The sequence below is a fragment of the Pseudoliparis swirei genome, chromosome 13, assembly GCF_029220125.1.
Source record: "Pseudoliparis swirei isolate HS2019 ecotype Mariana Trench chromosome 13, NWPU_hadal_v1, whole genome shotgun sequence".
Classification (NCBI taxonomy): Eukaryota; Metazoa; Chordata; class Actinopteri; order Perciformes; family Liparidae; genus Pseudoliparis; species Pseudoliparis swirei.
Window position 1 is genome coordinate 1798774 of NC_079400.1, and position 109105 is coordinate 1907878.

At 43.6% G+C, this 109105-nt stretch overlaps 6 protein-coding genes and 1 long non-coding RNA gene across 11 annotated transcripts; 3 read left to right on the forward strand and 4 right to left on the reverse strand.

The window, feature by feature from the left end:
- Positions 1–3941: 3941 nt before the first annotated feature.
- On the reverse strand, positions 3942–23230 carry LOC130203254 (carnitine O-palmitoyltransferase 1, liver isoform-like). Of its 2 annotated transcripts, none has more exons than XM_056429237.1 (19): positions 23115–23230; positions 18060–18205; positions 16831–16970; positions 15477–15648; positions 14440–14541; positions 13465–13602; positions 13203–13280; positions 12586–12693; positions 11407–11491; positions 10232–10427; positions 9963–10148; positions 9765–9870; positions 9563–9679; positions 8484–8648; positions 8228–8356; positions 7173–7328; positions 6956–7066; positions 6138–6230; positions 3942–5093 (listed from the first exon to the last, which is right to left on the reverse strand). In XM_056429237.1, exons 2-19 carry the CDS (start codon positions 18198–18200, stop codon positions 4968–4970), a joined length of 2349 nt encoding a protein of 782 aa, XP_056285212.1. In that variant the 5' UTR covers positions 18201–18205; positions 23115–23230; the 3' UTR covers positions 3942–4967. The 2 variants fall into 2 exon arrangements, with proteins under 2 accessions (XP_056285212.1, XP_056285211.1); XM_056429236.1 differs by lacking the exon at positions 11407–11491 and adding an exon at positions 12001–12088.
- Positions 23231–23853: 623 nt separating this feature from the next.
- On the reverse strand, positions 23854–38003 carry LOC130203879 (serine/threonine-protein kinase BRSK1-like). Of its 3 annotated transcripts, none has more exons than XM_056430324.1 (19): positions 36993–38003; positions 36807–36901; positions 36498–36583; positions 35901–36041; positions 35459–35575; positions 35208–35241; positions 34793–34861; positions 34490–34636; positions 33958–33989; positions 33667–33831; positions 32837–32934; positions 31892–32042; positions 31710–31770; positions 30104–30728; positions 29825–29873; positions 29334–29457; positions 28797–29007; positions 27961–28050; positions 23854–26468 (listed from the first exon to the last, which is right to left on the reverse strand). In XM_056430324.1, exons 1-19 carry the CDS (start codon positions 37075–37077, stop codon positions 26269–26271), a joined length of 2580 nt encoding a protein of 859 aa, XP_056286299.1. In that variant the 5' UTR covers positions 37078–38003; the 3' UTR covers positions 23854–26268. The 3 variants fall into 3 exon arrangements, with proteins under 3 accessions (XP_056286299.1, XP_056286297.1, XP_056286298.1); XM_056430322.1 differs by having other exon boundaries at positions 31892–32045; XM_056430323.1 differs by having other exon boundaries at positions 26382–26468; positions 28797–29050; positions 31892–32045.
- A 2382-nt stretch (positions 38004–40385) lies between these two features.
- Positions 40386–42259, reverse strand: LOC130203902 (uncharacterized). Its single transcript, XR_008833547.1, has 3 exons — positions 42151–42259; positions 41228–41340; positions 40386–40646 (listed from the first exon to the last, which is right to left on the reverse strand). It is a non-coding gene; the product is annotated as an uncharacterized LOC130203902 (long non-coding RNA).
- Positions 42260–44368: 2109 nt separating this feature from the next.
- Positions 44369–61038, forward strand: prr12a (proline rich 12a). The gene is made up of 15 exons (XM_056429493.1): positions 44369–45325; positions 47183–47340; positions 47870–48031; positions 48305–52875; positions 53543–53767; positions 53917–54595; positions 54740–55224; positions 55751–55867; positions 56034–56167; positions 56395–56942; positions 57070–57189; positions 57971–58068; positions 58353–58484; positions 59409–59504; positions 59678–61038. Exons 1-15 carry the CDS (start codon positions 45243–45245, stop codon positions 59810–59812), a joined length of 7743 nt encoding a protein of 2580 aa, XP_056285468.1. The 5' UTR covers positions 44369–45242; the 3' UTR covers positions 59813–61038.
- A 446-nt stretch (positions 61039–61484) lies between these two features.
- On the forward strand, positions 61485–73293 carry irf3 (interferon regulatory factor 3). Of its 2 annotated transcripts, XM_056429691.1 has the most exons (11): positions 61485–61598; positions 65988–66152; positions 67042–67210; positions 67564–67640; positions 67745–67793; positions 67921–67989; positions 68119–68325; positions 68447–68537; positions 69897–70192; positions 71039–71157; positions 72082–73293. In XM_056429691.1, exons 2-11 carry the CDS (start codon positions 65988–65990, stop codon positions 72193–72195), a joined length of 1356 nt encoding a protein of 451 aa, XP_056285666.1. In that variant the 5' UTR covers positions 61485–61598; the 3' UTR covers positions 72196–73293. The 2 variants fall into 2 exon arrangements, with proteins under 2 accessions (XP_056285666.1, XP_056285667.1); XM_056429692.1 differs by lacking the exon at positions 61485–61598 and having other exon boundaries at positions 64480–66152.
- Positions 73294–73424: 131 nt separating this feature from the next.
- si:dkey-94f20.4 (synembryn-A) lies at positions 73425–82692 on the reverse strand. The gene is made up of 14 exons (XM_056429690.1): positions 82436–82692; positions 81935–82029; positions 81757–81804; positions 80533–80550; positions 80346–80435; positions 79685–80259; positions 77544–77679; positions 76706–76894; positions 76497–76591; positions 75601–75751; positions 74992–75087; positions 74707–74851; positions 74016–74292; positions 73425–73841 (listed from the first exon to the last, which is right to left on the reverse strand). The coding sequence occupies exons 2-14, from the start codon at positions 82022–82024 to the stop codon at positions 73703–73705; spliced, it is 2049 nt and encodes a 682-aa protein (XP_056285665.1). The 5' UTR covers positions 82025–82029; positions 82436–82692; the 3' UTR covers positions 73425–73702.
- Positions 82693–87709: 5017 nt separating this feature from the next.
- On the forward strand, positions 87710–105374 carry LOC130203840 (transient receptor potential cation channel subfamily M member 4-like). Its single transcript, XM_056430272.1, has 28 exons — positions 87710–87945; positions 89418–89479; positions 89591–89768; positions 90518–90698; positions 92427–92596; positions 92745–92919; positions 93419–93483; positions 93583–93816; positions 94655–94757; positions 94833–94954; positions 95548–95832; positions 96356–96457; positions 96732–96860; positions 97036–97165; positions 97423–97568; positions 98847–98959; positions 99050–99166; positions 99272–99321; positions 99729–99961; positions 100125–100240; positions 101042–101174; positions 101253–101427; positions 101650–101815; positions 102286–102467; positions 103485–103617; positions 103706–103778; positions 104393–104486; positions 104618–105374. Exons 1-28 carry the CDS (start codon positions 87886–87888, stop codon positions 104647–104649), a joined length of 3759 nt encoding a protein of 1252 aa, XP_056286247.1. The 5' UTR covers positions 87710–87885; the 3' UTR covers positions 104650–105374.
- Positions 105375–109105: the final 3731 nt, after the last annotated feature.

Here is a 109105-nt window from a genome sequence, read left to right on the forward strand (position 1 = left end):
TGTTCCTGTTCCTGTTCCTGGTCTTGGTCCTGATCCTGATCCTGTTCCTGATCCTGATCCTGGTCCTGGTCCTGATCCTGTTCCTGATCCTGGTCCTGATCCTGATCCTGTTCCTGGTCCTGATCCTGTTCCTGATCCTGTTCCTGATCCTGATCCTGGTCCTGGTCCTGATCCTGTTCCTGGTCCTGATCCTGGTCCTGATCCTGTTCCTGATCCTGATCCTGGTCCTGATCCTGGTCCTGATCCTGATCCTGATCCTGTTCCTGGTCCTGTTCCTGGTCCTGTTCCTGGTCCTGATCCTGTTCCTGGTCCTGTTCCTGGTCTTGGTCCTGATCCTGGTCCTGATCCTGGTCCTGGTCCTGTTCCTGGTCTTGGTCCTGTTCCTGGTCCTGATCCTGCTCCTGGTCCTGCTCCTGTTCCTGTTCCTGGTCTTGGTCCTGTTCCTGGTCCTGATCCTGGTCCTGATCCTGATCCTGGTCCTGCTCCTGTTCCTGGTCCTGGTCCTGTTCCTGGTCCTGGTCCTGATCCTGATCCTGGTCCTGCTCCTGTTCCTGGTCCTGATCCTGATCCTGATCCTGGTCCTGTTCCTGGTCCTGTTCTTGATTCTAATCCTGTTGAGTCCAACTTGTTCGAGGCGGATCAGCAGAAATGTGACCAATCAGAAACCAGCGCAATGCATTCTGGGTAAACCTGTGGGACGGAGGACTTTAGAGTCTTTAGAAACTTTAGAGTCTTTAGACTTCTTACTGGCAGAATTTTAGAGTGAAGTATTTCACTTTGGATTGTTTTAGATTTTACCGATTTAGATTTTTCATACAAAAAAAAGATAATTTTAGAAAATGTTTGTAGAAGAATCTACCGAACAGTGTGGAGTGTTTATGACTAATAACAATATCAGAATCAGAATCAGAATCAGAAACAGTTTTATTGCCAGGAATGTTTACACAAACGAGGAATTTTTTTTGGTGGAAGGTGCAACATTTGGACATGACAAACAAACAACAATCAACACGACAGAAAGACAACAAATAATGTGAAAGTGTTTGGGTGTGTGCTTCAAGTGGTGTGTTTTAGTTAAAAGTGTATGTTACGCGTGGCGTGTGATTAAGTTAAAGTGCATGCAAGTAAAGTGGCATGTGTGGAGGAGGCCTCAAGTTAAAGTGCATGTTAAAGTGACGTGTGTGGAGGAGGGAAGAAGAAGGAGGAGGGAGGAGGAGTGGGAGGAAGAGGGAGGAGGAGGAAGAGGAAGGAGCGGGAAGAAGGAGGAGAGAGGAAGGTGGAAGAAGAGGTGGTAGTCCTGGGGGTGACAGTCAGTCAGTCCGGGTTCCATTGATGAGCCCGACTGCCGACGGGAAAAAACTTTTGGTGTGGCGGGTTATTCATTTTGATAAATTAAGTACTAAGAGTACTTCATTCAGGTGGTATTGCAGTATTTGTACATCGTTGTATTACATATAATTATATGTATAAATACATGAATAAAACCAATGTGAGCTTTTTCTCAACATCAATGGTCACAACATGAGAGCTTTACAATCTGGACAGACATCCCTGACCTTTGACCTCACGTCAGGAACAACTCCAGAGACTGGCTGCCGGGGCAAGGACCCAGGACCAGCTTCAGACAGCCGAGAGGAGAGGAGCTCAGTGTCTCCTAGAGGAGCTCAGTGTCTCCTAGAGCAGGGGTCCCCAACCCCCGGGCCGCGGCTTCTTTTTTTTTAATCAGTCGGAAAAATATCTTATTTTGAAAAAGGACCGGATCCACCCGTGTGTCGGTCTGAGCCGCGTTCAGGAGTCTTAAAGTTCGGGTTTATCGCTGCAGGCGAGTCTCACGCGCCGAACCCTCTGCTGGCGGCACAGTGACAAAGAATCTTAAAACATATTCAACCTGCTCAATGAATCCTGTCACTTCAGGGAAATGACAACTGTTTTCAAGTTGGCCGATGAAGTCGCTGCTGTGTGGGCGAGTGAACAGCGGAATATTCTACATGTTTCATACGTTGACCGGGTGGAAGAGGCTTTTCAAAGAGTTTGAGCGGTACTCCAACCACAAAAGACCCGACTGCAAAAGAATAGACCTGCAACCCATTTGTAAACAAACCCACCCGGTGAATCGAGCCCGTCCGAGCTAGAAGAACATGTGTTGGAGATGCAAAGGACGGTGGCCTTAAGGGACATTTCACACAACAACTCTGCCGGTGTTCTAATGACAGCGACCAGAACTCGGTGAGGAGCAGCGGACCAAACACACGTCTGTGTCGCCGTCTCCATGAGCGGCTCGTTGCAGGTCAACGAGCACGGCTCACACTCGGCGTCATGATGAGTTGTAGTTTTGGCACTTTATGCCCTTCGTATAATTGTATGACGTCATATTTATTACGTCATTTATATTGCCGGTCCGTGAAAATAATTTCTGACACGGAACCGGTCCGTGGCTCAAAAAAGGTTGGGGACCGCTGGTCTAGGAGACACTGAGCTCCTCTCTAGGATACACTGAGCTCCTCTAGGACAGAGGTCCCCAACCTTTTTTGAGCCACGGACCAAGGCTATCACTCCATTTGGCAACGCCATGCCATACCCTGTGGGCAGCGCTTGATTGGAGCCAATGTCCTCCTCCAACAGGACAATGACCCAAAGCACACCTCCACATTGTGAAGAACTCTTGAGGGAAGAAGCAGGCAGCTTGCTGTCTGTAATGGAGTGGCCAGTCACCAGATCTCAACCATTGAGCTGTTGTGGGAGCAGCTTGACCGTATGGTCCTCAAGAAGTGCCCATCAAGCCAATCCAACTGGTGGAGGTGCTTCAGGAAGCGTGGGGTGACATTTCAACAGATTACCTCAACAAATTAACAGCTAGAATGCCAAAGGTCTGCAATGCTGTCATTGCTGCAAAAGGAGCATTCTTTGACGAAAGCAAAGTTTGAAGAAAAAAATTAATACTTCAAATACAAATCATTATTTCTAACCTTGTCAATGTCTTGACTATATTTTCTATACATTTTGCAACTCATTTGATAAATAAAAGTGTGAGTTTTCATGGAAAACACGAAATTGTCTGGGTGATCCCAAACTTATGAACGGTAGTGTATATTAACCTTTTATTTAGAATTTGCTGTATATGTTTACTTTACATTATATTGGTTATTTTTGTTTTCTTTTTCTTATCATTTGTTACATATTCAGCTTATCAAATGTATTGAAGAGGCTATTTTTTACTTTTTTCCTGCTGTCTTCAAAGTCCACTCTTCTTTCTCATCATTCAGTCGGTGCGCTGTGTGCTTCTGCAGGAAATAAATACAAATAGGCTGCAAGGAGTCAACGGACCCTCCCGGATCCTCCCGAAGGCGAAGCAGGTGGTGTTTGGCGCCATCTAGCGGTTGCAGATTGCAAATAAGTGAAACTACGGTGGCCCACGAGCAAATCCAAATGGAGCGTTTGGTTTGTCCGTCCTAGGCTACCGTAGAAGCATGGCTTCGCGTGAAGAGGACCGTATATGTGTGTTGATATAAATAATGATTATAAGGGAACAACAACACAATGATTCTTCTTTTCAGGTTATTATACACTAAAATAAATGTACTTTTTAATAATATATTCCATTTCTGACAGTAAATCCTCCCTGGTAACTGGGGGAGGGGGTCCAGTAAGGGGAGTTATCACATGTGACTCTAAATATCTTGTGTACCTGTCGAAATATCCTTGTGTTCAAAAAGATTTTGCAAAGTTTATTAACCAGATATAAAATAGATACCTTCCATGAATGTCGACGCCTTTTCGTGGCTCTAGAGGGGTGTCCACTGTGTCGTTGCATTTTGAGTGACGTCGGCACCAGGTTAGAGTAGAATAAAAATAGATGTGGCTGCTAATGCTGCATCAATTCAATCTTTTTTCATAAGTCTAACCATCATATGGGAGTACTCTTCTTCACAGAAAGACACACGTTGATCTTCATTCATTAAGAATCCCTTTATGTTCTGCAGTCATCTTGCATTACAAAAGGCCGACCATCGTCATCCTGAGAAACGAGCTCAACGGGAAACAAGAGGCAAAAACGGATGAAGAGTAACTGAGGAATCTGTGTCACTGGAACACAACTGTCTTTGACTCGGAAAGCTTCCCTCCACATGTGACATCTGACCTGCAGCTCATGACGAAACACACACCTGCATATGGTGTTCATAAATATAGCGTTCAGGTGCTTGTTTAGATTCATAGATGGCAGTGACATATCTGGAGATCATTACAGGATTGTTCATAACTTAATACGTTGGAAATGCCTCCTGACTACTGTAAGTACAATTGACCCACATTATTTGCATCTAGATTTTTAGATGTTTGACAACCTAAAGTTTTTTCCTGGGTGAGCTGGCACTGAATATAATACGAGTCTAACACTGTAATGCCAACCTATGAGTTTAAAGAGTCACCACATGTATAAACAGCCTGGCGCTCTCAGCTCAGGATTACAATCATGTGGTTTTTGTAGGGTTAGGGGCACACTTACAAATAAACTCTCCAACAGAAAACCAGCGTGGCACATTTAATGTCGTCAAAACGTACCGCACTTGAATTTATATCAAATAATCCCTGTCATAAGGTGACATATGAGGGAATGTATCTCCTAATAAGTGGTGAGATACGTACTGGCCTTGTAATAATAATCTATAATGTTTCATGATAATTTTAATGTTTCCATATGTGTGTCTTTTAAAACTCAACTAATAAATCCTACTGTACTTGAATCCCACTTGACCTTTTTCCTTCTCACACACCTATTGTACACACACACACACACACACACACACAGTAAAAACATCAGCTCCATTTCATTGTTTTTCCGATGGAGCTGTTCCTTGAATATTATCTGTCTGGCTAAAAAAATCTCCCAATGCATGAAAAAAACAGTCTTTCCTCAGTTCCTAGTGTAACATCTCATTATTTCAGCATCCTTTACCCCGAGTCACCGCCTACAGGTCCTTCTTGGACTCCGGCCGCTTCCCCTCCCTCTTCGTGAGCTCGGTCTGGTTGGGGCACAGCAGCTGCAGCAGGTCACGCAGAGCCTTTCTAATCTGAACGCCAAATGTATGGGCACCCTGGAGGGACACATGGAATACAGAATAAGGAGATTAATGTGTCTAGGAGGGGAAAAAAAGTATTGTCTTTTTACATAAATTCATCCCAAAAAGTGTTAAGTCATTTGCTGTTATCAATACGCATCATGAATAATGTCGGCTGCTATGAGCACACGCACCCTTTGTTTTACAGATCACATGTTATGACATTTAATTGGTTTATTATAAAATAATGCAGACAATGTACAGAGCTAAATAAAGTCACTGCCAGTCTGTGTACAAAGTCTGTTTTCAATACATGAGTGTGAATATGATTTGAGATGTTTGTAAGTTTACGGTAAAGGGATTAAAAGAAGATGTATTTCTGTTGTAAGAGTCCAATTATGGAATAATGTTGAAATGGATGTAAGAATGGTGAACTCCTTTTTAGTTTTCAAGGGAATTATTTATAAAATTCTTGAGTTATAAACGTGATTGAAATGTATTTATATGGAAGATGTATGTGGAAGTAAGTATGTATGTATGTGTGTATATATGTATGCATATATATATATATACACATATATGTATATATATATATATGTGTGTATGTTTGTATGTATATATATATATATATCAGAAAATTAATATCAAATAAAATAAAGAAATAAAGAAAAAATATTAATTAAAAAAACAAAACAATATATATATATTTTTTATTTAATTTTCTTTGTTATTTTTTCTTTATTTTATATTAATTTTCTGATTTATTTTATATTAATTTAGGATAGGAATATATAAGCATGTTTTGCTTCTACCTATACCTTTTCAGTCTTTCTGTTTTGTATATTATATAGAATAATACTGTATTGTATTTGATTTGATTGACTGAATAAAATACACAACAACAACAATAGATGCGACGGATCAACTTTAAGTCTAAATAATTTCACAATTTACGGGTGGATAAAAAGCTGTGCTGCTCAAAACATAGATGTGTTGTTATTGTTGGTAATATTTTTAAATCTCAAGTCTTAATATCTGGTTCTGCCTCAACAATCTGTGTAGTACTTTGATTGAACTCACAGTGTCTGGACATGAGTGCTTGCATGTGACGTGGAAGTTGAACAAGCGTTCTCCCATGGCGCAGTAGGACACCCCATAGCCGTCATCCGCCACCTGGAAGAAACAGACAATATTTAAACTCATTGCTGCTTGATAAATATTACAACCCTGAGACACTTTAAAAAATCTAGTTTGTATGTGAAAGAAATAGTAAAACAAAAATATGTGCTTGTATAATTGTACAGTGTCAATACTGAAGAAAAAAAACATGGCATGGTGCAGTTATTTCTCAAAATTGTGTGTGTATTTTTTTGTGTGTATTTTTTATTCAGTCAATCAAATAGAATACACTATTATTATATATAATATACAAAACAGAAAGACTGAAAAGGTATAAGCAAAAATGTGCTTATATATTCCTATCCTAAATTATTAACAAACAAATCAGAAAATTAATATAAAATAAAGGAAAATAACAAAGAAAATTAAAAAATAATATATATTAATATATATATATATATATATATATATATACACAGATATACATCCGCATACATCTACCATATAAATACATTTCAATCACACTTATAACTCTCAAGAATTGTTTTATAAATAATTCCCTTCAATTCAAGCAGTGGAGCCTGAGCCATTAGCAGGAGTTATTCCCAAAGAGAAGAAAGACGTAAAAAGTGTCTCCTAATGTAAAAGCTACTGTATGAAAATGCGATTACATAGACAACAATATTAAAATGACTGCTGCTAAAGAATGCTCCGATGGCAAAAGGTCAGTTTAACCCAAAGCGTAAACAGTGAAATGACTTTGTGAGTGAAGCACTGACCGGTCCAAAGCCCCCTCCACAGGAGACGTACTCTGGGTAGTTGACGATGTCAAAGAACTCCGCTTGCACCGGAGTCTGACTAGTGGACAGCCGCCAGGGCTCAGACAGCACCTGAAACACCCACAAGAAGCTAATCTGTTTCGACTCGATAGATAAATAATCGAACCGGACTGGACTGTCTGATATAATATAAAAATGAAAAAGAAATAAATCGAACCTGTTTCAAGAACGGCGACTCCACCCTGAGGTATTTAGAGACCACGTAGAGACAGAAGAGGTGCCTGTCGATGCCGGCCCCGGTCATCGCCATGTGGTTTAGATGCTGGTGCTTTTCCGACGCTTCCTGGAACAAACGCCTGCACACGTCTGCTGCCTGGTGGAGAGGCATGAGTGGCGTGACTGCTTTGCGTCGCGCGTATCAAAGAATAGACACGGTGTGATTTATGAGATGCAAATCAGACGAACATTAATTCGATGCAGATTCAGTTTCAACAGAGAACTTTTAACCCTTGTGTTGCCTTCGGGTCAATTTGACCCGATTCAATGTTTCACCCTCCTGTCGCCTTCGGGTCAATATGACCCGATTAAATGTTTAACCCTCCTGTTACCTTTATATTTACTAACATATTTTACCCTTGAGGTCAATATGACCCCAGCTATTAAAATCTCCAGAAAATTATTAGAATTAATATTGTTTTCCAAGTTTAAGTGTGAGGTACTTTATGTTTGTTTGTTGACTCCCGAAAGAACACCGACATTAAACATTGAATCGGGTCAAATTGACCCGAAGGCGACAGGAGGGTTAAACATTGAATCGGGTCAAAATGACCCGAAGGCAACACAAGGGTTAATCCTCCACTTTTGAGCTACTCCAACAAATTTCTCAAAATTCACAAAAAACAACGGAAACTAGAACGGGCACTCGGTTGAGCGCATACCTTCGCATATCACAAGATTGGGCATTGAATTTTAAACATTTTGGCATTAGTTGCATGCCAATTGGATAAAAATTGACCGTGCTATGGTAAAAAGAAGATGTTGACCTTTTCATGACCTTGACCTTTGACCCGATTGATCCCAAAATCTAATCAAATGGTCCCCGGATAATAACCACTCATCCCACCAAATTTCATGCGATTCGGTTTAAAACTTTTTTTGTTATGCGAGGAACACGCATACAAATAAATAAATAAATAAATACACGGCGATCAAAACATTACCTTCCGCATTATCAATGCGAAGGTAATCAAGAGACGTGTTCCGTGGCCTCACCTCGCCAGCTTCCAGCGCTCGGACGAAGGCGCTGCTCTCATTGGTGCAGGAGCGGACGGTCTCGGTCCGGCCCTCCTTGAACAGGCGGGTCATGGAGGCTTCGTACGTCAAACAGAATCTCCCCTGGTCCTGGAATGCAAACGCAAAACTCACATGCAACAGATAATATTGACACCAAACTCGATGTTCAAATGTAATGGAGTGTCCGACACACACACACAAACACACACACACACACACACACGCAGAGGCTTACCCTGTAGTATGCCAACTGAAGGGCCAACTGAATGAAGGCATCTGGACTGACTCGACACCTTTTGATCTTTCCTTTGCCAAATTCTTCAAAGGCGAAGACGTGGATATCCAGATCGTCAGCCAGAGCCTGAGCCGCTGCCAGAGAGCCGGAGATCTGCTCCTCACACTGAGACACACACACACACACACACACACACGCACACACACACGCAGCGAGAATCAGCAGGACTGAGGCGCCTGGCGCCGCTGGACTGTGGTTTTCAAAGAACGAGCAACGCTCCCGTATCGTAAAATAATAATGAGTCGGCTTTTACCACCCATTTTTTACATTACTATTTACATTAAATATTATAATAATAATAACTTTATTTATATAGCACCTTTAAAAACAATGTTTACAAAGTGCTCCACAGAGAGTCAAAGCAAAAGAAATGGGATCGCAAGAAACCAATATTACATTTAAAAGTATATATTAAAATGAAAAATAAAATGAAAAATAAAAATATTAATTAAAAACCTAATAAATTACAAATACATTAAAAACAGACAAACTAAACGAAACTAAATATAGGTGTCAATTTGCCAGGCTCTGGTCTTTTCAATCCAAGTGATCATTTCCTAGATCAACACCCTGTGGTTAAAAGAACCCAAGAACCAATGCTTGACAGTGTGTAGAGAACTGAAGCCTGAAACAAGTTGTTTGACAGTTTTGAAACATGTTAATTTGCTTTTTACATTACATTACATGTCATTTAGCAGACGCTTTTATCCAAAGCTTTCTTGTCGAGTTTAGTGATCGATACCGCTCTCTTGTTTCTCCCGACAAGGCAACGTTCGGGAAGTTACTGCATCACTTCAAAACTACTTTTTGATGCCTCTGACTAAAAAAGGAAGTCTCCGTATGTCTGCCCTTCGACGTGCGAGTGATAAAACGAAACGTATGGTCGCATTCATTCAAACGGACATCACAGAGGTGGGCGAGGCAGAGTTCTGCACTCTCGCTAGTCGTGCATTATGTAAACGCTGTGTTTTGATAAGGGACCCAAGGAATTCCGGGCAATGTGTGAATGGATGACAAACCTCTGGAGGGATTTCCCAGTTCAGCTTCTGTGGTCGTGGTAGTGACGAATCCACTTCTCCTTTGCAGTGACCCTCTGCATTGTAACCGAGCTGGAAACAGTCAGTGGACAAGACGTACTGCAAACACACACAAGTATAAGTGTTTGCCTCTTAGACCCAAGTGACAACAATGTGGAAGAGGCTTTTCTCCCGTGCTCCTTACCTGCCACGCGTGTGATAACACGGGTGCGTCAGCCCACGAGTGCTCTCCATTTAAGCCCATTTTTCCATTCTTGAAGTAAACGACTGTGAAGGACTTGTCAAACCACCTGCATGACAACCGAGATGAGGATTGAAAAACACAACAATAAAAACAAGTTGATTTTCTCAAAAAGCAGGGATCCGATCAGTGAGAAATTACCTGTCGAAACATTTCCCGTGCAACAAGGACTTGGCGTATGAATCTAATCTCGTCGGGTCGTCCGCCACGCCGCCCTGCTCGTCATCGTCCAGGCACACGAAGAAGGCCGCTTTCTCAATGTAGTCCAGAGACTGCTTATTGACCCCGCTGCTGAAGTACTTCGTCCTGGCTTTCGCCCACGGAACCCTGGGAAACGTTTCAGAGGACAAGTAAGACATCCCGTCGAGGATGCAGTGCGCTGCCTTGAACTGGGAGCTTGTCAAACTGACCTGTCTCCAGCGGTCAGGGCCCCCAGTTTGGCCTCTCCTTTGGAAGGAGGTGACGGGTCATCGAGGATCTTCTGAATCTGGAATTCAATCTCCTTGGGTGACAGGAGTCTGCCTGCATGGTACATCCGGAGGCGGAAGTATCGGCCGCTGTGGTACACCGCGATGTAGTCACTGTCCTGCCAATGCTGCACGGTGTCTTCGCACGTTAAAACAAAAACATACCGTGTGTTAATGGAGTCAAAGGGATGTCATCGAAACACAAATACATCAGAGACGATGCACCTCATTTGTGTGTGCCATGCGCTTATGGATATTCACAACTGTTTTCCCCACTGGCATGGGTCCCTGTCATGTTCTTGATTCATCCTTTTTTTTTCAGGCAGATGAATATTCTGTGGAGGATGTGGCGAGGTCTGCCTTCACTCTGCCATCTTGAAAAGACCTGAGTGATTATTACGGTCTGGTCCACATGCAAACGCCCACACTGGCTCATATCTGACCCGACTGAATTCAGAGGAGTGAAACTTCTTCCACCTCTCAATGCGACTCCAAAGGACAGCAGTAGGTTGACTTGCCTTGCTTGTGCAAACAGGATGGCTCTAAATAGATAACTTACGGGATACTTAACACAACCACATTGACAGCCCCCCCCCCCCCCCCCTCCCTTCCATCATCGCCAACCTCTCTCCACACCCTCCCCCCAATCACACGGCACCTTAAATGTCTAAATATAGTCACTTGCACCTTTGGCTTTTGGTTTGCTGTTTGTTTGTTTTGCTGTTTGCACATGCTGTTTATATATATTTGTACATTTCCACTGTTGACCATATCTGCACAGCATTTTTAGATTTTTTATTTATGATATCCTGCTTCTTTGCACTCTCTGGTCAGATGTAAAACCACATGTCGTTTGCCTCAGTGCCTTTAGAAGACATACTAGGAGGCATGCTTGAGTGACGCTCAGTGCTACAACACCAAAGACAAGGATGTTTGTGTTTCTTTAACTCATTAACATAATTGACAGGGAATATTTACTATATATGAGACGCGGATGTATCGTCATTTTACATTATTAATTATACACAGTAGAAAAATGTCATGCACATGTATCTGATCATATTGTTTTGACATTTAGAGATCTAAAAGGGCCAGTTGTGTACAAATATAAACGCTACCTGTTAGTGTTCCAGGGATTCGACAAGTGTCAAACATCCGCTTAAACTGATAGGAGCAGCAGGGAACTGCAGACCTCAACATCCACTGAGCTCGATAAAGAAGGATGGGCCAGTGGAAAAATAAAGGGAGAGAAAGAAATGAAAAGGATAGTAGAAAAACACACATGTGAGTGTTTGGAAGAAGTAGAAAGAAACCCAGGGAAGAGAGGGAGGAAAAAAGATGAGAAAACAAAATGTGTGGACAGAAGAAAATAGACATTAGTTAGAGAAAGAACATTTCCAGAAACCCAGACAGACCTGCGATGAGACCAGAAGGCAACAGGGAGACAGGTGAGAGATGAGAGGAACTGTACAGCAGACACACAATGACCTTGCTTCTTCTTTAGACTGCACAAAGTCACACATTGAACACACACTGTCCTTCACACAAAGACAATCGTCTCTCCCACGCTTCAACTCCAGAGGCCTCAGACACCTTCCGTCTCTGAAGCAGCGGTTTATTAACGCTGAAGCTACCTGCTCCTGTTCAGACAATATTGTGATTCATACGTCAGCGCGGCGTGTCTATGTGCGTGTGCATGTCCGTCTCTTTACCGGTCTCCTCTCCAGGAATGCGTGTGGTGTTGAATATCCTCTCACACTGAGCTGAACACAGAGGAATGAGAGTGCCGGGTATACGGGTCTGGGAAACGGAGAGGAGAGGACGAAGGCAAGAACAGAGGAGAGCAGCGGAGGGAACGTAGAATCAATCAAAAAGAGGGAGAGGAGTGAGAGGACGCGAGGGAAATGAATGAAGAGGAATCAAGCGAGCGAAAGACAGGTTGAAAAGAGTAGAGGGGGAGGGGGGTGAGAGATGAGCATGGTGTGAGAATATGAGGGATTTGTCGACACAAATTGTTAAAACCGTGAATAAATAAACGGAAATGCACACATTATCTACCAGAAACTTGCAAGACACACAAATGGCAATGAATGGATGTCACTCAGTCAAGAATCAATCAATCAATTCATCGAAACAAGTGCAGCTGGTATCATATGTTTCAAAATAAAAAATGTTCTGGTTCCACAAAATAAATATCCAAACGCTTTAAAAAGTGTCTTCAAGCATCTTGTTGCCATGGCAAAGAGACATGAATTATGAACACCTCTGTGTATCTGGGGCAGCTGGAGTTGACTCACAGGTTTGAGCTCTTCTTTGTTGAGTTTGCGGCGGTAGAGGAAGTACGCGTGGAGGCTGTTGCCCGCCCTGGCCGCCTGGATGGGTGTGGGCGTCACGTACATGAAGTCCTGGAGAGAGAACGCAGACAGGAAGCGAGGCGCAGGATAAACACGGGTCATCGAAACCCAACGACCCGAAAGAACGCCAGGGATCGCAGAATCAAAATTCAAGTCCCGCTTTGAGGGTTTGCATGAGTAACAATCTTCTTAATTAATTTTAAAAAAACAAAGGACTGTTTATTGAACATGCTTTAAGAGTTTTTAGAAAGAGAAAAAAGAATCACATTTGTGTAAAGTGGTATTCAAATTAACGAGCCAATGAACCGAAACTGAAGGTTAACTTTTCCAGGTTTAATATAAAATAAAAACAAGAGTACCTGTCTTAGTCTAAAAAGCAATAACACACGATTATGTATCTAGTATTTTTCTCTCACCCACAAATGAATCACAGAAGGAATCCTTACATTTCTCAAAGGCCATAAAATAGAAAATAAAAGTCAACATCCAACAGAAAGAATCCTAACGGCGACGGCATCAGGTTGAACTGGGAATATACTAGACCATAAATATGTCCATACCATGCCATAATAGTTACTGTTGACCATTATTGGGCCCCGTCCACGTAGATAGACATATTCCTCCCACCAGTCACTGACCTTAAGAATTAAAACACACAATTATTTGTTAAGTTCATTTTGCGGCCGACTGGAAGTCACTTACGTCCCGCACATATTCAGCCAGGATAAATAATTGAAATCACAAAGACATACATGTTTCATGGAATATAAAATGTCATCTGGCCTGCTTTGCTTTGGACATTTAAGTGATGTCAACACTTACGTAGTTGGTGGCCCAGAGAGCTTTGAGTTTGAGGTACCAGTGCAGGCGTTTACCGAGGCCGCCCTCAAACTCCAACGACAGCTGGGTCATGCGTTCGTACTCCGTATCGTTCATGAGCGGACGCACCGATTCCAAGTGCTAAACACAAGAGATGTGCGAAGAGGAAGAGGAAGTACAATAAGGAGGAAGAGGGGGAGAAGAAGTAGAAGATTATGAAGAAGAAAAAGAAAAAGAAGGAGAAGAGGAAGAAGAAGAGGAAGAAGAAGTACAATAAGGAGGAAGAGGGGGAGAAGAAGTAGAAGATTATGAAGAAGAAAAAGAAAAAGAAGAAGGAGGAGAAGAAGAAGAGGAAGAAGTACAATAAGGAGGAAGAGGGGGAGAAGAAGTAGAAGATTATGAAGAAGAAAAATAAGAAGAAGGAGGAGAAGAAGAGGAAGAAGAAGAGGAAGGGGAAGAAGAAGAAGAAGAGGAAGAAGAAGAATAAATAGAAGAAGAGGAAAAAGAAGAGGAAGAAGAAATAGAAGAAGAAGAAGAAGAAGAGGAAGAAGAGGAAGGAGAAGAAGAGGAAGAAGAGGATGAAGAGGAAGAGGAAGAAGAAGAAGAATAAAAAGAAGAGGAAGAAGAAGATATAAAAAGACCAACATGATTACATAGTCAAGTAAATGCAGAAACACGAAACATCTACGTAATTCAACAAATAAATCAGTTAAAGGCCCCGATGGTGACGTGGAATCCTTCTACCATGACAACCACGTCTAATTATACTGACATCTCTCTCCTCTCATCTGTCAAATATATAAATATCCATTTAGAAGGGAAGATGGCATGCATTTTCTATATTTGTAAACGAGCTTGCGTCAAAGTAAAACAAAAGGAATGTGTTTCAGCGGAGGCAGAGCGCGGCGGCCGAGCGCTCCGTCTGCTGCAGCCGGCCGTCAGCGTGTCGCCGCCTCCTCGCCTCGCGGGGCGTCTCACCCTCTGGACCGTGTCCGTGATGGCGGGCACCGGCAGGTTGGGCAGCGAGCCCTGGTAGCTGTAGAGCAGCGGCTTTCTGCCAGAGAAGATCCGCACCAGCGCCTGGCGGAGAAACACAGGCGCTCAAACACAAACACGAGAAATACGGAAGTGAGGAAATTATCTTTTTTCGTCAAGTAGTTCTGGAGAATATACTAAATCATAAGAATCAGATATACAATTATATTATTAAATATATTATTAAATGAAGTTTATTTGATGATTATTTCATTGTTGTAGTTCAACTTAGATTGAATCATTTTCATTTCCCTCTTATGTCTCTTTTAACTTTATATTTCTGGAGAATATACTAAATCATAAGAATCAGATATACAATGATATTATTAAATGAAATTTATTTGATGATTATTTCATAGTTGTAGTTCAACTTAGATTGACTCATTTTCATTTCCCTCTTATTTCTCTCTTCACTGAATATTTCTGGAGAATATACTAAATCATAAGAATCAGATATACAATTATATTCTTAAATATATTTTTAAATGAAGTTTATTTGATGATTATTTCATTGTTGTAGTTCAACTTAAATTGACTCATTTTCATTTCCCTCTTATGTCTCTTTTAACTTTATATTTCTGGAGAATATACTAAATCATAAGATCCAGATATACAAATATATTATTAAATGAAGTTTATTTGATGATTATTTGATTGTTGTAGTTCAACTTAGATTTCTCTTTTCACTTTATATTACTGGAAAAAAAATTCTAAATAATTGACCTTGTTCCCTGGACGATAAACTTTGTTTTTCTTTCTTGCAGCATACAACTACACAACATGTTGTCGTGCGAGAGGACATTAAAAACTGAAGAAATAAACGCAATGAAACATTACACTGCACTAAATGTATTTGCTATGATAAACGCCCTTCGGTGACACCTCAGGCTGCGTCGTAACGATCCCAGAGCGTGAGGCCGGTGAAGGGTGGAGTCACTTCACAGTAACGAGGAGGAAAAGGAGTGCGAGGCGACACTGACCACCCAGACTTTGGTGGTGTTGGACATCTTGCCGTGCTTCTCGAACATCCAGCGGTGGTAGGAGAGAAGCTGCTTGAGGCACATGCGCATGGTGAAGATGAGCAAGAGCCACAGCATGGTGCTGAAGAGCACTGCTGACACCAACGTCTGGCACTGGTTACTCATCGACTGGCTGGAGACGGTGGGAGGTGATGGACAGATGGACAGAGAAAAAGAAACAGAATAAACAAACAACTCCTCTCTCATTTCTCCAGATTGTATCGTATTATACATCAAGGTTCTCACACATGTTGACCGATGGATTTCCAGGACTTTTCCAGGACTTTAAACCAAATGTCCATGACCAAACTGAAATCTGGGTTTAAACATGAACAATTTAGAATATTTTGGGTATTGAGAGCGTACGCCGGCTTATATGTTGAAAGTCTTTCTTTAAAAAACATATTAATGATAGTAAACTCGGCGTAAATGAACATGTGATTATAACACATTTCCATGACTTCTCCAAAACTTTTATGATTTACGTTTTTTCCATGACTTTTCCAGGCCTGGAAATAACCATTTTAAAATTCCATGACTTTTCCAGGTTTTCCATGACCGTACAAACCCTTGTATACAACTGTGTGTCATAATTAGTATATTAATAATTGAGTTATGGCCAAACAGAAGTTTGGTGAAGTCACAGTGAACCTTTGACCACCAGATTAAGTGTGTGTTAATCTGAGGATATTTTCTCCAGGTTTCCTGTGATTCACAAAATTGACAGGATGGATAAAAAAAAACATCATTTGTTGGCGCGGAGACATAAAAATAAGACGAGAAGAAAGATGAATGAAGGGAAATGACGAATGAAAAGAAAAACAATTGCAATTTTGTTGTTCAAATTATGTCACAACATTAAAAAATAAAAAGATATTATAAGAATAGGAAGGAGTGTGCCCAATTAAACCGCAGTATACACAGAGTTCTTACACATGTTGACCAATGGATTTCCAGGACTTTTCCAGGACTTTAAACCAAATGTCCATGACCAAACTGAAATCTACATGAACAATGTAGAACATGTTGCGTATTGAGAGCGTACGCCGGCTTATATTTTGTGCGTCTTTCTTTAAAAAACATATTAATTATTGTAAACTCGGCGTAAATGAACATGTGATTATAACACATTTCCATGACTTTTCCAAAACTTTTATGATTTACGTTTTTTCCATGACTTGTGGCCATTTAAACCGCAGTGTACATCTTTACAAACTGCTCGCTATAACACAATGTACAGTCAGGAAAAGGGACAATTTCGAGTCGGCAAAAGTGATGATTAACGATACCATGGAGTCCCGACTAGATGTGTTACCTGACCGGCAGGTGCTCCTGTATCTTGGCGATGAGTCCCATGGAGGGGTCGGAGCGGGTGTACATCGTGGCCAGGATTGCTGTGACCACAAAAAGCCAGGAGGAAGGACTGACAGGATACACCCCGGTTATCACGCTGTTCTGTTCACGAGAGAGAAGAGGAGTCCATGTTTACGATCAGTGCATCGAGCAGCACACAGATTATTATGACCACATTACAGTAAGACACGTGAATGATCTATTCTTTAATGCACTAACTCGGTAAACAGATTCATATAACAACACTATGAATCTCTCTGTTAATTTAAGGCTGTTGTGTGACGGTTAATGTCGTCCCCACCTAAGATGGAGTCTTTTTAAACTGAAATGACGAATATGGAAGAAGCAGAACTCGTCTATGAAATCATTTATTCTTGCGAGAAGAGTCCCCGTGACACGGAGTCCCTCAGGAGTCTGTGAGGGTGAACTGAAGAGTCAATGACATCATGTATTTAAGGAAACAGGAAGAAGGAGGAGCCAGAAGGAGACTTCTGTCTTCAGGTCATTTGACGAGTAACTAAATGATCCGATCGCCCGGTGATCAATCAAGTGATCGGGTCCCTTTTATGAGGATACTCAAAGGAAAGATCCTGTGAATTATAACTCCTCTCAATCAGGCTTCATCCTGTCCTCTGGCAGAATCTGTCTCCACAAGTGATTCTTTCACATCGTGTCAAAGAGAACGAAGAATTTATAACATTCCCATTAGTTGCAGCAGGTGTGTGTCCGACTTGGTATGAAAAGCTCACACATTAAACACAACTTCAATTCTTACCCGCATTGCTTGTTAAAATCAATAATTGATTTAAGATCAATCAAAAACACTGGTATAGCCAAATGTAAAGTGTGTTATTATGTATTCCATCAATTATTGATTGATGATGAATTTTTACAACAGCAAAAGAAACTCACTGGGAGCTCGTTGTTTTTCAGGGGCGCCCTATAAACTAGGTCACACAATGAAAACTAAAAATACATTTTGAATTAAGAATTATTTGCAATTAAAAGACGATATTTAAAAGCCTGCGTTAAAAGAAATAAAGACAACGCAGTTGCATGTCAATATTTGAAAAAATAAGTTGAAAATACAAATAACTTGTAAATCTGCCAAGTTAAAGTTTGTAGTCTTTATTCTTAAAAGACACTTTATAAGATTCCTCAACGTTTAGCGCTGACACAGAAGCAGGGTACCTTGAGTCCGATGATACGCTTCTTCCAGGAGCGCACGCCAGAGAGGTAGATCTCCGCGAGGGCCTGGTGCGACATGTGAAGATCAATTCCATCTGGGGTGACCGTGAACTGGAAGGCCACCGCCTGGTGGGCCTCCGCCATGATGACTGCAGGACGAGAGGGAAAGACGTGTTTTATTCAACTGTGAACGGGAAGCAACCTAAAGGCAGAAAAGGAAGGAATATGCGTAATAAACACAGATTATCAAAATGATGAAAGCGTAAACAGAAACGCTAGAAAATGAACTTGGTGGAATTACTCGTCTTGTGAAAACCACGTGACGTTATTTGTATTAAGTGACATTTGAGAGCAGCTCCTTCAGGATGTGTTTAAACTTGTTTAAATGCCTGCAATACAAACAAATGGCCCAAGTTTGCTGTAAGTTTTCCTTCAGTTCAGAAGTTCCCTTCTTTTAAATAATCTAATAAAAAGTTGACCGCTCAATTAAAGGAGTTATTTTGACACTCGCGTCGCATTACGGACAATTTGGAACAACAAAATATACGACCTCCCGCTCGAAAAATACAATGAACGTCACAAAGTTCCACCTGGTGAATTAGAGGCATAACGTTATTAGATAATGATAAATACACTCTTAAAGAAAAAAACCCTAAATGTGTCACTGTCAGACATGTTTTTACCTTCGCATTTAAAATGCGGAAGGTTATGTTTTGATCGCCGTGTATTTATATATTTATTTTTTATTTATTTGTATGTGTGTTATTCGCATAACAAAAAAAGTTTTAAACCGAATCGCATGAAATTTGGTGGGATGATTGGTTATTATCCGGGGACCATTTGATTAGATTTTGGGATCAATCGGGTCAAAGGTCAAGGTCAGGGTCATGAAAAGGTCAAAATCTTCTTTTTACCATAGCACGGTCAATTTTTATCCAATTGGCATGCAACTAATGCCAAAATGTTCATAATTCAATGCCCAATCTTGTGATATGCGAAGGTATCCGCTCTACCGAGTGCCCATTCTAGTTTGTTTATGTCTTTGCTTGGAAGTTAGAGGTGGTGAATTCCAACTGCCTGCTCGTTTTTTCACAGCATGATTTCTTGCGATGTCACTCGATTAACTGTGATCACAATTCGAATGTGCGCCGCAGCAGCTGATGGGGAGCGGAGCCCTGGATGCGGGAGCAAGGGAAGGAATTCAAGAGGCGATTGAATTGCAAAATGTGCTAATTTATGCCCGCCAAATCACATCGATGTCACGCATGAGCTTTTAAGGAGGAGCTAAAAAAAAAAAACTATTCATCATGAGTCCTTTCAAATGGAAAAATCAGCTTGAAACAGATAAGAGTTGGATGGTAATGGAATGACAGGCGGCTGATTTGATCGGGTATATTTGTTTTTTTGCAAAAACTGCTTCTCTTCACAGAGAATTGATTTCCCTCCACAAATAGGCTATGGATAATGCCCCGAGGTTGAGTCACTCTGACACTGGACTCCAGTCCTGTGGAGGCCACGTCTACTCTGGTTGTTCCCTTTATGTCAGATCTGGCAGATACATTAAAACATTCACGGTGCAGTAATCCCAAGCATCCACTTTGATTCCCAATTTACTTGGAGCTCAGGTCTTCAAAGCTGGGTAATAAAAAAAGCCTGCCGGACAATGATACTGCTTAACATTTGTATGTTTGATGAAGCCACAGATATAGTATGATTTAATATAGTAATTCATAATGGGGGTGGGCTATAAATAGTAAAGTCTGTTGAAAGATATTCCAGTTTAAATAAAGGTTTTTAAAGGAGAACAATGTTTGACACAACAATGTACTTGTACAATGTACTTGTAATTCGAGATGAACAAAGAATTTAGATTTTTTGAAAAACTGCTAGATAGAAAGCAAAACATTGGGCAGTGTAGCCAGAGAAGGAAGATTAGATTAGATTAGATAGATTAGATATTCCTCTATCGTTACGTAATTTTACTATTAAAATTCCTCTATCTATTGTTTGACAGCAGCTTTAGTCTTGTCAAGGTGATACGCATGTTGGATATGCCTCCGTGGTAAATAACTGATTACATGATATCAATAACGGATAAGTTAAGTTAGGAGTGAAGAGTTACTGGAATGGCACACATGGGAACATATATGAATATATATATATATATTAGGGCTGTCAGCGTTAACGCGTTAATCTATGCGATTAATTTGGCCGCGTTAACGCACTAAAATATTTTAACGCAATTAACGCAGCAGTACGGTTTGACACTGTTTCCGTTTTTAAAACAATCATTTCTCCGCGAAAATAAGGAGCAGAAATCAGTTTAAACTCGTGGATGAATCAGTCGGGTTTCCTCCTGCTCCTCCTTCCTCCGTCTCCCCCTCTGATACACAGAGGAACGGAGGGCGACGTGTCGGGACACGCGGCGCGGAAAGAACTCGTCACACGAAACCTTCACCGTGATTGGTCAATCCGTTTGTCTGTCAACATTTCGGGGGGAAAAAAACCAATGAACACTCAGTAAATCACAAAGGACCTCCCACCTCACAGGTTAGGCTCATTTAGCAGCCTGTCAGTCAGAGAACCAGAGGACACGGCGCGAGGACAATGAGGCTCATTTCAGAGCTGAGATTGTTCTGGAATGTTTGATGTATAACACGTGGGGGTGTGTCACATGCAAAAAACTTTAAACGGTGAATTTAATTTATTTTGTCAAATGTATAAAATGCCCCCAGCCTCCAGAGGGTTAACGTGACATATGTGAATGTCAGTCAGTTACCAAGGCCACTGGTTCTGCTGTTCAGTGGTAAAGATGACAGGACCAATGGGGTCTCAATATACTTCTTTTTTTTAACTAATCTGATGTTTCACTGAAGAAACAATTTATCATGCACGATATTAAATACCTCGCTGGCACTGTATATGTAGGAGCCTCTTTGAAAACACAGCTCTGTGTGAAGTTTTGTCTTTAAAAAGAATGAACTTTTAACTTTTAACTTTTAATATTAATCGCGATTAATCGCGATTAATTAATCGCAATTTCAAACTGTGCGATTAATTAGTTAATTTTTTTTAATCGATTGACAGCCCTAATATATATATAAATATATATATATATGAATATATATATTCATATATATACATATATATGTATATGAATATATATATATATATATATATATATTTATATATGAATATACAGGACTGTCTCAGAAAATTAGAATATTGTGATGAAGTTCTTTATTTTCTGTAATGCAATTAAAAAAACAAAAATGTCATGCATTCTGGATTCATTACAAATCAACTGACAGCTTAAGAAAACTCTAAAATCCTATCTCAGAAAATTTTAATATTTCCTCAGACCAAGTTAAAAAAAAGATTTATAACAGCTGAGTATTTGTCAAGGCTCAGGAAACCCTTGCAGGTGTTTCGAGTTAATTAGACAATTCAAGTGATTTGTTTAATACCCTACTAGTATACTTTTTCATGATATTCTAATATTTAGAGATAGGATATTTGAGTTTTCTTAAGCTGTAAACCATAATCAGCAATATTAAAAGAATAAAAGGCTTGCAATATTTCAGTTGATTTGTAATGAATCCAGAATGCATGACATTTTTGTTTTTTTAATTGCATTGCAGAAAATAAAGAACTTCATCACAATATTCTAATTTTCTGAGACAGTCCTGTATATGAATGATATATGTATATATATTTATATATATATATATTAATATATGAATATATTTACAAATCAACTGAAATATTGCAAGCCTTTTATTCTTTTAATATTGCTGATTATGGCTTACAGCTTAAGAAAACTCTAAAATCCTATCTCATAAAATTTGTATATTTCCTCAGACCAAGTAAAAAAAAGATTTATAACAGCTGAGTGTTTGTCAAGGCTCAGGAAACCCTTGCAGGTGTTTCGAGTTAATTAGACAATTCAAGTGATTTGTTTAATACCCTACTAGTATACTTTTTCATGATATTCTAATATTTAGAGATAGGATATTTGAGTTTTCTTAAGCTGTAAGCCATAATCAGCAATATTAAAAGAATAAAAGGCTTGCAATATTTCAGTTGATTTGTAATGAATCCAGAATGCATGACATTTTTGTTTTTTTAATTGCATTACAGAAAATAAAGAACTTTATCACAATATTCTAATTTTCTGAGACAGTCCTGTATATGTATATATGAATATATATATATATATGAATATATATATATATTCATATACAGTATATATATTCATATATATTTATATGAATATATATATATATGAATATATATATATTTATTCAGTCTCCACTCTGCCTTATCATAACTTATCATGTCTAACCTCTGCTGCACATCTGCCCACAAAGTAATACTTAACATTTGTTAAATAGCTGCAATGACACTGCACCCAACTCTTATCTGTTATTAAACTGACAAGTGCAAGTTGTTTTATTATGGCAACAAGTGAACATGCAGTACCGTTCTATGTCTCTTATCATATACATCGTGGAAGTATTTACATATTCAACACACACAGATAGCAAAAACAACATTTACGTGTACCGCAAGCAGGTGCCCTGCACCGTCGACTGACGCGCAGGAGGTGCAAGGTGTCAACAAACAATAGAATTACAATAGAGTCACTCGAGACTCTTGTAGCAATCCACCTTAAAAAAAACTCCGTATAAAAGCGAGCTAACACTTCGCTAAAATGTGATGAATCAATAGTGGCAGTGTTATTACTATGTTTACCAACTGGCATTAAGCTCGTATTATTATTATGGCCGGAAGTGCCACACTAACGTCGCGACAAATATGGAAAACAAAAGGACAAAAGTGAACGCTAGTGAACGTTTTAACCGACGTTAACAGAGCTAATAACTCAGCAGGTAACTATGGGGATGATGCTAGGCAACGGCTAGCCGAGGGTCGCGAGCCTGATCCGACCGTTAGCTTTCTCCGGAGGGTGGGGGGGACTTCTTCACGGCCGTTGGACGACGTGTGTGCCTTCGTTGGAGCGCACGGCGTTATTTTTTTAAAATCCCGTTAGTTTACCTGTTGTTGTTGTTGTTGTTTACGAAATGTCGAGGGGTCCGAAGTAGAGCGAACAGGTAACTTCTCACGACGCCAGAGTGCTGTCGGCCCTGCGCAGCCGGACGACGGATGCTCTCCTCCAGGATGAAGCCGGTGATGCTGCCTTCACATGCTGTCGGAAATGTCGCACTCGCGCAGTGGTGTGACGCGCGAGCTGCTACGTTTAGGGCGGAGAGAAGCGCGCGTGTGCGTGTAGTGGGGTTCAAGGGTGTATTTGACTTTAAAGAAGATGAGTTACAGTGTTTTAACGCATGACTGTCGTATGTTTGGAACTAAATTAATATACAAATCATTTTCTAAATTCAATACTGAGATGGTTATTATCCGGTTGACACTATTAGATCAGATCACCCCGACACTGACGTCACACATTTCCTTTTTAAGGTGTTTTTTCTGTCTTCTTTCGACCTCTTCTAACAATCATATGCTAAAGTAAACCAATGACGTAACCCCACATGCTCGTTTTAAGACATATGCCATGGAAAACTATAAAATGTGACTGATAGCTCCAGAAGAATCTACGTCACTTTGTGTTTGAGAATATAATCTCATGTTGTGATTATTATAGTATTTGATATGATAACTAATACCAATGATTGCATTCGGATGGGGATCTTATCTTAACGTGCGTGTGTTAAGTGCAATACAAAAGAAACAGCCATGCCCAATGAACAGACACCATTTAAACCCAGAAACTAAATAGACACACATGAATTTAGGGTTTATTATTGTAACCATAACAATAAGGTGGATCTCTCTTTATTTTGACCATCAATTCAATCATCATTTTTTTAAATCACAGGCAAGTTATAATAGTGCACTTTTTATATTTAAATTATGATAGACATTTCGTTTTTAAACACCTTATTCTACTGACCCTTATGAATAGAGAATAGTTTACAATCTTAGCCAGAGTTGGGTCAATGAAAGTGGAGGTGATGCAGATGGAGATGGTGAGCAATCAAAGAGTTTATACGGACAGTGTGGCAAACAACTTTGTCCAGTTTCTTTTTGTGATGATGGCTACACCACAGGTCAAAGGGGTCAAGGTGTGAAACCAAGAGATGAAGCGATTTAGCAAGCATTTAATGTGTGTGAGAGAAATGATGTGCCGGTCAGGGTCTGGCTACATGTTAGTTGATGTTAAATTTCCCGGTGTCAGTCAAAATCTCTACACGCGATAAGCTCAAAATGCATCTGCTGCAAAGTTTTTAGCTCGCTCTCGCTCGGCCATCATCCACCCGTCTCACACGCGTTCCAGTTGTCAAGAGATAAGTGCGATAAAAGACACGTGAGATGCAAACAAAGGTCATCGGAGAAGTCCGATTAGAGCAACTTGTCAGTCCTGCCATCAACGTCCTTCTTCTTGGAAAAAAACACTCAAAAAAGAGTGAAAATGAGAAATTAAATATAACAGCTCTGGATATATTTTGTTTGTTTCTAGTTTGTAAATTAATGCACGGCACTAGCAAACTCATGAACAAATAAACACACATAAATAAATAAATACATTAAAATAAATAAACGGATAGGTAAGTGACAAATACAATAACAGAAATACAATTAAAATAAACATAACTGTAGCACTGTGTGTCTCTCTGGAAACATTCTGCACTTGTGTTGCATATTGTGCTGTATGGAAGGAAGACTGGTGAGAATCATGGACTAGTCTGACAGCGTGCTGGAGTAATACGTGACTGTCCGAGTTGCTACGGTGATGAGCGTGAGTGCGGTGATGGACTACTTGGCTCGTTGGTGAACACTGACGTTAGGAGCGTGGGGGTTCGATGACTCTTTGCTCGCTTCCCATTTTGAAGTCCTGTTCAACAAGGAGTTGACATCGCAAGCCTTTTTATAGTCTGGCATTTCGAGAGAGAAAAAACGTCCACTGATGAGTTTCCTTTGTTTTAGTTTTTTCCGTTGTCGTTTTATGAGTCGGTACATGAATACTATGGCAATAGGAGGCAAGCTCGACAAGAAAGGTGGCTTCTGTTTGATCCGCGGACCAGGAATGCTCTTCTCATTCAGTCTGGGCACAAACAGCTGGGATGAGGTTCATGGAACTATTCACACGTCGTGTTTTTTTCATATAATTATGTTTATATTTCTGTTGAAATCAAAAATACTTTCCTTCAGAGCAACAGGGGTCCAATGCAACAACAAAAAAACGTAGATGCATTGTTTAATATTGTCTCTGAGTAAAAAGAAAATACAAAAGAATAAAAACATTTAATTCGACACAGATGCTTTCTAAAAAAGCAACTGGTCATCTTTCCCTCTCCTGACACTGTCGAGTATTTGCAATTACTGTCTTTTCTGTTATCACTACGCTACTGACATCCTCCAAAGAAATATGTAAACAATAAATACAGACTAAATAAAAAAATACTTTTTTTTCCACATTCACTTCCTTAGCTTAGTTTGTTGGTTTTCTTTACCTCAGGAGAAGACACTGCTGGAATTCTAGGATGTAGTTTCTCCTGAGAAAATCAGGACCTCTTGTTCAGCTCACCACACTCACTGAAGTGGGAGCAGGTTTCTAACTCTTCGGGTTCATCTGCTGAGACACGTCTATATTTATTTCAGGATGAACTGGCATGTTGCTTGATAATAATGATATGAGTGCACTGGTTAATTTTAAGAGTAATCTCGAGAACCATTACAAGACCGTTCTTTTTGTTGTCAGATACTGTGTTACAATGACATGGTAGACGAGCCTATCTGATCATTTCAGCATCCTTTAGCAGGCTGATTTGCTAACTGGCATGCACATTAGCACTTCAACATCCCTAGTTTGATCTGTGAAGCTGTATGGAAGCAAACTGCTCATTCATATTATTATTTGTTCCCATTAAAGGGTGATTCCTTACCACTTTGTTCTCATTTAAGGGCAAGGAATCCTGGTGACCCAGAAGATCAAAAAGAATCTGGAGTTGGGGGGTAAATAAGCATTATGAGGGAAAAGGCTCAATCCTCGCTGGCCAAGCACCTGCAATAACTTAGTCAAGGGAGAAGAGGAGCGGCTCATGGCTCGCAGAGATACGTGGAGATGACGTCCCGCTGCCCTCTTCCCGCTGTGGTTCAGGCATCCTGCTGCGTGGCCTCGCCTCCTGTCCTAGGGTTGGGATTGGGTTCCGTTGGAGGACAGCAGTCGGGTCCTCTCCTTCGCCGAGCCTCTGCGCTGCAGAACTCCGCCGCTGCCGCCGATGCTCCCGCCGTCCGCTCGGTCGCCCCACTCGCACCTGTCGCCCCCACCCTCGGAACGCCTCGAGTTTTGGCGGGTGGGGGTCCCGTGGGGCCGGCCGTTCTTCTCATCTGGGAAGGGATCAGTTAGAGGAGGAGAGTAAAGCCACTCTCGACGTATACACGCCGCGGTGAATGAAACGAGATGCGGTCGCGATCACAGGAGTCGGGGGAGAGCCTCGAAGTTCGCTGTACGATTGACAAACAGTCGGAGGCGGGCACGACCGTTCTTCTTCTGCTTTGGCCACAGCAGGCGATGGAGGCCTCTGACCCCCAAGGGCCTTCTTAGCTAAATAAACAGAGTACTGTTTGAACCCAAAATGTTGAGACTCCGCCCACTCCTCCTCTACCTCCATCTGATGGATCGTGGAGGTCTGGATCGTGGAATATGCCGACTACCAACGATTAATACGCTCTCATATTGTATGTGTTTTAACTCTAAATCTGTCCTTCTGGTCACATGACATCTATGACACCTGTCCATCCTGGAGAGGGATCCTCCTCTGTTCTCTCCTCAAGGGTTCTGACCTTTTACCCTGAAGGGTTGTTTGGGAGTTGTTCCTGATCCCATGTGAGGTCAAAGGTCAAAGGTCAGGGATGTCTGTGTGTACAGATTGTAAAGCACTCTGAGGGGAATTTCTATTTGTGAAAATGGGCTCTACAAATAAACTGAATTGAATTGACAAAGTCCATTGTAACCCACTATTTGGTTCAGGCAGGAAAAACTTTTAATTGGCCAATCCAGGACCCAAGTCCTCATAAATATCCGGGTCAAGGGAGGTCACTTCCTGTTTCGATTGGGTGCAGACAGCGCTGAGTGCAGTGCAATGTGCTTAGTATATTTTGTGTAAATGTTAGACCCTCATTTTGTTATATTACATGGTTTTTCTTTTCCTTTGTATTTCCCTGACTATGTCAGGGCTTTTGGTTTCTGCTATTAAAATTTGTTTGTGTTTTAAATTCACTGTTTTTATGTGACCTTTCGTACAGGTCAGGTTTTTGAGCTGATATAAATGTGTATCAGATGAAGATGGCGAGCTGCCCACGAGTTGGATGAACATGATGACCTCCCACTAAGACAACGTTTCTTTTTCATTATAAATATGTGGACTTGATTTATGTTCTTTATGTTCAGTAAAAACCCTTAAAACTCAACGATTTGATTTTGTGTTTTTCCACACTAATTGAGCTCCGTAGCCGAACCTGGAGACAACATCAGAGACTTTGGAAAACAAATATTGAAATTGAGCCACAGGTTACAGCATAGTCTGCATTAAAGAACATTAAGCGGACAACAATGGGAGTAAATGATTATTCGACAAAAAACAATGCTTGAAATGCATTTAGTCAAACAGCTCATCGGAGACAGAAAACAGCACCGTCCTAATCTGGAAACACGTTAAGACAATTCCGACTATTTCAAAAGAAATATGCAAAACACACATCAAAGATAACTAAATATCCTTGAATAAGGCGACTCCTGTGTGCACCAGAAGACAAAGTCAAAGGTGGAGCATGTGGTTGTGTTACTCTGGCGGGAGCACAAGTGTGTAAACAGACTCACCAGTTAGGGCTTGCGCCATGGGTTGATCATGGGAGCTGAGCAGCTGGGCTTGGATTGTTTCCACCACTCGTCTGAACCGGCGACTCGGACCTGGAGAACGGCAACGTGATACTTGAGGTTCAGCACCACAACCAGAACTAAACCGCCTCACATCTTATCTCAGCACCAACTTCTCAGATGCATCGCTGTCCGCTGAGTACTGAGCCTCAAGATACAGCAAGAAAATCATGATTTCATTCAGGAAATGTCTGAATCAGAGAATGAGTAAACAAGAATAAGTACTAAGTAAACAAGACTAAGACTAAGTAAACAAGACTAAGGACTAAGTAAACAAGACTAAGGACTAAGTAAACAAGAGTAAGGACTAAGTAAACAAGACTAAGGATCCAACTGCAATATCCCCAAGATATGCAATATCCCCATATAACTCTCCCCTTTCCCCTGTTTTCTCTTCACAAGCTAAGAACAGGACTATCTGCCCTCTCCTTTTGATGTTGAGATTCTGTGTTTTTACCTCTGTTGGCTTGGAGAGCCCTGCACAATGTATCTGGACTGTTGGTCAAGGCACAAATGGCAAATAAAAAAACCTTGAACCTTGAACCTTGAACCTTGACTGAGCATTCGGAGCCAATTTCTTTATTTTAATTTAAATGAATAGTTTGACAATTTAGGAAATAATTGCTTTCTGGCAACGGTGGGTTAGATTACAACATTGTTACAACTCTCTATACTCTCATATATATGGCTAAAGCCAGCAGCCTGTTAGCTAAATTGGTATAAACAAAAACTACTTCCAAAAAGTAAAATAATGTAACAGAAATGTCATCCCCTCTTGCCTGAAATGAGGGTGAAGGTCACGCTGTAGATTCCCGTCTCCCTCCTGCCCTCTCTCTCGGTCCTCTCCCTGTCTCGCTCCCTCTCGCCTTCGGAGAAAGCGATGTCCACTTGGAACTTGACGGGCTTCTGGAAGACGGAAGGGCCGCCGGAAGACTTGTACTCGGCCCGAAAGCTGGTCTGAGAGAGAACGCTGTGACTGAGGGACGGGATCTGTTCGGTGGGGAGACAGAGAAGAAGCAGAGAGACCGACAGACTTACGAGGCGGGAGAGGTACAGGGGCCAAGGTGAGTATAGGGAGACAAAGGGTGAGGGTGAGGAGAAGAGAGAGAGAGAGTGAGCCACTGGAGAGAGCAAAGTGATCGGTCAACGTGCCACGAGTGAGCCAGATTGAAATAAAGAGAAAGCTGAAATAATGAAAGAAATGGCGCGTGTACAGGATGAGAGTGCATGTGACGTCCTTACAGTGAGAGCCATGCGTTCTACAAACAAGCTTCAATAGTGAGAGGCGTGGAAGACGGAGCGCATCAGATACTCACAGACAGGAAGGCGTGGACAATGTCGGCTTTGACAGAACTCAGAGGTTTGTCTCTGATCACCACGAAGATCTGTTCCTCTTTCTCCAGGCCGATGAAGTTCCCAAACCACGACTTCTTGGCCAGCCTGGTGGCCAGACAAGAATTAACTCTGTTATACCACGGCCTCTTAAATTTTAATTTGTTTGAACTTGTCTTGTTCTGTTTCTTAAACTATGTGTTTCATATGTTGCTGCCTGTCTTATCCAGGTCACCCTCGAAAAATAGATTTTTAATCTCAATGGGAATTACCTGCTTAAATAAAGATGTAATAATAAATAAATAAAATAAATGAAATTAATGGAATTAATAAAATAAATATAATAAAATAATATATATAAATTATGTACATATATATATATATACACAGTAAGAGCGAATATTGTCCATGGAGCCATTGAGAAGAAGAGCTTTATTGAGTGAAAAGAAGAGACTCCTCAAGGCGTGTGACTTACTCAGGGCTGGATTCTGGTGTGAGACTGGACATGTCTTCTGATGTAGGAACTGAAAGAGACAACTCATATTAAAATAAAAATGTGTGTACAATATTAGATATTTTGCTGTAATAATCCATTTCTAGAGGTCTGGATTACTGCGTGCTGAAACAGAAGAGTCGTGTTTTACAAGTGTTAAAGCTGAGGAGACCTTCTGAAGCGGATGAGCTGCTTTAGTGTGTTCCATACCTGTGCAGACACCGACGCCCACGAGGCATTGAGGCCAACTCTAAAACTCACCTTGCAGTTTACGGCGGTGGAAGCGGGGCGAGCCCAGCAGGTTGTTCTTGAAAGAATTGAGGCGAGTCCTCCAGTGGGCAGAGCTGCTGGCTGCCATGCCGCTTCCCCCTCCTGGGCTGGAGGGCGGGGTCAGGGACAGTGAGCCCACCCCTCCCCCTCCCTCCGCCCGCGAGGAGGACGAGGACGAGGAAGAGGAGGGCGGGGTGGAGGAGGGGTGGTGAGGGTGGTGGACAGGGGTGCCCAAGGGTGTGGGCAACGGAGAGCCCTGGGGAGTAACCTGCGGCACACAGTGGGCAGAGTTTGGATAGAAGCTCTTAGTCACTGACTTTAGGAGAGAGGACGAGGGGAAGAAGAAACGAGGGATGGGTGACGCGAGCGGAGAAGGGGAGGGCGAGCGGGAGGATGGGTGGTGCAGGGACTTGATGGGCTGCAGATGGGGCCGCTCTGCCGGTCCCTTGGTGGACAGGGTCTGGGTCTTTGGGTTGGGGGGAGCTTTGGGCTTGTCATGAGGCCGTGCTGAGCGAGGAGCGGTGGCATTTCCCTGTTTGGGCTCCTTTGTGAGGAGGGTAGCGGTGGCAGAGGTGACGTCTGATTGGCTGAAAGTGAAGACGGGGCTCTGATGGGACTGGGGAGTGGGGTTTGTGGGGTGGGAGGGATGGATAATAAGAAAGAGAGGGGATGGAACATGGAGAAAGGATGGAAATGAATACCATGCTTCATGACAAAAGAATGCATCTTGTGAGTCGTGAAAGTGTCAAACGCAAATCTATCTGTGCTGACCGTAAAAGCTTTCATTTCGGCCTCTTTAGAATTGTGTGACATCTGTATCTTATGTGAGTGAATGTTTCGTGGCAGTTGTGGTAATGACAGAGTAAAAATGCAGTGGAAAAGGACAGTGGCAGTGAAAGTGTATATTTAGTGTTTCGATGTAGTTTATAACATGAGCAAATCAGAAAATCAAATGATCACATCAACCAAAGTGTCTAAAAGTCTGATGTTACACTCTTAACAATTGTATTTGCGACTAGTTCATGCATGAGGAAGAGAAGTGACATGAAGACAGAAGAAAAATGCCACACAAATCTCCTGTTGTTGTGCTGGTGTTGTGATGATGTGTAAGAATGACTGAGGAGTTGATTACATTTTTTTTAAAGCAGCTTAAAGCCAGGGTGGGCGATGTACCAACATTCTGATTTGATAGTTTACAATGTAATTAGTAAAACAAGAAAAATGACAAGCAATCAGTGAAACACATGTAAATATGCTTCCTTGAGTTTCTCTTAAGCTAATATGCAGATTCCCTGCGATGCACGTGTCATTGCTGAGCTCCAGTAGTAGAGATAGTAACGCAGAGAGAACATCCTGTAATCCGAGTTCACACTACAAGACTTTCAAAGTCATCAGAAGCTTACATTTGGAATATTCTCTAGCCTATGATCCCGTGATTGTACATAGTGACAGGGGGAATAAAATAAGCAACTTAATGTTTTAAATTCAGGCTTTTACAATGCATGCTTGCAATGCCTCATGTTCAAAGTGCAGGTCATTAAAGCAGCAGCAACAGTTAGGTGCACAGTTGATTCAAAGTTGGCCAACAGGCCCTTACCCTGGGACTGCTGAGAGGGCTGGAGGAGAGGCCAGTTGACGCTCCACTGACGGAGCGAGACCTGGCGAAGAGACCAGAGGTCAAAAGATCCTCAACAGTAACAGAGTGACGCCACGAAGCCTTCTCGGTGTCCGACATTCAGAGTGCGCGGACTGTATATGTGTAAGTCTGACACGCTGTACCTCTGGCTGTGTGCAGCCGTGTCCAGGGCCCTGCGAGGCGGGGTAGGAGACCCCTGTTCAGTAACACTCAGCACCTCCAGGCTTTTCCTCTCGGGGCGACAGCGGCCGTGGCGAGTCAGCATCGGAGAGTCCACGCGCTTTCGAGGAGGGTCTGCTGTGGATCACCAACATAAGGTGATGACAGGATTAACCAACGTCAATTATCCGTTTAAAAAAAGTTTATGTTAACGCCACAAATACTTATAATTACGTTATATGTTGTGCAACTGCCATGATGAAATAAAACCACTCTCAAAAAGATGCTTTGTCCTTTTTGTCTGCGGAATAATCCGCTCCCTGAAGTCACTCTGTCACTCTGCGTTTATTTTCTCTGTTGCAGTACTAAAAAGTATAAATATGCTGAAAGTGTTTTTTCCACAGGCCTTTAGCTCACTGCACCATCAGTGACTGAGGTTAATGCAGCGTTATTTACACATACAGAATAGCGACCTTCTTCCAGTTTTGTCACAGAGAGAAATCTTGCAGATGTCCTGCAAAGTCCGGTCTGATCATCAAAACACAGTTATGACCGATTGTAAGTCAAATGTTACACATCGTTGCATAACATTCCATCATAAAATATTTTCAAAAACAAAACTAGACTGGCTGTTTGACTAATTAAAGTCAAGCCCAACGAGAGTGGATTTAGCCACAGATCTCAGTCTGTCTTTCATCCATATTGCTTCACGTCATATCGCTAACGATGAATGACCAATCAATGGCTGATGGCTATCACTGGTAAATGTTCCATACAATCTCAAATAATCCCAAATTCATTGGCGGAGGTAATGAGTACCTGTGTATGGCACCAGCCTCACAGACTGTAGAACAATTGCTTCACAGGAACTGTCTGAGAAAAGCAGCTCCCTCCCTTGAGAGGTTCCCTCCTGCCCCCTAGTGACTCACCTACGTCATTGCGCGGTGGCAAGTCCTCGTCCTCATAGCTGGGGTAGCGCTCTTTCCTGTCTAGCAGCAGGTAATAGATCATCTTCTCCTGGTTTTCTCTGAGAGAGAGAGAGAGAAAGAGATACTCATTGGATGTTGAGAAATAATAATGTTGAAAAGAAAGAATAGTGGAACATAGGAGGTGACCCTGCTATAAAGTCTGTGTAGAAAACATTAGAAGGCTGTAGCAGAGGCTGAGTTTTCCCAATTAATATGTTTTAATCGATGATGTGTTTATTCACGGCTCTCTCTCACTGAAACATATATTTACTGGAACAGACTGGAGAAAACTGTCCCTTGTACTCCACATGTGCTCTACCAATGACTCGACAGAATAAGTCATAACAACAAACCAACACATTGTTTGAAGGCCTCAATATCCCTTGAAGTCACCATGACTTTGATATTTGTGAGGCTATATCGCTCAGCTTCTAGTCTCGCTCCCATTTTGCATGCTTTAACCCTGTGGTGAGTGAGTCATCCTGACTCATAACGGGAGGTTCACATTGCATGATGGAGAGGAAACCATATTCCCTCTCCGCTTTCAGACCTCCAAATGTCTGACGACAATACACAGGGCTCAATAAAAAAAAAGCCTAAAAATACATGGCTGCATGACTAGAATAAAGTAACAATTAAGTTGGTGTCCAATGTACTGTATTGTGTATGCAAACATGTATTAATACCTTTTCAAGTAAGGCAGTAGTAGCTTTATTACATGGCATGACTACATCGCATTATGCAATTTCCCTGGAAGCATGAGACATGTCGAGAGTTAAGGAAATACTCACTCATCACATTGCAAATCACGTGTGAGTTTTCCTCGGTCTCTGAAACAACCCAGCGAGTGCATGCTGTCCAACACATCTGGGTCCAGCTCAGTCAGGGACAAGATCTGCTTCACACACACTCGCCTGGGAGGAGGCTGCTCTGGACACGGCTCATTGCGGCCACCCCTGGAAACCACACACACACACGCATATAACACACGTGAATGACACGGATATGATGAATATGATCAAATATGACACCACATCGCCTTAAATTAGTATTTCATTATGTACAAATGTCAATATACTCACAGATACCAGGAATGTTTCTGGATGGCCTCGAGCTGTAAAGGGTGACAGGGCAGTCTGTTAACAACCAGATGGCCACAGAGCGTCGCTGTGGAAACACCACACCAGATACTTTTCTTGCATGAACAAGACACCTCAACAGTTCTGATTATTGTCCATTAAAAATCACAATTTGCATGCATCCAGCTGATTGTGGATGCCTTTGTTTGATCCTGTGTCTAAAACAAACTGATGATGTAATCGCCCAGTGTAAGTAAGTGATAAACCAAATGCTAGAGTGTAGATCTAGCTGCAAAATGCTCAGGTAAATCTAAAAATGAATCAAAACCAACAAAAATGTCATATTAATGATGGAGGTCCAATTAAACTGCTTCTTTTTTTTTTATTCCCATGTATTGAATGAGAGGCAAACCCAAGTAAATGTGAACAATGGAACACAGGTGTACATCTGGCTGAATGGTCTCTGGATACAGTCTGCGTGTGAGACCTGTATCCCCTCCAGGTGTCTGAGCCTGGCGGGAGCGAGGTCTCGTACCGTGAGCCTCTTTTCAGGGTCGACCTCAATCATGCCCTTCAGCAGGGACTGGCAGTCGGGGGGGATGAAGTGGGGCATGTGGAACACCCCGCTCTTCACCTTCTCCAGGAGCTGGCGTAAATTGTCATGGTCAAAGGGCAGGGCACCCTATAGGAGAGGAAATGAGCGGTAAGGAGGAAAAACAGATGAGATCATATGAACTTGACTTGTAAAGGGGAAAGTAAGTTAAGACTGCGAACAAATAAAGGTTATTTCACAACAGGAGCAAACTGAACTGTGAAATTTTTTTTTTTAAAGACCTACCACCAATAGAGCAAAAAGGATGACCCCACAGCTCCACACATCTGCTCTCCGCCCATCATATTTCTCCCCCTGCCAAAGAATCAACATCAATTCCCCACTCTCTGATTACATTGAAGGCGTATTATCGATGACATCTCAGTAAATAGAAACACACAGTAATTCATTTTAATCCTGAACACAGTGACACCATCTTTTTATTGAAACAACTATATCATAGTTTGTATGCAAAGTGCCTTCAAGAATATTTCTGACCAGATAGATTAAGACTAGTTACATTATTTTTTTCTTTCATTGAAACTTTTATCAATGCCTTTGTTTTTAGCTCATGTAACATAGTATTTGCCACTAGATGGATCATTTAATAACATGATTTGCTCATTTATATTCCAGGTACCAACATTTGAGGAACACGTACCCGTATAACTTCAGGGCAAGCATAATGCGGGGATCTAAAATAAAAGAAATATGTTACAAGCAACATTTATATGCTTACAATGCTAGAATAATTTGCAGTAATATTAATAATAGTAGAACTAAAGTTATATAACGCCTTTAGTATCCTACTGTACAATTTATCACGACATTATGTAATATGCAGTTTATATTGATCCTGAAATACAAAATATATACCTTTTTTATAATGTGTGTAGACATTATTCTACTCACCCACAGCTGGTCTCCAACAAACTGTCTCCCACCTGGAGGGAGGCCATGCCAAAGTCAGCAATACGGATGTTGTTCATTTCATCCAGGAGCAAGTTCTCAGGCTTCAGGTCTCTGTGACTGCAGAAAGACAACAAATACTATAAGTATTCTGGTGCTGATTATGGCTTTTTATATTAAGTGTGACTACAAGGGTGTGATAAAGTGCCTTTAATCGTGGTTCATGCAACTCAATCACAAGTTTTTTCCTTCCACTTTACTACTTGATCCACTGAGACAAAAATTTATTCAATTCAGTATAAAAAAGAAGAATGTTTCATACTTTTCTGGTGATATTGGCTAAGGCAGCTTCTGAATTATTCTGCAATGACACATCGAATCGGCGTTGATTCGTCATGGTTTAAAGAGGTTACTTTAAGGACCACTGCGCTCTGCAAAAACCAACCAGATGGAATGACTGTGGCAGAAATCCAAAGCAGAGATGATCTGCCTGAAGAACTTTCTGGCTTCTTTCGGAGTCAGTCGGCCTTTCTTCACCAGGTAGTCAAACAACTCTCCTCCTGACACATGCTCCAGCACCAGGTACCTGCCAACATACAGCGACACCAGGGTGAACGTTCATCTCTATGAGACTTAAAAACAGAGAGAGAAAAATATATATATATAAACACAAACAGTATTAAACTGTAGGATACCATTAATGTGTGATGTTAGCTACTGGGACCACAATATTGAGATGAAATATTGCAATTCATTTATTTCAGCCAACCTGTCCATCTACAACAGTTGTTTAAGCATTTTGGCAATAATTCTTTTTCTAAAGATAGATTAAACGTTCTAGAATTGGATTAGATGAAGGACAAGTTAGAGTGATGAGAGCAGATTAATATAGTTGATATAGATTATAGATATATTTAATATAGATCTGAGTCATTTGTATACACTTCCTGCTGCAAAGTTCAGCATTCAACACAAAAGAAGAAGCATGCAGACTGCACCGAGGCCAGTTGTGAGGCTCTTTTGACTGCAGAAGGGAACTCACAGGTATTTGTTATTCTCGTAAACGTCATGCAGCTTCAACACATGCGGATGCTCAATCAGTTTCAGAATGGCAATCTCCCTCTCAACCTGGTTAGAGAAGAGACAGAAGTGAAGAAAAAGAGATGAAGATACGAAAGCAGAGGACTCCAGCCACGCGTGTCATTTTCGAAGCAACGGGACAGAGGTTGATATCAAAACAAATACAGAAGATAAATATAGATAATATGCATGTGTCTTGCATAAAACATCTCGTTATGAACAGAATTAGGATTAACGTCACCGTGACGACGTCAACGGCGTCACACCGTACCTTCATCAGCACCGACTCCGACAGCTTCTCTCTGTTGACTATTTTGATCGCTACCTTCTGACCCATAATGCAATGGATCCCCAGTTTGACCAGTCCTGAAACACACCATGAGAGAGATGTAGAGAGACACAGACACCAACACAGATTGGCATGAAATAGAAGTTTAAAATAGTTTGTTGTACTCACCTGTCTGTCCCTTCCCCAGAGTTTTCTCCAGTCGGTAGGGCCCAACATATTGAGCTGACTGATTTAGAGACAGTTCCTTACTCATACTGCTCTTTCTGCAGGCTAATACTACTAATACTACCTCTACTACTACTACTGCACAGTGGTTATTGCAATCACTGTGGTAGTATACAGTTATTGTTGGATACAAGGTGGTGCAGAAGGACAACCTGTTATGTCAGTGACAACAATGCAACCCTGAAGTTACAGAGTGAACACGTGAGGAACAACAAATGCACAAATCAAACTGCTGCTGATTTACCACATCTGGATGACAAATGAGCATCCTTCATCTAAACGTGGTTATCACACAGAGCTGAATACGTCTGCCTTTTTTTGTATATCAGAATCACGGTTTAACACGTATAACGTTAAATAATTAACAATATTATTTTTTTTAACAGCTTGCTCTTGGTCCACCAAAGCAGAGAAGCTGAGTTCCTCGACGTTGTTTTTTTGTACGCGTTAAATACCGACAGATAACCTGAAGAAACACATGACGCGGTAGAGCTCCCTCTCGCACACCAACGTCTGAGTATAATTCACATGTATGACGTCACTATATATGACGGCGAGTAAGATAAATCTATATGGCGTTATATTAGCCTGAAAAAAACACCAACGGGTTCACGTCTGACGCACAAGATGCGCGCGCGCGCGCGTGTGTGTTAGTGTGTGTGTCCCTGTCGAGGCCAACAAACACAGCCTCAAGTGGGTCGCTCGGTACCGACGTGAGGAGCCGGTCTTCCCTCCGCCGGGCCCGTTTCACAGGTGCGGTAACGCGCCGTCGGAGCCTCGCCGCCGCTTCTCCCCACAGCAGCGAGGCTAGCTTTAGCTTCGGCGGCGGGACCAACGGCCGGCTCGCGCTCGCGCCGCCTGTCAAAAAAACCGACACCTCCGGAAGTTTCCGGGCATCGCCGAACGGTGAGATGGATCGGACAGCCGCCGCATGCTCGCAATATCTCGAGGTGAAACGCGTATTCCCAGCAAAACAACCATCTTTTGGCGAAGTCCTCCCCCCTCCCTGTCTCTCCTCCACCACCCCCCGTCTCTCCCCCCCTCTCTCTACATCACTGCGAGTAGCGGATCACAGCATCTTCTCTCTCTCCTTTTGGCGTGTCCTCCTCCTCCTCCTCCTCCTAATCCTCCTCCTCCTCCTCCTCCCCGTACACAGGTACAACAACAACACGCGCAGATATCCGCAGATCAACCCGCTCGATTGTCGACGGCCGTGTTCCCCTCGTCCCTCCGGAGGGTAGTTCACGCAGGCCCCTGTGTTTTACTCCCTTCGGGGTTTTTTCTTGCCGTAAATCGATATGTTCTCTCTCTCCTCTTCCTTCCTCCCTTCGCCTCGCTCGCATCAGCATCCGGGTCCCTCTCCATCCACTCTCCTCTCGCCTCCTCCCGCCCCGCCCTCCCGCTGATCATCTTCCTCAAAATAGGCATATCTCTGCATCTCCTCGGCGCTGTGGCCCCTCTGAGGGCCCCACTGAGGGCCCCACTGAGGGCCCAGCGCCTCCCTCCATGTTTTTATGTCAGACAGTTTTAATCTGTCATTTTAGTTTGTCGTACATTTATATCTACCGGTTGTCTCAACTGTTTTTAATGTGTTGTACGGCGACCTTCAGCGCCTTGAAAGGCGCCTTATAAAATAAATGTAGACAGTATTGTTTTTGTTTCTTTATTTGTATATGTTTTTTTGTTTTGTTTTTTTACTTCTCTTTATACATAGAATCTGAAAAATTTAAATATGTGTATGATCCTGAACACTAATAAAATATAAATTAAAAAAATTAAAAAGAAGACCTTTGTAGACATCGCCAGAGGTGGCGGATGAGGGTTGCCGGGTAGCTTTGGCCCTGCTCTGTCAGAGTCCCCTGGGTCCCACAGGTGCAGTTTTTTAACTGAATATTTTTTTATTAAAGGTGTAACTGCACTACACCCTGCAGTAGATCACTGGAGATCCTGGCAAACTCGGCACTTTACTCAGAACTTTACTTTATTTTCCCCCTGTATATTTAGTATTTGGTATTACGTGTTTTTAATATTGTGTTTTGTGTTTTATATTTATTTTCATTGATGCTCTGATGTGCACCGCTGCTGTGATTTTTGAAATGTCCCCACTGTGGGACAAATAAAGGAATATTCAATTCAATTCAGTTTATTTGTATAGCCCAATTTCACAAATTACAAATTTGTCTCGGAGTGCTTTACAATCTCATATCATATCATATCATATCATTTATCATAACATAGAGGTGTTTTCCTGGGATAGTGTAATGACGTGCTGTTGTGGAAGTAGCAGTGGGATATTTTACTTAAACAATTGGAAAAATAATACTCCATTACCAGTTGCCAGTGGATGAAAGTATAATGTAGCCTATACTTAAATACGTTATTTCAGTACATGTTTTGGGGGGAAAATACACAACGTAATCAATTGATGTACTTTAATGCATCAGTCTCCCATGTACGTCATGTAATTCAAATGTGCTCCAACTTGAGCTGTGATGTTAAAACATTCATAAAACAATAATACAATTATGATGAATATAACACTGTGAAAAGCGTTGTGCCTAATGAGTAATTGTAAACATTTGAATCATAATTAAGGCATTGCTAACCTGTCCGTTACAAGTAAAATCCCTGCATTTGTATGCTACTGGAGTAAAGATGTAAAAACAGCTAAATGTACAAATGTAAAAATAAAAGTATATTGTTCAATGATCAATGTTGTGAGCATTTTTTTATATTTTTTGCAGTTTAATCTAAATATTTCATAAGATGACCATGTTCGAAATGAATGTGAAATCTTAATATTCAAAGTAAATTGTAATAGCTCCAAAATAATTGACTGGCGTGAAAATTTAATTATTTCCACATTAACCATTTTTTTTATGATGGTCTCTTCTCCCAAAGGTAACAGTTAAAGAAGCGCCATCGCCCCTCCTCATCTAGAAATAAAACTGAAAGTCAAGTGTTAGGTACTGTTTTAAATTAATCATGCAAGCATGACAGTTTTACAATTTAAAAAGAGGGTAAGTGGGACATTTGAATTTATAATGAATTATCTGTAAAGTGCCTTGAAAAATCTCTAAAATCTAAATTGTAGATGTTGTGTGGGCGGATAATTCAAGCCCCACACTCGTTGAAAGAGCTCCGACTGTGAAAAGTGACATCAGAATGCTCAGTGCAGCAACTAATGTGAGGATTAAGCAGAGATTAACCAACTGTTCTTCCATTGAGAGAAGTTATTCCACGTATACCACGTCAACAACAGTCCCAGAGTTTGGGAATGCAAAAGAAATGGCTGAAATAATATCTGTGATTCTCAAGAAAAGAAAATACACTGTGTGTCGTAAATGGATAATCTTTATATTTATTGTTGTATTTATTTGTGGTACTTTTTTTCAGTGTACAGGTAATAAGAGTTATAGTTCAGTCGATAATAGGGTTGTAACATTCTGGTTTCACATAGAAGTATGGAGCCTCAGATGCTCAGTGTCATCACACACCCCTCTTCAGATTTTCCGATGGTTCGGTCCAGTGCACTATGCAAGCAAAGGAATGCTGGGCGAGTGGAGAGGTTTGATCAAATGAAACTGAAAACTGAAACTGAAACAAAAAACATAAGATGGTAAATGTTATGAATTTGCAATAGCATAGGCAATATGTGACAAAAAAATCATTCGGTTACAACAGACAGTCTGTAGTTTCTTTACGAAATAAAACACGGGGAACAAATATCGAACAATCCTTCACAAAGTCAGTGACGTATATGTTATCAAAATAAATTACTTACTTACTTACTTACTGAGCAGCTTACGTTTCATTTTTAAATTCCCATTTCACAATATCCATTTGTCATTTCAACATCCAATTTTCGATTCCAGGGTCAGTTCTTGAGATATACAAAACTTGTTTTTAATTTCCCCTTCTATTTTCCTTTTTGAATTTAAGTCTATTTCTGGGTGAAATGCCCAACCTCCATCTCTTAATGAAGGATCCTTGGGTATCTGCTCGTGGAATTAGTAAAGATATGTAATAAAATTGCATGAAATACACATTTCACCAGTGACGCCTATAGCTTTAAAAGAGTTACAGTATTGTGGTTTACAACCAGAATAATGTTATGTTTTATGGCTCTTTATTCAGGAAAACCAAACAATATTTTGCAGTCATTCGTGTGAACTTACATTTTATTAAACTGGACTTCCTTATGTATCATGATCCCTCCGACAGGGTTTTTATACAGGCCTGGAGGGCATCCATCAGATCTTTACAGCTTTCCACTCCCTTCTCTCTGACACTGAAACAAAAAGCTGGATTTACAAAACACACTTACCACTCGATGCACGTGGAGCTGCGTTAACCTCTTTGGCATATTACACGGTTCCCATTACATTTGTAAAATGTGACGTGTGTAAAATAAATGAACACATAAGAGGTCAAATGACCGGAAGATATGAGTAATATCTCTACATTCAGACTACATATGCATCAAAAGGAATATAACAGTTTATCTAACTCAAACCCCCACCGCTGCTTTTATCTGCATTTCATGAAGCACGAGAAGACGATTGTGTAATCTGTGCAGCGGCTTCACGAACACGTGGACACGCACCAATGGTCGGCCGCTTCTTCATGTAACATGAACCAACAGCCTGGAATGTGCCGATGCTCTGCAAGAGGTCAATACTATTTTAAACCTCAGGTGTATTTGTGCTCCTCAAGACATGCACGTTACATGTAGAGCCCTCTGTAAATGTCATTATACTCTTAGTCCCGCATGTTGAGTGGATTCACTGAAAGTTGTTAACATGTATTGTACATTGATTACTATTAGGCTTGCAAGCCATACATGTTTGGGAATGCATTAGATGTCCCACACAGAGGTCAGTAATGATGCCTGAGAATGGACACCAAGTTGGAAAGGAATGTGAGTATTTAGTTGGATCCCAAACACAGTTAACACATCATCCTTGAGGGCGCAAAGTTACACAAAGTCACTCTGCACCGGCACTTACACTTATCAAAGAATGCCACACTGACTGGAGAAAAACATAATATATATGTTATTACAAAAAATAAATGATAGATCATTCCTGTCGTAACTCACCATTTGTTAACATCCTCTTTGATAACCTGGCATCCTGCTGGAATAGCTTCGTTAGAGTCTGGCATTTTGACAGAGAAGAGCTGGAGTTGCTGCGTTGCTGCAAGAGCTGCAGTCGAGTGTGGTTACAGATTAGTTACAGAGATGGAGGGAGGGAGGGAGAGAGAGAGGGAGGGAGGGGGATGGAGTAGGCACAATCGTGATTGTGTGTGATAAACTCAAAATAAATTAATCCTCCGCAAGAGATTATTCACTTTGATTTAAAATGATTGCTTTCATTTCTAGTCTTATTATTTATTTGATCTTTTTGAGCAAACATTTTAAAGGTGTTCTTTGTCTTTGCTTCCTTCTCTTGTCCCTGATATGCTTTCCCATATATTTACATCAACCAATATAATTTGGGTATTCCTGAATACTTTCATTCCTATCCTTTGTTTCACTGCCTTTATACTGAATATGCTGATAGCTGACCTTTTGAGTCAAAGCATTATGCATGACAAAGACCTCATAATGCATCTAAAATACTCAAAACAGGGAAGGGGCTTTTCCTGAAAGGAGATTGGAAAGCCTGACTTTGTATAACATTGCTTTGTTGGCTTAAGAGGCTGTCAGGTTAACGCATTTGTTCCACCTATAACATTTTGAATTAGCATTGAAAACACTGTTAAAAATGATGCAACTAGTAGTCTTGAAATAATCAAAAATGTAAAGGATTTTAATGATAAGGAATAAAAGCACAAGAGTAGCATTAATTCACATAGGAACATACATTTGTTTCTTGTATGTTGAACATTTAACTCATCAGTCAAAGGTTTTTCGCCAATGCATCTCAAACAATATTCTGAATTAATTTACATACATACCTTTTTACCGAAGACACAAAGGAATACATTTATCTATTGATTACAATAAAAATGTATAGTATTTTTAACATTTCCACTTATCATTTATTTTAAAGGCAATTTGGATGACAACGGGAATCACCTTTTTCTAATTCTGGATGTCTAGAAAGCAATTAGTTCCAAAATAAATATAACAATATAAATACAAATATTTCCTCCATCAGATTGAATACGATAGATGCGAATGCGAATATGAATCAATATATAAAAGGTAGGGCTTCTCAAACTAAATAATGTTAATTAAATGGAAGTGAAACATAAATATATTGTATTACAATGATTATTTAAGGAAGGAAATTACAGTAAATAAGAACAAGGACATCATGTAATTGATCCCACATTTTTTATAAAATAGACACTAGAGACACTTTATTTTCAATGATTTGCACGTATGAGACAGTAATGTCAACAAGTTGAAATGGATCAAATATTGTATCGTCACGAAGCATTTACTGTATTTTAGGGACATCACTTTACTTTACCACTAGGGGGCAACAAACACGATACATTTCTGGATAAATGGGCCTGTAAGCAAAAAATATCACATTACACTCCTCAATATTAACTAGTTTAAATGCCAGTGCGGGTATTTAATGCGAGTTTATTGGTTGATGTGTGCAATTGGATAGAGATAGAGATGCAGGTACAGGTGAATATGATGGAAAGGGCAATTACAGGGTTTACAAAAAAAATCCTGATCAAGAGAACTCTCTGTTCTCATCCTCCTCCTTTATAATTACCATGAAATCCAGTGTGCCATCTGCTGGCGTACACGTCAAATGCACACGAGGCAGTGCAGCTCTCGAAATTATAAGACGAGCACACACAAAAACAAAGGCTTAAAAAAGGTCTTGGTGTCTAAAGGAATGTTGGCATGCGTTTAGGGAAAATACCCCTCATTTGCATACCCCAGCTGATAGGCAAACTGTAGCCCAATTGAGCTTCAGACCGGAGGCAGGAAATGCAACCGTCCCTCAAACAGGCTGCACGATTCGGATGCGAATTTGCAAAAAGCGACTGCTTTGAAGGCCGAGCCGAGATAAATCTGGTTATCACTGGAAATATTTTTTGCACGCGAATGCGTCTCGACCAACCGCGGCGTCCGGCGGTTAAACAGCTGACTATCCGGGCTCCTGTAAAAAAAAAAATATTCGAAATTAATAATTAGCCTTTGAATAAGATGAAAATCTGGAATAACACGTAGACTGAGGGCCGGCGAATGGAGGTCACCGCAGACATCGAGTGAGTCTCCGCGTCGAGAGAGAGAGAGAGAGAGGGGGGGGGCGGGGGGGAGAGGGAGGACGGACAGCGGCCAGCCGCCTTCAAAAATGGCGTCTCCGGAGGAAAATTAGAAAAAGATATTAAAACGCGGCCTGTTTTCTTCACACTTTCTCGTTCGGTGTCGGTGTTTATTCGCACTCCCGCTCGCGGGCTTATTTTGTCGTCGTTTTTTTTTTATAGGTAGTACTTGAATGGCTAAAGAGCAGAAATCAGACGAGCGAGCATTTGGGGAAATAAAGGCAGCCCTGTTTTATTTTGATGCGTCGTTACTGACAGCTAGCATCCGCTGCTAGCCCCGCAGCTCCGCTCCGGAGGGGGGTGGGAACCGTTTACAGTCAAAGAAGAAGGGTAAAATAAAGGAAAGATACTTTGATATTGGGGTTTTCTTCGCTCGTCCGCGGGGAGAGATTCGCTTCTACCGACGCGGCCCCGTTGACTGCGATCTTTTTTCCGCTGCTAGCATCGTAGCAGAGGCTAGCCGAAAGAAAGGGGAGGAGAGACGGAGAAAAGGACGCATTCAAATCAAATGTTTATCAGCGATCCGTCCGCCAGCAGCCAGATCCAGCGGCTCCTTCATCATGACTGATTTTGGATTAAACCCGCATTCGAGGACATGATAAATGTGAAAAGTGTTGGAAACGTGAGAAAGACTGGCTCTTTTTTTTTTTTTTTTTTTTGCTGGTAGTTGGATTATAACCCCGTAGACCCCCCTCTTTTTTTTTCATCCAGTTTTCTCCTCCTCCCCTCCATTTCTCTTTCAATATGCTGTTTTCCACTCCTGAGGACTTGCTTATGAAACCGGGGGAAATAGCCTGAAACCGAGAACTGGAAAGACTGGATTTTTTCCCCGTAATCTGCGCTGCGACGCGCTCGTCGCTTTCGTCCTCATCGCGCCGCATCGCAGCCTCATAAATGGATAGAAATTACCCGGGAACAGGATTTGGTGATTTGGGCGCAGGAGCAGGATGGAGTTACGAGAGATCGGCAAAAGCAAGGTATGCATTGGATCCAGACAATGTGCATGCATCGCTGGCCCCTCTGCAGGGCACGGGGATGCCAATGTAAACAAATTGTCGCCATCGGGCTTTATAAATCGTGCCACGCGTTGCCATTAGCGTGCAGCGCATTGCCAATCGGTGCATAGTAATAATATTATAAACAAGGAATAGAGCGGTGTGCTTGTCGTGGGGGTGGGCGGGGTGGAGGAAGGAAAAGGTTGGGGATATGAATTGAATTTGATTGACAGACGTGGGCTTTAGGTGGAGGTGGAGGTGGCGAGGTGGGGGTATGTCTGGAGCATCCATAGGAATTATTGTTCCCAGTGTGCAGGCCTGGACACAGCCTCACGGATACAGCCGCTGGATTTATAGCAAGTGCGAAGAGTGCAGACGCAGCAGAGCCCCTGACAGACATCAACAAGAACAACTGATGCATATTCACCGGGGAAATGCATTTAATTAAACGTTGTTTACATTTTTTTAACGTTGTAAATAAAACGTGAAATGCACATTTTAAAAGGGAGGTGGTCCCATTCTTTAAAACTCAAACGCACGCATATAAATAAATATATATTTATATACGTAAGAAGACAAAACAAGAGATTTCTACATGCATTGGCGCTCGAGCGTCATCCAGATAATTGGTGATGGGTTTGAGATGCTTTATGTTAATTTACATAATTTAATTGAAGAATATTCAAACTTGCTTATTTAGTGTTTTAAGTGGTTTTGGTGACTACAATTTGTTTAGCAACCCCCATTAAGGCCGGAGTGAATTTAAATGATGCTGTAAATTGGCTGGTCTGGAGGAGTTAGCTCCATTAGCTCTGCGTTAGCACGCGAGCTAGCGTCATGTTGCATGGGAGTCGTTTGAGGCCTGCGCTCGCAGCCACCATTACTCATTAAAAAAATGTTTTTATATATATCTATATATATGTACATTTTTGACCAGTAGTTATCTACATCATCCGAGATAAACGCCTCTACACTCTTACTGGAACAGGTATTTGGCTGAACACACCTGGCTAGTTGATGGCGTTTGCACGCAGCTTAGCAATGCATTCGCATCGACTCGACCAGCTGTTAGCCACATCCACATAATCAATGGCTGCAGTCAAATTAATCGCTTGTTTTTAAATAACGTGCATATGGTGAACGCTTTTATTTTTTCACCAGGCCTAAATGTGCACAGTGGTTTCAGTGTGTGATCACACGCAGCAGGCTGGCCTCGCAGCTCGGGCCTAGTCTGCTTCTCTTCCACAGAAGCGGTGCGGTTAGTCGATGCTACCAGCAGCGCCGACGCTAGCATGTCGTGTCCAGCCACGCATTTCCTCTATATGTTGTCAAGCTATTTAATTGCTTCGTGAATACATTCTGTAATGGTTGAGTCTTCTGGGTTCATTATAATACTTGCAAATTAACCATCCCATTATTTTTGCATGGCACTTGCGTTGCTGGTTTTGACAGATTTGCATCCACTGTAATACACTTTGGTGTAATGCACACGTTTCTGATTTCTGTTTTAGGACACCGATTGGGGGAGATCGATAACATCTTTACCCTTATCCTAAACTATAAATATAGATCAGACTCATTAGGGATTTTGTTTTCAACATGCAAACTAATGTTGAAGTTAAGATGTAGAGCAAACTAATGAGCTGCCTCCAGTTGACATCTGATGTGTGGGTTTTAAATTGCAAAACAATTTACTTGCATGTCACATTGTGGGTATTTCAAAAGTGAACCAAGCTTTGACTGTTTTCTCAAGGGTCACATTGTGTGAACAGATTGTGTTTATGTAAATGTACTGACATTAATAATGGTTGACAATTCCCCAATCCCCTCTCTCCATAGTCTTGTATATGGGAGTTCCAGATCATCCCACCCTGAGTCTGAGCTCCTTCACAGACAAGCCTATGCCACCCCACACCCTCTGCAGGGCTATGCCACCAATCACCACCCAGGGAGCTCTGGCCAAGGCGGGGCTTGGGGAGCAGCTGGACGGAGTTTGGGTGAGATAAATGTCATACCTTCCTTGTCACTTCCATAAGGGGCCCCAGCAATGAATTATTATGTCTCTCTATGCAGGCCCTGCTATATTGTCATTGAAAAATGTGCACATTATAGCTCAATTGAGTTGAAGCCCTAGATGTGAAAGCCTGTAGTCGCAGCATTCATTCCCCGACAGTTTTACGATATCCTAAGGGGTTGTTTTCAGCAAGGCACGGCGAGTTTATTTGTATAGCACATTTCAACGACAAGGCAATTCAAAGCACTTCACATAAAAGCCTCAAGACATAATGCAAAAGAAAAACAGATTTAAGAACATTCACTAAAAACAACTACCGGTAACTATTGCCGTGATTTAAATTATTCGTAATTGGCTCAGCAAATAAACTTAATTTATGTTTGTAGATTATGTTTTCTGATTTAAGTATTAGTAATTAATTTACATCTCCACAATTAGCTTTTTTTGCAGCTTCTGTTTTTGCATTCTTGATGAATTAATACATTTCATGGTTCTGTCTTTTCTTCCCAAAGGTCTGTCTGGACTCTTTGACACTGGCCTCCACCATGCCAGCCCATCTGCTCCTGATGCCTCCGTCATGAATCTGATCTCAGCCCTGGAGTCTCGAGGTCCCCAGCCTCCACCCTCGGCCTCCTCCCTACTTTCCCAGTTCCGCACGCCGTCCTGGCAGACAGGTGGGGCCGTGTTAGATCTTCCCTCATCTGTTGACATTAAAGCAAGCTACACAGTCAACTTGACATTTAGAGAACCTCCCAATGTTTGGCCGCATTATTATTCTGACATTGTTGCTATTCCAGAATTGTCATATAACATTCACTGTACTGTTAATCGTCTTACTTTAGAACACTTTTTAAATACTCTTTCTTGCGTTCGTTATTTGGTGATTTTTAAAGGATAGCTTGATGGATGCTGAGTAATTTTGCGATATGTCTTCCTTTTCCTAACAGCGATGCATACACCTGCTCCCCCTGAACTCTTCATCTCTGGAGCCCTTCCTGGCTCTGGCTCCTTCCCCTCCTCTTCAGCTCTCTCAGCCTATCAGCATCCAGCATCCTTCTCTAGCCGCTCTTTCCCTACATCCTCTCTTTCCCTGCAGGACACGCCCACGTTTAGTCCCACATCCAATGGCCTGCTCTCCCCACACGACCCCCTGTTGCATATCAAGGCCCCTTCCCAGTCTAGCCTGGGTTTTGATAGACTCCTGTCCTCGCAGGGTGCCGCAGCCGCTGCCTATAGGGGCAGCCAGGATCCCTCGAGTGCGGCATCGGCCCAGTCGTCCTCTGCCAGGCACCTGCAGTCGCACCAGTTCAACCTGCTGTCATCACAGCTCCAGGACCAGTCGTCCCAGCTGTACAACGCGTCAGTCTTTTCCTCAGCCCAGCCTCCGACCCAATCCCAGTCCAATTCGGCTCAGGAGCGGGCTGTTCCTCGGCAGGACAGCGTCATCAAGCACTACCAGCGTCCCACGCCAGCTCAGTCCCAGCTCTCGTCCTCTGCTGCCCACTCCCTTCAGCACTACCTCAGCTGTGGGGGGGCGGGGTACCAGCAGATTGCCAACCACCACAGGCACGCGGGCCTTTCCTGCAGCCCACTGGGCGATCAGAGCCCCTCATCCGACCAAAAGCCTCCCTCTCGCACTGAGCAGTATCGGCCAATCATCCAGCCTCCCTATTCCTCCTCCTCCTCTTCCTCGTCGTCTTCTTCAGCTGGGAAAGGTACAAAAAGCAGCTCCAGCAGCGGCTATTCTTCTGCCAGTTCGGCATCATCCTCAAGAACTCCCCACACTCCCCCTTCAGCTTCCACTACCTCTTCTTCCGCCTCCACTTCATCTGCCACCTCTGGCGCTCACCCTTCCAACTCAATCCCCGCCCCCAGCTCCAGCGCAGCCCCTTCAAGGCAGCAGCCACCCCCTCAACCAGCCCCTCCCCCCCCTGCCCCGCAGCAGCAGCCCCCTGCCGCCTCCACGTCGGCCCCGCAGTCTCTCCCCAAATCCTGCCTCTCCGGCTATGGTTCTCCTGTTCCCCCAGTGAAGACGCCCACCTCTGCTCTCACTGGTCAGACCCCACCCCAACAACAGACACAGTCATATTCCCCTAATCAGGCCCCTCCTTCCCACCTGGCTCAGTCCTACAGCGGCTTTAGTTCACCACAAGCCCAAGACCTGAGCTCAGGTACAGGTGGAAAAGGCTATGGGAGTTTAGGAGGGCGGAGCCAGTCATACCCCACCGATATATACGGAGCTGACTCTGCTTATGGATCGCTCCCATCCGCTCTGGGTGGAGCTGGAAGCCCGTCGCTAGGCTACGGAGCCCCAGGTCACTCCCCTGCCCTTTTGAGGTCGAGCGGTTCATCGGGCAGCGGCGCGTCTGGGGGAGGAAGCGGTGGCGGCACAGGGAGTGGGAACTCCGGGTCAGGAGGAGGAGCCGGAAATAGTATGACTAATGAGAGAGGTGAAGGTGGGAGTGGTGGAGGGTCTTATCATATCCCAGAATCAAGCCCCTCTCCATCAGGCAACTCGGGCATCACCCGTCCAGGGTTGCACTCCCCAGTGCCCACCTGCCCCACACAATCTCCAGGAGGTGCCGGCTCTAATAAATACATCTCCTCGATTCTCTCCCCCACCTTCCTCGCCTCCCCACAGGGCTACCCTGACACCAGAGGCCCCAGCTCCCAATCTCAGTCCTATCATTCCACCTCCTCCAAAACAAAGGACACTTCCATGCTCGGAGTGGGCTCTCAGAGATCTCAAGAGGAAGTAGATGACGACGACGAGTTCTTGATCCAGCACCTGCTTCAAGCGCAAGCAAGTCCCGGACCCCAGGCTGCTCATCACCATCCTCCACAACAACCCCAACAGACGTCTCAACAAACGCAGCCTCAGCCCCAGTCAGTGCCCCCGACCACTGATTCAGGCAAAGGGCTGAGCTATGACATAGCTAAGAGCTCCGAGGAGAGGTACCACCCCCAGAGTGTCATACGCACCCACAGTGCCACATCTACTGGTAATGCAGGGTCTGGAGGGGCCATCTCAGGGCTGGAAAACCAGCTGGAGATGTCACTAAAGAAACAACAACAGCAACAACATCAACAACAACACCATCAACAGCAGCAGCAGCAAAGAAACGAGAGGTCTGTTGGGAGCAGCGGGGGAAGAGACAGCGCTGAACAAGTGCACTCCCACCTCCATCACCATGACAACCTGGGCTCGGTAGTCCACTATGGACGAGGTGACCCGTACAGTCAACACTCCCTTGCTCCTCAGCACTCCTCACACAGTCAGCATGTGTCCTCGCACTCCCAGATACCATCGCACACTCAAATGGAGCTCCAGAAGAAGCCGCAAGAGCGGGCCGAAATCCCGTATTCCCGGAAAACACCGGAAGTCCAGCAACAGCATTCCCAGTCTCAAGCTGCCGGCTCCCTCATGGACTCCCCCACCGATCAGTCGCGTCAGCCACCACACCTGCTCCAGTCCGTGCTGTCGCATACCACCCGCAACAAACTGGAGCAGCACCACAAGATGGATTCTCATCAACCGCAGCACCACAAGATGGACTCTCATCAGCCACATCAGCAACACCCAAAAATGGACTCCCACCCTCAGCTCCAACAGCACCATAAAATGGACTCTCATCCCCAACAGCAGCAGCACTCTATTAGCCAGCAGCAAGCCGTCATGGAAAGTGGAGGCGGGACACTTGGCTCAAGTAAACATCAGAGTCAGTCCCAGTCCCAAACCACCCAGCTCCAGCTTCAACTCCAGTCCCAGGCCTTGGAGGTGGCAGCGGCTCACTACAACCACGGCCCCCCGTCGCATCAACACGAGCAGAGCCAGGTGAAACAAAGCTCCGTGGCGTCCTCTTTGGACATGCTGGAGCGCTCCCTTTCTCAGACCTCCAGCACAGACGTAGCTGTCGCAGAGGACCGGCGTGGCGGACCCGGCAGCGTTGGAAGGAGCGGAGGTAGCGGTGAGCGCCACAGACAGCAGCAGCTCCCGTCCCACCATCACACACAGCAACACTCCGCCTCCGAGCTCCACTCCTTTCTCTCTGAGCCCGATATCGACTTATCCACCCCGCCTCACATGCACCATCTTTCACAGCACCACCCCCAGCAGCAGCACCCCAGCACTCAACATCAACAAAGCCACTCTCACCACCCTCACCAGCAACCCCAGTCTGACCAGCAGCAGCCGCTGTCATCCCAGCTCACCCCTCAGCAGAGCCAGCTGGACCAACAGCGCTCTGAGCAGCACCAGTTTGACACCGTCAGCCCGGTGGAGAAATCAGACCAGAATCAACAAAGTAACCGCTTTGTCCCCCTAACTTCTATCTGCTTCCCGGACTCCCTCCTTCAGGATGAGGACCGCTCCTTTTTTCCAGGAATGGAGGACATGTTTTGTGCAGAGGACTACAAGTCGAGCTGCGCTGGAGGGGCGGGACCAGGACAGGAGGAGATGAACGACAGCCACGCCGGACAAGAGGGAATGGATTCCATGAAAGCCGGACAGGGCGGAGGCGGAGCAGGGGGAAGTGGAGGCGCCAACTATGACATCATGGGTCACCACGGTGGGGATCAAGGTTATGAACCCTACTGTCATGGCATGGGAGAACCCAACAACAACACCATGACTCTGGACCTCGACTCCCTGAAAACCCACGAGCTCCCTTCCACTGTGAACACTGAACAGCTTGGACTCATCCAGTCCCAGGCCCCAGCGATGGGTATGGGTCCCAATCCTGCTGGAGCCAAACTGTCCTCTGGGCCTGGAGGTACTAGCCAAGGAGCTGGTTCTGGAGGCCTCCAATCTCCCATTTTCTGCTCCTCTCGTCCCAAGAAGCTCCTCAAGTCTAGCTCTTTCCACCTGTTAAAGGAGCGTCGGGACCCCAACACACTGCCTAAAAAAAGTTACGCTCAAGAATATGAGTTCGAAGACGATGAGGATAAAGCCGACCAGCCGGCGGACATTCGGTTGAACAGCCGGAGGCTCCCAGACCTTTTGCCAGACTTGGTGTCCAGCTGCAGAAAGGGAGCAGGAGGAGGAGCAGGAGGAGGAGCAGGAGGAGGAGCAGGAGGAGAAGGAGGAGGCTCTCTCAGCCCTTTAATGGGTGACATTGACTTCTACCACGCCTCTGGTTACTCCTCAATGGGTTCACACTCTCTTCCGCCTCAGGATGGACCCAAGAAGAGGGGCCGAAAGCCCACTAGACCCAAGAGAGACGGGCCACCGAGGCCAAGAGGCAGGCCTCGCATCCGCCCGATGCCGGAGCCCTACACGCCACGAGGCATGATAGGCGAGATGAGCGCGACGACAGCAGGAGGGGGATTCAGCGTGGAGGGACGAGGTCGGGGTAGGGGTCGTGGAAGCCGAGGTAGAGGACAAAGGAGGGAGGATATGTACATGGAAATGAGCGGGAAGGAGCAGGAGCCGATGCAACAACATCACCTCCATCAGCAGCCGCCGCAGCTCCATCAGCAGCCCCAACAGCAGCTACACGAGCCGATTCCTCCTCTGAAGGTCCGTGGCATTCACTCTAGATATGTTAAGACACATTTAATTGTAGGCACATCTTAGTGTTGCTAATAAATGAATAACGAGTGTTTGTTATTATAAGCAAATGCCTTCGATAGCCATTGATGCTTGTGTAACGTGTGTGGCTGCAACTAAACGGTCCTGTCCTTAAAGGCTAATAATTACTTAAGATAATAATAATAATTACTTGGAACGACCTACCAGAGAGGATAAGGCTGCAGAATAAGTAACTTCTTTTAATCACTTCTTAAAACCCTTTTTTAAATGACAGCTTTTAAGTGATCTCGTCCTTTTATGCAGAACTTTGTTTCCTCTAATTTAGTTTGTCTGTTTTTTATTTGAATTTTAATATATTTTTAAATGTTATGTTTTTCTTACTATTCCATTTGTTTTGCCTTGACTCTGTAGAGCACTTTGTAAACATGGTTTTTAAAGGTGCTATATAAATAAAATTATTATGATTAATTATTGCCTATTATTTATATTATATAAATGTATATTATATATATAAATGTATATTATATATTTATATTATTATAAAAAATGACATGTAATTAATTATGATCCCATCCTGGTTTCCGAGATGTTATTTACATTCATCTGTATGTTCAGACAAAGTATCCTTCAACCTTTTGGTTTTCTTCTGTTCTAGATCAAGTTACCCATCGGTACCCTGTCCTCCTCCGACGCCCTGCTGAGGACGGACTCTTTGTCCGGCACGGACCCGGCTCTGTCTGACGGCTCGGTGGGCTCCGCCCCCTCACTCGGTTTAAGTCCCGGACCCCCCTGCAGCACTGAAAGCAACAGAAGTCAGGAAAAGAACAAGCAGAAAATCCACATGAGTGAAGGAGTTGATGATGAGGGGCTGGAGGACAGGGTAAGAGCGACATGATTATATATATTTGTTAAGTTAAGCAGTAAAATGCTAGAAAAGTTGCATAAAGTTGAATGTATACCGTTTTAAGTTACGTTTGTTGTGGAGTTCGCTCCTTTAGTGGTGTTAAGGCTCTTTAACATTACTTCTAGGGCGACGAGAAAGACTCCGAGTCCAAGGCCGGCTTCGTCGCGTCGTTCTTGGACTTCCTGAAGACGGGGAAGAGACCTCCAGGCTTGGACATCTCTCCAGGAATGGAACCGGACAATGGGGAGACCTTCCCCTGTAAGGGAGGTCTGCGCCCGCTGTCTCCCATGCCTCATCTTTCATTGCCGCCCCTGCCGTTCGGGGACAGCGAGGGGAATGGGGGTCTGGCTCTGGGCAACTACCCAAAGCGCCTGGAAGACGAGCTGAAGAGGAACCTGGAGACCTTGCCTTCCTTCTCCTCCGATGAGGAGGACTCGGTCGGAAAGAACCAAGACCTCCAGAAGAGTATCTCCTCGGCCATTTCTGCCTTGTATGACACTCCTCAGCTGACCTCGGACATCCAGACCCCGCTCCCCCCCACACCTCCCCAGCATCAGCCTCCTCAGTCCCCACTTACTCCTTCACTGCAGCCCCCCATACTGAGCCCACAGCCTCCCATGCACACGCCTCACGACCTGCCCGAGTCCAACGAGCCGGACGTCCTCCAGCCAGAAGAGGGAGACGTGGATGAGAACAAAGACGAGGAGAACGAAGAGGAGAGGAGCGTAGGAGGGGATGAAGAGAGCGATATGACAGAGGAGAGAGAGCCACAGCTGGAAACCCTCTGTGCCCCCATTCTCGATGGTAAGGCTCTCTTGCCCCACTTTTATACATTGGTGCAGCTTTAGAAAAGTCCCAATTGTCCAATTCTATTGAATTATTGTAGCTAATTAATTAATCTGTAAAAATTAACCCTAATCTTGCCTCTTTTTTGTTTTCTCCTTTAAGCGTGCCTCCCCGAGATTCCTCCAGAGCCAGAAACTCCTGAAGCTCCCTCCGCCCCCCCTTCTCCCGCCTCATCTTGCTCTCCTTCTCACTCCCCCCTCCCCCCCCTCTCACTCCCCTCATCCCCGCCTCAACCAGAGGAACAACGGGAGACTTTCCAGCCTGTAAGCCCCGTCACTCCCACATGCCCGTCTCTGCCACCTCCCCCACCCACTACTCTCCCTCAGCCGGCTTCCCCTCCTCCTTCAACTTCCCCTCCCCCACCATCTTCAATTCAGAAGGAGTCTCCCGTGCCATCTCCAGAGTCCCCCGCCTCTCCCGAGGAGCCCCCAGCTCCGAAGATCAACTCCCTGCACCTTGCCCAGAAGCAAGAAGATGCGGCCATTGCTGGAGAGAGCGAGGAGGATGAGAGCGAGAGCGGAGGCGAGGGCATCTTCAGAGAACGGGACGAGTTCGTGGTGCGGGTGGAGGACATTCGAACTCTCAAGGTATTTGTTTGGAAATGCATGTTTTGTGTGTTTTTGACCGGTAAAGAATCCCACAGTACTTTGTTTGGCTAGAAAATAGAGGGAGCAACATATTATTTTAACTAATACCAAATCATTGCGCTGATGCGTAGGTGTCCGTTCAGGATAAGAAAAGTGGAATCTTAAGATGTTGTAAATGTCGAGGAAAACCATGAGGGGGAACATGAGTTACAACTTTAATCCTCCAGTAGCTTCCAAAGGACACATATTTCATACTTACTTGTGTCATGTGGCCGGCTGTAGTGGGGTCAGGGGGTCGTCCTGCAACCCCGAGGTCGTCGGTTCGATCCCCGCTCTCCCCATTAGTTGCAAGTGGAATGTCCATGAGCAAGGCACTGAACCCCCAGTTGCCCTCCAGGCGCTTCACTGCAGCCCACTGCTCCTTAATAACTGAGGAGGGGTTAAATGCAGAGGATACATGTCGTTGCCTGTGTACCTGAACTCTGCAATGACAATAGATTGAATCCAATCCACTGTTTGTGCGCAGCTGGCCTTGCAGACGGGCCGTGAGCCGCCTCCCATCTGGAGGGTGCAGAAAGCGCTGCTGCAGAAGTTCAGCCCAGAGATCAAAGATGGACAGAGACAGTTCTGCGCCACAAGCAACGTGAGTTTCCTCAGTAATCTAAACGCACCTGCAAACGATCGGGAGGATTTCTACACGTTTGCGAAAAAATAAATAAATATACATGAATGTATATTCAGTCAAATTCAGGACAGTTAAAGTTGTACTTGTGTGTAATTTAAAGCTTTATAATCTGTTTCCGGGACAGTATCTTGGCTACTTTGGAGATGCCAAGAGGCGATACCAGCGGATCTATGTCAAGTTTCTGGAGAACGTCAGCAAGAAGGACTATGTCAGGGTCTGCTCTCGGAGGCCTTGGCGCAGAGCCACACCTGCTCTAAGGTACCTACGTTTGCCATCAGAAATCCTATTTAGAATGAATGAGGATCAAATAACTTTGCTCAGATCAGGCGATACCAGAGTCAGGCTGTGGTAGTTGAGCTGAGCCTAAAGGTGACGCTCTCGCTTGTTTTAGGTTCCAGCCCCCAGCTGTGTCAGGAGCTTTGTTGAGATGTGTTTCGTGTCATTTCAAAGGTGCCTCTCTAAAACGATGTGTTTGTGCGTCTCAGACGTCAGTCCCTCTCCAGAATGGCCTCCCCTCCCGCCGCCCAGGTGCCAGCGAGAGTCGAGAAAGAGGAGCGAGTGGCGCCGCCAGTCCAGCGTGAGCAGAGGGAGAAAACCAGAACGGCAACCGCTAAAGAACAACGGGAGAAAAAAGAGGTTCCGGCCGCTCTGCCGAAAGCAAAGGAGAAGGAGAAGGAGCCTGAGAAGGAGAGGGAGAAGGAGCTCGAGAAGGAGAGGGAGAAGGAGAGGGAGAAGGAGAAGGAGCCCGAGAAGGAGAAGGAGAGGGAGAAGGAGAAGGAGCCCGAGAAGGAGAAGCGAGTGCAGCCGCCGCCGGACAAAGTGGAGAAACGCGTCGCTGCCGAACGAGGTCGCGCAAAGGAGGAGAAGAAAGCAGTGGAGCGGAAGGAGAAGGAGAAGGCTGAGCGCCAACCCAAGGCCAAGCCGGCCAAAGTGAAGGCGGAGCCACCGCCAAAGAAGAGGAAGAGGTGGCTGAAGGAAATACCTTCGTCATCTGACTCTGACTCATCGGAGGAGGCAGTGAGCGAGAATGAAAGTGAGACGCCATTTTGATCCTTTGCGCTCCCGTGTTTTCGCCGTCCGAGGTCATCGTCACGGAGGCTGTTTTTAAACATCTCGCGCCGCGATGGAGAGTCTGTTTAATCTGGTTCTCGTCCGCTTAGTGCCGGTGAAAGGCGGAGTGAACAACCGCGCCATGAGGGAGATGTTCAGGAGCTACGTGGAGATGCTGGTCAGCACGGCGCTGGACCCCGACATGATCCAAGCCCTGGAGGACACCGACGGTGAGAACGGCACACGGCCTCTTCAAAACAACACTGACCTGTAGGGGGCGCAAATAGAGTGGGAGTTTAGATTGTGTGTGTGTGTGGGCTCTAACCCGAACCGCAACTGCTGGTCTGGTAGCACGTCCTCTGCAGATGAGCCGTCTCCTTTGAGGCATTTTAATGGGATTGTCTTCTAGTGGCTTCGAGTGTCTGCGTGCCGGTCGAATAAACATCTCCGGCACCGACGACGAGCCGCTGCTGAGTTTCAGTTCAATTCACGGACACGCCGACGCTCTGATGTTCCAAGAGCACGGGGAGAAAAGAAATCGGAATTCTACCGCATACGTTTTTTTAGATGCAGCTTATATTCCAGATAAACAAGGCGCTGAAGGGAATGCTGATAGACGGGTATTAAAATGATGGACGGCTACATCAATGATGATATATGTGCACATTGTGCAGGGTCCGTACCTGTCATGGAAAAGTCATGGCATTTTAAAATGGTCATTTCCAGGCCTGGAAAAGTCATGGAAATAACTTAAATCATAAAAGTTTTGGAAAAGTCTTGGACATGTGTTATAATCACATGTTCATTTATGCCGAGTTAGACATAATTCATGTTTTTTTAAAGAAAGACGCTCAAAATATAAGCCAGCATACGCTCAATTTTCTACATTTTTCATGTTTATACCGAGATTTCAGTTTGGTCGTGGACATTTGGTTTAAAGTCCCGGAGATCCATCGGTCAAGACGTGTAAGGACCCTGAATGTAACTTCCTTGCCTTTGATTGGCCTCCAGATGAGCTTTACCTGCCCCCGATGAGGAAGATCGACAGCATCATCAGCGAGCAGAAGAGGAGGCTGCTGAGGAGAGTCAGCATGAGCTCTCAGCACCAGGTAAGCCGCCTCCGGCTTCTCTCTGCTCCTCGTGACGGAGACGTGTGTCCATCACTCGCTGCTTTCTTCCATTTTATCACCTTCCCAAACAACAGCTCTTTTCAGTTCTGATGTTTTCTATACCAAATAGTCATTTTAAATATTATTACATTTTTGGGGTAATGAAAATATTCACAAACTTGTGTAAAAAAAATAAAATAATAATCTGGCACATAATCTACATTTCATCTTAATATCTTGTTATCAGTCTAACTTTGTTTTCCTTCATCTCTCTCCCCTGACAGGAGTTCCTGCATGCTTACCCCCAGATCATCGTCGACCCCCTGGACTCTGGCCTGGTCCGGGTGCGCCTCAACGGGGATGCTTACAACCGGAAGACCCTCAACAGAGTCAAAAAGACCCTGCCTAAACCACAGGTAGGTGGGAGTGTGTCGAGGTTTAGACCAGGGGGCCCCAAACTGTTTCCCGTGAGGGCCACATAACTTGTCCCTTCTCTGATGGGGGTCAGTTTGTAACAGAAACAGTGTGACGATCGCAGGGTGCCTAAATATAAACATTTATTGTTTTCCAGCCACACATAACCAAATATTAATAACCCTTTCCGGGATCTTACCTAACCGTTTCGCAATTATTTCCGTTCTATTTGACAGGCTAGTCTAGGATTTGCGTGACCAGACAAAAATTTTAAATATCAGAATGCATCTCTGGTATTGTTCAGGGGCCCGGGCTGTATTCGGCCCGCGGGCCTTAGTTTGGGGACCACTGGTTTAGACCCTTAAATAATCTGTGGGGGTCAAACTAAGGAATACCTCTTGGTCTTTTTTATTGAAGTTGTCGTGTGTTAATACTCACTGGAGCCTAGATTATTAGCCGCTAACCAGGGGATTGTTTCTGGTTCCTGTGTGACTCTTAACACAAGTAACCAGAACTTTACCATAAAGAACACGGCGGTGAAGTTGAGAGGTGAAGCAGTATGCTGCCGTCAGGCTGCACACCACCCTGCAGCAGATCAATGGAGATCCTGGCAAACTCAGCACTTTACTTTATTTAGTATTTAGTGTTTAGTTTTTTAGTTTTGTGTTTTATATTTATTTTCATTGATGCTCTGATGTGCACTGCTGCTGTGATTTTTGAAATGTCCCTGCTGTGGGTCAAATAAAGGAATATCATATATCATATCATATTATATTAGCTTCCCCTCTAACTTATTTCACTCTTTCTTATGTTGAATTGTGAGAATAATTTCCACGACAGCTTTCCTGTCCACTCGACATGTTAACATCGGTCTAATTGTTGTGACGATGAATCTGACTTCCGCTTCGTTCTTCTTCTTTTTCCAGGACCTTAAACTGTCAGCAGAGACGTACCGGATCTACAGTCTGTTCCACTCCCTGCATCACTATAAATACCACACCTTCTTACAGTGCAAGAAAGAGGTAAGCGTCACGCCGCCGCGTTGCCCGTCGCTCCGATCGAGCTCTAGCGGGCGGTGACCCCGACTGCGTGGGAAGCACTCGGTTCATTGGATGGGCAAAAAAGAGAAAGCAGACGCACGCTGGTCCTGTGTCGCTGGTTTGATTCCCAACTGTCTGTGTTTCCGCTCCTCCAGACCAACACCATCGAGCAGGCGGCCGAGGACCCGGGCCAAGAGGAGGTGGTGCAGCAGTGCATGGCCAACCAGAGCTGGCTGGACACCCTCTTCAGCTCCTTCATCGAGCTGCTCACGCTCAGCACCAACGCCTGAGGGGACCGCAGAGAGAGAGAGAGAGAGAGAGCATTCATTAAAGCAAGAGGATTTAAAAAAACAAAATGAAGACGCAAAGAGACGGATCCTACTGTACAGCCCCCCCGACCCGCTTCAAGTCTCTAAGATCTGAGGATGAATTTTTCAGGCCCTCGGCGAACGCGAGGTCTATTCACGTGACCTCGGACACTGGCCTCTGTTCTTTTTCTTGTTGTTGATCACTGACTAAAGAAATGTCTTACTTTTGTAAGGGGGGGCGGAGCCTACCGGATCAGGGGTCACTGGCGGGGGTCAAGAGGGAGCTGACCGCCGTGGAAAAAGGGAGCGACGCCAAGTGGAAGGACGAAGAAGAGGAGCCGCGACGCCAAGTCAACGAAGCAGCCGCCGACATCTCGCCAACTGTGTGTCGTGAAGAAAATAGTTCAAAGAGAAGCGATTACCACTTAGTTTTTACATAAATTATTTTTTTGAAGACTAACATCAGCTGTTGGCTTTTGAAAAGAGTGGAAGAGGGTGAGAATGCTTTTTAAACTGCGTGTAGAGTGAACACTGATGGAAACATGAAATGTGTCGTTCAACGCTCTCTCTCTCATCCCGCTATGTGAAGGGCGGCACCGGTCAGCTGTGTGATAATATATAAACACATTTTTATTATTTATATGAGGAGGTTTTTAACTTAAACTCTCACCGGCGCTGGCTTGCTGCCCTAACATTTTAAAATCCTTTTTATTTTCCACAGGATCAGTATACAGTCGTTACCCACATATCCAAGCCGTCTTCCCCTCTATTCAAAGAACAGACGTCGAGACAGAAATATTGTATCAAATACAGTGGGTGTAATAAAGTAACGGAGAGAAATAAGTCAGAAAAGTAATAAAAAAAGAAGAGAATGGGGGGAAATCTATTTGAAACTTAACATTGTTGTGCTTCAGTTCAATCATCCGTCATGCAGGTGCAAAGAAAAAGAAGTAAACTTTCCATTTCCCATGTGGGAAGGAGTATAAATAAGTAATATTTAAAGAGGAAATAGTCATTTCATTTTTATCATTTTGATGTTTGTGCATACTATGACTTATTTTGAAAACAATCTAATTTTCCATTAAAAAAAGGGAAAAAAGGCTTGTAAATATTGTACAGTTCTTGATGAAATTCTTTGTCCTTCTGTACATTAACTCCTGTATTTGAGAAACAAATAAAATCTGCAAAGAACAAATGGTGTTACGTTTCCCTAGTGTGTGTGTCAGTTTGTAACAAGATAATCTATTTTCACATATGTTGAAAGTAAACGTTCTCTGTGTGCACCTTGCACCTGAGTTTAATGCATCCACCTACGAGTATAATTTGTGACATCACTATGCAACTTGCACATTGTTGACACTTGGTGAAGGAGTTAAACATTTTTTTGCAACTTTACATCTTGTAATTCATTTAATGGTAATTCATCTCAGAGTAACCTTTAAACATGTATAACTAAGGTATAAAAGCTTATGGGGATGCATTCTGCTCATGAGGGTCCTCACAAGTATACAAATACAAACGTGTTTGGCTCCACCTAGCGGCCGCGGCTGGTATGACACGCCCTGACGTCACATGTTGAAAACGAAACTGAGGATTCGGAGTTTCCCGTGAAACTCGTCGGTGCCGCCCGGAAACAAGAAGACTCCTGCGGGTATCTAACGATCACTTACCGGGATCGATGTCGCACGGCACACGGTTCACAGCCGTTATTCCTGCACATTTCCGACGCTTCAACCTGAAAAACGACTGCACTTGAACTCAACTTCAGGTAGGAGAGTTTTCATCGGAACTGTGAGTGTTGTTGTTGTTGTTGTTGTTGTTGTTGTGACTTTTCCGTTCACGTCTCCTCCTCAGTGCTCCTTGTGGGTTTGTAACTCCACACACGATGACGTCACAGAAGTATTTCATTTGATATATTACATGTATGGACGGAGGCAGCTCAATACAATGTGCACTGCGTGGTGCATTCAATGTCACACTTGACGTGGTTGGAGGCTAAATGAGTATTTCCCCCTTTATAGCTTATTTAACTCTCCACCAATATTAATATTGGACTGTCAGAAAGCATTATTCAGAGTGAAGTACTTTAGAAACTTGAGTATTTTGAGGTTGTTTTTTAATATTGTGTAACATGTTATATTGAATGGTGATCCATATCGAGAGAGGGCGAGTGCAATCACTGGCACCGACAACTGGCAAGTGCCACTGAGTGCCAGCGTCGTTAGGGGGATCTCGCCCCTACTGTCCATATCTGGCCTCAGATCTTCCTGCTTCCTCTTTCTTCAGAAATTGCCAAAATAAGCAGATTTTTCCAGCTCCACCATACACTCAAAAAACCGATTCAAGCCCTTCTTAGAGGTGACACATTTAAATATTGTTTGATACATTTAAATAAATCAATTACAAAACGAAGATATTTATATTGAATGGGTGTAACACAAAATGTATGAATACTTTCATTTATTAGATTTATTTAGGTTACACTCACAAAAACGATTCAAGCCCTTCTTCGAGGTGACACATTTAAATATTGTTTGATACATTTAAATAAATCAATTACAAAAATAGATATTTATATTCAATGGGTGTAACACAAAATGTATGAATACTTTCATTTATTAGATTTATTTAGGTTAGATGGAGTGCATATCAACTCAAAATAAATGTGTTTCATTGAGGACTACCCTTTGCGCATGGGCCAGCTGAAAATCAGTTGTTTACATGAGGTGAAGACACTTTCAGGGCTGTACGGTGGTGTAGTGGCTAACACTGTCGCCTCACAGCCAGAGGGCCGTGGGTTCAATTCCCAGTTGGGGTGTTCGTTCTGTGTGGAGTTTGCATATTTTGTTAGTTAGTTTATATTTTGAGTTGGACAAACATAAATTAATTTAATTTAATGAATATCGTTATTTTATTTTAGATGTATTTGATTCAAATGAGTTGGACTAACTTCATTACATTGTATTGCACTGATGTGCTAAATTTGAGTTGGAGTTGCATATAATTATTGGATGGAAAACCTGCCAACAATTTAATTGAGTTCATCCAATGAGTCATTTCTTTGAGTGTAGTCCAACATAAGTCTGGATGTTGATGCTCAGTTTACTGCGTGTTGAATATTTCTTAAATCTTTTAATTATACCGTGGGAGTGAGAAAAGACACGTGCATTAGTAATATATTGTCTACACTGTAATATATTGTCTACACTGTCCTGAACGCATCATCTCACTCTTCCGGTAAGCTCTGGTTGCCAGCTCAACAGCGAGCATGACTTCTTCTTCTCTCCCTCCCGCTCCCTCTTGCTCAGTGTGTCTCATGTATAGTTCTCCCCCTGCCTCCCTTAATGATAACGATACATGCAACAAGTGTAGTTTATTTGCTAGGTTGGAGGCAGGTCTAAGTGGGTTAGATGCACGGCTCCGCGCTATCGAAGCTCAGACAGCTATGCTAGTTAGCCCGCCCTCTCCCGTAGCCGGCGCGGAGCTACAGTCAGCTGTTAGCTGTTCTCCGGCGGTAACCGTGCAGCCGGGTGGTTGGGTAACTGTTCGCAGGAGTAGTAAGTCTACACAGAAGCCCGCTGTGCACCAACCACTTCACGTTTCGAACCAGTTTTCCCTGCTCAGCGACCCGCTGAGGAACACACCCTGGTTATCGGGAGCTCTATAGTCAGGAACGTGAAAATAGCGAAGCCACGGACCAGAGTCGTGTGCCTCCCGGGGCCAGAGCGGGCGACGTGGAGTCTTGTTTGAAGCTGCTGGCTAAGGATAAGCGGAGATACAGTCAGATTGTAATACACGCCGGTGGTAATGACGCCCGAGCCCGTCGGTCGGAAGTCACTAAAATTAATGTGGAATCGGTGTGTGCTTATGCCAAGACGTTGTCGGACACCGTAATTTTCTCTGGCCCTCTCCCAAATTTGCAGACAGACGAATTGTATAGCCGAATGTCGCCTTTCAACCGCTGGCTGTCGAGGTGGTGCCCAGCGAATAATGTGGGCTACGTAGACAACTGGAAGACTTTCTGGGGAAAACCTGATCTGATGAGGAGAGACGGCATTCATCCCACGTTGGACGGAGCGCGTCTCATTTCTGCGAATATGACCAAGTTGATCACCGGACTTAATCTATGACAACCCAGGGTTCAGATCAGGAACCGGGAGCAGAGTTGTAGTTTAACACCCTTCTCTGCTCTTCCATTCGAGCAGTTACCCACCCATGACTCTAGAGTAGAGACTGTGTCTGTCCCACGGCCACTTCAATTAAATAAATCAAAAGTAAGCAGAAGAGGAGTCGTACACAATTAAAGACATTAAAACATGGATGACCTGCAACTTCTTGATGTTAAACTCAGACAAAACCGAAGTAATTTTAATCGGCCCTGAGCACCTCAGAGATCAATTATCTTGTGATGTGGATTCTGTAGACGGCATTGCCCTGGCATCCAACACCACTGTAAAGAATCTTGGCGTTATCTTTGATCGGGACTTGTCCTTTAACTCCCACGTAAAGCAAATCTCAAGGACTGCATTCTTTCATCTACGTAATATTTCAAAAATCAGGCACATCTTGTCTCAAAAAGATGCAGAAAAATTGGTTCACGTTCGTTACTTGAGACTGGATTACTGCAACTCCTTATTATCAGGCTGCTCTAATAAATCTCTTAGGTCCCTCCAGTTGATCCAGAATGCTGCAGCTCGTGTTCTCACTAAAACTAAGAAAAGAGATCACATCACTCCTGCACTAGCTGCTCTGCACTGGCTCCCAGTAAAATCAAGAATCACTTTTAAAATTCTTCTCTTAACCTACAAAGCCTTGATTGGTGATGCTCCATCATATCTTAAGGAGCTTGTAGTACCATATTGCCCCACTAGAGAGCTACGCTCACTAAATGCGGGACTACTTGTAGTTCCTAGAGTCTTAAAAAGTAGAATGGGAGCCAGAGCCTTTAGTTATCAAGCTCCTCTTTTATGGAACCAGCTTCACCTTCAGTCCGGGAGGCAGACACAGTCACCTCGTTTAAGAGTAGACTGAAGACCTTCCTCTTTGACAGAGCTTATAGTTAGGGCTGAATCAGGTTCACCTGGTCCAGCCCCTTGATATGCTGCTATAGGCTTATAGCTGCCGGGGGACGTTTAGGATGCACTGAGTACCTATCTCCTCTTTTTTCTCTCCTTAAGGATGAATTTTCATCTCTCAATCACACGTTACTAACTCTGCTTTCTCCCCGGAGTCCTTGTGACTTCACGTCTCATGGGGTCATCGGACCCTATGAGACGGCATAGATCCTATCTGCCTGATGGATCATCGAGGTCTGGGTCGTGGAATTCCTGCTCCTGACTACGCCACTGTCCTGTTGAGACTCCGCCCACTGTTGAGACTCCGCCCACTCCTCCTCCCCACCGCCATCTGCCTGATGGATCGTGGAGGTCTCCATCGTGGAATATGCCTACTATGAACTATTCATACACTCTGTCACATTCATTGAATGTATTTTAACTCTAAATCTGTCCTTCTGGTCACATTACATCTATTGTTCTGTCCATCCTGGAGAGGGATCCTCCTCTGTTGCTCTCCTGAAGGTTTCTTCCCTTTTTTTCCCCCTGAAGGGTTATTTGGGAGTTTTTCCTGGTCCGATGTGAGGTTTTGGGGCAGGGATGTCTATGTGTACAGATTGTAAAGCACTCCGAGACAAATTTGTAATTTGTGAAATTGGGCTATACAAATAAACTGAATTGAATTGAATTGAATGCACAGTTCATGGACACATGCAAAAGGCCAAGTTGCATTGTATTGTATTTAGACTATTTTACCTAAACTACTAACTTTATTACATCGTTAAATCCAGTTGTAAAATGACGATATAGCGCCCTACATGCTAAAATGGCAAATTAACTATTTTAAGAAGGATCTGAATATTCTAATTATTCATACACACCTATAAATACACATTAATAATTATGGTGATTAAAAACCCAGCCTGCCTCGAATAGTTCTTCCACTACTACTTTCTCAGATTTGTTATTTAATATTAATGCATTGTTTCAGTTCAATTCTGATGTGGATATGCTTCTGTGCTGGAAATGCAATAGACATTATTAAAATAAAACTCATCTTAAAATATAAGCAACAACAATGTATTACGTTCTTTCTATTCTAGATGTCTCATTCTAAACCCCTTCTCATGCCGTGGCTGCGGAGACAGATTGACAGCGGCAAGTATCCCGGAGTTCTCTGGACAAACCCGGAGCAAACGGAGTTCTCCATCCCGTGGAAACACGCTTTGAGACAGGACTCCTCCGACACGGACATCCTCATCTTTAAAGTAATAGCACAGTCCTCATTCAAAAAACATCAGGGGCAGTATCGTAGAAAGTATCATTTCAATAAATTGGACATTTTTTAGTTTAGTTTAGTTTATTTCGATCAGCAATAATATACAAAAATCAAAATTTCAACAAAAGAAGAAAGTGGCTGACCGAAAGGGTCAAGGCTGAAGCTATCAAGCTTATAAGTGCCCGAACCTATGTTTTCATGAAAATACTTATTTTAGAGAACCATATACATATACCTATATATATATATATATACATGTGACAAGTGTGTCGCTGTCACTAGTAGGTTCCCCCCCTAAAGCACCAATAAGTCACCAGCAGCCAGAGGGATATTCGGTAATAGTTTTTATTCCGACCGCAGACTGTGTCTCTGCTCTGCACGCTCCTCTCCTCTCCAGTCCATCCAGCTCCTTTTGAAGTCACCGCCTCGCAGATACACAAACACAGATTGTCATCAGCTGGTCTGATTGTCCCCAGACCAGCTGATGACAATCAGACACCGTTCCCTGAACCACACCCCCGCTCCACCCACTCTGCAGCCGAGCCTTAACACCCCCCGCTGCCACAATACATATAAACATATACACATGCATACAAATTCACACACCCATATAAACATATATACACACACATAAATACACATACCTACATATACATAAAACAATCAACAAAACAAAAAAACAAAAAATTGTCCCCATTACCCGTTACTTAAGATGCATTTTGATTTGTATGCATTGTGGACAAAGAACCCATCATGTATCACCTCCTTGTGTACAGTGTACTCCACCTGTGTGTATTCCACCTGTGTGTACTCCACCTGTGTGTATTCCACCTGTGTGTACTCCACCTGTGTCTCCTCCACCTGTGTCTCCCCTGCAGGCCTGGGCCGAGGTGAGTGGTAATGGCCGCGCTCACGGAGAGCCCTCGGTCTGGAAAAGGAACTTCCGCAGCGCCCTCCGAGCCAAAGGCTTCAAGGTGGTGTCTGACAACAGGAACGACGCCGCTAACCCCCACAAAGTGTACCGCTGGCCGGACGAGTCATCACCAGGTGGGGAGCATCACCATTCGGTCCTTTATTGTCGTGGATACCAGGTTAAAAAAAGGGCTATTTCCTCTCGTGAACTGAATAAAGAATCACCTGCGAACAGAATACATGTAATGTATGTGTATGTGAAACTTTGTATTGATCGGATTTGAAAACGATTATTTCTGATTTGTATGATCACATGTCCATCTATTGTGCATATGTTTATATTTGTATTCATGTTTCTGTGGTTGAGGAATGGTTGATGTAATATAGAGGCAAAGCCATTTGTGAATGGGGTTAAGAAGATTAAAGACGTGTTTCTGAGGAGAATAATTGACAGATGTTAACGCAGATCTTTGTTTTCACTCCCAAAGCCACGAACTCTTCCGCTGGATCCCAGGACCAAGATGACCCCGATTTCTTTGAGGCGTATCCCCTTCCTACACAAGAAGTAAGTGCCTGGGCTTGTGGGTTTGGAGGAACACTGGAGGTGAAATATAATCGCTGTGTAAATATGTAATTGCATGTGAACAAAGTCTATGTGTGATATCTTAGAGCCAGGACGTCCAATGTCTCTCTCTTCCAGAGGACACCGTTTTTACAGGTAAAGGGACTATTTATTATCTTTTTTAAAGGTACATTATCCATTTATTATTTCCACAAATTGTAATTTTTTTGAGACTGTGGAAACATCTTTCCTGAATATTTCTGAACCAACCGATATTTGCCAGGAGAATCCTCTGCCAACCAGGATATTCTCCAGGAGTGTCTAAAGGGTCTGAACATCTGCCCCGTCCAAGGTAGACATAATCCATCGCCTCTGCTCCTCCTTTTCTCGCCTCGGGTTCTGTTGTTTTCTTTTCCGAAAACAACAGAACCCGAGGCGCTTTCCCAGAAACACCTTTTCAGTTTCTCCAACTTTCCCACAGAGAGCACCGCAGGCCGCGAGCCTCCTCCCGAGCAACAACGGCTCCAACACCCAGTTGAGATTGATGAACACGTGTTGCCACGGCAACAGCAGCATCCAGTCGTATTGCCTGAGCAACCAGCACGTCCAATGGAGGGAGTCGTGGGAGGAGCGAATGCAGAGCAGTTCCTTCAGACCATAAACATGACCGCCGACGGAGAAGGTTTCAGTAAGTTGACGGATTAACTTAAAGTAGGCCGTAAAAAATAATGTAGCCTGTCCATTAATATCATTACAGTTAAGAGCGTCAGGCACTTTCTCATCATCTTCTCCTCTTTCTGCACCCATAGAGACTCAATTCAGGGTGTCGGTGTTCTACAGAGGGGTGATGGTGTCCAGCCAGCTGGTTGAGAATGAAGTTGGAGTCCGTTTAGTCTACAGGTAACATCGAAATAACGCTTTCATCCAAGGAAACACGTCTCACGAACGCATCTATCTTCAGTTTATCTTGACGTTTTAGGAAGCACAATATCTGCTTTCTTGCTGAGAATAAGAGATGAGGAGATTTATACTGCTCCATATGTTAAGTATGTGGCTCGAGCCAGTCGCCAATTAGCTTAGCTTAGCATAAAGACGGTAAACGCCCAGCTACGCTCCAGTGAACGGCTCTTCTCAAGCTCACGAAGTAGCACCGGGCTAGCTGTTTCCTCTTGTTTCCACTTGTTGTTGTTGATCTGCACTTCACACATTTAATTTATTTACACTACACACATACACACACATTTCATTTACACTACACACATACACACACTTTGCATTTTGCATACTGTCTATATTTAATATTTTTATATTTAATTTAATTTGTCATTAGTATTGTGTATGCATATACAGGACTGTCTCAGAAAATTAGAATATTGTGATAAAGTTCTTTATTTTCTGTAATGCAATAAAAAAAACAAAAATGTCATGCATTCTGGATTCATTACAAATCAACTGAAATATTGCAAGCCTTTTATTCTTTTAATATTGCTGATTATGGCTTACAGCTTAAGAAAACTCAAATATCCTATTTCTAAATATTAGAATATCATGAAAAAGTATACTAGTAGGGTATTAAACAAATCACTTGAATCGTCTAATTAACTCGAAACACCTGGAAACACATTTTCAAATGTTTGATTTTGTTTTGCTGTTATAAATCTTTTTTTAACTTGGTCTGAGGAAATATTCAAATTTTATGAGATAGGATTTTAGAGTTTTCTTAAGCTGTAAGCCATAATCAGCAATATTAAAAGAATAAAAGGCTTGCAATATTTCAGTTGATTTGTAATGAATCCAGAATGCATGACATTTTTGTTTTTTTAATTGCATTACAGAAAATAAAGAACTTTATCACAATATTCTAATTTTCTGAGACAGTCCTGTATACATATATATTTTATTTTATATTTTACTTTGTATACTTCTATAGCTTTCATCCCTGTTTTTTACATTTTATATTTTATATTTTATTTTTTATTCTTGTGCGTTTAGTTTATTGGTGCTGCTACTGTTACGACAAATTTCCCCTTGGGGATTAATAAAGTATATATCTATCTATCTATCTATCTTGTTATGCTCTGCTAAGCGAACCGTCTCCTAGCGTTAGCTGCACATTCACCTCACAGTATGAGAGGTATCAAGCTCCTCATCTAACCCATCGGCGAGAAACAAAATGAGCTCATTTTGTAAAACGTCCCACTGTTCCTTTGATCTGCCGTAAAGATCAGATCGAGTGACTAAACGTTGTCTCCGCATCAGGCCCGACCTCAACGGCCCGGTTTGGGATCCCGAGTCCGGCCTGTCCCTGGTCTCGCTGCCGAGTCCTGGAGCCATGCTGGATAAAACCCAAACCCGCCTGACCCAATGCATCCTGGACAAGCTGGGCGGAGGTTTGGATGTGGGCGTGTCCGGCCACGTGGTCTACGGCCGGCGGCACGAATCCTCACAGAGCAAAGCGTTCTGGAGCCTCTCCAAGGACGACAGGAGCAAACAGCCGCAGGAGATTTCTAAAGTGCAGCCTCAAGCTCTGTACCCGTTCAAGGACTTTGTGCGAGGTGGGTGACAGGAACCGTTTAGCAGGGTCCGTACGGTCATGGAAAACCTGGAAAAGTCATGGAATTATAAAATGGTCGTTTCCAGGCCTGGAAAAGTCATGGAAAAAACGAAAATCGTAAAAGTTTTGGAAAAGTCATGGAAATGTGTTTTAATCACATGTTCATTCACGCCGAGTTTGAAATAATTAATTTGTTTTTTAAAGAAAGACGCTCAAAATATAAGCCGGCGTACGCAATCAATACACAACATGTTCTCAAATGTTCATGTATATACCGAGATTTCAGTTTGGTCATGGACATCTGGTGGAGCTTGTTGAACTGTTGTGTAGCTTGTTGAACTGTTGTGTAGCTTGTTGAATTGTTGTGTCGCTTGTTGAACTGTTGTGTAGCTTGTTGAACTGTTGTGTAGCTTGTTGAACTGTTGTGTAGCTTGTTGAACTGTTGTGTAGCTTGTTGAGTTGTTGTGTAGCTTGTTGAACTGTTGTGTAGCTTGTTGAACTGTTGTGTAGCTTGTTGAATTGTTGTGTAGCTTGTTGAACTGTTGTGTAGCTTGTTGAACTGTTGTGTAGCTTGTGGAATTGTTGTGTAGCTTGTTGAACCGTTGTGGAGCTTGTTGAACTGTTGTGGAGCTTGTTGAACTGTTGTGTAGCTTGTGGAACTGTTGTGTAGCTTGTTGAACTGTTGTGGAGCTTGTTGAACTGTTGTGTAGCTTGTTGAACTGTTGTGTAGCTTGTTGAACTGTTGTGTAGCTTGTTGAACTGTTGTGTTGTTCTCAGACCAGCCGGGGTGACACGGCTCTCGCGTGTCGGCTTGATGTAGTGATTTGGTCGTCCTTCCCCCCTCCAGGAATCCTGGGCTTCATGGAGGGGGGAGAATGCCCTCCCTGCTCCCTGTTCTTCTGCCTCGGGGAGAAGTGGCCTGACCCCGGCAGCCGGCCTTGGGAGAGGAAACTCATCACAGTGGAGGTGAAAGTCCCTTTGAGTGATCAACCCTCCTGTTACCTTAAAATGTACCAACAGCTTTTACCCTTGGGGTCAATTTGACCCCAGCAATTAAAACCTCCAGAAAATTATTAGAATTCATATTTTTCCCAAGTTTAGGTGTGAGGTACTTTATGTTTGTTTGTTGATACCTAAATATCCCATTAAATAACCCCCCCCCCGCCACCCGATACATCCAGAATACTTGTTTACGACTGGCGAAATATGCAGATCACCATTAAAATCTTACTGCTTGACCTCATATTATTATATTATATTACTTCTAAGTACATCTTTTTATATATCAAATTGACCCCAAAGAACACCGATGCGTACGAGTTGTGTTCAGGACATTGAAAACATATCATGTGAATTTTATGTTTACCCAGTTGTCCCCAATAAATTAGGAAAAGTCATGAAATGTGAAGCAAAAGAAATGATGTTAGTAATTTGTTTAGAGATGTTAAACATTGAATGGGGTCAAATTGACCCCAAAGGTCACAGGAGGGTTAGAAGGCACAGACAGTGCTCTCACAGACCGAAAAGCAGTATTTCAGGATGATAAATAAAATAAATATATTTAAAAAAGTGATCAAACTGCCACAATTTGACAGCACTTTTTGAAAAGGCAACTTTGTCTGAGTATTGATTAAAAGAGAGAGAACAAAGCCTGATCAGCGCCTGGTGACAGCTGATCCCTCGCTGTGAACGTTTAGTTTTTGCCTCTGAGCCTCTGCTGAGAAATGAAAAGCTCCTAAAAGTGACTTCGGAGAAAGCAGCCGGACACGTGTCATCGCTCCGGCTTTCTCACGCCGCATGGCTTCTGTCGACCTCTAATTTGCCATCTCGCTCTCGTCACTCTCGTCTTTGCTTCTGACTTTCTGCTGCCCGTTGTTTCTTCCCTCTCAGGTGGTCCTGACTTCGATGGAGTTGCTGAAGAAGATGGCGGTGGGCGGCGGCGCCTCCTCCCTGCAGTCGGTGGAGCTGCAGATGTCCCTCGAAGAGATGATGGAGTTGTACTGAGTTCGGCTTTAACATTTTTTATTTCTTTACCTTTTTTCTGGCGATGCTAGAAGTAATCATGTATACATGTTTTATAAACATTTGATATCTTGATTCTATACCAAATATAATAGGTCAGGTCATAAAATGGGTTTTCATCATTGCTCTGGTGTTGGAGTTGGTGGGAGTTACCATGTGTAAGCTATTTAATCGACATTGTTGAGGGATTTAATAGGATCCTTCTTTATGTTATTTGTGTTTCCGAGAAATAAATCCGTATTTCTAAGAGCTCTGTCAGTAAACACTCTTTTTTCACTCATTACACCTTCTGCTTTTGCAAATAGCTTCTGCTCAAGGTACGATATCGAACCCCTCATCAAAACAGAAATACTGTTTTTACAGTGGAATTAAAATACTATAACAATGCATAAACCATCCTAATGAACAGAAATTTTATTCAAAACATTGAACTCAACTCTTAGCCAATCAAAGTTTAAGAATCCGTCTACATGTGTTTGATCTTGTCTCACAACATTTAGCCCAATATGCCCCTGAGACAAGTGAATACAACCATACACCGGAAAGAGAAATGTAAATATGCTGTGCAGATGTTTATTTAGATGATCAATAATCTGATGTAGCCTCGTCGGTATTTATTCAGAAAAGACGCCAGAAAAGTGTTAGGTTTTAGAGCATGTGTTTTCAATTTGTATTGAAGAATGTACGCCCTATGAATTATTGTTTACTCCTCGGGGTTGTAATTATTTGAAGAAGATTCATAATTACAATCATATTATTGCTGTGTTGTTTATTCTATACCGGTCACCCTGAGAGCAAAAGGTTCCAGGGTCACATCTGGTTAATAAGCAGACACAGGAACAAGGTTTTGTTTCAGTTCTCCCCTCTGTGTGGTGTGGGTGTGGGTGAGTTATGACTCACCCACACCCACACCACACAGGACTCAAGGTCATGAAGCTCAGACTGATAAGAGACCTCATCCTGTTTTGTGTAACCACTTGTTTCAATAAAAGGACTGTCGGGGGAGAATGGAGCCAGAGTGTTTTGGAGACGTGCGAAGGCACAGCTCAGGCATTCTCCTTGTGACAAGTAAAACTACGAGCTCGAGTCTGTCATCTGTGGTCATTGGAGTTGGTCTGATAATTGAACTAGCGGGGCTTTATCTTTAAGGTGAAAACCCCACAAAAAGACTGAATGAAACGATGCATTAAAATACACAACGGGACAAACTGTACACCTCCAAGACTTTATTAAAATGTTGGAAAATATGATGAAATCAGTTCCTTCTTCGACTCCACTATCATTTCAGCTCCTACCAGAGTGACCTCATTGCTGCTCTATATTATGAGTCTGAATACAGAGAAGAGAAAAAAGAGATATCCATATATATCCTTTCTTGAGTTGAACATTGTTTCCATACACATGGACACATATGTGTGTACCGTCAAATGTAAGAAATGGGACATTTACAAAGAAAATCAAGACTTTAAATGAAGGGATTTGACGTGGTTCAGTTCTTCTCTCCTTCCTCTTCCTCGCCGTCGTTCTCAGACTCAGACTTCACCTCCTCGGTGGAATTACCCCCCAGTCCCGTCATCGGGACCAGCTTCCCCTCTGAATCTACGGCCATCGGCTGGATAATGTTATCTCTGTAAAACAAACGAGGGGTAACAAAAAAATATAGGTTTGAGATTATCTGGAGATTCTAACATAGATCAGAAATAACCCGAGTTTAGACTTCGGACTCCTCTACGTTTAATACTACTTGTGAAAGGTTGTTGACGAGAGATTCTCTCTCTCTGAGTCTTCGCCGCGTCGCTGACCTGGACAGCTTGTTGAAGAGCATGACGAGCCCCTTGGCCTCCTCCTCCTTCTCCTCCTCCGTCATGCCCTCCATGGGGTCCGGCTGCTCCGCCTCCACCCGCCCCGTCACCGGGTTGATGCGATCTTTGACTCGTCGATACTCCTCGGTGTCTGAGTCCGAGTCGCTGGAGTACCGGACGTCAGAGCTGAGTCTCGACCTCTGGCCTCCCAAAAGCCCCCTGGTGGCCAGCAGGCCCGCCGCGTTGCCGTAGCCTGTGTACTTGACGAAGCGGCTCACTGGAGGAAGAGGAGAAGGTGATGATCAGAGGTTAATGTTGAGGGAAAGCGGTATCATTACGCCACACCACACGTCATTTACAAGCCTGTTACATTCTCACACCGTAGAGACGCAGGGAGCGACTCGGGGTCAAGCGTCTTGCTCGAGGACACATCGACTAGGGCGGGGATTGAACCTCCAACCCCCTGATTGAAAGACGGACCTGCTGCCCACTGAGTCGCCAAATGATTAAAACCACATTTATTTCAAATTCTAGTTCTCAAATATGGAGAGTTAGAAACTGCCTTGATGAGGAAAATTTAAAAAAAAACTTCACCGCACTCAACGTGAAACAATAGTGATAAAACATGGAGAGCATGCAGCTCAACCGCATGAAGGCAAACGCCGCTCGGGGGGGCAGTGTGTCGTCCAACCGTTTTCTTTGCAGAGGACGAAGATGAGGTCGGCGGCGCAGTGCTTGAGGTCGGTGTCCAGGTGGGTCATGAGGCGGATCAGGCGGCTCTTCACCGTGGAGCCCTCCTCCGGTCGGAGGGTCGTGTCTCTCAGAGGAGGCAGGATCTAACCGCGGGGATCAACAACCAGTTCAGCTGCCTTGAAGGAATACTCAGTGAGAAATGTAATTTAAAGAAATGAATATCCAGAGAGTGCGAGCGGAACAAAGCCTCCTTCGCAGCGTCGTGTTTTCTTTGGGGCATTACGTGTTTCCTGATGTAATGGCGTGTTTCTCTGTGGGCCCTGCAGCTCTCGGTCAGCAGATTGAGGATGGGCGTCAGCTTCTCTTTCATCTTTTCACCCTGAGAGGAAAACAAGTACGAGAAAGACTCGCTCAGGTTCTTTTCAGCACCAGAGGAGGGTCGCTCTTTTATTTTTTTTAACCCTCCTGTTACCTTCAAATGTAATAATCTTTTACTCTCGGGGTCAATTTGAACGCAGCAATTAAAACCTCCAGAAGATTATTAGAATTAATATTGTTTCCCAAGTTTAAGTGTGAGGTACTTTATGTGTGTTTGTTGACTACCTAAACAGCCCTTTAAGTAAATAATAAAGTTGATATTTCTTATATGTTTTACACAGTGAAAAACAGCCTGGGGTCAAATTGTACAGGACATTGAAAACATATCATCATGTGAATTTTATGTTTTCCCAGTTGTCCCCAATAAATTAGGAAAACTCATGAAATATGAATTTTTAAAAATTATGTCAATCATTTTTTTAGAGACGTTAAACATTGAATGGGGTCAAATTGACCCCAAAGGGAATAGGAGGGGTAAACCTTCAACTTGTCCGCATATCACTTTGCCCCTCACCGTCTCCAGGTGTCTCTCCATGAACAGCACCAGGATGCGGACGCAGTCCAGGTTGACCCCCGGGCCCGGCTCCGAGTCGGGCCGCGGGGGGACCGTCAGCAGCACGTCGAGGCACTGGAGCGGCAGCGCCGACAACAGGTTGACTGTGTGGCTGCGGCGGGGAAAAAGTTACGTTTGAAATGTGATGAGGAGTAGAAATACAAACATATTCTGCGAAAAAAAGCAAATAAATATTACACAATTTTTTACGTAAGAATATGTAGGGAGACATTTATGCATTATCAGCCTAATGTTTTGTAAAAATGGAAAAAAATTACCAATTAATATTAGAGGAATCAACCCTGATACAGACATCATTAAATGCTTGTTTTATGCAGAAAACAAGATATAAATCGTAGTTTAGATTAATAATTATTACTTTAAATAATAGTAAACTATGCTTCACTATAAAAGTGAGATTCAGGGTATCAAACAAGTCTTGGATTGTACCACCTGGGATTGAAATTGGATTTCATACATCCTCCATCATACATCACTAAAATGGTCTAATTTATAAATATCTGTGAATTCGATATAAAGATGTATTGTCCATTCACAGACAAATGTACCTTTATGCCTTTTTTTAAATTACTTAGTCAGAAAATTTATAACACTAAAGATGTCATTTTATCAAATGACATTAAACTATACCTGTGTTGTTTATGCTGTGAACACATGATCTTCCACCATAGCATACAAATATAGTTTAAAAACTGTATTTTGCCCTTCATGCCGATAGAGCTCATGTGAACTTAGATAAATGTTCAACTGAGAGATAAATTAAGAAAACATGCGTGACACCAGGAACTTTAAATGGATGTGCATCCTCGTTATCCGTGAGGTGAGTTCCCTCTCACCCCTGCAGTTCATCAGTGTCATCCGAAAGCAAACACTTCCTTATCAGGCAGAGACGCAGGATCGCCACCAGGTGGCGGTAGAGAGCTGCGTCATCCTGAGGGAGGAGGAAACACACACACAGATAATGTGTATATATATAAGACACATTTTATTCCCTGCTCTTCCATCTGATGGCAGACACGTGTCGTATTCACTCAGAGCCCCTGACCTCACGGGGCTCCTGCCTGTGGCTTCTGCAGGTGATGTTGAAGAAGATTTTGAGGATCTCTATGATCCGCTGAGAGGCCTCCAGTGAGATGGGCGGAGCTGCTGGGTCCAGCACACACTCATACTGGTCCTTCCACTGGACCTCCAGACAGCTCTCCAGAGCGGCTGTGAAGATGGACACCCCTCCCTCCTGCGAGAGAAACGCCACGAGCGTGAGACAGGAAGAGGCGTGGAGAGGCGTGGATCATTGGATGGGTAAATTCACATTAGAATGAACTGAAAGTGACGCAATAAATGACCTGCATGACCTAGCACATATTTGAACTGGCAAAATATATACACCATCATGATGGATCATCGAGGTCTGGGTGGTGACGACCAACTCTTCATCCACTCTGTCGTCTTCATTGTGTTGTTCCTGTGTTTTAATTAGTGTGTAATGATTCCTTCTGGTCACATGACATCTATGACACCTGCCCATCCTGGAGAGGGATCCTCCTCTGTTCTCTCCTCAAGGGTTCTGACCTTTTACCCTGAAGGGTTGTTTGGGAGTTGTTCCTGATCCCATGTGAGGTCAAAGGTCAGGGATGTCTATGTGTACAGATTGAAAAGCACTCTGAGGGGAATTTGTAATTTGTGAAAATGGGCTCTACAAATAAACTGAATTTAATTGAATAAAGGGACTTCATTAAATACGTGGTTCAATTCAATTCAAAGGGAAGACCCCTTGAGGAGAGAACAGAGGAGGATCCCTCTCCAGGATGGACAGGTGTCATAGATGTCATGTGACCAGAAGGACAGCAAGTATAGTGAGTGAGGGCGTGTGGGAGGTCCGGCACCTGTTGGAGCTGAGTGCTGAGCTCTCTCCGGAGTGCAGTGACGAGGAACATGAGGCGTAGTTCATAGAACTGAACACTGGAGGGAGATGAGCCGCTCACGCTGGAGGAGAGGCGCTCCGTGAGGCCCCCCATGAGCCTGAGGGAGAGGGCAAGAGGTCAGCTGTCTGGAGGTCGCTCATCTATTTATAACAACAACAAGAGCGTCACTGAGACTCACCGTACGTTTTCAATATCTTAAAGTGACTTCAGACTGCATATTTGAGTATTATATGAAGGGGAGCACAGCCAGGAATGCTCACTCCGCAGCAGCAGGTGTGTGTGGCTGTGTTTCATATCGTTGTGTGTGTGTGTGTGTGGCTGTGTTTCATATGGTTGTGTGTGTGTGTGTGTGTGGCTGTGTTTCATATCGGTGTGTGTGTGTGTGGCTGTGTTTCATATCGTTGTGTGTGTGTGTGTGGCTGTGTTTCATATCGTTGTGTGTGTGTGTGTGTGGCTGTGTTTCATATCGTTGTGTGTGTGTGTGTGGCTGTGTTTCATATCGTTGTGTGTGTGTGTGTGGCTGTGTTTCATATGGTTGTGTGTGTGTGTGTGTGGCTGTGTTTCATATCGTTGTGTGTGTGTGTGTGTGGCTGTGTTTCATATGGTTGTGTGTGTGTGTGTGTGTGTGTGTGTGTGGCTGTGTTTCATATGGTTGTGTGTGTGTGTGTGGCTGTGTTTCATATGGTTGTGTGTGTGTGTGTGTGTGTGTGTGTGTGGCTGTGTTTCATATGGTTGTGTGTGTGTGTGTGGCTGTGTTTCATATCGTTGTGTGTGTGTGTGTGGCTGTGTTTCATATCGTTGTGTGTGTGTGTGTGTGTGGCTGTGTTTCATATCGTTGTGTGTGTGTGTGTGGCTGTGTTTCATATGGTTGTGTGTGTGTGTGTGTGTGTGTGTGTGTGGCTGTGTTTCATATGGTTGTGTGTGTGTGTGTGGCTGTGTTTCATATGGTTGTGTGTGTGTGTGTGTGTGTGTGTGTGTGTGTGGCTGTGTTTCATATGGTTGTGTGTGTGTGTGTGTGGCTGTGTTTCATATCGTTGTGTGTGTGTGTGTGTGTGTGGCTGTGTTTCATATGGTTGTGTGTGTGTGTGGCTGTGTTTCATATCGTGTGTGTGTGTGTGTGTGGCTGTGTTTCATATCGTTGTGTGTGTGTGTGTGTGTGTGGCTGTGTTTCATATCGTTGTGTGTGTGTGTGTGTGGCTGTGTTTCATATCATTGTGTGTGTGTGTGTGTGTGGCTGTGTTTCATATGGTTGTGTGTGTGTGTGTGGCTGTGTTTCATATGTGTGTGTGTGTGTGTGTGTGGCTGTGTTTCATATGGTTGTGTGTGTGTGTGTGTGGCTGTGTTTCATATCGTTGTGTGTGTGTGTGGCTGTGTTTCATATCGTTGTGTGTGTGTGTGTGTGGCTGTGTTTCATATGTGTGTGTGTGTGTGTGTGTGTGTGTGTGGCTGTGTTTCATATGGTTGTGTGTGTGTGTGTGGCTGTGTTTCATATGGTTGTGTGTGTGTGTGTGGCTGTGTTTCATATGTGTGTGTGTGTGTGTGTGTGTGGCTGTGTTTCATATCGTTGTGTGTGTGTGTGTGTGTGTGTGTGGCTGTGTTTCATATGGTTGTGTGTGTGTGTGTGTGTGGCTGTGTTTCATATCGTTGTGTGTGTGTGTGTGTGTGGCTGTGTTTCATATCGTTGTGTGTGTGTGTGTGTGTGGCTGTGTTTCATATTGTTGTGTGTGTGTGTGTGTGGCTGTGTTTCATATCGTTGTGTGTGTGTGTGTGTGTGTGTGTGTGGCTGTGTTTCATATCGTTGTGTGTGTGTGTGTGTGGCTGTGTTTCATATTGTTGTGTGTGTGTGTGTGTGTGGCTGTGTTTCATATCGTTGTGTGTGTGTGTGTGTGTGTGTGGCTGTGTTTCATATGGTTGTGTGTGTGTGTGTGTGTGTGGCTGTGTTTCATATGGTTGTGTGTGTGTGTGTGTGTGTGGCTGTGTTTCATATCGTTGTGTGTGTGTGTGTGGCTGTGTTTCATATCGTTGTGTGTGTGTGTGTGTGTGTGGCTGTGTTTCATATCGTTGTGTGTGTGTGTGTGTGTGTGTGTGTGTGTGACACCCACCTGAGCTCACTGAACCTCTCCTGTGCCCAGGTGCTGTTGTAGACCACGTTACACAGCACCTTCAAGGCCTCTCTTCTCTGCGCCTCCTCTCCCCCCTCCTCCTCCTCCCCTTGCTCCTCTTCCTCCCCCTCCATCTTGCTCTTTCTGCGGTCCCTCCGGCCTCTTTCCAGCGCCTCGTGGTGCCTGCTGCCCCCCTGCATCCCGTTGCTGCCGGTCCCGCGGCCGTCGGGACGGTCGAAGCCGTCCCGATCGTCGCCGACGTCGCTCTCGGCGTCGTCGTCGGCTTCGACGTCGCCTTCGTCCTCGTCGGCCAGAGAACGCGACGCTTTGGCCTCGGCCAGAGAGGCGATGACGTCGTCGTAGAAATCAGAGTCCGGCTCGCCGGGTTCCTCGCCTCCGGCGTCGCCCGTGGTCAGCCCGGCTAGTTTGGCCAGCGTCAGGAGAGCGGCGTCCGTCACCAAGGGGCCCAGCACCTTCTTGTCCCTGGAGAGGATTCTCAGGGTTCGGAGAGAAACTCTCAGCAGGCGACGTGTCGCTCCCGTTCGGATGAACCTCACCAGGACAAGAGTCAAATTCTGAGGACAAGAACAAGAAAGAACATCAACTTTTAGTTTAACAGCATCCGACAGACAGAGAGCAGGTGAGCGGCCGCGTCAGGCACCTGTCGGAGGACGAGGCCTCGGTCCTCCCGGGCGGACTGGTCGCAGTCGGAGTCAGAATCATCGTATTCCCTCACTTTGTTAATTCTGAACTGTACAGCAGGGAAAAGAACGAAAACGCTTCAACACAGTTTATGGATTGTTCAGGGAACTGTTGTGTTATGTTCTAAAAGCAGGAGCACGCTGTACCTGCTCCAGTTTGATTTGCTTTAGGAGGTGAGCGATCCAATTTCAATGCAGTAGGAGAAAAAGAAAATACATATCAGAACAGTACATCATGTTTGAGCCTCCAATCAGGGGCCAGCTTACATAAAGCGTTGTTTCTAACCATCAGCAGTTCAAACCACTATAGTTTAATTATTCTTTAAAGTTGACTCATGGTTCTGAAATAATTCACTGACAATGTCCACACAAAAGAACTCTGGATAAATTAGATTTATAGAAAATAAAATAATAAAATAAGAAAAAATAAAGTGATAAATATGATTAAATAATTAAATGAACACATTAAAAGTGAAATTATAATAATTAAACTCCAAATAATATTTGTATGTATCTATATCAGATTTTTTTTCTTTTACATTTTTTATTTTTTATTTAATATATTTTAAAAGAGAATATTGATTAACATCAAATGATTACATTTAAATGGAGATAAATGAAGATATTGTCGGACCTGCTGTTCAAGAGCTGCAAATGAAAGAGCTGAAAATGTTGAACAGATTAACAAGCAGTCGGTTATTCTGTCGCTCCGCCTGCTAAGGAAAGAGGATCAGGAACAACTGACACAGCACAATGACTAATCACAGGCTGTGGATTGGGATGAGAAGGAGTGGGATGAGGGGTGTTAACCCTCCTGTGACCTTTGGGGTCAATTTGACCCCATTCAATGTTTAACATCTCCAAACAAATTACTAACATCAGTTTTTTTGCTCCACATTTCATGACTTTTCCTAATTAATTTGGGACGACTGGGTAAACATAAAATTCACATGATGTGTTTTCAATGTCCTGAACACAACTTGTACGCATCGGTGTTCTTTGGGGTCAATTTGATATAAAAAATATGTGGAAGTAATATAAAGCCATTAAAACACCAAAAAGATATATCTTTCCAATTTGAGGTCAATCAGTGAGACTTTAATGGGGATCTGCATATTTCGCCATCGTCGTGAACAAATAGGGGGGGGGGGGTATTTAATGGAGTATTTAGGTAGTCAACAAACAAACATAAAGTACCTCACACCTAAACTTGGGAAAAATATGAATTCTAATAATTTTCTGGAGGTTTTAATTGACCCCAAGGGTAAAAGCTGTTAGTACATTTGAAGGTCACACGAAGGTTAAGCAAAGGTGAGGTTCAGGGAACACGGGCAGGACAGTGACGCGTCCCAGTGAACGAGTGCAGCTTACTTTCCTTCGCTCACTCTCCTCTGAATCAAAGAAGAAGCACTGGGCAAACTGTAAGAGACAAGTGATGACATGATGAGCGGTCTCAGCCATTCCACGTGTTTCATCCTGACACACACGTGTGTGTGTGTGTGTGTGTGTGTGTGTGTGTGTGTCCGTATGAGCTCCTGCGTGGTGTTACCTCTTTGTTGAACTCCTGCAGCTGCACCTCGACCCCGTTCTCATCCCCCTGCTTGATGCACTGGATAATCCCCTCCAGGTCCACGCCCATACTTCCTGCGTGCACACACACACACACACACACACACACACACACACACACACACACACACACACACACACACACACACACACACACACACACACACACACACACACACACACACACACACACACACACAGGGAGAGGTGTAAGCCATAACTACATTAAAGTTACACAACAACAATAATAAGCACACAGGGAAACAACACACATCATGCACAGTGTGTCTGTTATTCACCTAGAATGAGGAAATAAAAGCCGATAAATGTGACATTAAAAAGCAGCAGTCAATTACAACAAAAGCTGTATTTGTATATTTTATATGATAATTTTACTGAGATGTTTTACTTACAGTAATACATAAAAATAAGATTTCAGACAGATTACAAGAGTTTAACTCGTGTGTGTGTCCAAACTTACCTTGTGCAAATCACTTGATCAGCCAGGTGAAAAACGAAAAGTATATTATGAGATAATATGCCGTAGGTGAGCCCAAATCCTGTGATGTCTGCCAACTTAAAGTGATGTCACCACTCTTGACTTCAGCAGCCTTCTCGTGGCTCTCCGTCCCCGTATCGGCTCAGCATGCAGCGCTCAATTCGATTGCTTTCCCGTTGCTTTCATGCACTCAGCATATCTCTGGATCTCTCTCTCTCTCTCTCTCTCTCTCTTTAATCCAAGAGGGATGCCGGGCTGTGCCGTGGTTATGGTTATAATCCACTAATGGACTCTAAGTTTATATCTCCCAATGTTGACCCACTAACCTACAGGGTTTCCAGACCTGTGCTCACATCTTTCTGTGTGTGTGTGTATGTGTGTGTGTGTGTGTGTGTGTGTGTGTGTGTGCCCAGCTTTAACACACTCTTCCAGTCAAATCTCTTGATAGCATGGACATTTTTGGGCCTCTCTAGATGTTGCGTAACCACACTGGTGCTTTTGACGGCTAACGTCGACCCTTGTAAAAAAAAAGAAACACATTGCTGAGAAATGAATCTGCAGATGCAAGTAAGGTAACATACATTGTTTTCCAGTTGAGAGCTTCCATCTTAAAATGAATGTATATATATGTATAAACCACAATCATTCCACCATGTAACTAGAATGGGCACTCGGTAGAGCGCATACCTTCGCATATCACAAGATTGGGCATTGAATTATGAACATTTTGGCATTAGTTGCATGCCAATTGGACAAAAATGTATCGTGCTATGGTAAAAAAAAAAATGTTGACCTTTCCATGACCTTGACCTTGACCTTTGACCCGATTGATCCCAAAATCTAATCAAATGGTCCCCGGATAATAACCAATCATCCCACCAAATTCCATGTGATTTAAGAAGATTTGACCTGTTCATGACCTTTGACCTTGACCTTTGACCCGATCGATCCCAAAATCGAATCAACTGGTCCCCGGATAATAACCAATCATCCCACCAAATTTCATGCGATTCGGTTCAATACTTTTTGAGTTCTGCGGATAACACGCATACAAATAAATAAATAAATACACGGCGATCAAAACATAACCTTCCGCATTTTCAATGCGAAGGTAAATATGAGTTGCATATGTGTGCAGAACTATCATGCAGTACCTGTCGCGTACCACAAGATGGGGGTATTTTCATGGTTATTTATCCCCTGCACAGTAGGTGTGTATTTTAAAGTGTTTTCCATTGAAAGTTAACTTTTAAATCTTACTCTTCTTATAAACTATAGATGGTAACAATCTCCATGAGGTCAGCCGTGACAGATGACAGCAACAATATTGCTCAAATTCACATCCTCAGTTGTTTTGTTCCCCCAACTCAGCTAACCTCCTTTTTCGCCCGTCGTACACGGTGTACTGTAAAGATAAAATACATGTTCACACACTTGTCGCAAAGTGTCTCGAGTGCCCTGAGAGATGAACTCTGTGGGAAGATGATATGCGGGTGACAGGCTTTCCTGACAGGAAGCTCACTCCCGTGCCCAGTGGGTAGAGGAAACAGGGCCGGGGGGTACTCTGAAGTAGCCGGCTGGTGGCTGCAGGCTTACAACAACAGGATGCACGCTACATCAGCGACAGTGGGAGAGAAGTCAGAGGAGTCCGAACAAAGTGCTCTCATGGAACTACAAGCATGATCCTTCAAGATGAATGAGATGCTGGAGATGTAGAACATCAACAAGTCAGAGCTACAAGAGACTGATGATGACGACCCCCAGTGACCTCTAGAACTAGAGGAAGAAAACAATCGTTATAGACGTGTGCAATACGGGACTCTTCAAAACCCACAGAAGACAGAGAGTGGGATTTAAAGCAGATGTTTAAATAATTGACTAATGTGGTAATTACACATATTCCTCAGGGAGCAAAAAAAAAGGATTAATTCATGTAACTGGGTACAAAACAAAAAAATATTTAAAAAAAATAGTCAAATCAAAAAGCTCATCATAATGTATTAAAGCTCATGAGGATGACACCAAATTAAAGTCGGGAATGTTTATTATTCTGGCTTGAAAAATGAATGATTCAATTAATCCATTATCAAAGTATTTGCAAATACATTTTCTGTTGGTTGACTTATTTAGTAATTGACTTATTGTTTTAGCCCTATTAGTGACAGTGTTTACGTTCTATTGTAGTATGCATTCTTTTGGGTTTACATTTTTTTGAAATATGCTCGTGTTTTTTTTAGAAATCCTCATTCTGCTCACAGCGATCAGTAAATGTGTAGGAACCAGTTCACCCAGCGATTTAGCGTTCCTTTGTAATGCAATCTCTGTCGTCATGCAAGTTATTACCTCATAAGAGGAAATTCTCTATCGTTTGTGAAATCACGAGACTGCCTAATCACTTTATTGTTAATACGTGCTCGTGCAACCCGTGATGACTCTCACAACACAACCTGCCCAGATGTTATTCACAGAAAAGGTACACAATAGAGTCCAGAGGGGAAGTTGTGAGTCACAGAGAGGGAGAGAGGCTGGGAGAGCCGACGAGACACTTGCTCCCCACAGATTAACTGTATTATTAAACATTAAAGAATAATGGTTGGTTTCCTCGAGAGACGACAGAATGGCCATGTGCCAAACCTGAAAAGTTAATAATTTCTGATTTCTGTGACCATTCATCAGTGGGCTAACAAAGCTTTAAGTCTGCTGCAATTGTGTCAGATAATCTGTACATGTGATATATAAATATATATATTTTTTATCTTTGAGGAATGTTGTACCATCAATAAGTTGTTTTTGAAACACTCTGTTTCGGGGGGATGTGAGTGAAGGACATTTCAAGAATAAACATATGAATGGCAAAAGTGACTCAAGGGAAAAAGGCACAGGAAAAATGAGGCGATAAAGAAAAGCGAGGAGGAGAATCGTGAGTTATTTTAGGCTCAGTGGGCTTCCTGCAGGTGATGGAAATGAAAGAAGGATTTCTGGAACAATTGCTCAGCAGCAAGTGGAGTGATGGAGGAGAGGCACGGAGGAGGATGTGGATGGGGGAGATGGGGAAAGGGGGTGGGGTGGGGGGGTGGGGGGGGTCTGTGAAGCAAAGCGTGAATATCGAGAATCAACGTAAACATCAGCGAAGGTACAAGGTCAGCTCGAGTATAAGTGCAGAGTTGAGCTTTGACCCTGTTGTTTAGAGGTGGATCATCAAAGCTCGGGTAAATAAAGAATAAAACTGCCACCGCAACTGATTAATCAAGCGTGGGAGTCGGTCCGGCAATAAAAATAACTACGTTCCAGACACACCCCCTCGCACTATAAAGGAGCAGGAGGCGAGAGGGGGGACAGACTCGGGCATCCAACAATCAGCAAGACATTTCGAATGGTTTCCTCAAAAAGCCAGAGCAGGTTTTGGGATTTTCTTGGCAGTAAGTTTCCTATTTTTGTTATTTTTGAACAGGTCTCTAATTCATCATTTCTTTAGCCAACATCTTCTGTCTGTATTATTACGCCGCACATTGGTGATGATGTGGTCGGGACAGGATGTTTTCCTCAGCATCACTCACGGGTTTTGTGCCACAGGCCCGTGCGGTATGGAGATAGCGGTTCTGCTGCTGTTGACTGTGCCTCTGAGTGCTGCCACACCACTCAGACTGACTCACAGGTCAGTGAACACACCAGTAAATATACGACTGACTGTTCTGAGGATGTGTCCAGCACTGCTTTAGTGTCTTGATATATTACAGTATTGATAATCTGAGCAGTGGTCTGGTTCATGACACGTCTTTATTACTAAATACCCTTTTTCTGACGGACCCACAGGTCAGTCGCTGACGTCGCCATCCCAGAGGACAATGTGGAGGCTTCAGGTGTGGAAAGGACAGAGAACACACAGGAGCAGCACGCACTGAAGATCATCCCGTTTCAGTCAGAAGACAAACATCTCGACCTGAAGGCACTGAGACACAGGTACACAAGAGCATAAGCACTCACAATATAACACGATGTGCCGTTATACAGAAGTATTGTTGCAAAGATGAGTTTAAAACACAGATGTCTTATATGATATCACATATGGATGCACTGTACTAGGTTACTAATGCAGGATTAATGCAGAATACATATTGCAGTGTTTACTTCAGTTATTCTAATTATGGCTGTTATCAAAACCCAAATTGTAGGTTTTGTGATTTATTTGAAAACTGGACATTATTTTTGTAAATGTATGGTGATGTTTTTAACGCCCAAACTTTGATTTTGCTTCATCGCCAGCATGGCGGTGAGGTTACGTCTGCGGCGTGCACCCCAGCGTGGATGCCAGCTCGGGACGTGCCAGCTGCACAACCTGGCCAACACCTTGTACAAAATCAGGAAAAAAAATGGAACAGACAAGTCCAAAAAGGCCAACGATCCGCACGGATTCGGCAGATAAGGCCAAGAGGAATGCCGCCGCCTATAAGGACTAAGAAGTGGAGAGTTTTTTAAACAATTTCTCTACCTATTTACACCAAATATTTATGTAAAGGTTCTGAATGACTGGTACTTATTATGGATTTATGCTCATTAACCACATTCAACGTGGCTACGTTATTACCGTGTGAAATGCTTAATCATATCAGTTTTATTATTTTTATTCCTCAATATTTAAATAAATTGCATAATAAATATTTAATATAAACAACTGTGTGGAGTTGCAGTTCATGCACACCTGACCTGAAGGGGGACTCTTGGTGCTTGGGCACCTCCCAAGGGTGGGGCTTTTTACGGAGAAGGTAGAAGAGGCACAAGGATTATTCTTAGAATTAGGCAATGCCTCACAGGGATTACACAAGTACAGTATTATTGTTGTAATTGTAATTGTAATTTCCCCTGAATGATCACATATGATGCAACAGTGTCAGGCTCCCACTGGCCATGATGACGTGGGTCTGATTGAGGCACCTGTCCCACGTGTCCTGTTTTAATATAATATATACATGATGTGTAGGTTGACAAGAGCAAAGTGTGTCTTCAGTTGCCCAGTGTGCTCCAGTGGGGTCAACATATGTGTCATCAGGAGCCAAGAGCACTTTATTTCTAACTTCACCACAGCTGACGTCACTCACCTAAAGATTAGGATGTTCGCAGTGAAATTAACTCGTATTTTAATAAGATTGCAGTCAGCAGCTCACTCCCCAGGTATGACACAGCTGTGGACTGGCCCCTCCTATTTTAAAAGTTTAGAGGACGGTATTTGCATAGTGCGTCTTCACCTGTGTGGTGCGTTTGAGTGCCTGCACCTGGGTTCCTCCTAAACTACTTTCAAAACTATTGGAAATTGGTGTTCAGTATATTTCCTGGATTTTAGTTTTTTTTAAAGCACTCTTTGGAAAATGATCAAAAAGAAACCCTGAAGTATTTCCTTGCGCTCGGGATCTCTCAGTCGATCAGAAAGGAGGAACATGAGAGACGCGGGAGGAGGAGTGGACGGAGACAAACTCGGTAAATCCGAGAAGGACCAGGTGGGTAGGCTTTTTATTTACACCGCCCTGCTCCCCCGGTGGCGTTTTGCCAAAAAGACTAAAAGTGGAATAAAACAGGAGTCCTTGAAGAGGAAGTTGTGAAACAAGTCGTGGCTGGAGGCGCTTGAGTCACGACGCACGAGCGCTCGTCCGCGAGCCTCGGACCGCGCACGCAGCAGCGGGTCGTCCCGTCACATGAACCTCTCAACTGCGGTCGGTTCCGGGACACTGTCGCGTTAACGCGCCCGCAGCGGGAACGTCTTGTGGGCCAACTAGTGCGGCCGCTCGGGTCGGTGGACACCGGGGAAGTTACTCGTCAGCCGGTGGAAGTAAAGCAGGTGTTACGGTTGAAGAAGCGACCGTGTTAACTGGCGACTTTGAACCGAACGCGTCCGTTGTTACCGTAGTTAGACAGGTGTTGAAAATAGGAAGACAACACGTAGCTATACCCCCGTGAATGCCGCATTGTTTAATTGGTATAGTATATTTAATTATGTATAGGGTTTGACATGACACTGAATTACAACATTAAACCAAATCGGCATTCACGAGGACAGCTATACGTGTTCTCTATCCTATTTTCCCAACGGCCGTCGTAACCACGACAACAACGGACGTATATAAGTCGCCAGTTAACAGGGTCGCCTCTTAAACCGTAACACCGGAAATGCACGTTGGGCTGTTGTGCGATGAACGTCGACGGCTAATTTCCCCGTGAAACGTCATTAACTGTGAAAACGGCTTCAGTGAGACACTTTCTAACTTAACGTACTTTTTAAATGTACTTTAAAACACCGCTAACTCTGAATGTGAAAACAAAGACGAGGGCACGCCCACTGTCGTAGTGTACGCGCTGCCCATTTGAACTCTATTTAAAGCAACCTATGTGCCTCGTGGCGCTCCGTAGTTTGTTTAGCTTTATGCGTGAAGCTAAATCTGGAACAATGTGCACTGCCACAAATTGACAACGTGAATACATCTGTATAAACAATATCTCCGAGCTGTTTTCATGCCAGTTATGGATTACAAATTCTATTGTTTAGGATATATTAATATATAGTCCTTTTTTAATAGTGCAAGTTTAAATTCAGAGTTATAAAGAGTCCAGACTAGTTTCAAGAGTCGAGTGTCTCTCTGTATTTGTGTGTTTGCATTGCAGAATGTGCTGTGTGTACTTAACATACCTGTGTACAGTTGTGGCCTACACACACACACACACACACACACCACGCACCCTAGTTCTCTTACAGACACTTAGCAGCTTGGACTGAAACCACAGCCCCATATCAGAAGTCACAGCGTATATCCCACCAGTTCATCTTCCTCTCTCAGCCAACGTTTCACAGTAACCTACAACCCTGCAGCCTCATGCATTCCAAGCGTAGAGCGGCATGTGGTGGGCTCTGAACTTGACATAACGACCCGTAGGCTATATAATCTGTCTGTGTTAACCTGTTAAATGTCTCTTGCAGAGTTGGATTCCCAAAATCATCAAGAAAAGAGTGTGCACCACCTTTGTGGAAGATTCCTTCAGGTAGTGTGAACGTTGCGCCGCGCATTCCTCAGCGTAAGTGGCGTCTGCTCTCTGCGGTGACGCGTCAGGACGATCGTGTTTTAACATGTGCCGTCCTCTCGCCTCTCTCAGTAATGGCGCTCTGTGTCAGTGCGGCGGCGAGAGAGAGGCCCACGGCTCTGTGGCTCTCGGGGATTACTTCAGCACAGCCATTGTCAACCGCTGGGACAGCGCCCAGCACTCCTCTGAATACCCGACGGATGCCTTTGGAGAGTTGCAGTTCGCGGGAGCCAGCAAGAGGCATAGCTACGTGCGTGGTCGTTCACAACGTGCTTTATCTCCATATCCTTAGAGTTTATGTCTGTCCAGATTCAAAGCCAAATATTGATTTAAAAGCACCAAGCGCTGTAGTCGCCAGTACCTTTTTCTTTTCCTAATCTTCGGCTGCACCTGAGTAAACAAACACAATGCACAAAGCAATCATATATGTGTACTGAGGACCTCTTTAATGCAATAATATAACAATAGCATAACTAACTAGAATGGGCACTCGGTAGAGCGCATACCTTCGCATATCACAAGATTGGGCATTGAATTATGAAAATGTTGGCATTAGTTGCATGCCAATTGGACACAAATGTATCGTGCTATGGTAAAAAAAAGATTTTGACCTTGACTTTGACCTTTGACCCGATTGATCCCAAAATCTAATCAAATGGTCCCCGGATAATAACCAATCATCCCACCAAATTTCATGCCATTCAAGAAGATTTGACCTGTTCATGACCCTTGACCTTTGACCCGATCGATCCCAAAATCTAATCAACTGGTCCCCGGATAATAACCAATCATCCCACCAAATTCCATGCGATTCGGTTCAATACTTTTTGAGTTCTGCGAATAACACGCATATAAATAAATACACGGCGATCAAAACATAACCTTCCGCATTTTCAATGCGAAGGTAATAATTCAGCGTGTGTTTAGATACTCTAGTTGAGTCCATGGACGAAATGCATTTGATCCTTTAGTAAATCGAATGTCCACTGTGTCGCTCAGTTCCTGCGTCTGTCATGGGACACCCCCCCGTCTATGGTCTACACCCTGATGACGGCCCACTGGGGTCTTCCTTCACCCAACCTGGTGGTTTCCATCGTGGGCGGAGAAGGCAGGACAAAAGTGAAGACTTGGGTCCGGGAGGTCCTGAGGCAGGGACTGGTGAAGGCCTCGCAAAGCACAGGTAAACACGTCATGAAAGCAATCTGTACTGAAGCGCCACTTCAAAACACAGCTGGGGAAGTGGGTCGAGGGTCACATGCCAGTTACAAGTCTTGTGAAACGCGTATGCACGGTTTGCAATATCAGTGTGATATCCATATACAGAAACATTTGTTGTTGAGAGACATGATGCTCCTGTAAGTGGGATTGTTGTCGCTATAGGAGGCTCCATGTCTCATCATGGGAAAATAATCCTTTCAGCAAAGACTCGCCTCATTGGCTCTTTCATTCTTCCATTTTCGGTGGCTTATCGAGGTCCAGGTGGTGGTGATGTTATTTAATACAGCACCAGAAAAGTGATGATGTAATGCTTGGCCACATTGTCTCTCCTGGTTTTCCATCATGCTCACTTACATATTTACTTACCATACTGTAAAACGGTTATAAAATGGTATTCTATGAGCTATTAAATGAACTCGATTCACCCTGAACGCCTGACCGTTGTCACAGATGCTTTACTTAACTTTTTTTCTTGCATCATTGTTTAATTTGGGTCTTTGATAGCTGACGAGTGCTCCCTATGAACCTTCTAAGCTTCAAGAGTGTCTCCTACATCCCTTTTTTTAAATTTCAGGAACCTTTCCATTTTGTTTCCCTCTATCTGAGCAAACGTCAACACATTCAGATATCAAAATAATTAGCTTTATACATTATCAAAACAATGAATTGCATTGTACCTGTAGGCGCTGGATTACAGTTCCAGACTGATGTGCTTTTTGATGTCTATATTTATATGTTTTTGCATACAAATTTCACTTACTTTCGTCATCAGGACAACTCCCTCTAAGTCTCGTAACCATTCCGAGTAACTGATTAATAATGTGAAATACTGAATCGGTGCTTTTCTTGAAAGACACAGAACCGACTCGTGCCTTTGTTGTTGTTTTTTACGGAAAATTACAGCTGCTACAAAATGTAGCTCCGTAACTCTAGATGAGTCTCTGGGGTCCGATACTAATTTGGTTTTCCAATGGCCGTTTCCTCTTAGCCGGGCAGAGGGCAGGTGGCCTTTAAATAGCTGTTCTCTCGCAGGCTCCAGATCCCATAATAAGACGTACTGCTGATGCACACTCTATCTACGCACTTCTAAATTATGATTTCACACATCTATATTTGAATTTCTAAAAGCATCTGGAATTTGCATTACACTTATTACATCTCGACATGATTTTATAAAATCAAGCACATTTGCATCTCCTTTACTTTAGGGGAATACGGCTTATTTATTAACCTGACAGCGCAGAGGTGATTATACAAATTTTCAGAAAAATTTCCAGATTTTAACTGCAAAATTCAGCAAAACTGTCATTAGGGTTCTTGCGGTCATGGAAAACCTGGAAAAGTCATGGAATTTTAAAATGGTAATTTCCAGGCCTGGAAAAGTCATGGAAAAAACTTAAATCATACAAGTTTTGGAAAAGTCCTGGAAATGTGTTATAATCACATGTTCATTTACGCCGAATTTGAAATAAATAATATGTTTTTTAAAGAAAGACGCTCAACATATAAGCCGCCGTACGCTCTCGATACGCAACATGTTCTACATTTCTCATGTTTATACCGATATTTCAGTTTGGTCATGGACATTTGGTTTAAAGTCCTGGAAATCCATTGGTCAACATGTGTGAGAATCCTGTGTCATGACATCTGACTGCCTCTTCGTAAATGTTCCCCCCCTCTCGGTGACCAGGAGCGTGGATCCTGACGGCCGGCTTGCGGGAGGGCGTCGGCAGGTGTGTTGGCGAGGCGGTGAGGGATCACGCGACCGCGGCCTCGTCGGTGTCCCGCAACAAGGTGGTGGCTCTGGGTATCGCTCCCTGGGGCCTGGTGCACAACCGACAGCAGCTCGTCAACCCTCAGGTGTACCCCCCCCCCCCCCCCAAAAAAAGTCTTGTTCACCTGTATCGTGCACTGCGAGCGTCTTGGGATCCACCGAATACCTCTGATGCACCACAGGTGTTTTTAAAGAGCCTCACTAGATCTTATCCCTGGATTGCTCCTCTTGCAGGGCAGCTTCCCTGCCAAGTACTACGTGAAGAACATGTCCCGGGACTCCTGCTGCCTGGACAACAACTACCAGGCCTTCCTGCTGGTGGACGACGGGAGTGTGGGACGCAGAGGAGAGACGGGCTTCAGGGCCAAGCTGGAGGACTACATCTCCCACCAGCGCACCGGCATCTGGGGTGAGAGACGGGGATAATGAAGTGTCACGCTTTGTGTCTGTCGTGTAGGCACGGAGGAGCTGTTTGCCATCGCCTGACTGAAAACAGGACGATTACGGGTCAGCTGAGCTGGATGTAGGAAACCAGTGATGCATCTTGGCCTAATTAAATAGAATATCTTTTTTAAATCTTTTTTTTTCAGATCCCCATGTACAAATATTATAACAATGTATTTATTTGTTTATATGTTAGAAAAACAAATGTATGTTTAAAGAGCTCTCATGAACATGTGCTTGCAGTCGACTGGTTTCAAGCTGTTTGGCCCTCTTGTGGTAATCTTTTGCTACTGCACGTGACGATCGGACAATCCTCTGGTATCCACTGGATATATATATATATGCAGATGGTTTGTCTGCACACGTGGTCGGAACGTCTTAATGAAAGTGTAGACGGGACAAACGAAGACTTCCCAAATGCTCTGAAGGCATTCGGTGTAAAGATGTTTTATTTGTTGTCGTAGGCAGCGGCAGCATCGACATCCCTGTTCTCTGTATGCTGATATCGGGGGAAGCCAGCCTGCTGGAGGTATGTACAGCTCGGTTGTACAGTTCTTTTATTTATATTATGCCTTTAATCTTCCGTAAAGCAATCTCCCTCTCTCTCTTTTCCCCACCTTTCTCTCAGAGAGTGGACCTTTCTCTTAAAACCTCGATGCCCTGGCTGGTGCTGGCTGGCTCCGGAGGCCTGGCGGACTTCTTGAGCGACGTGTTGGACAACCTGTCGTCGGCGCCGGTCGTCCAGTCGTCCGGCGAGGGAGACGCCGAGGCCGGGCCCAGCGTGGACCTGAAGGACAAAGTCGCGGAGCGGGTTAAAAAGCATTTCCCTTCTGAAGCCGAGTCGGACAAACTGGTCGAACGGGTAAGCGCTGCGGCCGCCTTGACACGCACAACGGGAAGAAGACGTTTATTGAGCAGCTACGGGGCGACATGACGTTTTTTAAAAACTTTTTTGATATTCGTGTTTTCAGTTTTTAAATGTTCTTGTTGACATAATACGCTGGTCAAGATGCCAAAGCCCCTCCCCCAGGATACCTGCATGTTCAGCCAACACGTTTTAGTCGTGGCACTTAATGCACATTTATTGAGCCTCCGCTCGGCCTTCCAGCCGCTCCCTGCCTCCGTTTGCCACCCATCCTTGAAACGGCTGGTGGTTCTTCAGTTGTCGTTGCTGCTGTTTACAATCCGCTTGTATGAGGACATCTTTTCTCAAAAAACATTCAAAAAAATTGCCAGAATGCACAAAGCAGCGAGCATCCATGCACGTTCTTTATTGTGAATGGAAGTGACATCAGGACATGTCGGCTTCTCAACCCTCCCAACACGCCCTCCTCCTCACTGCAGACACATGATTTGTGTGCGTTTGATGGTTATTGTTTGATTGGATCATTTATCAGTGTCCTAGATTATAATTAAATGTGTAACTTCATCGCCGTTGTGATTTGCGATCTATTGCACTTGGGAGCGAATAAAAATTTAAAAAAAGACTCTTAATCTTATTTTCTACATGCTGGTTGATTATTTCTGCCGGTGCTTAACTTCAAATGCCCCGATACGATCTCTAAACGCCAGACATCCGGAGGGAGGCCGGCCGCTGTCCAGTATCACGGCTCATCTGTTTTCATCATCTGTCGGCTCGTTGGTCTCTTTCTCCATTATCGCCAATTATTGAGATCATCTGTGATGCTTTGGGTCTGCAGGCTCTGAGCATCTACCAGAACAGAGACTTCATCACGATCTACCACGGAGAGCAGGAGGGCCCGAATGACTTTGATACCGTCCTGCTCAAAGCCTTGGTCGGAGGTGCATGCCTCTCATTTAAATTATGGAAATTGCTGTGGCAACATTTCTTCATTGTTCATGTGTTGTTTCTTTAAGCGAGTAAGCACCGCGCGTCAGCTGACGCCAGCCCGTACAATGAAGAGCTGAAGCTGGCGGTCACGTGGAACAGGGTCGACATCGCCAAGAGCGAACTCTTCAACGGAGACATCCATTGGAGGGTGAGGGGGCGACAACATTCTAGCACTTTAAAGTAGATGCATTATGGGTAGTAGCACTTTGAGCCCCGTTGTGCAAGTGAAAATGTTCTCTTAACCCTCCTGTGACCTTTGGGGTCAATTTGACCCCATTCACTGTTTAACATCTCTCAACAAATTACTAACATCAGTTTTTTTGCTCCACATTTCATGACTTTTCCTAATTTATTGGGGACGACTGGGTAAACATAAAATTCACATGATGTGTTTTCAATGTCCTGAACACAACTTGTACGCATCGGTGTTCTTTGGGGTCAATTTGAAATAAAAATATTTACTTAGAAGTAATATAAAGCCATTAAAACACCAAAAAGATATCTCTTTCCAATTAGAGGTCAATCGGTGAGATTTTAATGGTGATCTGCATATTTCGCCATCGTCGTGAACAAGTATTCTGGATGTATGGGCGGGGGCTTTTTATTTCATGGGCTATTTAGGTAGTCAACAAACAAACATAAAGTACCTGACACAGGTAAAAGATGTTAGTACATTTGAAGGTCACAGGAGGGTTAAAATGAAGTATTGACCTTGTATTAAAACCCTTTTTAATCAAATAGTATGAAGACCTGGAGGACTCCATGACGGACGCCCTGGTCAACAACAAGCCTCAGTTTGTGCGTCTGTTCACGGAGAACGGCCTGAACATCCTGGACTACCTGACTTACGGCCGGCTGGAGAGCCTTTACCGCTCGGTGGCCGACAGCACGGTGCTGTACCACCTGCTCCAGCGCCGCCTAGTGGAGCGACTAGGAACCGCAGCCTCGACCCAGCAGGACTCTGCTTCCAGAGTGGCGGCGGAGCACATTCACAGCGGCCCGGGGACGGAGATTAGCCTTTTCGAGGTTGGAGACGGAACTTGGTTTTGCCCACGTCCAATTTATAACAAAAAAACAACAACAAAAAAAATTATGCACAATAACACAAATATTTGTATTTGTTTGTTACCCTAACCCAGGGGGCCCCAAACTTTTTCCTGTGAGGCCCACATAACTTTTCCCTTCTCTAATGGGGGCGGGGTCAGTTTGTAACAGAAAAAGTCTGACGGGTGCCTAAATGTAGACATGTACTGTTTTCCAGAAAGCCACACATAACCAAATATTCATAACCCTTTCCGGGATTTTCACAGAAAAAAGTCAGGAAATAAATAACACTATTTGTGAAATAAATAATAACTAATAACTAATTCCGTTCTATTTGACAGGGGCTAGTCTAGGATTTGCATGGCCAGACTGAAAAAAAAAAATCATAATGCGTCTCTGGTAATGTTCAGGGGGCCGGGCCAAATGTGCAGGGGGGCCGTATCCGGCCCGCGGGCCTTAGTTTGGGGACCACTGCCCTAACCCCTTGTGTGTATTTTTTTTTCAGGTTGCAGGGGTCCTGGAGCTGTTAATGGGGGACATCTGCCAGCCATTTTACTATGGAGCGTTGGGCTTAGAGCAGATCTCATCCAAGAGGAGAGCACTCAGGGTACTTTTCTTAATACATAGACAAACATAGACGTACATGAAAGCTAGTGCGCTACTGACATAATCATAATAATAATGGATTCTATTCGTAAGGCACTCTTCATCCAAGAATCTCCGAGTGCCACAGAGCCAGTACATGGTTAAAACTAACTATAATTTAAAAAAAAAGGAATATTTGACACAAATTAAACTCGACTCAAAGACATAAACGTCTTCCTGAATAAAAAGGCCGATCTGACACCTCCTCCTCCGCTGCTTCCTCTGATCCATCCCAGCGAGCCAGTAAGCTGCTGCGGGGAGACTGCCTTTACCGGGAAAAGCGCTGCCTCTTCCCCTGGGCTTCGCTATTCGTCTGGTCCGTCCTCCAGAACCGCAGCGAGATGGCCATCTTCTTCTGGGAGATGGTACGACTCCCAATCACAGAGTCCAAATCTGTTCTGTAGCTTTTTCTGCAAAGCGCTCATGACAATCCGCCGGGCTCTAGCAACCGGGCTCACGGCTGCGTCTGCGTAGCAGCGATACTTCTTTAAACCTATTTCGGTGTGTGTGTGTGTGTGTGTGTGTGTGTGTGTGTGTCAGACAGGGGAGTCGGTGCTCAGTGCTCTGAGTGGCTGTAAGATTCTGAGGGAACTTTCCAAGCTGGAGGCGGAGGCGGAGAACAAACTGTCCATGAAGGAGCTGGCCCAGAGGTTTGAGAACCTGGCACACGGTGAGAGACGTTCCACTCATCCCTAATTGTTCCGGTTTTTTATCAGTTAATTATGTAAAATAACAGATTTTCGCTTTTACATTTTTTCTTTTTTCTTTTGGAAAGTGGATTGTGGTGATTGTAATTCTTCAAATGAAGTAACGCGTTGCTTTATTCACATCCGGTGTACGATGACTGCTTCTCGGAATAAACTTTTCTTTTCTTGCTCTCGCATTTCCTGAACCCGACTCTCCGTCCTCGCCTTCTTCTCATCGCAGACATGTTCAGCTCTTGCTACCGGAGCAATGAGAGTCGCTCCTTCACCCTCCTGATTAGGAAGTCTCCGGTTTGGGGCGGCACCACCTGCCTCCAGATGGGAATGGGCGCCGACGCTCGCCTGTTCTTCAGCCACGACGGAGTACAGGTGAGTTACTGTGACTGCAGCGTGAAAAAAACAAAACAAGTCCCCTGACTTTATTTTCTAACTTTCTGTTCATGCTTCATCCCTTTCAAATGTTTCAGACTGTAACTTCAGCTTGCGCTCACAGATATCCGGGCTACATTTTTAGTTTTTTTTAACAATAATAATTTACTAACTAAAATGTTACAAATTTATTTAGTATTAGTTTTTAGTATTTTATTTTGTGTTTTTTAAATATTTATTTTCATTGATGCTCTGATGTGCATTCAAAAACAATCACATGGTAAAAAAAACTCTCTGCTCTCTTGTCTCATGCGGCTCTTTCCTTCCACCTGCTGCCGTCACGACGTCATTAAATCCCCTCGAGCGTCAGTCGTTAACATCTTTCAATATATTTCACCTATAGTTCCTACACCGTGAGCATAATTCTGAATATTAAATTATAAACAATTCAGAAATTTCAATTTACTAAAAACACACTTGTGGCTCTTGCATCTTTAATAGTGTAAGACGTGCTCTTGTCAATCAATGCTGAATATCTAATGTGGCGCATAAATAATCTCTCTTTTAAAAAGGCATTTCACCACTTTATTAATATAATTAAGGAGCAATGATGTAATATTACACGAGCTCTGATCTCCGGTTGTCTTAACTGTAACTGTTTTTAATTCAATTCAGTTTATTTGTAGAGCCCATTTTCACAAATTATAAATTAGTCTCAGTGCTTTACAATCTGTACACATAGACATCCCTGACCTTTGACCTCACATCATAGGTAAGGGCACTTATAAGCTTGATAGCTTCAGCCTTGACCCTTTTCGGTTAGCCACTTTCTTCTTTTGTTGAAATTTTGATTTTTGTATATTATTGCTGATCGAAATAAACTAAACTAAACTAAACATCGGATCAGGAACAACTCCCAAACAACCCTTCAGGGTGAAAGGTCAGAGCCCTTGAGGAGAGAACAGAGGAGGATCCCTCTCCAGGATGGACAGGTGTCATAGATGTCATGTGACCAGAAGGAATCATTACACACTAATTAAAACACAGGAACAACACAATGAAGATGACAGAGTGGATGAAGAGTTGGTAGTCGGCATATTTCACCACCCAGACCTCCACCATCCATCAGGCAGATGGGATCTATGACCTCTCTTAGGGTCCGATGTGTTGTACGGCGACCTTGAGTGCCTTGAAAGGCGCCTTGTAAATAAAATGTATTATTATTAAGTTCATCTGTAGCAGTTGGTGAGTTTGGTCTGATTTGGTCTTCTCCTCCAGTCTCTGTTGTCCCAGATCTGGTGGGGGGACATGAAGAGGAACACCGATGTGTGGAGGCTCCTGCTCACCTTCTTCTGCCCCGTCCTCTGCTACACCAACCTCATCTCCTTCCGGTAAAAGCATCATTTCATTTCCTGCTGTCGGCATTCAGAGGATGACGATGTCGGGACCGATGCTTTCATACATCGTGCCTCGCCACCCAGGAAACAAGAGGACCAGCATCTAGCGGAGGAGGAGAAGCCCAACGAGGACGGACTGGGCAAGGACAGCGACAGCCTCTACGGCACCACCATCTTCTCTTTCTCGGACATCAAACACATGTAAAAAAAACAACATTTGGAAGCTTTTTCGACTTATTTTCATTCGATGAATTTCTAGTGTTTTGTGTTCATTTAAAACGTGCCACTTTTTTTTTTTTCTTCCAGTGAAGCGGATGACCAGGGAACACTCTCTCCCAGGTCGGCAATCATCAAAGGTGAAACCCCAGGAACGATCATTAGCAGCCGGTGTGGTAATCAGGGTCCGTACGGTCATGGAAAACCTGGAAAAGTCATGGAATTTTAAAAAGGTCATTTCCAGGCCTGGAAAAGTCATGGGAAAAACTTAAATCATAAAAGTTTTGTAAAAGTCATGGAAATTTGTTATAATCACATGTTCATTTACGCCGAGTTTGAAATAATTAATATGTTTTTTAAAGAAAGACGCTCAAAATATAAGCCGCCGTACGCTCTCGATACGCAACATTTTCTACAGTTTTCATGTTTATACCGAGATTTCAGTTTGGTCATGGACATCTGGTTTAAAGTCCTGGAAATCCATCGGTCAACATGTGTAAGAACCCTGGGTAATAATCTGACCCGCGCCCGCCGCGCCTCCCCGCAGGCGTCTCTCGCAGACCGCCAAAGCGCCCGTTCATCGTGTCGAGATGGCGGGAGTTCTGGTTCGCACCCGTCACGGCGTTCCTGGGCAACGTCCTGATGTACTTCCTGTTCCTGCTGCTGTTTGCCTACGTGCTGCTGGTGGACTTCCAGCCGCCGCCGCCCTCCGGTCCGGCCGTCACGGAGTACGTGCTGTACTTCTGGGTCTTCACCATCATGTGCGAGGAGTTCCGGGAGGTGAGTGCCGGAGAGACGCGCCGGTGCAAAACGTTCCACTTAACGCAGCTATTCTACAACAAACGTACAAGGATCTCACACGGAAAGAGCTTCTTTTTTTCGACGCTCTGATGGTTGAGAGCTGCGTTTCATTTATTGCTCTGCAATTGTTTTCTTCCCGAAGACCTTCTTTTTGGGGACGATGACGATGCGTCAGAGGATGAGAGTATACATCCGGGATGTGTGGAACAAGTGTGACCTCATCGCCATCGTGCTGTTCATTATTGGAGGAATCTGCAGGTAACTACGCAGTATCGACGGTATGCGTTAGAACAGGGTCACGCCAACAACCTTCATTTCTAGATCAATGTTCAGCCTGGTTTCCATAATTCAGGATCACAAAATGTATGCGATTCCAATTTTATTCTACATTTTGTGTGTTTTAAGGCACTTATGAATGGCTTTGGTTCTTTAAAACGAAGCAGTGTGTTGTCACAGGAGGAATATAAGTACACTTTAATCTAATAGTTTGGGTTACCTGAATGAATTGTAGTTTATCAGACCAAAACAACATGATCAAAACATGTTATATCACAGATGGGTCTTAACAGATCGATACATCATCTCGTATATTCCTGTTTATTACCGTCGCATTGAAAATGCGGAAGGTTATGTTTTGATCGCCGTGTATTTATTTATTTATTTGTATGCGTGTTACTCGCATTACTCAAAAAGTATTAAACCGAATCGCATACAATTTGGTGGGATGATTGGTTATTATCCGGGGACCATTTGATTATATTTTGGGATTGATCGGGTCAAAGGTCAAGGTCAAGAAAAGGTCAACATCTTCTTTTTACCATAGCGCAGTCAATTTCTATCCAATTGGCATGCAACTAATGCCAAGATGTTCATAATTCAATGTCCAATCTTGTGATATGCGAAGGTATGCGCTCTACCCAGTGCCCGTTCTAGTTCAAAGTGTGAGCACACTCCTTTCTGCCACCCTGTGATATACCAATAAAGACCCTGCAGTCATTTCTCCATGTTGGCCACTAGGTGGAGCCATTGTAACAGTGTGTGTGCTTCACTCTGTTTCAGGATGTTCCCGTGGTCGTATGGATTCGGCCGGGATATCCTCTGCGTGGACTACATGGTCTTCACCCTCCGCCTCATTCACATCTTTGCCATTCACAAACAGCTGGGACCAAAAATCATCATAGTTGGCAAGATGGTGAGAAGCTTTTCACAAGTTGACCTCAAAACCAAAGTGACTTTAGCAAGAAGTTCAAAACTCCTTCCTTTTTTTCAGATGAAGGACATCTTCTTCTTCCTCTTCTTCCTGATGGTGTGGCTCATGGCGTACGGAGTAGCCAATCAGGCGTTGCTTTACTCCTACGACCCGAACTTAGAACGCATCTTTCGCCGCGTTTTCTACCGACCGTACTTGCACATCTTTGGACAGATCCCTGTGGAAGAGATGGATGGTAGTGTGTTAGTTTGTTTGTGTGTCTTGCATCTTGAGAACAGATATATTTAGTTATATCTATAAATATATATGTCTGTCTGTCTGTCTGTGTTTCGGTTGCGAGCTTTTTACAGCCACCACAGTAACACAAATGTGTTATCTCAGATCTATACATTATAATATAAAAAATCGCGACACATATATTAATCTTTTCTTTTTAAATTCTGTGTCTCCCCCTCAGTGGGGAAGCAGTGGGACATGCCCTGCACCAACAACGTGACGCTGATCCGGAGCGGGTCGGAGCCGTGCAGGACTCAGTACAGCAACTGGCTGGTGGTGATTCTGCTGATCGTGTATCTGCTGGTCACCAACATCCTGCTCATCAACCTGCTGATCGCCATGTTCAGGTAGGGAGCCAGGAGACTGGTCTCCCACACTGTCCTCCTATAGGAGCGTAGTCTGAGGGTTGTCCTCCTATAGGAGCGTAGTCTGAGGGTTGTCCTCCTATAGGAGCGTAGTCTGAGGGCTGTCCTCCTATAGGAGCGTAGTCTGAGGGCTGTCCTCCTATAGGAGCGTAGTCTGAGGGCTGTCCTCCTATAGGAGCGTAGTCTGAGGGTTGTCCTCCTATAGGAGCGTAGTCTGAGGGTTGTCCTCTCTCTCATGATGTAATCTTTCATCCTTTACGTCTCTTTTGCTGCCGCTGCTCTCTGGTTGTCTGAACTGTTTTTAATGAGTTGTAGCGCGACCTTGAGTGCCTTGAAGGGCGCCTTATAAAATAAATGTATTATTATTATGGGAGTTCTCTCCACGACACGGCACCCTTTACTCTCTCTCTCTCTCTCTCTGTGTGTGTGTGTGTGTGTGTGTGTCCACCCAGCTCCACCTTCTCTGAAGTGCAGGGCAACAGCGACATCTACTGGAAGTTCCAGCGCTACACCCTGATCGTTAATTACCACTTCCGTCCTTCCCTGGCTCCTCCTTTCATCATCCTCTCTCACATCAACCTCTTCATCAAAAGGATCATCCGCAAGGTGCCCTCCATCAAGATCCACCACTTTGGTCAGTATTTGAACAGGAGTCTGGGAACTGGGGAAGGCACTTTTTAGTTTCGCTGTTGTTTGACCAAATGTCCACGAGAAGCGTTCAGTAATTCAAGTGGTGCCCCACGATGGGCGGATTTTTGGAAAGCGGACACAAAAACGACAATTTGAAAATGGAGCCCTCCTCTGTCGTTAAGCCCCTCCCACCAGACGGGCATGTGCTTCATGCAGTAACCTGTTTGAGTGGTACTCTTTCATTTCAAGCATCAGTGGTTCCCAACCTTTTTTCAGGGCTGTACACCCCCCCCCCCCCCCCATCCAGCATGACATCATTTTTAGAAAAGATGTAACACACAGCGTTGTGCCATCAGTGTCTGATTCAATCATAGAATATAGAACATTCAGTTTATTAACTTGCACTTATATTCTATTGAATATGACTGAAATAACTATTTTTAAAGGATATTTAATGGATGCTAATTTTAAATAGATTTTTTGTATTTTTTAATCTCGCGTACCCCCTGGAGTACCTTGACGTACCCCCAGGGGGACACGTACCCCATCTGTGAACCACTGCTCTAGATCACGGATGAACTTCACTCAATGAGTCTTCAGAGGCAGTAGCTCCATTTAAAGTTGATTTATTTAGGGCTATTGGCTATGACGTCGTCAGTACCAGTAACTAAAGGAGCATTTAAACATTCTTGCTACTAAATCACATCTTGAGTCTAATGTGTCTCCTACAAATTGGATGATTTTTAACTTCCACAAGGGCTTCAAATCAGCCGTGGTGGTTCCCGCTTGCTTCAGGAAACTCGATGGCTGAGTCTGAGAATGAGGATTAAACACTTTATAAATAAACCATGTGCACTTCACTTGTTTTTAAGTTGATGTTCTGTTTTAATGTTGTTTCTATCTTTCACGCTTTTATCTTTTATCCTGTATTATTTCATTGTAAGGTGACCTTGGGTGACTTGAAAGGCGCCTCCAAATAAAATGTATTATTATTATTAAACTCTTTCCCCTTTCCTACCAGTTTTGCAGCTACGAGGGAAAGCAGCCAACAAGCTGATGACGTGGGAAATCATCCAGAAGGAGGACTTCTTGACGGCCCAGAACACGATCCAGAAGAGCAGCGACTCGGAGCGGCTCAAGCGGATGTCTGTCAAGTGAGAACGCCGCCCTGCACCAACACCGAGCGGTTCGTTTATTCTTTTGTTTCCATAATACTGAGGTTAATATCTTCTTCTTTTCCAGAGTGGACAGCGTGCTTAAGCATGTGACTGAAAGCAGAGACTTTGACCACAGGCTGAGGGCTCTGGAGAACGAGGTACAACGAAGGCACAGTTCACTGGGCGATCGCATCATTTCAACTAGAACCCTGTGATCTCATATAGAAATATGTATTTATGAATATCAAAATAGATAGATAGATATATACTTTATTAATCACCAAGGGGAAATTTGTCGTCACAGTAGCAGCACCAATAAACTAAACACACAAGAATAAAAAATAAAATATAAAAAAACAGGGATGAAAGATATAGGAGTATACAAAGTAAAATATAAAATAATATATATATATATATATATATATGTATAACATATATGCATACACAATACACAATACTAATGACAAATTAAATTAAATATATAAATCACACATTTGTTTATCGTATAGTATACTTATTTGTTTTCATGCTGAGTTAAATGGTACAATTCATGGGTTAGCCCATCTCGGCATAATGAGGGGGGGGGGGGGGGGGCAGGAAACTGGCTACTGTAAAAACAGCCGTCTGATGTTTTAGTGGTGTGTACTAGCCATCACCCGTCTTTATGCTAAGCTAAGCTAACTGGCTGCTTGCGTTTGCCTCATATTTTTAGCACGCCGAGTCAATAAGTGTGTTTCCTAGAATGCTGACATATGTGTTGCCTCTTTCTCAGATGGAGTACTGCTCCAATGCTCTGAGCTGGATCGTTGACACTTTGGCCCAAGGCAGCACGTTCAAGCCTCCTCGGCCTCCTCCCACCTCGAGAGGTAACCATGACAACATGCACGCACCTTTACACAAATGAGAGAAATGTTGCTCGCGCGTCGTAAAGTCCCAAGTCGCGCTCGGAGCGTCGTGTTTCTTTTCATCCAGTCGCTCTCCGCATTCTGCCTCTCAGATTCGTTCCTGTCGTCCGCCAACGCCACCTGACCCCGCCGCGGCGACGCCTTCGCTTGCTCGGGTCGGTAGAAGTGCTTTTTTACTTTGGATGCTACACACTCGACCATGTTTCCTGTTGGTCAGCTGCAGTTTGTTCATCCCTGGACTCTGTTACCGAATGTCTTTACTTTGTTCTGAACTGAAAACACGTGTCGAGCCATCGCTTCTTGTTAGTCATGATGAAATGCAAACGCTGATACAAGTGTGCATTTGATCATATGTAAATTCCAAAGTCAAGTGTGTGTATTTATAATGGATTCTATGGTTTTTATTTGACAGTGCTATCATGTCTTCATTGCTGTAGTTTTAAGCTGACTGATGGATTTAAAAAAAACTGTTTTTAGAGATCTTTACTGCTATATTGAAACTATAATCCTTTGTTTTTTACAGAGGTTACATTCACTGCACATTACTGTTTTATTTTATATTTTACTTTGTATACTTGTATACATCTATCTTTCACTTGTATACTTCTTTATCTTTCATCCCTGTTTTTTATATTTTGTTCTATATTTTATTTTTTATTATTGTGTGTTTAGTTTATTGGTGCTGCTACTGTTACGACAAATTTCCCCTTGGGGATTAATAAAGTATATATCTATCTATCTATCATCTTTAATCCTTTTGTGGTCTGTTACTTTCTGTAAATGTTGAACCATGTATTTGTAATGCCAAACTACTTTATTCTGTTCAATAAATTGTATCTGCAGTCTTAATGAATTCTTTATATTTCTTTTAATGTTAGTTAGTTACAGGTGCAGGAGATTGGTATCAATCTTCTCACCTAACTCTGCAAATAAGTGTATTTCCCCAAAATGTTGATCTGTTACTTTAAATGGTGTCATAGCTTGGTTCAAAGAAACTGAACTATATAGAAACTAATTATGCAGATTTTACAAAAAAATAAGAATGACTGATGTAAAGTGTGACTAAGAGGTATTAGAGAGCGAAGCGGGTATGGTCTGTGTGAAAGGTGCACCATGGTGCTGAGTTTCACTCTGCCAGAGACTGAAGGTCACATAGTGGAGCTGAGCTGTTTAAGGAGCCTCACTGTAAATAGCCAGCCGGGCCACCTGTCCATCGCACCAGCGGCTCACGCTGAGCGAGGCGGTGCCGTCGCCCTCCCATGTGCAGATATGTTCCCATGTGAGCGGTCATGTGTGTCTCACTCCTCATGTATGCCGTCTGTCATGACTAAACCTTGATTTAACACAATGAAGCACACACTCAAACTCTCCATCTAGTTTCTCATCTGGCTTCATATGGAACAGCGTGAATATAAACTCTGTACTTTGAATAAAAAGTTTATTTTTAACGTCAAGTTGCAGCACATGTGCATATTTCCATCATCTCCATTTCCTTCTTTTTACATCCATTCCATACATCATGCTGACATGTTCTCTTCTGCTTTGCAACCAGTAAGCAAATCCCATCTCTACTGTTGAGCCGTGTTGGTTTAACCCTTAAAGGGTGTACAATGCTGATGTTAGCAATAATTTGTATTCGATTTCCCTCGAGAGAAACATTTATTCAAATGCATCTGCTTTCAGAAGTCCAATGGAGTGAGAGCACACACAGTCCTTATCTTCAGCCGCATTAGAATGAATTAAAGGAAGGGAGCCAATCGGTGCACAGGATTACACCTCATCGCTTGGCTGGGCTGAGGATAAGAAAAGTAAAAGTTGTTGCGTCTGAATAACATCGGTTTCTCTTTGTGTCTTTAGAATAGAACTGTAGAACTGCCTTTTTATTATTATATTTCTGTATTGGCTAGTTTGTGTTATGGGGAATTTAGAGATATGTACTGAAATGACATACACTTTCATATAAAATACAGAATAACAGAATAGTGTGAACATGGAAGAAGTTTGCCCTTCTGGATTTTACAGAATTGACTTATTTTAGGAGATAACTTCTCATGTACTCGTACGTTTATAAAATGTTGCTCTCCTGGATTAGTTTAGCAGTTTTACAACAACGGTTATGTCAAATTAAAACTCAATTGACTTTTGAAAAGGAATAATTTAATGTTGAACTATCCATACATTCTGTGACTTCTCTTTTACCCTCCTCCCTCCTGCAGTCCTAACCCCCCCCCCCCCCCTCTCTCTCTCTCTAAAGCCCTGTGTTAAGGGCATCGGGAGCATTCTTCTGGCCATGTGGCCCCGTCACTCACGCCCAGCTGTGTTTGTCCTCTGCGTTCCCGGCACGAGGCTGGCACTCTGCTCCGTGAGTCTCGTGAGCGCAGCGGCCCTCCTCGGCCCGTCGCTCTGCATCCAAGAGCTGAACCGCTTCCCTTCACCCCCCCGTTACGTTTTCTGTGGATTTAATAGTTTTTCTGTGTTAAAAACCCGTAGATTTTTTTGGGGGGTTTTGGTGGAAGAACCAGCGTGGAGATAATCCTCCGGAGTGGATTTATAGTTCAGAAAAGGTCTTCCAAAATGGCCCCTGTGAAATGCTGGGTAGTAGGGCTCCTGCTGGTCCTCCTGTGCCCAGCGCAGGGCCCGCTGTCTGGGGCCGTGAGCGCCCAGGACGGGGCCGGGGCCCACGAAGACCTCCGGGCCGGAAACGTGGCTGAAGAGGGAGAAAACACTGAGGGTGATGAGGGTGCAGGTGAGGAAGATGAGCAGGTAGCCGAAGAGGTGAATGAAGAGTCAGATGATGATGATGAAGAGGAGACTTCTGAGGAAGAGGAGGGGCAAGAAGAAGAAGAGGCTGACGATGAGGAGCAAGAAGAGGCTGATGAGGAGGATGCAGAGGAAGACAAGGAAGAGGGCGAGGAGACTGCAAATGAGGAAGAGGATGACTCTGAAGAAGAGCAAGACGATGAAGAGGGGCAGATGGTTATAGATGAGGAAGACGACGAACAGGGGGAGGAGGCTGCAGCTGAGGAAAATGAGGCTGAAGAAGAGGAAGATGATGAAGAGGGGGAGGAGGATGATGCTGAAGAAGAAGAGGAGGCCGATGAGGCAGCAGTGGAGGAGGAAGAGGAGGCTTCTGAAGACGATAATGACGCAACTGAAGTAGTTGACTTAGCTGAAGAAGCGGAAGAAGAAGAGGATGATGATGAAGAAGCAACTGAAGCAGAGGAAGATGACGGTATATAATATGATATGTTATGATGTTCCTTTATTTGTCCCACAGTGGGGAAATTCCAAAAATCACAGCAGAGCATCAATGAAAATAAATATAAAACAAAACACAATACTAAAAAACTAAATACTAAATATACAGGGGGGAAATTAAGTAAAGTGCTGAGTAAAGTAAAGTAAAGTAAAGTTTGCTCACAGCCCAGACACCTTACTTTAGTTGTCAGTACTTATTTGCACGTTGCCTGAAACTCCTGAAACCTTTACAGGCGAAATCAAAAACATATTGTTGTGTTCTCATCTTAGCGTTTACTGTCACACATGATCTCACGATGAAAAAGGAAAGTTCTCATGAAGTGAAGTCTGAATCCATATAGGAGCCGTAATCACATTTACACGCCTCATGAGGAACAATCTGGATCCCTGAGATACGTGTTTAAAGAACGGCGCTGCAGGGTGTCCACTGTGGAGATGTGTTGGTGGGCCTCTGAACATGCTGCTTGGCAGTGGGCCAATCACACGACACATTCAATCAAAGAGTGATTGCTGTGAGAAAAAGGTCAAATCAAACCCCCAAAACACAAATGCATCCCCACAATAAGAACACTGACCTCACAGGAAGAGGAAGTGCAACGATCAGAAGCTTTAGAAGAATCCGTCAATGGACGTGTTTTTTCCCGCCGTGACACTGATTTCTCGATTTCTTCCACTTTGCCAACGCAGAAATGCACGTTCAAACTGCCGGTTGGATTCTTGAACTGCCACGCCACGTTTAAAAGTCTGATTCGATGCATCGTTGAATAACTCCTCAGACCCCCCAACAAGGAGTTGAATGCAGGTATTGTGTGACTAAAAAGACGTTGACACTTGTTGTTACTGGTTTATTTCGGTTGGCTCTGGGGACTCGATGAGCTCATGTCTCTGTTGCTCTCGTGGTCTAATGTATCCGTGACTCTGTTGGCTTTAGATGAGGAGGAAGATGATGACACAGCAAAGGAATCGAGCCAAGAGGAGGCTGACATGCTGCAATTCCGCTCCGGCTCTTTGTGTAGCGTTTGCTCCATCTGTGAGGTAACATGTAGGAGTGGAAGAATGGATATAGGTGTAATGAATAGTCTGAGATCACTTCAAATAACTTCCTCCCGTTAATTTGAAAATAACTGTACATAAATCTCTCTGCCTGTTTTAGTACTGCTCTAATAACTGTGGCGAATGCCCGTGTGAAGAGGGAGAGGAGTCCGACCACTGTGAGCACTGCCAAGTAAGCAGTGAACATTGTCCATATAATATATATATATATATATATATCTAATAATTTAAAGCAATGTTTCTGTGGGTCAGGAGCCTCATCATTTAAA

Excerpts from the sequence above, each read along its gene's own strand:
- irf3 (XM_056429691.1), top strand. The coding sequence starts at position 65,988 with ATGTCTCATTCTAAACCCCTTCTCATGCCGTGGCTGCGGAGACAGATT. Across the intron at positions 68,326-68,446 it reads CGCCGACGGAGAAGGTTTCA|AGACTCAATTCAGGGTGTCG; the intron begins GTAAGTTGACGG and ends CTGCACCCATAG. Across the intron at positions 70,193-71,038 it reads GTTCAAGGACTTTGTGCGAG|GAATCCTGGGCTTCATGGAG; the intron begins GTGGGTGACAGG and ends TCCCCCCTCCAG.
- LOC130203254 (XM_056429236.1), bottom strand. The coding sequence starts at position 18,200 with ATGGCGGAGGCCCACCAGGCGGTGGCCTTCCAGTTCACGGTCACCCCA. Across the intron at positions 12,089-12,585 it reads ACAAAGAAGAGCTCAAACCT|ACCCGTATACCCGGCACTCT; the intron begins GTGAGTCAACTC and ends TCCGTTTCCCAG. Across the intron at positions 8,357-8,483 it reads TTCAGTTGGCATACTACAGG|GACCAGGGGAGATTCTGTTT; the intron begins GTAAGCCTCTGC and ends TTTGCATTCCAG.
- prr12a (XM_056429493.1), top strand. The coding sequence starts at position 45,243 with ATGGATAGAAATTACCCGGGAACAGGATTTGGTGATTTGGGCGCAGGA. Across the intron at positions 53,768-53,916 it reads ATGAGGGGCTGGAGGACAGG|GGCGACGAGAAAGACTCCGA; the intron begins GTAAGAGCGACA and ends CATTACTTCTAG. Across the intron at positions 56,943-57,069 it reads GGCAGTGAGCGAGAATGAAA|TGCCGGTGAAAGGCGGAGTG; the intron begins GTGAGACGCCAT and ends TCGTCCGCTTAG.
- si:dkey-94f20.4 (XM_056429690.1), bottom strand. The coding sequence starts at position 82,024 with ATGGGCGTGGACCTGGAGGGGATTATCCAGTGCATCAAGCAGGGGGAT. Across the intron at positions 76,895-77,543 it reads TCAGCACTCAGCTCCAACAG|GAGGGAGGGGTGTCCATCTT; the intron begins GTGCCGGACCTC and ends TTTCTCTCGCAG. Across the intron at positions 73,842-74,015 it reads CTCTTCAACAAGCTGTCCAG|AGATAACATTATCCAGCCGA; the intron begins GTCAGCGACGCG and ends TTTGTTTTACAG.
- LOC130203879 (XM_056430322.1), bottom strand. The coding sequence starts at position 37,077 with ATGAGTAAGGAACTGTCTCTAAATCAGTCAGCTCAATATGTTGGGCCC. Across the intron at positions 33,990-34,489 it reads ACCCTGAAAAGAGGCTCACG|CTCGAGGCCATCCAGAAACA; the intron begins GTACGAGACCTC and ends CACCCTTTACAG. Across the intron at positions 31,771-31,891 it reads ACGGCTGCACACAGCCAGAG|GTCTCGCTCCGTCAGTGGAG; the intron begins GTACAGCGTGTC and ends TCTCTTCGCCAG.
- LOC130203840 (XM_056430272.1), top strand. The coding sequence starts at position 87,886 with ATGAGAGACGCGGGAGGAGGAGTGGACGGAGACAAACTCGGTAAATCC. Across the intron at positions 92,597-92,744 it reads AGCAGCTCGTCAACCCTCAG|GGCAGCTTCCCTGCCAAGTA; the intron begins GTGTACCCCCCC and ends CTCCTCTTGCAG. Across the intron at positions 97,166-97,422 it reads GTTTGAGAACCTGGCACACG|ACATGTTCAGCTCTTGCTAC; the intron begins GTGAGAGACGTT and ends TTCTCATCGCAG.